This window comes from Urocampus carinirostris, chromosome 11 (assembly GCF_059441175.1).
Source record: "Urocampus carinirostris isolate Australia breed hairy pipefish chromosome 11, RoL_Ucar_1.0, whole genome shotgun sequence".
Lineage (NCBI taxonomy): Eukaryota > Metazoa > Chordata > Actinopteri > Syngnathiformes > Syngnathidae > Urocampus > Urocampus carinirostris.
In genome coordinates, this window is record NC_142359.1 from 16,913,912 (window position 1) to 17,027,938 (window position 114,027).

At 39.9% G+C, this 114,027-nt stretch overlaps 7 protein-coding genes across 8 annotated transcripts; 1 reads left to right on the forward strand and 6 right to left on the reverse strand.

The window, feature by feature from the left end:
* Nucleotides 1–777: 777 nt before the first annotated feature.
* On the reverse strand, nucleotides 778–3,307 carry mrpl42 (mitochondrial ribosomal protein L42). The gene is made up of 5 exons (XM_088347403.1): nucleotides 3,301–3,307; nucleotides 2,649–2,709; nucleotides 2,501–2,585; nucleotides 988–1,151; nucleotides 778–872 (listed from the first exon to the last, which is right to left on the reverse strand). Exons 1-5 carry the CDS (start codon nucleotides 3,305–3,307, stop codon nucleotides 827–829), a joined length of 363 nt encoding a protein of 120 aa, XP_088203529.1. The 3' UTR covers nucleotides 778–826.
* A 277-nt stretch (nucleotides 3,308–3,584) lies between these two features.
* Nucleotides 3,585–14,681, reverse strand: pwp1 (PWP1 homolog, endonuclein). The gene is made up of 15 exons (XM_088346987.1): nucleotides 14,485–14,681; nucleotides 13,916–13,974; nucleotides 13,698–13,837; nucleotides 13,472–13,557; nucleotides 13,306–13,402; nucleotides 13,086–13,196; nucleotides 9,652–9,782; nucleotides 9,516–9,586; nucleotides 8,095–8,191; nucleotides 7,956–8,017; nucleotides 6,155–6,263; nucleotides 5,996–6,086; nucleotides 5,795–5,916; nucleotides 3,914–4,019; nucleotides 3,585–3,828 (listed from the first exon to the last, which is right to left on the reverse strand). The coding sequence occupies exons 1-15, from the start codon at nucleotides 14,548–14,550 to the stop codon at nucleotides 3,734–3,736; spliced, it is 1,443 nt and encodes a 480-aa protein (XP_088203113.1). The 5' UTR covers nucleotides 14,551–14,681; the 3' UTR covers nucleotides 3,585–3,733.
* A 2,446-nt stretch (nucleotides 14,682–17,127) lies between these two features.
* On the reverse strand, nucleotides 17,128–43,298 carry ano6 (anoctamin 6). Its single transcript, XM_088346986.1, has 20 exons — nucleotides 43,051–43,298; nucleotides 37,667–37,734; nucleotides 35,074–35,202; nucleotides 34,863–34,928; nucleotides 32,177–32,467; nucleotides 31,998–32,111; nucleotides 31,801–31,916; nucleotides 28,800–28,934; nucleotides 28,593–28,698; nucleotides 28,459–28,519; nucleotides 28,230–28,375; nucleotides 28,061–28,138; nucleotides 25,665–25,893; nucleotides 24,255–24,424; nucleotides 24,078–24,175; nucleotides 22,868–22,998; nucleotides 21,664–21,869; nucleotides 21,392–21,588; nucleotides 18,745–18,850; nucleotides 17,128–18,675 (listed from the first exon to the last, which is right to left on the reverse strand). Exons 1-20 carry the CDS (start codon nucleotides 43,139–43,141, stop codon nucleotides 18,466–18,468), a joined length of 2,748 nt encoding a protein of 915 aa, XP_088203112.1. The 5' UTR covers nucleotides 43,142–43,298; the 3' UTR covers nucleotides 17,128–18,465.
* A 709-nt stretch (nucleotides 43,299–44,007) lies between these two features.
* Nucleotides 44,008–55,244, reverse strand: ints13 (integrator complex subunit 13). 2 transcript variants are annotated; one of them, XM_088348279.1, is made up of 18 exons: nucleotides 54,792–55,244; nucleotides 54,473–54,723; nucleotides 53,317–53,391; nucleotides 53,015–53,217; nucleotides 52,859–52,939; nucleotides 52,320–52,410; nucleotides 52,125–52,253; nucleotides 51,831–51,854; nucleotides 48,642–48,726; nucleotides 48,464–48,556; nucleotides 48,305–48,394; nucleotides 46,948–47,126; nucleotides 46,714–46,878; nucleotides 46,474–46,628; nucleotides 44,710–44,937; nucleotides 44,497–44,627; nucleotides 44,287–44,419; nucleotides 44,008–44,203 (listed from the first exon to the last, which is right to left on the reverse strand). In XM_088348279.1, the coding sequence occupies exons 2-18, from the start codon at nucleotides 54,695–54,697 to the stop codon at nucleotides 44,167–44,169; spliced, it is 2,124 nt and encodes a 707-aa protein (XP_088204405.1). In that variant the 5' UTR covers nucleotides 54,698–54,723; nucleotides 54,792–55,244; the 3' UTR covers nucleotides 44,008–44,166. The 2 variants fall into 2 exon arrangements, with proteins under 2 accessions (XP_088204405.1, XP_088204407.1); XM_088348281.1 differs by lacking the exon at nucleotides 51,831–51,854 and having other exon boundaries at nucleotides 54,792–55,241.
* Nucleotides 55,245–61,189: 5,945 nt separating this feature from the next.
* LOC148356585 (uncharacterized) lies at nucleotides 61,190–72,218 on the reverse strand. Its single transcript, XM_088347938.1, has 7 exons — nucleotides 72,024–72,218; nucleotides 68,953–69,161; nucleotides 66,731–66,823; nucleotides 66,566–66,655; nucleotides 66,293–66,403; nucleotides 65,982–66,105; nucleotides 61,190–63,730 (listed from the first exon to the last, which is right to left on the reverse strand). Exons 1-7 carry the CDS (start codon nucleotides 72,046–72,048, stop codon nucleotides 62,112–62,114), a joined length of 2,271 nt encoding a protein of 756 aa, XP_088204064.1. The 5' UTR covers nucleotides 72,049–72,218; the 3' UTR covers nucleotides 61,190–62,111.
* Nucleotides 72,219–78,087: 5,869 nt separating this feature from the next.
* On the reverse strand, nucleotides 78,088–85,805 carry LOC148356586 (uncharacterized). Its single transcript, XM_088347553.1, has 7 exons — nucleotides 85,770–85,805; nucleotides 85,294–85,401; nucleotides 85,152–85,208; nucleotides 84,916–85,074; nucleotides 84,421–84,580; nucleotides 82,904–83,004; nucleotides 78,088–81,245 (listed from the first exon to the last, which is right to left on the reverse strand). Exons 1-7 carry the CDS (start codon nucleotides 85,779–85,781, stop codon nucleotides 81,078–81,080), a joined length of 765 nt encoding a protein of 254 aa, XP_088203679.1. The 5' UTR covers nucleotides 85,782–85,805; the 3' UTR covers nucleotides 78,088–81,077.
* Nucleotides 85,806–89,939: 4,134 nt separating this feature from the next.
* lmod2b (leiomodin 2 (cardiac) b) lies at nucleotides 89,940–104,972 on the forward strand. The gene is made up of 6 exons (XM_088347939.1): nucleotides 89,940–90,324; nucleotides 95,088–95,492; nucleotides 98,326–98,586; nucleotides 98,655–98,864; nucleotides 100,504–100,950; nucleotides 104,289–104,972. Exons 1-6 carry the CDS (start codon nucleotides 90,049–90,051, stop codon nucleotides 104,313–104,315), a joined length of 1,626 nt encoding a protein of 541 aa, XP_088204065.1. The 5' UTR covers nucleotides 89,940–90,048; the 3' UTR covers nucleotides 104,316–104,972.
* Nucleotides 104,973–114,027: the final 9,055 nt, after the last annotated feature.

Consider the following 114,027-nt stretch of genomic DNA (forward strand, 5'->3'; position numbering starts at 1 on the left):
TGTATGTTGCATAGACTTGGAGCCTCAACGCAGATTTGAGAAGTAAATTAAATGTTTTTGAGATGAAGTGTTTGAGGAGTATGTTAGGAGTGACAAGATTGGATAGATTGAGAAATGAAATTGTGAGAGACAGAACTGGAGTAGTAGTGGAACTGAGCAAGCGTGTGGATAAGAGAGTACACGGTTGGGTTGGACACATGAAGAGGATGGGTGAGGAGCGAATGTTGAAGAGGACCTACAGAGCAGAAGGAGACCAAGAGTAAGGCCGCGATTGACGTGGATGGATGGTGTTATGAGTGCACTGCAGGAAAGAGGTCTAAATCTAGTAGAAGCTAGAGCTCTTGTTGGTAATAGGAATGAGTGGAGAGGTATTGTAAAAGGATAGTGGGATGTTTGGAGGAATTCTAGGGGATGGGCAAGACACCTGTATGATGCAGCAGGGGTAAACTATTGAAAGCTGTCGGGCCCAGCTGTTGAGTGTTTTGTGTCACCTTGACCCGAGTGACATGGCCGCTTTCTTGTGTCCCGTTTCATCGCGAGGGACGAAAGCATGACCAACTTAGGTGCCGAGGTGTTTAACTTGTTTGGGCTTTTGGGTTGGCCATGGTCCAAAGATTTTTGTGTGTGTTTTTTGCTATTTTTTCCTTTTTTTATTTTCTTTGTTAATGTGTTTGTCTTGCTGTCGGTCACCCCTCTTCAGGGATACGACCAAGGTAGATAGATAGATAAGGCAAATTTGGTGGATCATAACAGGTTAGAAAGAAAATGATACAAACATTTGTGAACATACCTGGCAGTTTAATATACAGAAAAAGGTCATATTAAGCTATCTGTCCTTTGGTGTATCCTTCTTTATGCGCCTCATGTGATACCTGTGAAAAGTCGGACAAATAAACATTTAAAATGGGTTTGATAGTGCTGCAAATTGTAAAGCTTTTAGAAGCGCACATTTCCCCCCCGTAAAGTTTACATTGTGTGTGGACTTACTGTCCGACTGGATACCAGCGATGCTTGGTGGTGTAAAACATCTTACTCAGCTCCTCTATTGTCGGACCTTCTTTGTCTTTTAGCACCTCTTTACTGAGGTGTGCCTTCAGAACCTGCTCCTGAGTCTCGGGTGGGCTGTGCACGGGGTTGGGTCTCTCAATTGGCTGCACCAGAGCAAAGATAAAGTACATTAGAATGAAGATTTTTGTTCAGGCTTGGGGAGTTCCAAATTTCATGTACAAAATAATGCATTTGTATTCTGTTACAGTTACAAAAATGGGAGTAATACAATTAAATGTATATTTAGTTAATATAAGGATATTATGCAGGATTAAACTTTTATTTAAAAGTATATTTACATATATATAGTATGATAATTGTGTCCACCATAATTTAAATCACTGACATAAGACAGAGAGGGAGCAAAAGAGCGAGAGAGCGAGCTCATTTCGCTGTATATATAGAACGCATTTCGCTGAATTGGCGTGAGCCTGCAGTTTCAAGAACCTGCTTACGCAGGTGCATATTAAGATGCACAGTTGCATGCTATTGAAGCGTTTTGTTTAGTTAATTGCTCAAAATCTACTGTACGATCACTGCACTGCAAATTGGTAAGAATATTTTATGTTCAGAATTGTTTTAAATAAGCAAACAGACCTGAATGACCGCTTTCTTCTAAGACGCGCATGCACCACAACATTACTTTGTCAATGTAGTTGTTCGCATGGCCTCTGATGAAAATAAGTGTTACTGAGGTTTGGCATCCCTACTTCAAACAATAAAACTTGAACACAAGACATCCCAAAGTTTGGTGAAAATTTGGTGTGATTAGAACAATGTTGGGTTCCTGGTGTGAACTAAAACTGGGTATATCTTGTCTGCCATGAGAAAGTATTTTTTTTTTTTTATTAATAAACTTTTTGTTCCCACTTTATTTGTGCTTGTTTCATACACGTTTTTTTCACCAGGTCTGTTATTGATGACCAGGCATTTTGGATCGTCCATCCCTCTCCAAGCCAACAAATGTTTCCACCCACTCTAGAACCATGCTGTTTTAGTGGGTATTTTTTGTAGGACTACAAGCAGATACCGGAGCTTGGTTTCCCCAAATTATTTTTCAAGTTTACATTGTTTATTCTAAAAAAATTTATTTATTTTATTTTTATTATATTTGTCTTTTACTGGCGTGATCCATAAGTAGTTGAAAGAAATCAAGTAACATTACTGCAATATCATGGTATTCAGATTAGATTACGGATTACATTTTTCAACCGATAATTTGTAACTGTATCAGACTACGTTTATCAAATAACCCTCCCAACCCTCCCAATATTTATCATATAGTTTAGTGAATGTAATTGAAACTACTTACAATAGTAATGTAGTAAAATATGTAATAGTAGTCTCAAGTTTGCAATAGTCTGTGGTCTGTACAGCCCTTTGAAACTCCGTGTGATTATGGGGTATACAAATAAACATGACAATGTTATCTAGTAGTTCACGCCACTCTTACCTGGGTAAGCTCATAAGGAATGTCCACAACTGGATGGTAGCAAACAACGGTCTTTTCGTCTGACGTCAAACCGATCTCCACATCACTAGTAGACAAAATAATCAACATTAGGTAGTAGGTTTTAAAATTGATTAAAAAATGTACAAACCTGCAGTCATCAATGGAAGGACCACGTATATTGGAGGCATCTCGGACTGGAACCAAGAAAGCTGTAAAAAGTTAGTAGCGAATTAACGACGTTTAGGGGTAAACCCAATTAAAATTAATAGTTAAGATTTGTCATTGGAACGCCAATGAGGGTCAGTCTTTATGGTGTAGCTTAACTCGCAATGGTCGAATGCCAAACACGTAAGACAAAATAGATTGGTCTGATATACTAGCAGAAAATAGACATTTACCTCGTGGAAATACGCGAGAGTGGGCAGCTCTTGTTATAAATGTTTTTAATGAATTAACATGACCCGACGCCATGTTGCCATTTCCTTGTGTACGATGTTAAATGATTCCGGAGGAAGCTTGAGATTTTACTTAGTTCCGCATCGTTTTGGTTCTGATTTGAGATAACGAGAAAAAAATGCCCACGTCAGGATTATTTTTTATTGAAATGATTTAGTGTGTGCTACACAGATACACTATTTTGGGAGGCATAACCAATTGATTTCTTGAAGTAAGTTATGCAGTCGTTTTAATGAAAATTTGCAGATAAAATAATTAATCCTCTTTTTAGTTTGATGTCGACAAAGTTTAGTGGTTGAGTGGGGTGACCGCTGTTTTGAATGATAAATGGTATGATAACATACCTGTCATCCTCCACGGCTCCATGCCCGTACAAACGCGCATTTTTCTGTACAAAATAATCGTACACCATATTTTTTTTCCGGAATGATGCATGATGGGAAGTCCCCAGGCGGCAGACGCATGCGATTGACAAATTTGCGTTTTTCTTGTATGTCGTGCTCGTCTTAAAATGCACAAAAAACGTACTTTGTACGGCAAAACCGTACAGGTTGACAGGTATGTGATAAAGTCAGTCGATACATAAAAAATATGCCAAAACATGAAGTAAATATTAAAAAAAGTTTATTAATCATTGTTTTTATCCATTCATTGGATACACATGATTTTGTTCAACAGTTATATTTTCTTTGAGTCTTTAATGACAATTTGTACGGAAAACATTTTGTGGTGAAAGAAAAACTTTAAAAGGATGCAAGTATATTATATTTTGTCCCCTTATGAGGTGTCCATCACTGCTGAGGTTGCAGCGGTGGACGTTTCAGCTCCTGCGTTCACCAGCAAACGCTCTCGACTGCCAAACACTGTTGCGACTGGAAAAGAAAAAATGACAAATGAAGAGGCTAATAACAGAAAGGCAGTCCATTCTGAAGACTGAATTTGATGTTTTAGGCTTACCTGCTGCAACATCGCTGATGTCCCAAACCCGCAGACCTTCCTTCTGTCCCCCTATTGCGAAGGTGAAGGGCCGATCCGGACAACATGCTGTACAGAATACCACACCCTGCACACACAAACATTGGTAGAGTGATATTTTCAGCTGCGCCGTTTTCCTCTTCTCTCCCAATTTGCCTTAGCCACATGTTTTCAATAAATGTGACCATTGAAGATGACCATTTCAAGTGTAAATTGACTGCTATAAACTGACATGAATTCTGCCATTCTAAACAATGCACGCGCAGCTTCAGTACATCACACTTGTTTACAAACATGGAAAGGAATCGCTAGGTGTTGGGTAATGATTTAGCTCAATATGGAAGACCCAAAAAGAAAGAAAGTACTGTTTGTATAAAAAGCAGCAAACAAAATAACCAAATTTGGACTCAGTTAAATAATTTGGATTGCTCTGGAGCAGAGTGCATTCAATCTTTCCATTTTGTTTTACATAAACATTTTTTTTGCGTGTTTTTCCGAAGGACTTTTTTTTTTCCATTTTATCATTTATTTATAGCACTGAAAAGTTAATATTTTTAATTCTTTTTTTTTTTTTTTGCATTTTCAGGGATTTTGTGGTGTTGTTCGACTTTAAATCTCTTCGGTGTGTTAAAAGCTAAATTCATATTTCATTCGTTTTCAGGAACGCCCTGCAAAACATGAAATTATTAATTAAATTGTTTGGTGCATAATCTTTTAATATTATTGATAATATATCATTTATATAACAAAAAATCTGAGGAGCCGTTTGGGAGCTGAAAAAGCAGGGTCTTTTTTCAATGAACCGAGCTAAAATAGAGCTGTCCTCTTGCGTGCGACCAGTAGGGGGCAGTGACACTCTACAACACCATAATGACAATCCACAAGAGCAGGGGTGTCAGTGTCATTTTCAGGCACTTAAAAAAAACTTCATTTATTGCCTGGTCTCGAGTCAGACTGCTACGAAACATGGTCGAGGCAACAATTGCAAGCCTTCACCCAAAATTCAAGCATTTTACTTACCTCGAAAACACAACCTTAAAATTCAAGAATTTTACTACAGCTTTCAAGCACCCATACAATCCCTGAATACAAGTCGCACCCTGTTTAGAGCTGCATTGTTTAAAAAAAGTGGCTTTTTTGGAATTTCCAGTAGTCATGATAGAGTTTGCATTTAAAAGGTGTCATTTTCACACAACTGATACTTCGTATAGTCTTTCGTTTTGGAAGTTACATCACTGCTGGGCCTATTATTTGTCGTACAAGCGATTTGTGTAATGCAATCAGGTAATCTGGAGTACACCACCGTTTTCTGACAAATCGTCATTTTTGAAAGGAACTGTTGAGAAATTGGATTTTTCATTTACGCGCTTCTGCATCTCCTGTCTTATGTCACCTTTGCAGCCTCTGTCAGTTTGTTCATGATACGCGAGCAAGAACATACATTTCTTGAATTATCTCATTTTTATCTTTCTTGGGGTTTGGGCCTGCATTTTGACTGTACTAGAAGCAGGGCTCTTCTTACTTTCATCATTTTCATGCTACACCACTCTCCAGCACTTCCCCCGCTCCCTATTCCTCCAACTTAATGTGTCCACCCCAAACAGCTTTACTAAAAGAAAAAGCTGAGATATGTCTCTTTGAACTCAGTTGGGCCTTGATAATTTTAAGTATGTTCTAGAGAAAATATTTAACCTTCAAAAGACACCTAAAATGATGCACCCCACCTTTAAATATTTAATTATTTCGTCAACTTTTTTATTTTATCTCTTATTAAATATTTTTTATTTTTTATCATTCTTACAGACAAGATAACAAAAGCGTCAAGCTAAAATTGTTTACATGCGTCATATAGAAAACTCTTACCATTTTCATATCCCTCGAATGCACCAAATTTGGTTTGTCGCCCAAAATGTCCCAGATCTTGACGTGTTTGTCTGCTGACGATGTGACCAGGCAGCCTTTGATCTGGCTACTGAGATCCAGACCTTAGAATCCAGAACGCAGAGTTGCACAAGGGTGGCACAAAGCACAAATACTTCACACAACATGATTTTTCATGCGCACCTGACACTTCATCGTCGTGTGCTTTCAACGTGAAAACTGGCTTTTGAGCACGAGCGTCCAAACAGTAAACAAAGCCGTCCTGCGTGCTTGCCTGGAACAAAAACACTGATCAGCAAAGCTGTTCCTGGGATTTCACATTTCCATCCAAAAAATTCCTACCAGAAAGTTACAAGGTGAAAATCGATTCCAAACTAGACGCTCGACTTGACCGCTGAATCTCCAAGTGCGGCAGCTGTCTGAGCTGCGGCAGTCGTACAGGAGAGCTGTCCTGTCAAAAAAGTGTTTCTTCTAAAACAGGGGTGGGCAAACTTTGAGTCACGGAGGGTATTTGCCAGGGGCCTGAAATCCTATCCAATTTTCTCATTTGCATTTATGAATAAATACTGTATACATGCAGACAACAAGATGTTATGTTTCATCTTATATTAGTTTTAAAATAGATAAATTGAATGAAATTGGTTTTGAAACGCCTTAAATTAAAACAAAATGATTAATTAACTTTTTTTCCACACTATTTCTGTAGTAGTACTTTTGTAGTATTACTATAGTAGCATTTCTGGAGTAGTATATTTGTAGTTGCATATTTGTAATATTTCTGTAGTTATTTTAGTAGTAGTATTTCTGTGGCACTATTGCTGTGGTAGTATTTTTGGAGCATTACGGTAGTATCTTTTTTCTTTCCTGAATCAAAGCAAAATAATAATATATTAGGTTCCCATTTCAAGTGATTTATGTGATATTTAGGTTGGTAGTATAACTGTAGAAGTATTAAGTACTATAAAATATAAATGCTTACTGTAGTGGCATTTGTATTATTTCTATGTATTTGTTTGCTTTTTAAAGCAAAAAAATATATTATTAGGTCCTTATTTTAAGCACTTAATTTAATGTTTAGTTTTGTAATATTTTTGTAGTATTACTGAGGTAGCATTTCTGAAGTAGTATTTTTGTACTAATTCTTTATTATTTTTGTATTGTACATTACTATAGTATTTTTTTTTTTTTAATATTTCCCTTTTTTAGAAGAAAAATAATGTTCGGTTTAAGGTCCTCTTTTTGAACACTAAATTTGATAATTAGTTACCAAATTTGTAGCATTTCTGTAGTAGTAACTTTGTAGTGGACACACAATGGGACAACACTGGCACCCATTTAAAAAAAAAATTGAAGTATGTTATTTACCAATATATATACAGTGCCGCGATAAAGTATTTGTCCCATCCCTGATTTCTGATATTTTTTTCGCATATTTATCACTCTGGCATTATTCTCTTTTCATAATTGTTATCAAATCATCAAAAACAAATGAGCTGAAGACTAAGCATTTGTCTGGGGCGCGGGTTTAGCAATTCAGTAAATTTGTCTCATAATATATGGTGTGCCTCTTTCCCAAAATAAAATTAATACATTTTGCTTTTATGGCTCTTTGAGTCAAAAAGGTTCCCGACCCCTGCCCTAAAACATAAGAGCGAGTTGGACCAACTTTGACCAAAATAACAGAATTCAAACGTTTAGTAATCAATCTTTCACAAAGCTGTGGAGGAATTTTGGCCCACTCCAATCATTGTAAACATTTGAATTCTTATTATTGTCAAAGGTGGAACAACTCCCTATTAGTTTCAGGGGGCAATTACTTTTTCACATAATGAAAAATAGATTTGGATTTTTTGTGTGCCTTAATAAATGGAATCAACATTACAGAACGGGATTTTGCATTTCCTTGGGTTGTCTCTGTGTGACATTAAAATGGGTTTGATTATCTGAAACCTTCGTGAGTGATAAATATGCACAAAAAAAAAGAATTCAGGAAAGGGGAAAATACTTTTATATGGCACTGTATATATCGTCATGATGTTTTTACCATTGTTGTTCAGCAAGCCGGATTAAAAAGCCCGCATACCGTATCTTTCCTAGTCTTGCCCTAGAATATGAGCCGCTCGAGCAATTCACATATACCTACTTGTCGTATGAACCGGAAAGGAGAGTCTGTGCCTCGAACGGGTGGAACGTCAGGGTTTGAACCTACAAAGGAATATTAAGTGGTGGCGTTAGAACTGCAAAGTCGATGAAAAAGCAAAATCAATTCACGGGTATCATACTTTGTCAGTGTGTCTGCGCAGGGTGTTGGCGACTTTTCCTTCAGTCAGATCCCATAAGATGACCGTGTCGTCTGCAGAGCCACTCGCCAAAACATTCCTGAGAATGTAAACGTATTGTTCAATCCCCACACAAGATAAGTGTTTTTGCAAGTTTGTCATTTCTTTTACAGATTGTCTATCATGACTAGGTGTTGGAATCTTAGAGTACCTCATGATTTGATCAGAATTTTTGTAGGGGTAAGAATTAGATGATGAAAAAAAATGATGGATTTTTTGCCCCTCACTTACATTTATACACATTTGTAACTGAGAAAAATAGAATAAGAATTTAATTCATTTCCACAAGTTTGTGCAAACTCACAAAATAGAATACAGCATTTTCAGCACTACAAAGCACACCGGATTAGAAGGCGCAGTTTCACGAATAGAAAGCAGCGCCGGGAAAGTTACGCCACAATTTGTGATTGGATTGTGGAGCTTTGGCGCAGCTTTTAATGTCCGAGACCGAGGAATAAGAGTTCAGAGGGCTTTGTGTAAAAATGTGAGTGCCGAACTCTTTTTTATTTTTACAATTTTGTTGTACTCTGGTGTTTTACTTCGTGATAATACTTAATAAACCACATTTAAACTCAGTTTTGTTCCCGGTGTTTTGTTTTTTTCCCAAACACACACTTGTGGTATGAAAGGCGATCGCGCGAGACTCGCATCTAATAGGCCAGTGCGCCATATGAGCACACGAAAAAATTTGTTTGAATCAAGGAGAGTGCGTCCTTCAAAACTGTGCACCTAATGGGTGTGAAAATACAGTATTAATAATTCATCATACGGTTTTGATGACATGCGTTGTGCATTTTTTGTACGGCAACAGTAAGTGTAATCAAAAAATCAGACTGAAAAACGTCAAGAGAGCGCAAAGAAATGATTATCACCATCGGGTGCGCAATGGATTGTTATTTGGTCCGTCCTACTGCGTATAGGCTACAAAACAACTCACATGCTACCCCTGCCGAGCTTGTACCTCAGCAACACCAGATCAATGACCCGTCAAACGGATGACCTGGAGCTACAACTCGTGGGAAACCGCTACATTCGGGACCTGGCTCATCTGAGGATACCGGATGCTAACGTGCAGCTAGCTTGTCGCTCTCTAAAATGTTTTTTTACACTGAAGGGAAAAGCCAATTTTGTTGTACTTTTTTATAAAGACAATTAAGACTATTCATTCAACAGCAATTCTGTTTTTTCATTTGTAGATCCTTAGTTGTTATATTGTTACAGTCGTATACTTTTAGTTGGCAAGGACGTCATCTCAAGGTAAGTTTGACCCTTGGGAGCTTCGCTACTTCACTGATTTTTGCGGGGGATTATGGTCCCCATTAACCGCAATAACCAAGGGATTCCTGTATATGACTCCTACTGACCTGACCAGGTGGTTCCAAGACAAATCCAAGACTGCGTCAGTGTGTCCTGTCACAGGCTGTGTTGCTGCACCCTAAAATCCACCAGAAGAGGAATAAAAGTTTTTTCTCCCCAATAATTTTTTCATTAAAAATGTACTTTTTTGCCGTTTTTCTTCTTCTTGGACGCTTTTTTGCTACCCAGCGTGAAGACGGGCTCAAGGCAGTCTACTACGTCTAGGTCCCATACGTCGATTTGCGGCGTCATGCTTCCAACTGCGGCGTAGTTGGCTGTACGCAGAAGGAAGAATTAGAAGTCTTTATTAAGATTGGATAAAATCTAGTGGATGCAGGCTAACGTAACCAAGACTGGTTCGTTATAATAGAAGTAGGGCTGCAACAACGAATCGATAAAATCGAAGATTGAAAGTGTCGGCAAGGAATATGTTCATCGATGCGATGTGTCGCGTGATTTTTGAGTCACTCAGCACGTTGTGGAGCTGGTGACATCACACTCAGCGCGAGTCTGCGAGCATAACAGAGCGAGGTTGAGTGCGACGGAAATTTCAACCAATGAAACATGACGGACATGGAGAAAACCGTTCCACCAAAGTCTGCATAAATGTGGGAGCACTTCCCAAAACACAAAAGTGCGTAAATTGCAAGATGCAAAAGTCATATGGCATGGCACAAGAGCACCACGATGATAAGCCAGGTATCCTGGAGTCAGCGAAGAGGATCACGGGGAGTTCAGTAGCAGGGTGAGCCACTACATTATTTGATTTGTTCGTTTGCGTTTTTTCAGTGAAGCAACATAACGTTAGCATCTGGTAGCTTGCTGATTTTAGCCTTTGCTTATTAGCTGATTAATGACTGTGTGTGTGTGCGAGATAATTTTCATTTCAGTTAAATCGTCTTAAGCATTGTTTATTTGTGCTTTATAAAAAAAAAACCTCAACCTTCAAAAAATGTTGGTAGTATTTAGCACAAAGTTTTTGTTTTCTGGCAAGGTCCAAGCAATTAAGTGAGGAAACGTTAGGTTCTGATAGCTCGCTTGATGCTCGCGCTTGCTTGATGCTCGCGCTTGCTTGATGCTCGCGCTTGCTTGATGCTCGCGCTTGCTTGATGCTCGCGCTTGCTTGATGCTCGCGCTTGCTTGCTAGTTGATTAATGACTGCATGTGGGTGTGTGTATATGAAAGGGATACTTTCTGTGTCAATTAAATGAAGTTTATTTGCACACCGCGCAAAAAAAGCCACCTACCACTAATTAACAAAAGGGAACAAAAATGATCTGCACCAAACAAAAAAATACAAATGAACAATGTAAATGGTCTGCATTTATATTGCACTTTTTATGTCAATGAAGACCTCCCAAAGCGCTTTACAATGTGATTTAGACTTACCCATTCACACACATTCACATACCGATAGCAGCTTCAGACATGCAAGGCAACTACCTGCTTATCAAGGGCATTAGGGATTCAGTGTCTTGCCCAATGACAATTCGACATATAATGCAGAGGAGCAGAGAATCAAACCTGCGACATCTTGATCCCAAGACGATCGCTTTGCCTCCTGAGCTATTGCATAAACATGTGCCCAACCGGGGTTGGCTGAAGCCGACCCCTGCTACCCTTATTTTAAAAACAAAAACAACAACAAAAAACATCAAATTGCACACCATGGTGGTAATAACTTAAAGATTAAGCATCACATTTGAATTTTCTGGCAAAGTCTGAGTGATTATTGTGTCCTTGTAAATTGTGCCATAACAACTAATCATACTATACTTTCCCATCTCATTAGAAAACAGCAGACAATAACAAGCTTCATGATGAGAAAGACATCATGAATTATTGAGCAAATGTGATAATAGTCATGTTTGCTTTTTGCCTCAAAAATCATGTATGGCTTTTCAGATTTACATTTATTTCTTGTTCCTAAAGCTCATGTGCCTTAAACAAAAAGATGCCTCTTTTATATGCACTGTATAACAAAAGTAAATGATTGCAGGAGTGTACCTAACATTTGTATGGATTAGATTGATGATTGACAAACACGATGACTTTTTTTTTTCAATATTGTAGAATATTCGGTTTTGTGCACCGTTTTCTTATTTGTCCAAAACGTCAATATTTGAATAAAAAAAGAGGAAATGTTTTTTTTTTTTTTTTTAAATCTAATTCATCAAAAAAAATACGGTCCGATTTATCGATTATCAAAATAATCATTAGTTGCAGCCCTAACAAGAAGACACAACTTATCTGGAACGCTTTGCGGAAATGGTAAAATGTCATCTTGATGGGAATTTTTTCAAAGCAAACTATCAAATTAGCAGTTAGCAGGGATCAGAATGGAGATTTTCATTTTCAGCTGAAATAGCCAGGGTCCAGGGGCCGCAGGCCCCGGCCAGGTCTAGGGCGGAGCCCGGTGGGGGGCTCATGAAGCCAACAGCATTTATCTTATTTGCTATGTGAAAATTGCACTAGAATGAATAAATCCAACAAAACAGAAACCATGTATTTTTTTCAGTTTTAAGATGTTTAAAACAATTGGGGGATTACAATGTTACAACCATCACCATTATTGTTGTGTTTTGATGATGAAGATGGACCTTGTATTTAGCTACTAATCAACAATATATATGAAAATATATACATTAATAACCATTCATCATTAATTTGAAAATAGAGTTTGAAAAGACCGGAAGGAGCGCCATGTTTGAGAAAGCCAATGCTCTGAACAAAAGCTCCGCTGATTGGTTATCAGCGAACCTATCGACCAATGGTAGGAGTCGATCTATTTGTTAGCTAAACCACGTTGTGTGTTATAGATCTAATGCGCTGCGCTTCTTTTTGCCGATTTTTCTCGCGATCTCTAACTGCTAACTTGGGGAGATGAAAGAGTCACGTATCATACCTCACCCCCCCAAAATATTTTCTCATCGAATTTAGACGATTTACGGGAATGACCTTTGGGGTTCAAAAACAGCGGAAATCCACGGATCCGCGGAAAATTCTGATCCCTGAGTTAGTAAGTAAGTATTAATTTACCTGTAAAATCAATTGCAAAAAGTTTGTCATTTAGTAGAAAAAGAGCATACATAAGCCGCACAGGAGTACAAGTTACAGGCCGTAAAGTCATCACCACAAAATTTGTCTTTCAAGAAAAATATGAAAGACACTGAAAGCAAAGTAATAAAATGTGTTTTGTACAAAGTGAATAAGAACAAAACAGGCCTACTTTAAATTTTGAAATGAAAATACGTTTTTCCCAGTAATTAAGGATCTAGTATCAGTATTGGCATACACATGCCACTGCCCACCAATGATGAGGTGGATCCACCTCATCTCTGAAGAACGGTATGGCACTTAACACTGAAAATCAACAGAGACCAGATGACGAAGGTGCTGTATAAGAGTCAGATCAGGGGGCTTTTTGGGCTATCGGTAACCAGGAAAATCAGTGCTATGTTTCATGTGGGGGAGCAAACCCATAACCCCAAAAAATGGCTGGATAAAGATGGGCACACACCACACCACAGGAGGTAGTGCCCATACAATCCATGTGGTTCAGGGATCCATGATCTCACCTCTTGTTTCTTCAGGGTTCGGATCAAAGTTGAGCCACTCGATGCTTAGTGGGTATGCAGGTAGGAGGATGTCGTGATGCACGTAGAGAGAGTCCTCCTCGGCATTGTACACTGACAAGAAAGTCATTTGAGATTGAATGATTAATCCAAACTATCCTAACTAAAAAAAATAATTAAGACTGTTTTGAATTCATTATTATTTTTGCTAAACTATGTTTACCGTAGACCTCAAGGTTGCAGCAGTCCCTGTCAGCTTTGCCAGACAGGATAAGGTTGTCGGTTGGCTTGATCTCGAAGTCTTCTCGCTCGTATTGATCCTTGAAACAGGACAAATTATTGATCACCATCTTAAAAATGTTTTTTTTTTTACAATGTGTTCCACTCACAGTGTCTTTGAGTGTGATGTAGGGGTCTTCTTCATTAGTGGAGAACACTGTGAGACCTGCTAGGCTGTCCCCAAGATTTGCTGTTGCTATGTTGTGGAAAAACAATACCTGGTGGAGTTAACTGAATCAAATCCCAAAAGGGGCTTTGAGGGAATATCATGATGCTTGTATTTCTTATAAAGAAACTTGAATTAAAAATCCTACAAAATGTTACCAAAACCCTTACTTATTTCTTCTTCGTTATAGTTTTCCAAATCATATTCGGCAAGTTCATCCTCCTCATCATTTGTTGCTTTGTTCACATCCTCTGTTTCGTCGTCTGCTACAATACCGCCATCCTCATCATCGTCCTCTTCTACTTGTTCACTGTTAGAAACAAAACAAAAAAAGAACCCACAAATGTAAGCTCGTTCTGACCATCTGATTTAATGCTGCACAACACACCCCAATTCTTCCTTTGCCTCGTTTATAATGCGTTGCAGTTCCTCTTCGCTTAGCTGAACCTGTAAAACATCAGCACAACAGTCATCCTAAGCAAATTGCTCCCCTTATTAATGATTGCAATTCCCCTGATTAACCTACAATAAAACCTACAAACACAACGGCATCTATTAACTCACATTAAGACATGCCATGTAGAATGAAAAACAAAAGATACATTGTGTAAACAACTTTATTGTATTTACACTCAAGACAAACAATTATTTAGGAATCCATTGGAAGTCAATTCAGCTTTGCTTATTATACGTTAAAAGTAGCCTATATATTTTTACGTACACAATTGTTGAGCAGCGTAGCTTACAAAATTAAAAAGATCAAACACGTATCAAATACACAGATAAAGCATAAATTGACAGGCATGTATTAAACAATTATGTAAATATATCAATTTAAAACGAAAAAGCTCAGGGTTATGTACATCAAATCGACGAAAACAGTGTCAAAACTCTCTTGTTGACATTAGCACTCGATAGGCTAATGCTAACGAGCTCGCCATACTGTACTTAACTTACTTTGTCCGGCGTTCCCTTAGCAGCTCCCTGCTTCACCCACCCGACACAAGTAACCTGAGCGCTCATGATGTACGAAAATAACACTTTTTCTGCCTTACTCCACAAAAATGCGAAGTTATTCACCAAGTGCGCAAGGATCTATCGTCCGATAAACCATGTGCTTAAAAATGATGCTTTGTGCGCATTTTGATGACGCGTGAGGTCATACACGCCCCTCTAAATAAATATAATATAGATAGATAGATTGAATGATTAATCCAAACGGAGCGGTGGTTAGCGCGTGTGCGGCACAGTTCTGAGGTCATGGGTTCAAATCCAGCTACCAACCTTCCTGTGCGGAGTTTACATGTTATCCCCGTGCTCGCGTGGATTTCCTTCCACATTCCCCCCAAAACATGCATGTCAGGTTAATTGGCCGGTCAAAATTGTCCTTAGGTGCGAATTGTCTGTCCCTGTGTGCCCTGCGACTGGCTGGCAACCAGTTCAGGGTGTCCCCTGCCCACTGCCCGGAGATGGCTGGGATGGGCTCAAGCACCCCCGCGACCGTACTGAGGATAAGTGGTACAGATAAGGGATGGATAGATAGATAGAAACTTTATGCATCACCGTAGGAAAATAAAATAAAAGATATAGAATACAAAAATACCCAGTATAACGTTTTAATAAAGAGCATTTAAATATTGTTACGAAAGATACACAGTATAATAACAATAAGGTAATCTGCAAATGTGGGGTTGGGGTTTAATGTGGCCTTTTACTCCCCCGGGTGGATTTAAAGAGCCTCATGGCATGAGGGAGAAATGATCTCCTCAGTCTGTCCGTGGAGCAAGACTGTGACAGCAGTCTGTCGCTGAAGCTGCTCTTCTGTTTGGAGATGATGCTGTGTAGTGGATGTAATGAATTGTCCATGACTGACCGCAGCTTGTTCAGTGCCAAACTCTGACTCCAGGGCCGGTGTTGTGCTTAAATTCGACTCCCCTGCAAAATCTGGAGAGAAAATGGCGGTGAGATTTTAGCCACACCTGCCAAAATCTGACTCCCCCCTAACTTCTGAGAGAAAAGTCTGAAATACTTCTAAATCACTGTGGTAGCACATTATCCAATAAGGCTACTATACTACACCAAATAAAGCCTACTTGAGTAAAACTAGTCGTGATTGTGGATTTTATGGCGCTTAGTTACATTGGGTCACCTCCTGTGTTGGTGATGTTTGCATCTTTTAATAAGCCCATTATATTGACTACGATCACTTTGTTTCACGCCAAACAATATTCCTCAATAAACACATTTAACAGACTGCGATCTCGGCACACGTGGCAGCAGTTTGATGCATAGTTCATGCGAAGGGGTGTCAGATTTTGCAGGGTAGTCGGATTCATGCACAACACCTAATCCAGACTTCTGTTTTTAAGGATGTGTTTATTTTTGTTTTTCAGTATTATGCATTACCACTCAGCCCACATTAGTAGTTGACTCAACATAGTACAATCACCGATGTCAAGGGATCTTGTCTAAACACAACACATTTATTCACAAACAATGGGGAATACATATTTTTACGTTTGGCATTGAATGTAGTTTTACACCTGAACCAAATCACCACGCTTTACAGACTCAACACTGTCCTCTAGTTGCCAGAGAGGATTTAGTTTTCATTTGTTTAGAAATTACCAAGAGACTTGATTCTTTGTTGGACATACAGTACTTAGAAACTTATGGCAGGTTGGAAAAAAAACATCCAACGGGCCAAATCCGAATGTTTCACTTGCCTGATATAATACATACCCATACCCTTAAACTTGAGACGTTTTCCCTGCAGTTGTGTACGCCGTGTAGATATTTTTGTCCCAAAAAGTTTGTTTTTTGTTTTTTGTGAGGCTGATCCTGTAATGCCCATTTTGTCTGTAATGTGGATTGTCTTGGTCAAAGGCAGAAAACAACATCAACCTAGATTGCTAATATTGAATAATAAATAAAATAATAAATAATAAGTTCTGATGTCATGAGATCGAACCTCCTGTGTGGAGTTTGCAAGTTCTCCCCTTGCTTGTAGTTCGGGGTGTCCTCTGCCCACTGCCAGAAGATAGTAGGGTTGCAGGGGTGCTGGAGCCTATCCCAGCTGAGGATAAGTGGTGCAGATAATGGAAGGATGGATATATATTGTTGTATTGTATTGTCACACGCCGCTGCCTGTCAATGCCGAGGTCCAACAAATCTCTGAAGAGCAGCATGATGCTTTACACCGTAACAAGACAGCAACTAAAGGATGAAAGTTCTGTATCCCAGATAAGGAAGCTTCCCCTGCAACTATAAACCATGGAAACCAGATGTGGAAAGCAAACACCTACCCAAAAATGCCAGGCTGAGCTTTCCCAAGACACAGTACAAGAAATTGTACACGACCCTCTTTAGGGATCCGTGAACAAAACTGTAATCTTCGATTGCTGAGTTAATAGGTGCCACGTTTTGTTTGTAAGGTTTATTATCACTCAATAAGGGGAATTTCAATTATTAACATGGGAGCAATTGTCTAAGGTGTAAGGTATGCAAACAATAATGGTAAAACAATTCAATTTTCTGCTGTGTAAAAAGCTTACGTTAGATGCAATACACAACCAATTGACAAAAATGACAGAGAAAACATTTTCCTTACTAATAAATTTAATATATATGTATAAAAGAATGCAAAAAAACATTTACAGATGCAAGAGGCCTATAGTGGTTATAGTACAGTCATTAAGCTTAGTAATAATACAGCAGCGGTATTGCAGATACTGTCATGGTTGTAACTCAAATTGCAGTCAAATTTTGTAGAGCAGTGGTTGTAAAAATGTGCAACAAAAAAGGGAGTTTGCAACAACAGAAATCCTCATTTTGAGAGTGTCATACACATTTAAAAAAAAAAAATCAATTCCCAATAACGACATATTTCACTCAAAAATGACTTTGCTGTTAAAATACTTAATGTCTTATCCCAGATACACACCTCCTAATATGTAACCTTTCTCTGATAAACTCACTGTAAATAAAGACATGTTTTTATGGCTTTCAATAATACTAAAATAAATCACAATTTAAGAAAAGAACAGTAAAACAAACAGCAATTAAAGATTATATTCCTCTCTCTGAATTCCAGAACATGAGAAGTGCTTGTTTTGACCAGTTCGGTGGCCTTGCGGGTAGGGCGCCACCCGGAGACTGAGAGGTTGCTGGCTCGACCCTCAGCTGTGTCATAGACTTAAAACAATGGTACCTATTGCCTCCCTGCTTGGCGCTCGGCATTAAGGGTTGGAATTGGGGGGTTTGGTCACCTAATGACTCCCAACACATCCTTTGGTGTCAGGACCAGGACGGAAACAGGACCCACTTGCGTGACGTTTACCACAAGTTTTATTGAAAGAGAGAGGAAGGGCTGCACCCTCGATCCGGTTTTCGCTGGGCACGGAAAGCGAGTCGCTCTCGTACTCGGATTGTGATCCGAACGCAGAAGTGGATCTTCCGTAGTGAGTGATGGAGGTGTCAGGGGCGGAAAACTAGTCGGTAGCCGGGACTGGGAGAGCAAGACATGGTCGGGGTCGGAAACGAGTTGTAAGCCGGGACGGGAGAGCAAACGTGGTCGGGATCAAAAACAGGTCGTAAGTCGGGACGGAGAGCAGACGTGGTCGGGATCAAAACAGGTCGTAGCGGGAGACAAACAGGAGCAAAAAATGGAACAGGCGTGAATCAGGGTCAAAAAGGCTTGCCTAGTATACACGGAGATTCGCAGACGGACTGACAACAGGGGATTGACAGGACTCTGTTCAAATACTGACAGGGAGCCAATCAGAACCCGCGGCAGTTGGCGCCAAATGAGCGGGCACGGGTGATTCACATCGGTAATCATGACAGTTGGGTTCAGATGGAGCCATGAAAATCTCATTGTATGTATGTGGATATCATTGAAACTGAAACTGAAATGTCAACCTCACTTGCTTAAACCATTTAAACAATTTGCTCCATGGGTGGCTTGCCGTAGGAGTTCCTGTGTGTGACATCGTGGGACGGCCCCAGGCGTTTGGTGACAAGCTTGAGGTTGGTTTCGTGCAGGATCACCTGTGTCAGGTACTTCTCCCGCTTGATTTGTTCTCTGACGGAATACGGCACGTCGGGGATAACGTAGGACAAGACGAACTTGGTCAGATAAACAACGTGCTGTCAAAAGACACCGATTAGTAACTTCAAACTTTAGTCTTTGTGAGACCTGCTGTTTGTGTTAGTTACCTCGACCACTATGATGAACGCCATTTTGGCAGCGATCACGTGCCAGTAGAAGATGTTGTATTCATACTCTTTTGGGTGCCCAGGAGGGTAGCGGAAATCCCGATACCTGAAAAAAACCCAGACTATTGATTAGGGCTGCAACAATTAGTCGACGTTGTTAAGAAAAATCGATAATAGAAATAGTCGCTACGTGTTTTTCCACCATCTCTATTTGAATATTATTTCTGCTGAGAGTCCCTTATGCGGTACGGTGACTATGTCACGAGCGGTAACATAAATAAAGTATGGGAGACCGTGTATACCGTAAATTCCGGACTATAAGCCGCTACTTTTTTCCCAAACGTTCAACCCTGCGGCTTATTCAGTGATGCGGCCAATTTATGTAATTTTTCTAACAGCCGCCAGCGGCGCTCGAGTACAAAAGGTAAGATTTAGACCAGTGGAATATATGCGCCGAGGAAGACTGCAACTTCTTAGCTTGTGCACAAATTAAGTTAGCGTAGACATATCCTCATCATACAAATTGCAAAAAGAAAGGTACATGACGCAACTTTCAAGCTAAATGCAATAGAGCAGTCCGATAAGGAAGGAAACAGAGCTATTGCACGTATACTTTACTTTGCGAGCGTGTTGCTAGCGTGTTTTTGAATAAGGGAGCGTGGGACGACGTCTATATGAAAAAGTATATTTCCCATACTGAACGAAGACGACCTTGATGACGTCAGTTATAAGGAGGTAGATGAGGACGGTTTACCGTGGATTCTACATGTATGATATGCTTTTCTTAACAGACCAGTTTACTGTGTCGCGAGCGTGTTGCTTGTAGCGTTTTGCTACCCTTCACAGACACGGTTTGGGATGAAAGTTATAATATTATTATTAAAGCTTTGAAAACTCTCTCGGTGTACCGTCTTTCTTTGTAAATATGTGTAACCATGTATAATATGTATTTGCAACTGTATATTTTTGTAATGTATTTATTTTAGAGACTCATTCTGATATGTTTTCCATGGGCGAATAAGAAAGAAGGGGCAGAGCAAACGCGGGCTGACGGGAAGTGGAGTAAAGGTGAGACGTGTTTGTTGTCGCGGCTGACAACAGTGGATATATATTTTTCCCACCCTTACCTTTGGAAATATACATTTTTTTTCCTTGGATTATTTTCAATGGGACCCGGACTCTGCAGGTCTGCATCAAACTTTAAGTACCGGTATCATTTTCCGTTCATTTTGTCGGCTGTAGTATTTGGACTGCGTATTTTATTTTCAGTTACAATCGCGGGACTCAAAGTTGGGTTTGGGTTAATTTTGTGATTGTGTTGCATGTTTAAATGTGGGCGCATGCAGCTTATATACAGGTGCGGCTTCTGTAAGTACAAAAGCGGTTATCCTCCTAAAATGTGGTGGGTGCGGCTTATAATCAGGTGCGCTCTATAGTCCGGAATTCACGGTAGTTGTAACACAGGGACAGTTGTAACAGTCAACGTTTGACCATTTCGAAGATAGTCTTATTGATGCCACCGATATAAGATGATATCCCCGTTTCCATTTTGAGCACACACAAAACATTTGAAGACTCTTGAGTGGCATTGTCTCAATTTCATGGGCAAAAACACGTCTATAGGTACCATTTCAAGCTTTTTCTTTCTCACAGTTTTTCGCTGTCAAATATGCTAAAGATTGTCCATTCTCTGCCACCTGGCTTTAAGTCCACATTCTTGGCTTCAATTCTATGTGTTTCTTCATGCTAGCTAACAACCACATGAAGAAAATGTTAGCTTCATGATGGCTTCATGACGGGAACAGTTGTAAAACATTCAAAATGACAACGTCTGTAGGCTATAGTCTGTAGGGACAAATGCAAGGGCAGAGAAAAGGAAAGAAAAGTGGGTACAGTGTTTTGATTTTGAGCAATTTGACACTGCTCAAGTCCGCTCAACGCCAGCATCAGCTGGTTCCAGTTTGAGCGTGCAACATATTATAGGCAAACAAAATGATTAAAAATGTTCATTTAAAGTCACAGTATAATTTATTTTAGGTGTGCAGTAACTGCTTATGTATCATAGTCTCTGATCTCATACCTGTCAACATCCGCCAAGTGCTCCCCTTATTAATGTTTGCGCAACCTCTTTATTAGGCGATAACAAAACTTACAAACACAACACGTAATCTACTCAAAATAAGACAGAGTATGTCAAATAACGATACCATTTTAGCAATCTACGATGATGGTGTTGTCTACTAGTATTGACCAAGACTATTGGGATTAGAGCCAAAATGGGCAAAACAAGATTGGTCTTTTTTGTTACGGCTTACACAATTTAAGATGATCAAAAAACGTATAAAATACCAGAAAACACATGCGAGTTGACAGGTACGCGATCTCTTGTTTAATTATTATTAAAATGTGTTTTAAGTGAGCAGGAAGATGTGTTTTATAACTATTCTGCGTTCATTTTGGTGCTTTAGGGGGTCAGGAACGGGCCAATTAGTTTTCAATATGTCAAATCGGGAAAAGTCACTCACTACACGAGCAATTCAAGCTACGGGCAAAATCCTAGAACGAATAAAGTTCGTATGAAGAGGTACCACTGTATACCGACGACCGTGGCCTCGTTCTTATTTACACTGTAGTATCCACTTTGTACCTGCAGGTGGTAATGTTGTACGGCGCGCTCAGCGGCCTGCTCCGGGTGGAGAAATTGCTGATGTTAAAGATGGACAGGGAGCCTTCAATGTAGCCCTGCATTGTATGCGAATCATGCTCCCCATACGGGTACACGGAGAAAGACCAGTAGTACACCAGCCGTGGGATCATGTCGGAGGTGAAGGCGATGATCATAGCCTGGGGTCAACACAGACGGAACCTCAATTTAGTGGCGACGAAAGATAGAGGTGGTCAATCCGACTAAGAATTTACGTTGGTGGCCACAGCCAGGATTGCGACGCCTTGGAGGATGGGCTGCCAGGCTCCAATGTCCTGTGCTTTTTCAGGGACGATTCTGCGGAACTGCGTGGTAATTTTCCAGGCGTCCACGCGGATTTCAAACAGGTTGTTGACCAGCGCCAGCACTGGAGCCAGTGGGAAGGAGGCCACGAAGAGGGTAACAAAGCCAAACTGGATGACTAGAAGTGTGAGGAAAAAAACAAACCATGTTTTCATATCAATTATGTCCAGTGTTAAGAACACAAAGGAAAGCGTAACGTTTCTTGGTAACGAGTATTGTAACGTGTTATAACATTTTGTTACTCAACTGTCGATACAACATGGTGCATTACTCCGAATTTTTTTTGAAAGAATATTGTATATCCCAATGCCTACTTCAATTTGACCGTTGCTCCATTGCTCATGGAGCCACATACAACCCTCCTTCTACCATCAACACAACACTGAATGTGATAAATGACAAAAGCTGCAATGTTTAGACCAGGGGTGTCAAACAGACGGCCCACGGGCCTGATCAGGCCCGCTATGGGATTGAATCCGGCCCGCGAGACAACGCTCAGAGAAGCGCAAGAGAAAAACGAGCTGCAGGTTGAAATGTCCACATGATGTTGCCAAAGTCAGGTGCCTCTCACAAAGACGCTGTACTTGTTTTTCTTTTTTTTCCCTCTCTCTCTTTTCCTCCTTTTTTGTCTCAATTTCTGTCTGTCTCTCTTTCACTCTCTGTGTCTTTTTACCTTCTTTTGCTCTTATTTTTCCTTTTCTGTCTCTTTTCTCTCTCTTGCTTTCCCCTTCTTTCTTTCTCCCTTTCTCTTTTCTCTCCTCTTTCTATTTCTCTTTGGATTTCTTTCTCTCTCGCCTTCTTTCCCCTCTCTCACTATTTCTTTCTATCTCTTTTGTTCCGCATGCTCTCTCTCTTTTCGCTTTCTTTCTCCCTTTCTTTCTTTGTCCCACCTTCACTCTTTTTCTCTCCCTCTTTCTCTTATTATTTAAGGAAAGCTTATCTTCTTATGTGGTTGTTTAGAATAGAATAGAATATACCTTTATTATCATTGTTACAAAATAGGTTGAATCTATGATCACTGAGACTATTACAGACATTATTATTTCATGCCCTTATTTCATATTAGAGTCTAATAGGTATGTCTGAGTGGTTCTATTTTGGCTCTATTCCTCTTACCCATTTCCAGATATTCATAGAAGAGTCCGATATTGGACATAGACTGAAGCTGGTAGTCCTGCTCCCAACGAGGAATCAGCTTTTGCGACGAGGCACGGGTGCAGTGGCGGAAAATTACATTTTTCACCCACCTAACAAAGACAAACAGGCACATAGACATGTTCTTCCTTTGGGCTATCACCACCTTGAAGAAGCGCAAAAAACTGTAAAAACATACATATCTTGCCTGAATATAGCAAAATGGGTATTCATATGTTATTTAATGACTTACTTTGGAATTTTGTTGCTGCTAAATGTTATGGCACTATTTTACATGACACTATTGTTACAATGCACTCACTATTTCAATCACAAAGCACTAACTTGTAAATATGTTTGATCACATTACCCCGATTTTAGCTAACCTGCATTGGCTCCGTTAGCTTAAGATGTGATTTTAAGGTTCTGTTGGCAGTATACAAAATCATGCATGGACTTGCTCCCTTATATCTTTCAGATTTAACTTCGCCCTATGTTCCAGTCCGGAGCCTTTGCTCTGAAAATGCTGGTCTACTAGTGATCCCAAGAGCTAAGAAGAGACCCGCAGGTTCGGCACGTTCTTCACTCGGGCCCCAGTCCAGTGGAATGCTCTTCCCCTGAGATTCAATCTGCAACCTCAGTGGAACTGTTTAAATCTAGGCTTAAAACCCACTTCTCTTCTATAGCATATGAATAACCTATATTTCACGTTGACAATATCTTTGTCTTGTTTGTTATTGCAACATCCATTGCAGCCTGATCATCCTGGAAGTGGGATTACCTCATGTGCGGTCCCTTCTCAAGGTTTCTTCATTGTCCCATTTCCTTGCCCTCATGTAGGTTTTAGATCAGGAGATGGTGTCGTAATAGTCTGTGGTTTGTAATAATCTGTGTTATGTGCAGCCCTTTGAGACTCCTTGTGATTAAGGGCTATACAAATAAACATGACTTGACTTGTTTGCCTATTTTTCCTGATATACTTTTTATCTAAATTCTGTGTTTGAAGCCTTAGTTACGTGTTTATTTTGGAGTGCCATGTCTGATCCTTTTTTAAGGAATGTTTGCCCTTTTCTTGTCATTCACAATGAATACAATTTTAATTCTAATTCTTTTGAAAACACACGAGGTAGTGTGTGTGGTTAATCTAATCAATTAACAACATCAATTACGCTTGTTTTGTTTTCTTTCTTACGGTAATAGGACCTCTTGGAAGTTGTTCCAGATAGCTTTGCCGCCCATAATGATTGACAGCTGAGTGGTTAGTTCAATCAAACAACCCCCAGGATCACACTGATTAAAAAAACAAAACAACAAATTCCGATTTAAACTTAGTCCAAGAGTAGTCATGTAATAAAAGGACAAGCCTTACTTCCTCGTTACGGTATTTTCCCAGGAGGTACACGGGTCGTCCGGGGTAGCCTACAGCTTTTCCTTTGGCAAAGGCGATGTAGAAACAAGATGAGTAGTAGTTGACAAATTGGAAGAGGAACATCTTGAGCGTCAGGCTGTTCTCATAGTCCGTCTTGGTCCTTGGCAGCTCTGTCAAGTGGGACAATTAATCTTAAATCACCTTACTGCTGCAGTAATATGCATGAGGATCATCAGATTATACAGTTAGGCCTGAAAATATTTGGACAGACACACAATTTTCACAAGTTGGGCTCTATACGCAACCTCATTGGACTTCAGATGAAATATCTTGACGAGCATTGAATGGCAGACTGTAATGTTTGATTCAGGTGGTTGAACAACGGCATCTGACTGAAAATGAAGGAATTGTGTGCATTTTCTTCCAAACACACCACATTTTAGGGGCTCATAAGTAATTGGACAATTTAAGTGTAATCAAAACAAAATGGTTTGTTGTCAATATTTTGTTGCAAATCCTTTTGAGGCAATAACTCCCTGAAGTCTGGAACACATGAGCAACACCAAATGCTGGGTTTACTCCTCCTTGATGCTTTGCAAGGCCTTTACAGAGGCAGCCTTGAGTAGTTGCTTGTCTGTGGGTCTTTCCGCCCTAAGACTCGTCTTGAGCATGTAAAATCCATCCTTGATTGCGTTGAGATGTGGAGATTGACCTGGCTATGGCAAAAAAATCCACTTCTTTGCCATAATAAACTCCTGGGTTGCTTTTGCTGTATGCTTTGGCTCATTGTCTATCCGCACCGTCAAGCAACGTCCGATTAACTCTGCAGCATTTGGCTAAATCTGAGCAGAAAGTATATGCCTGTATACTTCAGAATTCATCCGGGTACTTTTTTCTGTTGTAATGCCAACCTCACTAGTGCATTCTTTTTTTTAGAGCGTACCCAACCATTGATTTTGTTTTTCCAAGCTTTTTAGCTATCTCTTTTATGGATTTCTTCTTTTTTTAGTCTCAAAATCTTCTGCTTCACCTTCATTGAGAGGTCCTTTGAACACATTAAATGTGTTCACAACAACAGCTTCCAAATGGAAAACCACGCACCTATAACCACAACATTTTAAGGGAGGAGCCTTAAGAATCAATTATAGCCCTCTGAGTCCATTGTCCAATTACTTTTGGGCCCTTGAAAAGGAGGTACAAAGAATGTAAAGGGCTATGATTACTAAACCCTTATTCTGATTTGGATATGAAAAGTCTCAAATTGCTTTGGAAATTGTGCACTTTAGGCAAATATTAATAATACAATTGTCTTATGAAGTGTTTTAATGTGAACAGGTAATATACCTAAACTTGTGACACTGTCCAAATAGTTTCGTCCCAAACTGTATGTCTGTATGTACAGCGACCCACCAAAATTGGTGATCCAGATGGCAACACGCTCATACAACATATTAAGAATCATGATGACCACAAAGCTGATTAGCGAGGCCGTGACTGACGTAGCCATCTGTGGCGTGACATATTCCTTGAGGGGCTCCAGCTCCTTAAGGTCCTGCGCTCGCAGCTTAGCAGAGAAGGCGAAGAAGGCGGCCAGGCGGTAAACGGTGATGGCCACAATGGAGGCCAAGATGAGAAAGATCTGTGAAGGAAAAAAAATCCTCAATTGAGATTGGCATTTGATGGAATATCCATGTAAGAACAGGGTTGGGACGAACATGCTACAAAGGAATGCGCTCCTGAAACGCAATTACTTTCCTCTGTTACGAGTACCATAATGCGATATTCATGAAATTTTGTATTTCTACTCTCATTACTAAATGGTGCGTTACTGCGTTATTTCGCTTGTTATTGAATGCAAGTCATGAAATGCAGTCTTCTTTGATTGCTGAAGATTCCCACATTACTCACAATGTGACATACAACCTTCAATCCGCCAGCGACATACTCTGCGTGTTTATATTTACTTAAGAAATACAAATGAATACAGTGTTTGTCCGGTCTCAAGCACAGAGTATGGGCAATCTGATTTTCTCCTTATAGAGAGATTACCCCTACCTTATATACTTGCATCTAAGTCAAATTTACAACTATAAAATCAAATACTGAAATTAGGGAGTCAGCGTATATCTGCATATTTGGTTGTGTGAAGCAAATGGTAGGCGGAGAGAGGGCATGGTTTGCAAAGGAAAAACAATGGGAAATCAATGAGGCAAACAGAAGCACAGAATTTACTTGACTGCTTCGTTCGACTCTGCTTTTGAAATTCGTATGATTCTCTATAAAACTCCCCTTTAAAAATAAACAGACTGGTTAAATTATTCCCGATATGGTAGTTAGCTTTTACCCTTTCGATTGGCTTTTTCCTCGGCCAATAGCAGGCTTTTTTTCACTGTCCACAGCCCACCTTAGCCTATACGGGCCTGTTTGATAAAACGGATATTGCCTCCAATAGTTACCAATATCTTCAGCCAGTAAGAACCGATTTGAATGATGATTGACACATTGGTTAACCAATGAAAATTCTGACGTAAATGTTTATCTCATCTCATATCTCATCAGCCGTACCGCTTATCCTCATTAGGGTCGCGGGGGGGGGGGCTGGAGCCCATCCCAGCCATCTCCAGGCAGTGGGCAGGGGACACCCTGAACTGGTTGCCAGCCAATCGCAGGGCACACAGGGACAGACAACTCATTCGCTCATTCACACCTAGGGACAATTTGGACCGGCCAATTCACCTGAAATGCATGTTTTTGGAATGTGGGAGGAAACCGGAGTGCCCGGAGGAAACCCACGCAAGCACGGGGAGAACATACAAACTCCGCACAGGAAGTCTGGAGCTGGATTTGAACCCATGACAGGTTCCCATGACATGAACTGTGCCCGCAAGCGCTAACCACTGCGCCGCCGTAAATGTTTATAATTTATTTCAATGTGTAGCCAAAATGATACATGCGCAAAGCAATTCGTGATTCATTTTTATACACCATCATTAGGCACAAATTTGCACAATCACTGATTTGACCTCTGGAGAGAAAAAAAAAAAATACAACTCTTTCACAATGTGTAAAAAAAAATAGTCAAAAATACAAATTTGCAAAGGTTCTAATGTACTAAAGTGGTCGTCTCCAAATGGAAACGCCTAAACCTACCCTTAGAAAAATATGTAAAATACAATGTTTAGATTTTCAGATTGTAATCAAATTTGACAAGGTACCAGGTAAGGCTTCAAGCTAGTGTCTTACCTGTTTTCCAACTAATATGCCCATGCTACACTCATCTACAGGCATTTAATTGCAACAGTAAAAAAAATAGGCGAGAATGAAAACCTTCAACTTCTGTGTGTTCCAACTCAAATCACTCAATGAGCACTTGGCAGATTATTTCAGTTTGGGACAAAACTTCAGAGACCAAAAACCAAATTATTCAAATGATTCAAGAACAGCATTTAGTTTACTTTGGGTACGTCTTGGATTGGAGCGTTAAGGGGTTAATTGTTGATTTTCAAGTTCTCAAGATTGCCCAAGCCAAGAAATATAAAACGGGTTAACTGCTTCGACAGGTTTGTGTATACAGTATACATTTTCTTATATTTTTTACTATGTGGCTATTTTAAAGCAGTTTTAGGGGATCAGTTACAATGCTAGTACACATGTTAATTTGTAACTATGGTAAATGGTTACTTTCAGAGTAACATGCTACTTTTTGGTGTCAGTAATCTGGGAGATAAGTGAATTATTTTTTGAATGAAGCAACTGTAACTAATGACTGTTTAAGTAATGGCCCAACATTGTAAGAAACATCTTACCCAGAATAAAACTGTCCCAATGCCTATTGATACTCGAACACATCGTCCGCAGGCAGTGAATGGCACTTTTTCCTTGACCTAAATAATACACAAACACAAATACATGGAGAAAAAAAATACCAAAACTGTTTTGTGAACTAACATAGATGACACGAAGAGTGCAATTCACCCCAGTGACTGGGTTTTTCCTTTCGTATATACACTTGGCCTCATACTCAGGCCGGGGTGGCTCCTCCTGCTCCAAGAACTCCACCGTGTCCCACTGGTATTCGAGCTCCGCCTGGTAGCGCTTCCAAAATTCCAGGAACAATGTAACTGCAGGAAATGAATACAAACCCTTTTGCTGATTAGAGGCACATCTGAGTCATGTTAAAAAATAAAATCACATATAAACTTACCCCAGATTGCCATGAAAACTGCAAAGACCAGTGTGCCAAAATTGTCAAATATGCAAAGTTTCTACAAAGCAGAAGTATCACATTGAAACTCAATAGCAATACTTTATACTGTATGTACAGTACTGTATACTGACTTTTGAAGCTTCACAGGTGCTGTTTAGCCGCCAGTATTTGCACTCCTGGTCACACTGCGGGCACATCACCATTTTGCCGCCAATCTCCGGGTCACATACCTCTTTGCTGTAAATACAAAAGTCTATTAAGTAAAGGGCAACAGCTTCTTGAGGAATGTTTGTAATCTACTCACAGCAGAGAATAAGACTGAATATGCATGTTAATACCTCCACGTACTGGTTTCTTGCGTTTTGTATCCATATATGAAACAGCTGAGACCCACAACAGCAGCAATAGCTAGCATGATGGTATAGAAGCCCAACCAGGCAAAGTATATTCCAATTTTCTCACCGTAGTATTTTCTGTGAAAAAGACACAAGAAATACAAAAAAATGAACGATTTATCTCATGCTACTGAGAATTTAGTTTAAAATTTGTGGGCTTGTTTGATCAAACGGAAGGCTATTGTTCAGTTGTACTGCTTTTCTTATTTAAGAATTAATTATCATAAGGAGGAATCAAATCATAAATTACACCTTTCATCCATGTAAGGTGCAGATGCAACTGCTGTATCTAAATCCTTAAGTTTTAATCTAATTTATGTGCTAGTGTGCACATGTTTGGGTTTCAAACTGGTGATTCATGTGGGAATTGAGGCTATTTTACCAAATGAAATTGAAAGAAAATTAATGAAATGAAGATGTTTGCTTCAAACTACATTTTATGTTCATGAAAACATTACTACTAATTAAAAGGGTATGCATTTTTCATTTGGGGAATTCATTTTTTAAAATTAACTTAGAATTGTCTTTATTGTCATTGATAACAACGTAGTGAACATTGTTTACATCGAGATTCAAAACGGCACTCTAGGATAAGCATGTAATAAAGTTTTAAAAGTGACAAATTAGATAAAAAGAATGCCAGTGTACAGTAAGTAGGCATAAATATTAACAAGGTAGTGCTAGGAGAATGTCCTTGAATTGCATTTCATTGTGTAAAAAGGGCTTAAGAAATAAACTTTATTTCATAAACCGCTTAATTAAATTTCTGGACCTTTTTAACATTTTAAATTGTCAATCCCTCAGGAAACATTATGGTTACAAGGTGTTCTTGCTTCAATCACCTTCCTGTGAAAATTCCAGCACGATCTTGCGCTTCAACAAGCGCCCCTCAGTTATCCCATAAAAACGACTGGTTGCATACTTTTGTAAGTACAACTTTAGCGACACTTGAGTGGGTGTTGGTTTACTCAGCTATAGTTTCAGCAGGGTTGGGGGAGTTACTTTAATGAAATCAGATACAGTTACTAGTTACGTGTTAAAAAATGTAATCAGTAACGTAATCCAAATACTTGATTTTGTAGTCATGTAACCTGATGAGTTTAAATTACTTTTGAAATACTCCAACACATAATACTGTATGCTATTATAAGTCAAAATAAACACAATATAAATAAAATTACTAAATTATCTTTAAAGTATATCCACAATGAAACAATGAAAAAGAATTGGAGGAAACCAAGGTCAGGTAATTGCTTGTAGTCCTACAAAAGGTTCTCAAATTCTAATCACATAGTATAGTTCATAAAGCAAAAGCAAAACTTTCTCTCTCACAAGGCAGACAAGATGTAATGTTTTAGTTCACATTAGGAGAATATTAATAACCAAATATAATTTCAAACACATCAAGTGTTCAACTTTCTAAATTTCTAACAAACTCGGAATGTCTTGGGTCCAAGTTCAACTTTTATCGTTTGAAGTGGGGATACCAAACACCTTGACAATATTTAACTTTACCAGGATAAGTAAAACATTCTCACAACATAACAATACAGTGAACATATTGTGGATTTTGAACAATAATTACAGTACAGTAACTGCAAAATACGAAAATAAAACAAATTTACTAAATGTCCCTGAACACATCATTATCTCGCAAGTTCTTGCCAATGCACACAAACGTAAGCAGCGTCACGAAACTGCAGCCCAGCGCCAATTCAACTATACGAGTGCTGCATTCAAGGAAATATAAGAAACAGAAAACAAATTATTTTACCTTTAATACAATGTAAAAAACATGCAGTGGTGGCTAAGTTGGCCATCTGTACAATCTGCGCAACGGATACAGACGTCACTACGACACGCACGCAAGTCGTAAGTAAGCCTGAAATCTCTTTTTATTTATTGTCAGTGTTTGAAATTATGATACACAGAATTCATCTATTATGTATATGTAAATATACCTTTAAGTAAAAAGGTAAGTCTGCATAGCAATCTTTATTTAAACTGAATAAACCTGTAATTTGATAACACATTTTCATGTAATTAACTGAATACAATTCAATTTTGGGGGGATTCTATTTGCATAACACACTTACATGTATTCTGCTCAAGCCTGGCTTTCAGTAGAGTGATACAGTTAGCATTTAACAAATTCAGCTCATTTGAAACTTTTCGTTTCCTATATGTTTTTAGTACTTAAGCGTCAAACATTTGGAAAACATTTTTTAAAGAAAAACTTTTTGAGACCAGAGCTTTCTGTTTATAAAGGTAATAGTTACAGGGTTAGTAAACCAAAATTGACCAGACTTATGATTTCACATCCAATACTTTGAACCACAAGAGACGTTTTTTCTAACTGTAATTCATGTTAAATGTTGTCTATTGTCAAGTCATGTTTATTGGTATAGCCCTTAATCACAAAGAGTCTCAGAGGGCTGCACAGAGCACAGATTATTGCAAACCACAGACTATTATTACACCATCCCCTGATCTAAAACCTTAATGAGTGCAAGGAAAAACCCAAAAACGTCAACATGAGGAAAATGAAGAAACCTTGAGAAGGGACCGCACATGAGGTAATCCCCCTTCCAGGATGACCAGGCTGCAATGGATGTTGCAATAACAAATAATATTGTCCTGTCCATTGTTATTTAAATTGCCAGCTTTTATTAAAATTAATTTTATTTTATTCATTAATTTTAATTCATTAATTTTACCACTAATCAAACCTAGAACTGTTCCAGTAGCTTTCCTTTCCTCTGTCTAACAGCATAGGGGCTACAATGGCCTTGCGAACACTACCATATTGAATTGAAACAAATTGTTCCTCTTTACAAATGGACTGTCTTTAAACCGCTTCGTGCCTCGCGTATTGAAAACGCTATAAAATGGCCTCTTGTGTAGAGATTCACATACATTAAAACTAACATGTGTATGACATCACCTTATAAGGTCAAGAGGCTGCATCTTGTAGAAGCTTTTAGGGTGAGCCCATTCTCTGTAAAGCCGGAACCTCTCATTCGGACAGCCTTCTTCCTTAGACTTCACGTTGAACCTGCACTGGACCAACACACAACACATGAAGAAGCTCTAGGGAGTTCCTTGCCATCAAACATCTCCCAGGTGGCGGCCTACACTTACATCATGGAGAGGATAGGCTGCTTTGTAAACACCACCGTCTAATAACTTTCGGATGCCAAATTTCTTCAGGCTGCCTCGTACTTCATATGGGGCTCGACTCAGTATGTAATAAGCCTGTGGGAGAGTGTTTTTTTTTTCATTGTGATGCTATTTACCGGCATACTAAATTACAAACCCACCATCCTGCTCCGCATGGATGATGTGAAGAAAACGTCCTTGTCCTTGACGTAGAAGAAATCCAGACGGTCTTTCTCAAAGGGTGCAGTAAAAAACTCGGCCTCTTTACTGATGAGGCTCTCGTCCGGGTAGAAAGGCTTGGTGAAGGTGGACAGCCATTCCCACCATGGAGAGCGCTGCGACGACAAATCGTTGGGCTGGATGGGCAGCTTGATGTGCAGCACTTCGGCATACGTGCATAGCGTGTCCCAAGGCATGTGCACCTTGACGAAAACCAGGTTGTCGTCTGCTATCTGGATTGGAACCACGTTTGAGTTCAGATTGGTTATAAATGTGTGGCACAGTCCACATACTGTAGGTGCTCTACACAGCAGTATTTTGCAATTTAAAATGTGTATACAGTGGCCGCTCTACATGCTACCGACTCAAGATATGAGAAATTTGAGTTACAAAAGGTCTTTTGAGCAAAGAAACTTGCCCAACATATGAAAGAAAATTCAAGTTATGATAACCACTAGTTACCACTTCAGAACGCTCAATGCCAACATCAACTTGTACCAGCTAGCGCGAACACTTCTCACCATATATACCTGATCCCGTGAACTTTTATTTTATTTTAAGTCCATTGCATCTTACGTGCTAACATGACGAGCGGCGGGAAGGCACTGCGGATGGACAAGGACCTGGAAACGACGCGCTTTGACGGAATGTAATGCCATAAGCACCGCGGGTTAATATTTTAAAAGTCATTTTACTATCATCTTATTTAATGTACAGACGCTCCCCTACGTACGAATATTCGACTTACGTAAAACGGAATATACGAATATTTTTTCGAGATTTGGAAAAATGACCGGTTATTGCTGAAAATTAGATATTGTATTGTGTGCACCTTTTTCAGAGTACAGGACATTACTGTAGTGCTTCTTTCTGCCGCTACCGGCGTGTGGTGCAGTGAAAGCATTCACCCTGAAGAAAAAAATCTGGCTACTTCTTCCTAGTTCCTGTGTAAACATACAATACTGTCCTTTGACATTTTTATGGCTTAAAATCTCGTGCATCCATTCAATATGGTTGGTGTAAAGCTTAAAGAAGAGGCGAGACGTTTATTTTGAAATCAAAGTAGAATAAGAAAGCTTGATGCGGTTGGGAAAATGGTTGGAACGCTTTTTTTCAGCCACTTTTTATCACGGAGGAGGACCTTTTAAAGCGCATCTCCCAAAAGTAAGTTAATCCTCCTTTTATTTATCTTTATAGAGCATATTATTTTATGAAATGTTTATTTTTTTATTACAAAACAGTAGTGGTTACTTATACAAGCCTTAAACATACGTATATAAACTTTAAACATACAAAATTATCGCACGACAGCAACTTACGAACAAATTCAACTTATGAACGATCGTCCGGAACTCGTTCGCAAGTCGGGCAGCGTCTGTATAACTGAATTTTTATGTTCAATGACTATTTGAAGATGTTTCCAGTTTCCAGGAAGATGTGTTATAGCTATTTAGGGTTAACTTCAATGCTTTTGGGTGGCTGGGAACAAATTGGTTTTCAATAATTTCGCATTGAGAAAATTTGCTCTGGATACAAGAAATTCTAGATACGATAAAGCAACAAACAAATATCGTATGTAGAGATATCGTTGTAAAAATTGGAAGTTGGTAAAATTACAATAACATCAAGTGTACAACTCTAGCCCTTTAATATTTGGCAAATTATTATTAGGAAGGGTATTGCAAATTTGACATTTTGACAAGGCATCATTACATGTGAATAAAAATACATATTTTGCACTTCAGGGTTATTTCAAACACTGCTTTTGTAACATCTTAATTTGTCTGATTTGAGCGATTCATTGAAAATTCCAACAATAAAAAAAGTGTTTCAGTCATTTTTGTTTATTCATCCAAAAGAGATTGTTTATTGAGTTGTATTGATTTACTAAATTGTAATAATTAATTTAAAAATCTTTTTTGCACACCAAAATATAAAATACAATAATTACTTTCCAATAAAATATCCACCCATCCATTATCTTCTGCTTAATTATGGTGAGGTCGTGTTGGGCAGCAGCTTCAGCAGGGAAGCCCCGACCTCCCTATCTCCGACCACTTAATGCAGCTCAAACGACAGGATCCCAAGGCGTTCACAGGCCTGCCTAGAGGTATTCTTTCCAGGATGTCCTAGGTCCCCCTAAGGCCTCTGCCGGGTTGGACATGCCCGGAACACTTGCCGAGGGAGGCGTCCTGGAGGCATCAGATGCCTGAGCAGCCTCCAATGAAATATCGGAGTACAAAATATAACTAAATTTCAGTATGAATGATAACATTTTAAAAAACGTCACCCATTCATTTATTTTAAAAGTTAATCGACATGTTTTTGTATAAACTGAACCGGTTTCGGCATAAGGGTTAAAATCAAATTCACTGATTATATAAAATGAATGAATGCCATTTGAAATATTTGGTGACAAAATCAATGTAAATTATAAAAACCTATTTAACATTTTCAACAATTTTTGACTGGACAAAAAGTTGATTTGTTATCATTTAATCAGATATAATTGTGATGAAAACGAGCATAGACATTGGATGTTTCTTTTATTATTATCAACTATCTGCACAAATGGTAACTCTAGAAAACAGTATGTCACACACCCACAACTGAAAGAACCCCACTTACTGATCGTGTGGCCTCCAACTCCATTCCCATTTTCATCAAGCTGGCCTCAAAATATTCCCTCCGTCTCTAAGCAAGAGAAAAGCAGGTTTGAATGTTACTTGTTAATAGTGTATACTGGTACAACCTAAATCTTGTTTAAGTCACTGAGACAAAATCCTGTTATATCATCATCCCACAAGAGTACAGGGACCCCAGCAAATAGCAAATATACCTTTCGTCGGGCGGATGTGTGTCTCTTCTCAAACTCCTTCTTGTCCTCATCCTCGTAAACCAGGATGAAGTCGATGCGTCGGATGCCGTCATTGAAGAACAATGAATCGGTCTTACCGTTGAACTCGGCCTGTGGGCAAAACCATGTACTGTCAGGCAGCTCTGCGGGCTGGAACTTGATTTGATCTTTATCTGTGACGTTGTGCATTTTAGGAGAGAAGAGGATGTCCGCCTTGCAGGCTTTTAAATGTCGTGACAGTTCATGAGGGCGAAGTTGGATGTGCAAACATTATGACAAACACCCTCCTCAGCCACACAAACATTTAAAAAGAACAAAGCACGTGTAGCTACTTTCAAGACTGCAGTAATCTTCTTAGAAGTATATGAGCTGATAGTGCCCCCCAAACCCCATGCTCTGCATTGCAATTATTTATTATTGTTATACAGAGTTTTAAAAAAAGATATTTTAGAATTTAAAAAAAATCTTTATTTACTACAATATAACAGTGTTGGGCATGTTACTGAAAAATAGTAATTAGTTAAAGTTACATTTTTTTAAAAGTAACTGATCTGAAGTAGCACGTTACTCTAAGAGTAACTATCCAGTTACAAATTACCGAATAGACTCGCATAGAAGCCGACCGCCTCAAAGTGCTGTAAAATAGTGACATGATGAAAGAAATAGAAGAAAACGTGTACACCGACCTATGGAAGAAACCAACCTTTCATAATTCTTGGTTTGTGCAATCTTGAGAGCTGGAAAATGTACACTTAGCCGAGACAGTCCATATCCATTTTGTCTCTGGGCTTCAAGCCACTCAAAGATCTCCTTACACATTTCTGGGTACTGTCCAAAATGTTTTCTTTTTTGCTCCAGGCATATTTGAAAATAGTTTTACAAATAAAAAGACCAAAATTCAGCACACGTTAACTGTAAATTCTGTGATAACATTTGACTCATTAATTTTAGGTTGTTTCTGTATAGGCCACGCCCCCTGCCCATGCGCTGCCAACCATTCGCTAATGAATAATGACACACAACCAAATATGTGCATGGAAGCTGACCTACTGATTTGAGTATTTATTTTATAGTTTTAAATTTGGCTTGGATGCGAGTATATCCTGTAGAGGGAATATCTCTATGACAAGAAATTCAGCATCCTCATTTTCTGTGCTTGAGGCGGCATCACCATAACTGTAAATAGTTTTCATGTTTATGTAAACATACCCACGATTCTAGTGAGTTTACTTGGAGATCAATGGTATTGTGACAACGTGAGTGATGCAGGAGAGTTCAGCAGTTAGAGTACCTTTATTAGGGGATTACGCTAATCGTAGTAATGCTCCATGAAGAACTGGCAGTTACGTTACAAAATGTTATTAATAACACGTTACAGTGCTCCTTACAGAGAAAATGTATTTCAGGTGTTCAAGGAGCGTTCCTTTGTAACGCTTTAGTGCCAACACTGCTCTTTGTTGATCAGACGACTTACTTCACATGCTCTGGATTTTTTGGGACAGGCCGCGGCAACATTTTTAATATTCTTGTTAAGGTGATAAAATAATTATCTCTTTAAAATAAAAAGTTTTAGCTGCAGTATTTTCTAAAATGGAATGAGCAAGTGAGTTGTCTGTCCCTGTGTGCCCTGCGATTGGCTGGCAACCAGTTCAGGGTGTCCCCTGCACACTGCCTGATGATTGCTGGGATGGGCTCCAGCACCCCCGCAACCCAACTGAGGATAAGCGGTGTAGCTAATGAGATGAAATGAGATGAGATACCATTACAAAAACCTGCTTTCAATGATGTTCCTTATTTTAGCTGGGAGCATATATTGTTGGTCCTATGATAAACACAACCATACACTATTCAAATGACTATTTCTTTAAAATATTCTTATACCTGTTAACTTATGTTTTCCCCGTATTTTATCAATTTCTGAACATTTAAAATCGTGTACGTCGTATAACAATTCTTACACAGGAATTCTTTTTTGGATAAATCAAAAAAAGCCTTGTTTTATGTTTGAAAAATCTTATTTTGCCCCTTTCGGTTCTCATCTGGATCGTGTCAGTCACTAGTGGCAGACTACAGTCGAAGATTGCTATTATTTTCACAGTATTCTACAAACCTGTAGTCTGCCTAGCTGAGAGTACGGTAAATAGATGCCACGTTGTGTTTGTAAGGTTTGTTCTCGCTTGATAAGGTGAATTGCAATCATTAATAATTGGAAAAATTGGCCCAAGATGACAGGTCTGTATGCTCAACGGCGCAATCAAAGTCTCCAATGTTTGATATTAAAAAAGGTCTAACAAATGTCACGTGAGCAAAGTCAGAAATCAGGTGAACCTGGACGGGTTGTTATTTGAAATTGGACAACTGAAATATCTTTTTATTTGACAAGTGGAAAACATTGCGGCCCTTCCAAATTGATAAACTGTTTGGAATTTTCAGCTAAACATACAGTCCTCAGATGCAATATTAGTCCGGATGCCATCTTTAGAATGTACCAATAAAATATGGAATATAAAATTAGTTGGATGTTGTATATTACTGAAATGGCCCTGTATGAGAAATTGCCAGGTGCAGAACTCACCAGTTGAACTTTGCTTACTGTCGAGCCCTCCGGAATTCCATATGTTGGTAGAAACTCTTCAGGGTAAACTGTAGGTGAAATCAAAGGTTAAAAAAGGCTGAATTGACTAAAGTCAATGTTTCTGTAGAGCAGTGGTTAGCACATTCGCATAACTTGCAAAACGTTCCTGGTTCGAGACAGCTGAGTGGTTAACACCTCCGTGGCACAGTCCTGAGGTCATGGGTTCAAATCTAACTACCAGTCTTCCTGTGAGGAGTTTACATGTTTTCCCTGCTTACGTAGGTTTCCTCCCACATTCCCAATACATGCATGTCAGGTTAATTAGCCAGTCCAAATTGTCCCAAGGTGTGACTGAGCGAGTGAGTTTTTTTTTTGTCTCTGTGTGCCCTGCGATTGGCTGGCAACCGGTTCAGAGTGCCCCCTGCCAACTTACTCAGGATGAGCCGTGCAAATGATAAATAGACGACTACAGTCAGATAAGACCTGAATTAAAATGTATGAGGATTTGAGCAGCTATCCTGTGCATGGACTATGTAAAATTTAACTGGAGTATTATCTACAGAGACATACTGCATCAGTCTCAACACGTCCTTAAACATATCTGCATACAAAACAATAATCTCTCAGATAGCAACAATGCAACATTAATTTCAGCTACGGTTGCACGTTTGATGCCCGTCCTTTGTGAGCACGACTTCCTGTCTGTGCTTCAGCAGGGAAGGTCACACGAGGGGTTTTAGTTTCACATAATAAGTGAGCACAAACAATTATTTCGTCACCGTGCATTTTGTATCAATAATGATTTCAGAATATAAGTGTTACTAATTGATGATCCATTAAAGCAAATTGTGATGTTGGTGAGATTATATGTAGAAGGGTAACCGATACTATTCTCATTGTGAGAGCATTGAGTAACGTGTGAACATTGGTGTAAATGAGAGAATTCTACAGGAAATATGTACATCATAAATAAATGAAAGTAAGCATGGGAGTACATGAGCGCAATTAAGGTGCTGGACATAGTCCGTTTTTTTTAAAGAATGAATTCCAATGTAAAAGGATAATTCTTAGTTTAATCCTAAATAGAAAACAATGGAAGCATTATAGAATTATAAAAATGTCAATAATTGAAACTTGAATTCACACTTCTAGTTATTGTTTCTTTTTTTACTGCTGATTCTCTTCCCCCCTAAGTCTGAAAGATATATTCAATTTAAGGCTCGTTGACCTGAGATTTCGTTTTTTGTCAGTGTAGCATGAAAATGGTAAAAAGTAAGAAAAGACCTACTTCTAAGTAGAGTGCAAACAAAAAAATTATTGGAGCGCGTCTAAGAAAAGCATGTACCGTATTTTCCGCACTATATGGCGCACCATGTTATAAGGCGCACCTTCAATGAATGATATATTTTAAAACTTATGCCATACATAAGACGCACCCCATTATAAGGCGCTATAAGTGCATGCTGGTTTAAGATCAGGTAATTGTGCAATTTTGTAATTGTAATCCTGTGCAGTCCTTCGAGACATTTTTGGGATTAAGGGCTATTTACGGTAAATAAATGTGACGACTTGACTACAGTAGAGAATGTAGTTACTTTATGCAACCTCTAGATGTTGCCACGCTCAAGGGAATGTCAACAAACCATTCAAAAAGGTCAAACTTTATTAACAAACAAGCTTTCCACAACTCCATTCACTCCCAAAATAAATAAACAGCCGTTTTATTATTTTCTCTGAGGTAAAGCATTTTCGTGACACATCTTTGAACAACATCGACATATCATTTTATTTTTTGTCCATTTAGTCAACACGCAAAGAAAAAAACGTCTGATACTGTTATTTTAAATGAAACGTTAGTGCAATCGCAATAAAGTGACACTCGTAATGTGCAAAAACAACGAGTGCAAAGCAATAACATAATAACTGTAAAATGTAAAACGTAAACACACAAAAGAAAAACAAAGATCACTCTATAAGCTCCTCATCGACGAATCCCTCGAATTCTTCTTCTGCTGTGTTCGAATTGACCATATCTCAGTGAATGGGCCATCCAACACGTCCGGTGTTTTTGTGCCAGCGCTGTTGCCTTCATACGTATAGTTATCGTACTGACACTTCTGCTTGCCGCTCTTTGTTGAACAACCCACTGTTCAAGTGTCTCCTCTAACTCTGGCCATCTTGCTTTATTGCCACGGAAACTTTGTTGAGTTTTCCTTACTTGGCGGAGCTTATCTTCATCCTTTCTCCACTTCCGTACCATCGATTCATTTAAGTTTAACTCTCTCGCTGCCGCTCTATTGCCGTGTTGTGCTGCGTGACTGATCGCTTTGAGTTTAAACTCGGCGTTGTACGCGTGTCTCTTAACAGGAGCCATTTTTTATACAAATGCACGTATGAAAGAGAATCTCGCTCGCTCTCTCTCTCTCTCGCTCTCTCTCTCTCTCTCTCTCTCTCTCAAACGTGACATTCTGAATAATTCTGCGTTTGTTTAAGGTAAATTGTGCTTTACATCTTCACCAGTCATAACCCTGGATTCAGACAAATACTGTATTTGTTGAATATGAATTAAGCAGTTTAATGGGGTAGCCATTTTGCCACTTAGTAAACAAATACAACACGAGCCCCGGCAACTAAAAATCGTTTAATATTTCCCAGTATGCACAGCGCGAAAAATGGAGTCGGCGGCTGTTTCTCGTAGTTGCGAGACCTTGCGAATTTAATATTGAGCCATATATAAGGCGCACTGTGTTATAAGGCGCATGGTCAGCTTTTGAAAAAAAATAAGACTTTTAGGTGCGCCTTATAGTGCGGAAAATACGGTACTTGATGCATATGCTGCGATTATGACTTTTAACCAGAAGATAGCGGCATAGAGTAACACATTTTCTAACTCCGGACAGCATATCTTAGTCCTGCACATAAAATGAATGTAACTCAAAAGACCATCTATACTAAAATGTAAGGTGACAACTAGTTATTATGATCCTAAAGAAGTAGATATGATGCTAATATTTTTAAACACTTATGTGTACAATGCTAAAATAATAATTTAAGAAATCAGTTTGTGTTAGTCAGCAGCTGGGTGGTTAGCAGATATATCCCACAGTTAAGAGGACCCGACTTCAATTCCAGCTACCGGCGTGCCTGTGCTCCGTTTACAAGTTTTCCCCATGTCTACATGAATATCCTGAAGAAAGTCCGGTTTCCTACCACATTCCAAACACATGCATCACAAGTTTATTGGCGGTTCAATTTCAAACTGTAGGTATGAATGGGTATGCAAAGGTTGTCTCTGTGCTTCCTTTGAAACCAGTTCTGTGTGTCCCCTGGCCACTGCCTGGAGATAGCCGAGATGGGCTTTAGCACCCCTGCAACCCTTGTGAAGATAAGAAGTATGGTGGCAGACTGGTTGGCACGTCCGTCACACTGTTCTGAAGTCTCAGACTCAATTCCAGCTACCAGACGTTTTTGTTTGCTTGTGTTTCTTCCCTCATTCCAAAAACATACATAGCAGGTGAGGTGGTGACTCCTAAGTCCCAAGGTATGAATGAGAATCTGAATGATTGTCTGTGCCCCAGACTAATGGCAACCAGTTTAGGGTTGGGATCGCTTGGGAACGGTGAGGATAAGCGGTTAAAAAAATAGATGTATGTATTTTCCTTATTAGTCGTATCGTTGTATGTACAAATACTGGAGTTTGGTACAGCCTTTGCCGTAGAGGTCAAAACTCACCAACTCATAATGTCTTTACGCAATAAGATGCCCCGTTTTCAAGAAACATTTCCCTGCATGAGACTCATATTTAGCATAGGTGAGACAGCCGTTCATATTTGAAGTTGGGGCAGCAGATATCAATAAAATTCAGCAGAACCTGGATCTGCAGCTATTCTTCAGAACAACAATGCTTTAGTGTTAACGTTTTGGTGTTTTTCCTTGCCCTTGTGTAGGTTTTAGATGAGGGGATGGTGTAATAATAGACTGGTTGGCAATAATCTGTGATCTGTGCAGCCCTTTGAGACTCCTTGTGATTAAGGGCTATACAAATAAACGTGACTAGTCAGTGCAAAGAAAGGCCAGAATTTTTTATTTCACCGTTACAACATATCTTTGTGAATACTCCTATTTGAGGATGCTGGACAGAATAAAAACAAAGAAAAGGAACATACTTTGACCGTGAAAATTACTTGAGAATAATGGTGACGCTTCACAAATCTGAACTGGTCTCTAAAAGGCAACAGCAGAGGTCACACTAATTTTCAGTTCGGTAACTTGCGAGTTCATGCACTGTTGATCTTTTTTTCTGCATAGTTCATTTTGTGCATCAGATGTCAAGTCAAGTCATGTTTATTTGTATAGCCCTTAATCACAAGGATCTCAAAGGGCTGCACAGACCATAGATTATAGCAAACTACAAATCATTATTACACCTTCCCCTGATCAATAACCTACTTGAAAAAAAACTATACGTCTTGAATCTGAAAAATAAATACAATTTGACTTTTTTCAGATTTTACACGAAAGTAGGCAGGGTTGGGTAGGGTTACTTTAACTGGATTACTTTCAATTACTTTTGGATTACTCGAATACCAAATATGCTAATAAAAAACAAAATAAACTAAATATGAATAAAATTACTAAATTTTGTGCAGGCTTGGAATACAGGCAACGGCAAAAATGATGTTGGGAAGCTGTTTGGATTTATTTTCATTTTGTTTCTGTCGCATTTTATGTTAGTTTTGCCAAAGATCAAAGAGATCAAAGCCAGGAGAGAAAGCTTACCACGTGTTGTGAGTCATAATTGTATTCATATTTAGTTTATTTTGTCTTTTATGAGCATATTTGGTATTGGACTAATCCAAAAGTCATTGAAAGTAATCCAGTTAAAGTAACCCTACCCAACCCTGAAAGTAGGGTTCTGTAAATGCACATTTGAAACTGGTGGGGTTCAGTAGCTCCACCAAGGTTAAGAATCACTGCTTGTGTTTGACTTTGTTTGGTCCCATTTCCGATATACAAGGCAGCTCCCTCCAAGAAATGCAAGCAACAACAAATAATCTGTCGCTAGGCAGAACCACAACATCCAAGAGAGTGTTATGTCCCATGTGACATCCCCAAAATACACGAAAGATCTGATTTTCATGCCGGGTACTCTCCCCGCTGGGGGAAAACATAAAATCCGCCTTGCCAAATGGTAACAGCAACATTGTTTGAACTCCTGGAGATAGCGGAGGACATATTATGATTCGATTTAAACACTCAATTGAAGTAATGACTCAAGGAGCGAAACTAAAATGATGCCATACTTGTGCTTGCATGGCACTTTGTTTCCGAACTAAACATATAATAAAAGTACTCGAAGCAGCTCAATGAAGTGTTTGTCTCACCGACATCTTCTTCAATCATTTCCAAGCGGGCATCTCCCACCAGTTCTTCTGCGTCAGAGAGGGACTCCATCTCCAGGATGTCGTTCTCCATATTCGCCCCTCGAACGAAAGTTTTGTTTTATGTTCACCCACGCACTCTTTTGCCCGTTTGTCACTAACAACAGTTAAACGGCACTGGGCCTCCCAAAAAATCAGAAACGTAACATCTACTGGTAGTTTGGTTCACTTTGGGCCAAGTTAAGACGTGAGAAAGGTTCAATACGGGTGGGGTCGAAAGAGGAGGCGGGGGGCTACGTTCCATTTTTTTTCACCGGGAATCCAAATTTGGGCAAATATGATGACGTCAGAATACGGCGCAAACCAAGATGGCAGCCTTGGTGAAATTTCTCATTGATCTGAACAAAACGGGTTAACTCTAAATCAGAAAACAATTGAACGTAACGTTTATAGTTTAATGTACAGAAACAACGACAATAAGATTCAGTATTTATAGTGTAGCCATAACAATCTTAAAAAAAACTTCAATATAGAAAGACCTTAGAAGTTTTTACCCAGTAAACTAAAATTTGGATTTACTTAACTTCAAAATGAAAAAAAACAAACAAAAAAGTTTGGGTGGGGGCTTCAGTGACTGGTTAGAGCGCTGTATAAATGCAGACAATTTACCATTTTATATTCTATTGATAATATCACTATTTGTTTTGGTTTGCTGGTAAAACGAGTGACATTTTTTCCACGACGATATACAATTTCTCAACACGATACTCGTTGCATCATTAAAAAAGACTCAGTTACTATGAAAAACATGCCAAGTAGTGTTGCATGCAGCACTCTCTGATAAAACACAGTAACATCAACACTTACCAATGTGACACTGTTCAACAAGCTAAACTGGTTGATTGTGGTCTTTAAGATATGTAATGCACAAATATAGACGAGAACAGCATCATGATAAAATCCAGTATTCAATAGTGTCCATTTTTATTGCAATGTGCATGAACATTATATTTACAAAATTGTTAAAAATGTGAACTTTCATTGGCAAGCTGTATTTCTACAGCGGGACCCGCAATCAAGTTTTAAACATTTACAATCCCATGGCATGATGGAAAAGCATCATCTGGAAGCTTTGCCATTTTCATGAATATCCATCCTGCAAACAGACCAAAATGATTTCATTCATTGTTCTAATTGAATAATAAGAGTCAATACCAATGTTAGTCAGTACCAACTCACCCATTTTCATCTTTGAGGTGTTGGTAAAGCTCAAACTTGCAGTTGACAGAGCGCGCTCTGCCAATCAACTCATGGCGCTTCCTTGATTTGGCTGTAATCCGATTGGTCCAAAGAGAGAGGAGTGAAACTGGACCTTTAATCAAAAGAAAAACCAAACATAAAATGTCAGATTTAAAAATGGGTAAGAAAGCACAACCCGTATTCAACTACCTTTGGCGCCCTCTGGTGACTCAACCTCGTCGGTGGCCAAGCGGGGTTTCTTCATGAGTGGTTCTGGTGAGTCTGGTGAATCCTTGATGATTTCTGACTCCTGATCGTCTTTATCCGGCACACCTTTCACCCTGTAAAAGAAACAACCTCAAGTGACCCTTATCCATAAACCAGTTTGCATGTAATCGTAAAAAATACAAATAAAAACCTCACCTTTCAGATTCCTTCCAGCTTTTCTCCTCGACATCCTTGCAGTTTTTTTCTGCCCGATCTTCCCTGTCCTCTCTCTTCCTGCCCCGCTTCTTCCTTTCCTCTTCCTCGGGAGGTTTGCTGCGGCAGGCGACGATGCAGTCCAGTACCCTTTGGTGCCTGTCGGAGGCCCTAGCATGGGTTTTCACTAAAGTCTCCAGCTCGTTCCACATGATACGGTATTGCTCGTCTCTATAGGGAACAATGATCAGATCAACTTACCATCTGTTCAAAGTAAAAAAATACCTAAATTTCTTGTCATATTTGATAACATGTAACTATTTAACCTAATAACAATGAACATGATATGTCTCTTGTCTCGGAGAGTGGCTTCAGACCCACAAACAAAAACACAGCTTTTCTTGGAGATTCAACTACAGTAAGTAGCCTTTAAATCACATAAAACAAAATTCCAAACCATTTGTGGCCCATTAGTTTCTCGTTTGACGCTCCCCTACTTACGACCATTCGACTTACGTAAAACGGTAGATACGAACATTTTTTTCAGGATGTCGAAAAATATCCGGACATTGCTGCGAGTTAGATTTTGTATTGTGTGCACCTTTTTTTCAGAGTACAGGACATTACGGTAGTACTTCAATCAGACGCTACCAGAGTGTGAGAGGTCACCCAGCATCCACCCGGAAGAAAAAAAATCCGCTTCCTCTTCCTAGTTCGTGTTTAAACATTCTATACCTTCTATGTCTATACTATCTCCAGCGCGCTAAGAACTTTGACATTTTTATTGCTTAATTTCTCGTGCATCTATTCAATATGGTTGGTGTAAAGTGTGAAGGAGAGGCGAGCCGTTTCTTTTAAAATGAAAGTGGAATAAGAAAGCTTGATGCGGTTAAGAAAATGGTCGGAACGCTTTTTTCCGGGCACTTTTTACCACGGAGGACCTCTTGAAGCGCATCTTCCAAAAGTAAGTTAAACTCAACTTTATTTATCTTTATAGAGCATATTATGTTATGAATTGTTTTTTTAGTACAAAACAGGACAGGTTACTCATGCAAGCCTTAAACATACTTATATAAACCATAAACATACATTCCATACAAAGTATAGCACTGAAGGAATTTACGAGCAAATGATACTTAAGTACAATCGTCGCAAACATCTCTTTTTGTAAGTAGGGCAACGTCTGTAGGATGTAATTGTTTTATTTTCTGATGTGGAGTTTGACAATTTGATAAAATATATATTAATGAGCGAACGTACTCCCCAGCTATGAGCCCATATTGTAGTCACCTATGATCTGAGGTTTATTTTTGCTGTGTCAATCTTGGTTTTGAAATGAGGCAGGTCCAGAAGATTTGTGTAAATATTTGATTAAATAATGCAAATGAGTTAAAAAAGGTGTATTACCTTTCAGCTCTGAGATGCGGTGGTGTCGTTCTAATCTTGGGAATTGAGTGGTAAATAATCTTAACAAAAAAATAATTACCACCTATTTCTACTCGTTAAAAGTCTGCAAGGGCTAAATTGTTTCATCATTTTCATACTCGCACAAATCTCCATCAAAGAAATCTCTGACTAAAAAGGAGGATATGCAACAAAAACTATAACGCGGTCATGTTTATTGAGTTTAATGCATCTTTTGCAAATCACCATAAGAAATTAAAATCTGTGGACACATTTTTGTCCTTAACGGTAAAAAAGCCACATTGCTCCTGGCGCTAATGATAGAAAATCGCTAATGCATTCTGGTCCTAAATGCAAACCAACCTCTTGGGACCTTTGCCTCTGGAACCCACTGTCGAGATTGGAAGTGGGTCATTCTTTCTCTCCATGTCTACCAGATTGTAGATGGTTTTCTGGCAGGTGAGCACATCCTCATCTGTCAGAGTCTCCTTCACAATCAGGTTAGCCAGAGGAACCACCTTAGAGAACGATAGAGGAAAAGACAATAATGCTGATGGATACAACATTTATTCAGTTGAGGAGGACGAGGCAAAACGTGCTCACAGCCTGCATATTGAAAATAGTAGTCTGGGAGATTATCATGGGCCAGTATCGCGTGTGGCGTTCAAGCTGAGCTTTGGCTCGCTCCACTGGCAGCTTGGATGCTGGATGATGAGAAGCCTCAGAAACAGGCGTAAGGCGGTTCTCCTTCATGAACTCGCCAAAGTCCTGACAGAACAAAAATAGGAATAAGCAAACACCGGCGGCCCTTGTGTTGTGTTTTTGGATTCAATTTACCGTGATCCGATAGTCTGTCACGCGTCCTCCGCAACCTTCGCTGATGGACGGCGGGTCTTCAAGTGTGGAGCGATTACTGTTGAGAACATGAAGGAAGATCTCGCCTCCGTGGCTACTGAGCATGTGGCTGATGATCTTAGACCCAGACTTTCTCGGCTGCTCCAGTAACACTGCTCGACCTGGGGCAAACAAGAGCAAACACGAAAAAGATTATTTCTGTCAAAAATCCGTCCAATCAACTTTTTGGGACATTTTAAAATGTAAATTCTGTAATAAAAACAAGGTCAACAAAGTGTTTTGCTCCAATCACTTATTTGTGGGAATTCCAGCCCATTCTTATAGAGAGGAAGATACTTTCTATTGCCTACAAAGTTGGACTTCTCCACGAGCTAAACTTGCTCTGGAACCACACGCGGCTCTTTGGTGCTCCTGCTGGCTCCCTGGTACTTTTTCCACAATGTTTGATGATGAAAATAATATATGGTTTGTGTAAACGTCAAACAGAACACATTCCTAACGTTTTTCAATTAACATAGATAGATACAGTATGTGCTTCCTTCCTTATAACGCATACAGTATAGGAGACTTATTTTTTTGAGTCTTTCCAGACATTTTTTTTTTGCGTCCAAAATGGCTCTTTCATTTTGGGTTGCCGACTGGAAAGTAAATACAGTTTCCCTTAACGTCCACATCCGCCCATTACATTTTGTTCAAACCCCTAATGATGAGCGCCATGCAGTGAGGAAAATGGGAACTAATATTGTTAGTCTTAAGTCTGACTCGGCCGAGGCTCAAACCGGCGACCTCCCAGTCTCGGAGCGGGTGCCCTACTCCAAGGTAGATAATAGAGTTGTGCAAAAAAGTGGAAAGATTATATTAAAAATTATAATTTGACAGTACAGTGCGAAAAGTTATTCGTAAAATCCACTTTACTTCACATAATACTTTATCACCATCATGTGCCAGCTCGGTGGTCTTGGGGTAGGGCGCCCGCCCCAGCACTAGGAGGTCGCTGTACTTTTATTTGGTAAACAAATTGTATTTGTTATTTGGTTCTAATGTATAACATAGTAATAGAGTAGTTACAAATAAATGTACTTAGCAGGTTTGGGCAATCGGGGGACGGTCTTGAAACACAACCTTCGCAAAAAACGAGGGATTACAGTAGTTTAGTGTGAAGGGATTTAAATCAAAAGATACTTGTCCATTAAAATATTGAACGAGTTTAGGAAATAAATTAATGATTCATGAGATGGGGTAGAATTGCCACATTTTGTTATTTTTCAAGAAAATGAAAAACGTAGACATCAGCGCTTTTTGAGACTATGTTGAATGGAGCACCAACCCTGCAGCTTACCATTGAGGAGAAAGTTGGTCAAACATGACGAAGGACGACTATTCACGTCAGTGGGGGAGATGCGATAAGCTCCCGTGCAGTAATGCAGTTCTAATTTCAGGGAGAGGGAATTGTCAAATTCGGTTGCGTTTTTGTACCCCTCATTCACTTCATACCTACCTACGGAAATAGTGCGCGGCGTGCACCATTTCAGCGTGACTGTTTCTTTCAGTCCATTTTCCCGTGTGCTTGTCCCGGCCATATGCAAGTCGCCTGTGCAGGACAAGGACCAAATGGTGAAAACTTTAGATCTCACATCCCAAGTTTTTTTTAAGTATGTTTGTCTTTCTTTACTCACCGCTTTTAATGAACTCCATGTGGGCATCCTTATGATGTAGCAGCTCTACGTCATAATTGGCTGATGTGTTGGCGTGTTGCTCTTCCTGAACACCCGCAGAAGAGACACAAGCAAATACAACTTCTTAGTTTTTTGGAAAAGGACAAAACGCAAACTCTAACACACTGCTGATTTCATGTTCAGGTAATGGAAGGGAGCATTCATTTAGAGGAAGTAGAGTCTGTATGTTAAGTGGCAAAGGTGCATTCAAACACTTAAATTATATGAACAGTAGGTTAATGTAAAGGGAAAGTGGAGGAGAAACAGACCGACATTGAACACATTTAAGGATAAAGGAAGAGGCAACATTGGTCGCAATGTTTTTTTTCAATTTGCATGAACCTTCAATTTGAAGGTTCTCTTTCAAATACTCAAAAACTAGGAGCAATTTCTAAATGTGAAAAATGGGTTTTAATCTTGCATATTTTGTACGACTGTGGATTGTTAAAACGGTTGTTGGCCAATGCAATCTTTGCTGACAAAAAAAAATAACATTACATTGAATTAAAATTGCCTTTTTACACACTAATCTTAAGTTATGAACCAAACCTTTGCACCCCAAGTCTAGTGATTACCCGAGTTGGTAGTTGTTTGACAAAATTTTGCAAAAGCTTCACGAGAAACCACTTTTTAACTTTTAATTTTATTAAGAGATGTTTTTCCAAGGGATAATCGAAATATAACAAACACAAGAAATAAATTGTATTTTCTTATAAGCAATATTTCATTAAATAACACTTGCAACAAGCGAAATATATACATTTTTTTCATACTACTGCTGAGCCGAAATTACAAGTTGTTTGTATCATTTCACGATCCAAAAACTACGCAGTGCTAAAGATTATCGGATGCAGTCAAACCCTTCAATATCAAAAGCATTCAAGTACAAGAACTTTGTATCAATTCATACAATTGTGTGCGTGTTGGCTTTAAAGCTTCCATTTGTTTATTCTCGAAAATTATTATTAAATCCAGGCAACAAATAAAACGAGTTTATTTAATAAGCCATTTGAATAAAGTAGAATTTTAGAATTTGTCGGATTGGGTTAACAATGGCAGTCATTTAAGAGTTCAATTTGCATTAACCGAAGCTGGAGCTCATTATAAAAAAATTGTTACGAATTATAGTTGTGGCATTTAAATTAGTTGCCATTTTTTGCACAAGCTAATGTGTTAAAATGTATTTACTATTAGCTATTCATTTCTGAAAATTAAGCACATTAAGTGATTTTTAATCAATAAAACTGTATTCAAATAAATTTGGTTATGTGGAGTTTACTGTTTTAAAATAGATTCAATATCTAATTATTTTTACTACTATTTGAAGTCAAATTTTAGTTTCTGTACTTTGGTATACTTGAGTACACTTTGCAGCCTTGCAGGCACCAAAAGTAATCAAAAGATTTTTATTTAATGTTTCTTAAAAAGTAAGAACCAATCAGAGTTCACAAGATACTTAACTTTCGATTGGCTCAGAGCTGAAACTTGTAAATGTAGCGTTATTTCAGTCACCGGGAACAAAGTGCACTCATGTATGACTGCATCCATCCATTATCTGCACCGCTTATCCTCAAGTAGGGTCGCGGGGGTGCTGGACCCGATCTCAGCTGTCCTCGGGCAGTGGGCAGGGGACACCCTGAACTGGTTGCCAGCAAGTCGCAGGGCACACAGGGACAGACAACTCACTAGGGACAATTTGGACCGGCCAATTAAACTAACATGCATGTTTTTGGAATGTGGGAGGAGGCTGGAATGCCCGGAGGAAACCCACGCAGGGAGAACAAGCAAACTCCACACGGGGAGGCTACGGTAGCTGGACTTGAACCCTAAACCTCTGCACTGTGGGGCGGCGTGCGAACCACCCATCCGCCGTGCTGCACTCTTATGACTGCATATGGAGTAAAATTGGTTTTCATGGTGGATTATAAAACACAAATGAAAAGAAAATTGGGACACTTTCATAATAAGCAGGAAAATGCTTGCAGCTGACGGATTGCTTGTTAAGTGGGTGGAATATTTATTTACCAATTTCATAGCAGCATTTGAGGATGGATTGATTATCATACAAAGAAAACATACAAAGATTATTCACTCGGAAAGAGGGAAATTATAACTTGAGGGGCTGTGGTGAATTCAAAATCCCAAAGGTGAGAACCACCAGGAGAAGTATGTGTGTGTCTGTGTGTGGAGTCAGACTTTGGAATAATTTGCAAAATGAAATCAAACAATGTCCAAATATTCATGTGTTCAAATTTAAATACAAAAAAGCATTACTGGCGAAATACAGAGATGAAGAAAATGGGATATGAGGGAGACTGGAAATACTGCACTTCAAACCATGGCTAACTTGTTATTGTGCTATTATCACATCAGAACTGTTATAAATATTGTGTTTATTTTTATTGATATTATCACTGGTGCCGCAGTGACATTATGCGCATTATGACGTTGAGGGATGGGTATTGCGAAGATTAGTGTATAAAATATGTGATTATTGTAACTTATAATTATTGATATCTGACCTATGTAATAAGTATATCCATGAGATTTTGTTGTATTGTACACAAGAGGGAGCTATCTATAAAATGTATTTAATAGGGAAGATAAAGGGGTAGGAAAAATAAGCATCTGCTTCTGACTACCCCTTTTCGAACATTTTGTGGGACATTATTTCGTTGTTGACTCATTGTTTTTGTCCTGTTTTTATTTTTATGTTCGAAATAAAATTTTCATTCATTCATTCATATCTATTGCCTTGTAGACACCTCTGGTGAATACTTAAGTATGTGATGATTTTCATAGTGTATAGCATGTAAGTACGAAAAGCACTGCCCATCACTGCTATGTATTGTACATGTTTTTTAATTACAACTCAAACAGTTATTGTTATATTTTGTTACACTCGATTAAAAACACAACGAAATTTAAGTTGTCTTTGGGTGGCTTTTTGATTTATTTGAAATATATTACAATGGGACCAAAGTTGGCTTTCACCTAACATCTCACACATCAATAAACAAATGTTTGCAACAAGAGAGCCTACAACACACACTCAAACACAAAACAAAACAAAGTATGAGGCACGGCACATGACTTAGACTCTGCCCCTTCCTCCTTATGTCCGTGTGTGTGTGAGAATCGAGTACTAACCTGTTCGCAAACATTTAATGTGGGCTAGCAAAACAGAAAATACAGCATGAAACCAGCAGCAGGGTTCAGTCGCATCGACATGCAGGTGAGATGTGCAAAAAAGGTAAAAAAAAAGGGCGCCGAATGAAGTAAGGAGCTTATGTGTTGGGAGCAGCCAAGTGAAGATGAGAACAGAGAGCCGATATGAGTGGAGTAAAGCATGCAGCATATGAGAACAGTTTCACAAAGCTAAGACATAAAGTGATATTAGGATATGGATGTGAGCATGAATGCCCGGTGTTAAAAGGCACTTACCTTCATGGGGATGTTCGTGATGGTGGTTGAGGCCAAGTCGAAGTGCTGCTGCACCAGAATGTTCAGCTTGGTGGCTAGGTGTCTCCCCGCGCGGACACTGTGAACCTCACTGGTCAGCAAAGGTGACACCTGAGAAAAATAAATAAATTAATTTCCAGATAAAAAATATTTGTGAAGTGGCATTTTAGCACTGACCTCTTTTTTGGGGCGGTCTGACACCAGCGTGTCATCGCCCTGGGGGTAAATGTGAATGAGGACCAGCTCACACTGCTGGATGCCCATCAGTCTGAAACAACCAATGGGGTGTTCTTTATTGATAATAAATGATACATTGATATCAAATTTTTGCAAAATGTTTAGATTCTATCCTTTGTTTCGTTTTTATAATTTTGTAAAAGTAGACAAAGAAAAATGGTAGCTAATGTCCCTACGGCCTCTACAATTCAATTGTTAAGTGATCCCCTCAAGTAATGGTTGATACAATTATTAACTAGCAAATAAAATATCTACAGAGAAGCATTTTAGGCGTCCAGATTTTATTTAAAGGTTATTCTAAGGAAATTGAAATGGTGCGTACTGATGTAATATAAATGACAATAAAAAAATCATAACAACGGTAAAACACAAGAGTGGCTTTGCACTTAAATCATATTATCTTAGTCTCATAGTCTGGATAAAAAATGTCATTTAAACAAGCTAAGGATTCGATTTGATTAATTGATTGATATCCTGACCTGTCTGACCCAGCAGCAAGCTTGTTTTGTTCCACAATGGTCTCCTGTATGCAGTCTTCCAACATGCGTACATTAGAGTCACTGTAGAAATCAAAATAATATTACATTTACAGTACAGATAGTTAGGAATTAACTCAGAATCACTCCATGGCTTACCTCTTAGCATTAGTGAGACATATAATACGACCTCGGTTGGCTACACGCTCGGCCATGTCCATCAAAGAGATGCGCTTCTCATGCTGCAGCTCTGTGATCTTGCACAGAGACTCCACTGCCGCCACCAAACCGTGCAGGATGCTGCAACACTCTGGGTTCTCGTGTGGGTTAGGGGGTCCCACCGCAGCCAATGATGACATGAGCTGGTGGACAAGAGCATGTAAGTATTTGAAGGTTTGAAAAGTCATATTTTATATATAAACTGTATTGGCTCAATAAATGATTAAAAGGACATAACTAACCACATGAGTGCTCTGGCAATCGCGTTTCCAGCCATTTAGGTGATGGAACTCTGAGTCACTCACAATATAGTTAATCTGTTAAAGACACATAGAATTTACTTGATAACATCTGGTCTCTCTGTGCTGTAATACGGGTGTTCTCAACTGGTCTGACTTCAGGACCCTCCATTCCAGTCTAATGACAAGCTGTAACCCAAATCAAGAAAAAGAAATTCCAGGCTCAAATTTATCGAATGAAGGGATCGGGCAGTTTAAAGCAGATAAAGAAAAATATATTTATTAGCGTAACCAAAACTACTTCAAGTACAGTATAGACAGGCATATGAGCCTACATCAGAAATAAGTGACCCACTAAAACTGCTTCAAAAAAGCCACATACTGACGGAAATAATACCCAAAATATTAACAAAACGTGTACCTAAACATCAGTAATTATTTTATTATGTAGATAAAAAAAGATTAAGCTCGGGAGGTCGCAGTTTCGATTACCGGCTCCTCCGTGTTATATGTCAAAGTGTCCTTGGGCAAGACAATGAATCCCTAATGCCCCCAATAAGGGTAGGCCTTGCATGGCTGACTCCCTATTGGTGTGTGAGTGTGTGTGTGAATGGGTAAGTGTGAAGCACATTGTAAAGCACTTTGGGGGGGTGTTCATTGATTTGAAAAGCGCTATATAAATGCAGACAATTTATACCATTAATATACTGGTAAAAAGTCAAACATAACGTTTTAAACCATTTACTGCACCTGCCAGCAGCACTTCATTGGCAGAGACTTGTAAACCATTTTTGGAAATCGCAATAATTTCCCTCTTCGATTTGATCGTTGTTACGCTCTTCCACTCTTCCTTATTACTAACTTTCTTGGTACTTATTGTTATGGGAATAAAACTAGGATAAAATGAACAAAATCCTCCAAAAATGAGTTATGGTCCCTCTCAAACACAATTAGGGGGGGGTGGGGATTGACTGAGCAGGAAAAGGAGTCCGAGCAGGGCGTTATCGCCATCTACCTTTAAGGAGTGTAATATTCCATCAGTTTTTTTTCTCTTCTAAGCATTATTTTGCCGAAGCAAAAGCGCATGACCCAGTGAAAACGGGTCTTCGACCCACCAGTTGAGAAACACTGCTTTAGGAGACCAGATCGTCACGCTTACAAGTTTGTCCACCGGGTAAATGTCGTAGAGGATGCGGCAGTATTCCATGGAGCATTCCAAAGCGCACGTCCACAGCGACTTGGAAACAGGGGCCAAGGGGATGACACCCTGGCCTCGACTTTTGGTCAGCACATCACACTCAACCTGCTGACGGCTGGACTCGGCCATGTAGGGACAATGGTCCACTACAAAAACAGTCTTGTGGGAAACTGAGAACATCTTCATATTGTAAGATAAAGAAAAATCCCGAACTGCAAAAACAGAGGGGTGGAAATCAAATTAAACAGCAAATAATAATAATAATTTCCCCTTTACTCACGCGAGGAAAATCTTCGTAAAAGCTCCCCAGTCAGGAAATGGCGACTTGAAACATGGTTCCACGTTTCTACGATGGCTTGATTTTACAATGGCTTAAATGTATAACAAACAAAAAAATGTGTCACTAGACTAGATACGTTAGATTCCGACCGACTACTTATCCTAGAGAGGCTACATGCTAGTCATTAGTACGCTGGCCGGTAGAAGCTTTATGTTTTTTTTGTTCAACTTTAATTACCAGCGATTAGGAAATACTTATTACCAACTTAAATGTATTCGTATACTCCTTAATGATTGTAGGAGCGCACCGACACCAAATACAGTTAGATTGTTATTGACGGAACTATGAAAGACGGTCGTCCGTCCGAAACTATCTCCCTCAACAAACAGGTCAGTTGACAGAGGTTCCTAGCACAGAAAAAGAGCGGGACGGACAGACAGACAGACAATTAGATAGATAGATAGATAGATAGATAGATAGATAGATAGATAGATAGATAGATAGATAGATGGATGGATAGTCAGCAGTGACAGCCGTGCATTTCACACCTAAGCCTTCAGTGATGTGTCATTCGTCAATGAACCGGCTCTATTAGCCGGCTCATGGAAGTAACGACAGGAACCTGTTCCCTTGGAGACCCTTTTTTCCCCTCTTGTGATTGGTCAATATGCATGACGACTGAACAGGAAAATGAGTTTGAGCAGTATTATCGCCATCTACCTTGAAGGAGTGTCATATTGCATCGTTTTTTTCTTCTTCTTAGCATTATTTTGCCAAGGTAAGCGCACATGTTTTTTTCAGCGATTCTATGTTGTTGACTTTAAATGTATTGAGTATTAAAAAAGTTACAATTGTTGTGTATTTTTTCTTTTTTGTCCACATGTAAATATGTTTTGGTTTCCTATGTTTTCAGGGTTAATGTGTTTTACATAACAAATGTAAAGTTTATTCTTGTAATCTTATAGATATTTGTCGTTGCACTAAAAAGTCAATACTATATTTTCAATGAACATTCTGTTGTTTGCTTTTCAGAGTATTAGAGATGCTTGACAACAAAGTTGCTTGGTGTAAAAAAAAAAAAGAAGTGAGTTAAAAGTCACTGTAGATTGAAAAAATAAATAATTATATTATAATTTAGTAGAATTATGTATTTCAGACTTTGGTGCATTACCGCCCCTAGCTGATGTTTTCCTATGCCCGCAAGAAGTCCTTCATGTCGCCAACTCGAAATCTGATTGATTAAACGAACAGTTTCATCGACACTTGTTTCGCCTCAGGACCGCCTGCAGATCTGCATGTGAAGGCCTCTGGGCAGATTTCTGAGCTTGGCAACAAGTAAAGCTGGGATGTGATTGGTTAAATGCTTAAGTATGGAAGCACGCAGCTGCAAGCAGCACAACCAGTCGGAAAAGCAATGATGAGGAGGTTGACAGATAAATTGGAATTATTGAATTCTTATTCATGGACAAAAGAAAATTAACATCAAATGATTCCAATTTTTTTTCAGGGCAGCAGAAAAGGCTTTGCAGGCCCTGACGGCCGACCACAGATAGATCTTAAAACATGTTTGTTTGTTTTTTTTTTGCATTTTTTGAACTTTTACAGATAAATTCAGACAAAAATGAGCTCATCCCATTCGTAATAAACTGCCACAGCAACCACTTTGTTCCTTGCTATGTCAGATACCATGTCACCGTGTTTCCTTGGTAACAGACAGTACAGTCTGATGATTGAGTTACACACTAATGTATGGACTATGCAGCTTTGTGCTGTTGGTTGGCTTTAATGGCCAGGGAGGTCTCCTGGGGAAGGGAAGGAAGTGACTCATTGCTTAACTGTCCACTTGCTTTTAAAACATAAGAAAAAGTGCATGCGGGGCCTCAGATTGAGTATTTTTGAAGCCCAAAGGAATAAATGAGGGTCAATTATAAATCAACTCATTACGTTAAAGCTCTTTAAGGGTGGACTCACACTAGGCATGTTTCTTCCGCACAGTGCTTAAGCCTGACCTTCCCCTGTCCCAAACTGTGCCAGGACCTGGTTGCCTCCAAAATACATGTCATCACGTTGATTTCACGCAAAAAGAAGTATTTCACACCCGTCAGCCCGAGTAGCTAAAATGTGCAAAAGTCAAGCTAAAAAAACACATTTCCCCACCATATTTGTTGTTTTTAAAGGGTGGGGATAAGTCATTGTGAAAACATTCAGTGGTGTGAAAAAGTATTCTCCTCCTTCCTGATTTCTGTGTTTTCTGCATTGGTTTCAGCTCATCAAACCAATTTTCATGTCACACGAAAACAATCCCAGGAACTACAAAATGCAGTTTTAAAATGTTGATTTTCTTTTATAAGGCACAAAAAATAAATCTAAACCTATTTAGCTATATGTAAAAAAGTAATTACCCCCTGAACTTAGTAGCAAGTTGGGCAACCTTTGTCAGCATTAACAGAAATGAAACATTTGTGATCATGGAAAATTAGTCTTTCACAACAGTGTGGAAGAATTGTGGCCCACTCCTCTTTGCAAATGTTTTTCAGTTCTGCCATGTTCAAGTATTTTCTTCTTCTTTCAATAGTCTACATTTATATAGCGATTTTCAGGTCACTGAAGACCTCCTAAAGCGTTCTAAATGTGCTTTACTCTTACTGTCAAGGTTAAAACTTGAGATTGTATTAGGATGAAGAAAATAAAACACTCGTTTTTGATAGCCCTTCAATCTGAGGCGCGTGCTTCCAGAATCGGCTCAGGAAAGAAAAGTCACGATCTGCCTATGGCTAGAGGCACCTTTTTTGGAAAGCACAGGCATAAAACAACACATCAGATTGGTTTAAGCAACGTCTTATGAATACGAGAAAATAATCTGATTGGTTTAGACAGAAAACACATGTTTAAAAGGAGTGAATAATGCTAGTCGCTAGATGACATCTGAGCATAATAAATGAGCAAAAGGATAGTGAAACTTTGTAACGTAAATTATAAAATGCATCTCTGTAAGAAAGAATGTAAGGGAGGCAAGCTTTTGAGCGGGCTTCCCGGCACTAAAGCGAAGGCCATCTTGATTAATAGTTTGCAGGCCCCAGGAGGATACAATTGTAAACTCTTCGCAGCACCAAAACAAAGGCCATCCTGCTTAATAGTTAGCAGGCCCCAAGAGGGCAAAAAATGTTGCAAGATCACAAACAGCACCTGGATATAATCATTGGCTCCATTGAGATACTTTTGAGGATACATCATAGAAAGGCACATTCAAACTATAATCAAATTATAATTTTCACTTACACACACGATCACATACTGATCGCCTTAGACAGCCATGCAAGGTGCCTACCTGCCTATCGGGGGCGCTAGGCTTTCAGTGTCTTGCCCAAGGACACTTCGACATTCAACTTGGACCTGCGACCTCTCGGTCCCAAGACGAGCGATCTACCTCCTGAGCTACTGCCACCCCATAAACTGCCCGTTTAAGGTCACACCAAAGCACCTCAATTGGATTTAAATCTAGACGCTGACTTGGCCACGCCAGAACTTTATATCTTTTTTTAAACATTTTTAGCAATTCAGAGTGGTCTGTTTTGGATCATTGTCCTGCTGCATGATCCAAGAGCGCTTGAGTTTGTGTGCACGAACTGATGGCCGGACGTTCTCCTTCAGGATCTTCTGGTAAACAGCAGAATTCATTATTCCGTCAACTACAGCAAGTTGTACTGATCCTGACACAGCAAAGCAGCCTTAGACCATCACACTGCCACCACCATGCTTTACTGTTAGCATCATGTTCTTAGTGTCAAATGCTGTGCTATATTTACACCAAATGTGATGCGCTGCACATCTTACAAGAACGTCAATTTTTGACTCATCAGTCCACAGAATGTTTCTCCAAAAGTCTTGAGGATAATCAAGATCATTTTTGGCAAATGTGAGACGATTCTTTGTGTTCTTTCGTGACAGCAGTGCTTTTAGCCGTCTCCTTATATTGGAGTCATGAACACTGACCTCAACCGAGCCATTTGTGGATAATGGCTCTGACAGTGGTTCACTGAAGCCCTACAGCCTTGGAAATGGCTTTGATTCCTTTACAGGACTTTTAGATTTCAATGACTTTTTTCTAATTTCTTTTGGAATTTCTAATTTCTTTTGGAATTTCTTTGGTTTCTATGGTTTGCAGGCTGGGGGCGTCGTTGATGTCATGCACTTTCCGGACATTTTCAACATCTTACCTAATGTTTACTATTATGTGTACAGTAATGCTAAATGTAATTCACCCTGGTCAATCCTGGAAGGGGGATTACCACATGTGAGGTCCTTTCTCAAGGTTTCTCTTTTCTCCTCACACTGAGGTTTTTTGAGTTGTTCCTTGCCCGCATGCTGGTTTAAGATCAGGTAATTGTGTAATTTTGTAATTGTAATCCTGTGCAGTCCTTTGAGACATTTTTGTGATTAAGGGCTATATAAATAAATGTGACTTGACTTTGGCTCGCGGTATGTCAATTGCGTTCTTGAGAACTCGTAGCCTACTTCACTTTGTCTAACATATTCAATTTAAAGTTATTTTGTGGCAATCACTTTTGGGTGTGTCTTATGGAATTGAACTTAGCTTTCATAAAACTTTGTAATAAAACAAGAGGGGGCAAGTACTTCTTCACATAGGGCCAGATAGGCCTAGAGTTTTTGTGCCTTAATAAATGGATTTAACATTTAAAGATTGCATTTTGTATTTCCTTGGGTTTTCTGGGTGTAAAACCTTTGTATGCAAAAATAAAAATAAAAAACAGATATACGGAAGGGGGCAAATACTTCTCCACGGCACTGTAGGTATTCCTTTAAAATCCACTAACCAAACCATATACGCAAGGACAATTAACACAAAGCTTTAAGATGAATAACTAAAGTAATTAGATTCAATTGAGCACAACAAAATAATTAAAGTAGATAGTCTGAGACAAGCAGCGCCTGTGTCGACTTCCGCAACACTTAAGAGTGGCCCGCGGGTGGATCGATCTAAATATCAATATTATCAATACTGAGCAAGTACTTAGCTTAGATCGATAATACTATCCTAGGATGGACACGGTTTTACCATTTTAACTAGCGCAATAGTAATGCTGTTAGTGACTTGTAATATTATACGTACATAACTTTCAAATCAGATCAATTGTGTTTACACTTTATTTGCACTCCTGACTTCATTTTAAAATATTGTGCAATGGAGAGTATCCTTGTTATCTTTTTGACATTGTTATACAGTATTTGTATTTTCGTTGTATACCGATTTTTGGGGTTTGACTATCGACTTTTTTTTCAGAAACAGCTGTAATACAGCTATTCACCTTTTTTTCATACTGTTAAAGAGACAGAGTGTATTACTCGACAACCAGATGTCGCTGCACTGTGTACTGCAACCGAGAAAAATGATAAAAAGCATTAGAAAGAAAACCATCTATGGACTCTTAAAGTGACCAAACTTCACCATGTTTCTTTCATTGAGTTTTTAAGGGACTGGTGGAAGCAATGAAAGTTTCTCGACCAATGAGTATTTCAAAAAGCACATTTAAATGGTAGTTAATGTATTTTTACTTAGAATTTAAACAAAATGTTGTTTTTCTTTAATAATTTTTTTTCCACTAGAAGGCGCTAGAAAATACACACTGTCCCTTTCAATTTTGTGCCTAAAATATTTATGCTGTTTATGGTAGATATACGATTACATACGGAGGAGGGATTACATTTCTTAATGACCATTATATTTCCATTTGTATCAATCGATAATAGCCTTTATTTGGAGTCGATCGATACCAAACTGCCCAGTATCGCCTACCGCAATGAACACGTAAAGACAAGGTGCTAGGGGGGGGGATGGATCGATATTACTGCAACTAAGCAAGTACTTGTATCAGATCAACATCATTGTCTTGAGATGGATACTTAGCTACTCCAACAATTTCCTCAAAGCGCTGTTTATCGTAGCCACTTTTTAAGTTTATGCCTGACCCGTGACTGACAGACATACCCTTGGCGCCTCTCCCTACCTGGCCTGCCGCTGCATCCTGCCTGCCAGGCAGAAGAGAGGGCCTAGTCTATGTGGCCACTCCTTACAGAAAATAAAAATGACAGGCAAACAGAAAGTGCAGCCTGGGGTTGGTTACAGAAAAGGCCAATACCAAGTGTAATTTGTGTGGTAAAGTGGTCTGCTACTGGGGCAAGACCTCAAATTGACATAAACACATAAAAAGCTCACCCTGCAGAGAGCAAGGAGCTGCAACCAAAAATGCATTTTACAGTTCCTGAACCAAAACCTGTAAGGTAAGATAACCCCAATGTTAAGAGTGAGATCAACATTAGAGATTCGCAGGCGGAAGGTGACGTCTCCACTGAAGATGACTAAAGTAAGAGAAATGATCTCATCTTTTTCTATCGATTTTAATATTCTTACTGAGGTGTACAGACGTGCGATGACTTCACAAAATTCATATTAAAAAATGACCACTATGATAATGAAAACTAGAGTTAGGTTACACTTGCAATCATGAACACACTACCACCTAATAAAAAGAAAACTATATTCCAATGTGCTAAATCAGAGATGGCAAAGTAAAAAACACATCATGTAGTTCAGAGCAGGATAAATCTGTCCATGTGCATAACGAAAATAAATGTTAAAAAGCCAAGTGAACACAGTTGAAAATTGGAAACAAAATGTCTGTTCAAGAGTTTCATTTCTTGGACTTCACACACAAAACCTATGTGTGCTATGTGATACCAGTTGAATTTGTTTAGTTTCATCGTCAGAAATCAAATCACATAGTTCATTAAATGGTATGAGATCTATGAAGGCATATGCCTCAAAAGACAAAAAAAAATGCTTGAGTATCTGTTAATTAAGAGAATATAATCACGCTCTATTTCCATTTATAACAGAAATGCAGTAGATATATATATATATATATGTATAAATATACATATATATATATATATATATATATATATATATATATCATTTGATACATGGCATTGACGGAATGGCCCCGCCACACTTGAGAGGCAGAATACAAAAGAGAAAAATATTGTCATTTACGATACATCAACTTAACACATCAGTTCGGCACAAACATTACCTGTGCTGGGCATGATAAAGACTATATGACAGAGCACTGTATTCTATCCACATTTGGTGCAGCAATATTTTGTTTTAAATGTGCCATTTAAATGTTCACAACACAGCAACAAAGAAGCTACGTAGCGTTAGCATTTAGCAAGCTAACTAATGGAGATGAAAATTGTCATCAAAACACGTGAAATTGTTGACGGCTGCACCGTATTCCACTAATATTCATCAATGCCTTCCTCCTCGTCCTCATCAAATTTCCTCTTCAGGGTGTTTTTTTTCTGCTTACCCCTGTTCCTGCGCTTGGCAACAAAGTCCGGGTTGGCCTCGCGCAGATGCACCTGCTCGTGGTTCTTTAGCAGACCCGGCATGGTGAAGCCCTTGCCGCATGTGTTACACGTCCACGGCTTCTTGCAAGAGTGAGTCCGTTTGTGGACGTTGAGGTGCGACGCAAGCTTGTAGGTCTTGCCGCAAACGTCGCAACTGAAGGGTCGTTCATTGGTGTGCAGCCGGATGTGCACTTTTAGGTTTCCAACTTGCGTGAAGCTCTTCTCGCAGAGGGAGCAGCGATAGGGCCGCTCCCGGGTGTGGATCCTCAAGTGCACCCGCAGGCAATACTTGCTAGAGAACTTCTTTTGGCACACAGGGCAGGGGATCTTAGATTTAGGGATGTGGTCCTGCTGGTGGCGTTTCAAATCCGACAGGTACACGAAGGTCTTGCCGCACTGAGAGCAGAGGTACTGGCGCTCGCCTATGTGGTAGCCCATGTGGCGCTTGAGCAGGCTGGGCACCAGGAAGCGCTTACCGCAGCGCTCGCACATGTGCGGGCGGTCTCGGGTGTGCCAACGCTCGTGGTTGGACAGCTTAAAGGCGGTGGGGAAGCTCTTGTTGCAGTGTTTGCACGGAAAAGTCATCTGACTGGTGTGGCACTCCATGTGCCTCTTGAAGTAGGTGGACTGGGTGAAGCCTTTGTTGCAGATGTCGCAGTAGAAAGGCTTTTGGCCGTTGTGAGCTAGCATGTGCTTGGTGAGGCTCTGCAACTTGGCGAAGCACTTGCCGCACTGGCCGCAGGCGTAGGGTCGGGCCGTGCTGTGTGTCTTTAGGTGGTTGTTGAGGAAAGCCTGCGTGCGGAAACTTTTGCTGCACGAAGTGCATGCAAAGGGTTTTTCCCCAGTGTGGATGCGCTCATGGTCCGTGAGCTTGGATTGGTAAGGGAAGCTCTTGTCACACATACTGCAGTTGAAGCGGTCGGCAGGTGGTCGGATTTGCTTCTTTCTCCGGATGCTGGGCCGGTAGTAGTCATCGTCTGCAAACCTGTCCAGGGGGAGCGGTGGCAAGGCCGGGAGGGAGATGGTGTTGGTGGCGATCTGTGACACCCACTGGTGCAGGGTGACCCGCTGCGTTTGGAGCTTTTGGCCATCTTTAGTCACAGTGGAGTTGTAAGACGTCGTTTTTGCGGGCACTGTCAACACTTTGAAGGGGATGGATTTAAGGGGAGGGCGTGGTGGCTCCGATGTCACTGCTTTGTCATTTTCTGTGCTTTGCCCCACATTCACCTCAGGTACTGTTGTTTTGGAGAATATTTTTGTGACTTCTCTACGAGCTGTGTTTTCCGCCGGTAAGGGGTTGATGAAGACCTCTGTGTCATCAGAGTCAGCTGACATGTCGCCCGAGTCGTCTATGTTGGTGAGAGGCATCTCGATTGGAGGGCTTATTTCTGGTTCCAAAACAGGAACTGGTGGCGGTGGAGGTGGTGGAGGAGGCGGAGTCTCCACGACTTTGGGTCGGAAGGCTAGGGAGTTGAGAACGCAGTCCCCCACTGAAGATGAAATGGTTGCTGGACATAAAAAAAGGTTAGATTAAGCTTCTCAATCAAGACCGTAAAGGCAAGGGTCATTCAATAAATAAGGTGAATTTTTGGGCAGAAGGACTTCTAATACAGAAAAAAGTTTGATTTTTTTTTAACTTCTTCATATTCATATATTCAGTTAAGGCCTTTAATGTCAAGTCAGAGAGTGAGTATGGTATTTTCAAGCTTTTGCTTGAAAGTTATTGTTAAGTGTCACTCTGATATGTCTGTGTCACAATGTTGTCTTGATACCCTGTTCCTTTGTTCTATCAATCAAACCAATTTTTTACGAGTCCACCTTCTGTCTCCTTTCCCGTTTCCAAATCTGTAAAAGTGACTGTAAACCAACTTCGTTTTTGCTAGGCCTTCCTCAAGCTGAAATTAAACATTTGAAAGGAGGCTTCAAGATGTATTTATCTGAGCTTTTAACTGTCACAAGTGCCCAGTTCAAAATATCAACGCTAGGGTGACCGAGCCTTTGCTGTTGCCTTCCCCAGGCTCTGGAATCAACTTCCTGTTGAGAAGAGTCTCATTTCTGACCTGGGGCTCTTTAAATCCAGGCAAAAAAACAATTTATTCAGCATAGCTTTTAATACTCAGCAGTAAGATGGCACTTTGATTATATTTTATCTTATTTGATCCTGATATATTTTATTGTCCTTTATTGATTTTTTTTTGTTTGGTTTTTACTTATTGCTTCTCTTTTATTATCTAATGTGAAGCACTGTTACACCAAAATGACTGTTGCAAAGGGCTGAACAAACAAAGTACATAAAAAAAAAAAAAACAGGAAAAGGCGAGGAGCTCAGCAGTTCTGTACTGCAACCGTCACCGGAACTGAAGAGCAAAGGGGATGAAAGCTCTGAGAGTCTCCTGGGACCCAAGTGAGCCCCTATCGTTATTTACAGAAGAGTGTGAAATGGAAAATTACTGTTCTTTGGAAGTGATCATTTGCAATCTGTGAAGTGGTTCGATGGATCTTTATCAGTCTTAAACAGCAGCTTTAAGATTTTTAAGAAAAGGGACTTCAAGGATGCTCCCTTTCAAATTAACCAACATAACTGAGGATAAATGGTAACATAAGTTATGACTTTAAATTACTCTGCTGGATTTCTCATTTTTTTAGTTAAGTCATGCTACATCTCATACAATGTGTGATATTGTAGAGGAAAAGGGAAAAAATAGGAACATTTTTCTGCCTTATTAGGTTTGAGGGAGGTTCGCTGATGGGTTGTCTGCCTTTCTAGAGTGCTCACACTTCAAAGGGAACGTCAACATACAGGGAATAGTCCAACTTGGATCAGAATTTGGATTTTTAGACAAATCTAAATTAATTGTTTGCAAGACTAATAACAAACAAACCTGTGTACATGACTTATACAAATATTCCGATTCGAAACTTCGTTATGCAAGTAGTAGCATTTAACTTTTGACATTGAATGAATATTATTTCAATAATGTCACTAACCACAAACAAAGTACCGAGCTGGTTTCTTGCTCGCTCCAAAATTGCTGCCTCTTGTGTGTTTGGACATTGCTTGCCAGAAGCATGGCAAAACACATAAGGCTTGTTTAAAGTGTAAGACAGAATTAGTGTGTCTCATTCTTCTCCTAGTCCACAGTTCTTTGAGGGACCAACAAATAAGAAAAAATCACGGAGAAACTGTGCATGCAAATAATGCACACAGGTCCATTTTGAAAATTCAAATTGGTATACATGCAAGAGTAATCTGAAAATGAAAGGACTAATTTAACAATTTTTATCTGACTATTTAAGGTCTGGCTGAGATAATAATTGGATCAGAGTGCGTGTTTACATGACTTCGTATAATCGGAATACCGGATATAGTCCGATTCAATGGTTTACATGCTTGTATGTAAACATAACTAAATATTGAAATTTATGTCTAGGATGGAAATGTCTACAGAAACCAGGCAATATAATTGAGGTGAACTTACTACAGGCAAAAAGAGTGGTCTGTAAAAGAGACAGTTTAAAAATACAAGTAATACTCTAACTACCGCATCAGCCTCCAAATTACTTGAATTTGAGACCTCTACTTTAGAAGGAGATTGGCATGCTACAACCCTGTGCTATTAATGCATGCATCAATTGTGGCCATTTTACTAGTATTACAGTTTGACATATTCATCAATTTAATGTGTACCAGCTGACGCTTCCAAGAAAATAGTAAGAGATCTACTGTGCCTCCAACCCCAACAAAAAGCAAGTTCATACCTTTACTAGATATCAGTCCTTTAGACTGCTGGTACAAGAGAAGGGTCTTGAGATCTCCACCAACAGAGATGACTCCTCCGCATGCCTCCAGCGTAGCCGGTTCTGATGAAATCATGGAGCTGAGCTGAGGTGGAAAACGATGACTCAAATGATGTTACAAGGTATTAACTGCCAATGAGCACATTTAATCTATTATGTTGTGGAATTCGAAGGCAGAGCAGCCAACTTATAGTTTTCTAGGACTTGATTTCTAAGATTGCAATGTGGTGTTTGCATGTTTTTTTTTATTTTAATTTTGTGGGCAATCATACCTGGGAGAGATTTGGAACAGGAAGCAGTTGCTCCAATTTGCACACCAGACCGGCAATCAGAGTTTGCAGTGCGGTGTCAAATTTTGTGCCATATTGCAGAGGGAAAACTTCCTGTGTAGCAAAAGCCAAGAAGAGCTTCACTGACAGCAAAAAGGTTTCCATGGTGACAGCTTTTGTCATTGTTGTTATTATAAACACTGCAAGAATCCAGCGTATCTGTGACAAATTGGATCCTAGCCCAACAATGTGTCATTCCAGGGAGGCATAGTGTACCTTAAAGAAGAGCTTCCTCTCCGTGGGACTTTTCAGCAGATTCTGGACCAGCACCATGAAGTTGGTTTGACATTTCTCTACTTCTACATCCTTTAGTAACAGAAATACTTTAAAATTTAACAACGCTTAAAACTTGGGGGGAAAACTCAGCATTCACATTCTTACCCCTGCAGGTGCAACAATCTTCAGTTTATTGATTAGCGTTTGAATAGCACGGGCATCTGGTTGGCCCTCCCCTTGGAGCAAATCCAAAATGATCTAAAAGAAACAAATAGTACCACAATTGGATGACTATAGCTTGGTCAACAGTGTTTCCATTAGTGTTATTTTCCACAAAATATAAATAACATTTGCACTATTTAGATTTAAATAAAATACTTATATGCATTTATTTAAGACTGATTCTCTTCCTGTAATATTCCAAAAACTCACAATAATAATGCAATGTTTATCAGCTAAGTAGAAGATGAAGATAAAAATATACAGGGTTTGTACACGTTTTTCATGGCCAAATTCAAGCACTTTTTAAGGATTTTCAAAAAACGATTTTCCAATATCTCAAGTACCATTAATATAAGAACTCTGGTGTCAATCGTGTATTTTGCAAATCCACAAATATATGTGCCATTTGAATATATGATTTTTAATCTTGCATGTGCATTTATCACGACATATGATTTGATAGTGGATTTAATATGGATCTGAACAATATGTATGCAAGTATTTTTTAGACAAATCTCTCCCCATATAGGTGTTGGGTAAACATGACGGTAATATGTAGCTTACATTTTCAGTTGCAGGAAGTTCCTCCCATTACAACTTACCAGTGGGAAACCCTTACTACATTTCTTTGCATTGCCCATAATAAATGTCCATCATTGATATGTAATCCCTGCACTAGTGCACGTTTCATAGTGCCCTGTTTAGGTGTATCATGTACCCTTCCTCTTGGACACGACCTGTTGGTGGCTTTGACAATTCAAAGGATTATGCCATACAAACCAATGCCAACTGCCGTTTATCACGATTGAAGAAATGCAATGGCAAAGACAAGCCACCAAAGAGCAGTGTTGGGACCATTTTTAAGCAGACTCATTTTATCTCTCTTCGTTAATGTGTGGTCTTTTGAGTCAGACTATAATAAAACATGGCAACAATTTCAAGTATTTACAACTTTTTCAGCCAAAATAAGAGCGCTTTTCAAGTATTGAAAACACAGGAAATTTCCACCCATATGCAGTCTGAAAAATATTGGGACAAGGCATGAAGAGTTAAATAATATTCGAATAAAAATATATCATAATATATCATAGGGCAACTTCAAGCGGTAGAATTCGAAATATTCAACTTTTAAAAAATTGTCTAAAATTATGCATCACACCACAATTTGGAATCAACCCAAAAACTAAACACACATACACACAATCACAAAGAAAACCCAGCCAAACCTATGCTCTAATCAATAGAGTCTAATGTATTACCTTACATTTTTTCCCGATGAATTCAAATTTTGTTGGATCCCTTAACCACTAAAGTCGTAGGGGCACCATTTCCGGTGGTGTGTCTAGGGCAAGTACAGCCTGCACAACAATCATAAAAACCGTAAAATAATATTTTTCATCTTTGCTATTGTAGACTCCTCTAGCTTGGCTCTCAGGTTTTTAATGGAGTTACTGCTCTGTTTTTTTTACTTGAGCTAGTGGATCAAAGCTACAGCTTGTTCATGGGCCAAATGTTAATGGGTTGCATTTAGTGCATATTCGAGACGACTGGATCGCTAGCATTAGTGGTTAGCATAGAAGATGCTTGCATTAGACACCAGCATCAACTACCTGACCACTAGATTTTGTGGCCAGCAGTTGGTGCTGTATTGGAGTGAGAGCAGAAGGCTTCTCCTGCTACTGGTATCCATAGAAATCAGTACTATTTATTTCATGTGAGCAAACCCCTACTCCCAAAAATGGCCTGGAGAGGGATGGGCACCACCAGGCTGTACTTGCCCAAGACACACCACAAAAATGGTGCCCTGACGACCCAGGTGGGTAGGGGATCCTGGAACCGCGGATGGTACCATTAGCATTTAGTTTCGCTTATTTGGCAGATGAACTGACGGTGGGGCAATGATGACACAGGCCAGGAGATGACAGTGACGAGTAAAAAACTTCAAAATCCCATAAAGCTCCTTTAAGGAGGCAAGACATATTATATTAAATGAAAATCCTTTTAATTCCGGAATATTTCTGAATAACTGTATTGAAAATTTTTAGCAATACTTTATTATAATTATATTTTCGAGTGAAGCAAAAATAATACCTGCAACCGCAATGACAAAAATAAGTGAATTCATTGTTTGATCACCTGATTTTACTACTCAAATACTCGCTTACCCTTGCACGCAAACCCAAGACAAGCTGAGCAGTCTGCTTGAAACTCATGAGCTCTGGAACTGTCTGCGTCACCATGGTGACAAACTCTTCCACCTTTTTGTACTGCCTGATGTCTCTCTGGCGGATCACCTGCCACATGAACGAGTACGTCAACTGCAGCGGGGAGGCCAGCAGTCGAAGGGAGGCCAGGGACAGAGCCCCTCCTGAACCTGGGCAGGTCACACAGTAAAGCGTTAGTAAGCAGGAAAGCTATCCGTTTATTCTCGAATCGTCGCAAAGCACTTCAATAGGGCTGCATGATTAACCGAAATATAATCGACATTGCGATGTGACGTAGTGCGATTGTGTAATCGCAAAACACTGCGTTTTTTTTCTCAAAGGTTTATATACAGCAACCCTAACAAAGCTCTTTAGAAGAGGGCGCTGTTTACTCAAATGTAACCCCTTAACAATCCTGTAAAATTGAATGCTGTTGTTGAACTGTTTGGAGAACAGGAAACACTCTTAAGTTATCACTTCAAGGGCTACTAACATGAAGTATTCTAAGTTGGAACACGCAGAAAAAGTAGGTTATTATTCTGGCCTAAATATTTTTATTTTTTTGCAATCACCTGCAAGATGAATGTGGCATGGGCATCTTAGCAGGAAAACACCTGGAACAATACAATAAAGGCCTACCCTACCCAGGTTAAAGTTGATCACCATCTGAAAAACTATTAGAACTTTCTACACGGCGGCTGAGTGGTTAGTGCGTCCGCAGCACAGTTCTGAGGTCATGGGATCAATTCCAGCTACCAGCCTTTCTGTGCGGAGTTTGCATGTTCTTCCCGTGCTTGCGTGGGTTTCCTCCAGGCGTTATAGTTTCATCCCACATTCCAAAAACATCAATTTCAAGTTAATTGGCCGGTCCAAATTGTCCCTAAGAGTGAACGAGCGAGTGAGTCGTCTGTCTCTGTGTGCCCTGCAACTGGCTGGCAACCAGTTGAGGGTGTCCCCTGCCCACTGCCCAGAGATGGTTGGGATGGGCTCCAGCACTCCAATAACCTTACTGAGGATAAGCGGTGCAGATAATGGATGGATAATTACCGACTCCACTCATGGAAGAATGTATGTATTGGTAGGTCATGCATCCAATGGTTAACTACTTACAAAAATAACAAAACTACCACAGAAAATACATCTTTCTTTTAAAATCAAAAATCGCATATAATTAGTTAATGGATTTTTGCCCAGTATTTAAATCGATGTTTTTTTTACTAGATTTTTTTTTGTTCCGATCTGATCTGATTAGCCGTACCGCTTATCCTCATTAGGGTCGCGGGGTTTTTTGGTTCCACAAGGAGAAATTAAATATTACACACTGTACCTTTAACAAATTATGTTAGTTTACCACTAGTGGGCGCTAAATAATACACTCTTTCTTTTGGTTTGCGTTGTAGTTATTTAATAAAAATGAAAACATTTTAGTGCTTCAAATCTGTATGCTGTGTTTAACGTATTTATAAGGTGACTCAAGGGGGAGGCATTCAATTGTTCAATGATCATGACATTTCCAAATAAAAAATATCAGTGTCGAATCGCAATTGATTGATACCCATATTTACTTGGATCGGATCTATACCAAAATTCCAAGTATTGCCCAACCCTTATTCCTAACCAATAGGCCATATCGTACAACGTTTTAATGGTGCATTACGGGAAATAATTCAGTCAGAACAACGCTGTACAACTTAGAACTGTTTAAAATTAAGTGTGATAATGATAAACAATCGAATATCTTTTCCTGTGTTATCTACAGGCAGGCGATAGAGAATTTTGGTATTGATCTGATCCAAGTAAATACGAGGTACTATTGATCGATCAAAACCAATCCAAAACTGTATGCACAGAAATGTCATAATAATTGAATTGAATTGAAATTTCGAAACGGAACGAAGATTTCGAAATCTAAATAAACCAAACGCTAGTCAATTTTTTTTTCTTCTTGAAAAGGTTGTCGGCCACCCGGGCGGAGATGTTTTGTAAGTTGTACGCCCGATGTAAAAGATGCACGCCCAGGCCATCCGGGCAGACGTTATTTCAGACACTGCTTCAGGTAGGGTGGCCAGAAACATTTGGCCCTCGCTTCTGCCTGGCAGGCAGGATGCAGCAGCAGGCCAGGTAGGGAGAGGAACCTGTCAGTCACACAATCACTTGAGACCGGGAGGTTTCCAGTTCGAGTCATACCTACAATTTACAACATTAAGGTTTGGATTTGGGGGGCTGGGCTACATTAAATTCTGGAAAAAATCCTATTAAAAAATCAAGTAAAAAATAAAAATACGAGCGGCCTATAGCAGCACTTTGATGAACTTGGTGGACAAGAGTATCAATCCCATCCAAGTACTTGCCTGGTATCGATGATGTCGATATTCGTATTGATCCGCCCACCCCTGATTGTCATCTAGATCCCTAGTGGTCTCCTGCACAGTCCATTATAGCTTATTATTTTTGATGTTACTATTGAGTCGGGCCGCGAAAACAGTCACACATTAAACCGTGGTACAGAAAAGGGTACCGACCACTGGGCTACACCAATGAAAATATATTATCGACAATTTCATTGGGCATTGACATTATTGAGCATAATATGCTAGGATGCTGGTAAATCACTTGGAACCGGAAGCTTAAACAATAATAGTCGCAATTCGAAAAATCATACCCAAAATGAGCAAAAGCATGCACATTGAACATAGATACAATCGCAAAAAAATCTATTTAATCCAACAAGAAACACATGTATTGATTTTGCTCATTTTACATTTAAAATTAAAAAGGACGTAGCAAAATACACCACGCAGTAGGCGATTGGGACATCCGGGTAACAGTTTTATTTTACTCAAGCGCGTTCAAGACTCATGACGTCTTTTTCTTCGCCGTGCTGCTAAAAACGCGGGTGCATCATTTACGGTCTTCATTGAATATTAATATATTTATTTTTTCCCTTACAACCATCAACTGAAGGCGCCATATTTTATTCAACTGTTCTTGGCGGCAGCTGTTAGCTCGCTGGTGTTAGCTTAGCAACTTACCGACACCCTCGGACCGCCTCTCCATTCCCTGGCTGCTGGTAAACGTTGCAAAAACTCCAAAGTGAAAATCAGTTACACAAATATTCAAAATTTGTCGTTTGCTTAAATGTGGACTATACAAAAGTAAGTAAATGTCCTTTTCTTGAACGTCAAGCCAGGGAGAATAATGGCGACCTCGGCTAATGACTTTCCAAAACAAAAGCTTTGTTGTTTCCGGCGGAAGTTACTTTATAAAATAAAATATCCTCTTTCGAAATGAGACGTTTCAGTGCCTTGCGATTTGAAACGTTAATTACATTACGTCAACTTGTCAAATGGGGGTGACGGATTTTTGGAGGACATTGCTTCCCCATGGTGGATTGTAAGGACATTATATTTGGAAAAGGAGGAAAAACGATCAACACATTGACTTACCTGTCAACTTTTACGTCTTCTCTTTATTTTGCACGTTTTTTGATCATTTAAAATTGTGCACAGGGACACAAAAATAGAATATTTTGCTTCGTATAATAAGTAACTGTATATGTACTGCAAGTGACGAAATAACTAAAAAAGCTGTAAGATTTTTGTGTGTGTTCTTTACTTCTTAAATAAAATAACTTTCTTTACAGAAATGATTTTTGTTTTTATTTTATATAGTTTACAAACGTTCTGCGAGTAAATAGATGCCGAATTGGTATCATTTATACACGGATCAATTGGCTGAGGTTTATAGGTATCAGCATAAAGAACCCCAGCTTCTCAATACCAGAACAGAAGCAGGACCCAGTGGCGTGACGTTTACCACAAGTTTTATTGAAAGAGAGAGGAAGCACTGCGCCCACGATCCGGAGTTCGCTGAGTGCAGGAAACAAGTCGCTCTCGTACTCGGATTGTGATCCGAACAGGGAAGTGGATCTTCCGTCGCGAGCGATGGCGGTGTCAGGGACGAAAAAAAGGGTTCGGCAGCCGGGACTGGGAGAGCAAGGCGTGGTCGGGGACAGAAACGAGTCGTAAGCCAGAACGGGAGAGCAGACGTAGTCTGGGACAAAAAGAGGTCGTAAACAGGGACGGAAGAACAGACGTGGTCAGAATCAAAAGGTACAGACGGAAGCAAAAACGGGACAAGTAGGAGTCAGGATCGAAAAAGGCTTGCCTAGTATACACTGAGGTTCGCAGACGGACTGACAACAGGGGACAGACAGGACTGGGTTCAAATAGTGAAAGGGAGCAAATCATAACCCACGGCGGTTGGCGCCAAATGAGCGGGCACAGGTGAATCACATCAGTAATCATGACATGTGGATTAAAACAAAAAATGCAACCCAAATATAGGAACACATTTTTCTGGATGTTAGTTGTAATCAAAGAGAGAACCAGACAGTACACGTGCCAAATTTATGACTTTTCATGCGTTTAAAGACAGTTTAACTGGCAAAATCTTTACAAAAATGGCAGCCTAAACATGCAGAATGCACAATTGTGCTCACAGTGTTTTTTTTACTGAAAGGCTCGGTTTTGCAAATAGTTAAAAACAATTTCCTTGGTGAGGTGATTAAACACTCTGAGCAGGGGCGTAGGTTTGGTCTTGGCATAGATGGGGAAACAGTGTATTTTTTAAATGATCACATAATTGGCAGGGACAAACCAATGATTCCTCGATATTGGTGGGTGGGGAATTTTACCCTGCGTCCATGACAAAACTAAGCCCTTGACTGTAGGTTTTGTGAATGCTCAATCAAAGGGAAGTAGCTGTTTTTATGTGTACTATGTTTAATATAAACAATCTTAAAGCCCCAGTGTGTAATATTGAACCAATAGATTGCACTGTGTTGTCTGGTGCCAAGTATTCTAATCAAAGTTTTTTTGTTTTTACTGAATGAACGTTTGATCTACCACTAGGAGGTGTTAAATATTACACACGGTCCCATTAAAGTTCAAATTAATGGGTACAATTGAAGCAAACACATTGACATTCAAATGTGTCAATCAATGAATTTCTTAAACGTTGGAATGGCTTTTAAGTTCCTTCCCTATATCCCTATTGTTTACAGTACAGTAGTTCCAGTGGTGGGCCTGCAGGGCTGCCAAGTCCTTCCTTGCTTGCTTAAAAAATATCTGAATCATGTAATGTCAATTATAATTTGTCAATCAATACTTTAAATTATTACAAACTGTCTGTAAGCTTCCTTTCAATGCGCCCCCCTCATTGTGCTGCTGCCAGATGTGTGCGTTCACATTCAAGCATTCAACCAATAACAATTCAGCCATCAGTTGTGGCCCGGCTCAGAAATATACTCAGAGGCCTTCACAAAAAAATCCTACAAGCCATGTACTGTACCATCAGTGTTTGAGAAATTTATTGGTTTATTGGTTTATCCAATCAGATTCCGAGTTGTTAGTTGTTAAATTTCAGTAATTTGACAAACTATGATTGGCTAGGGGCCGTAATCCACCAAAGCAATCATGCCAACAGCGGTTAAACAGGATGAGCTGCACAAATAATTATTTTGTTGTGTTGATTTTTAAGTGTTTTTGTAAAAACACAATGGCTGAAGGAATGGAAAAAAAACTTGATTTTCTGTCAAAGCTATTTTTAAGACGGACCTTTCGAGAGAAGCTCGACATCGCTAAAAAGGTTCAAAAACTCTGAAGGGACCAAGCCTTTCGCAAGTGGGAAACAATTTTGTCTTTCACATTAAAGGTAAGATCATAAGCCTTACACAAATGGAGATCGGGCCTAAAATATTAATCATTACATTCGGGTCGGGCAGGGCTTATCTCGCGCTGACTTTTTAAAATGTTCCCACCTGTCATTGTTCTTCTTTGTCTCTGCTCAGTGGTTGGCCGGCACGTCGGACCGAGAGAACTAAGCAGCGGCCGGGGTCGGCCCATATCACCTCTCTTCCACCCAAGTCCTCACAAATAAAATAGAAAATTTTCCTTCCAAGAGCCTGTTCGTTCCTGAACGACACATCAATCATTCAATTGTGTAAATCTGGTCGATTTACGTTCTCTTTTAAAGGTTTTGAACGACTTTTAAGTTCATTGGGAATTTCATCAGTATCCCCATTGTTTTTGTGAGTAGTTTCACCTATGTATCTAATCTCTTTGTAAATATTAATCATTGGAAACCAATCATTGCAATACTGAAAACTGCTATTGAAATATTAATCATCATCTGCTGTTGCGTGCGGTCGGCGAGGATTCCTGGCGCGTTCATTCATCGTGCGGCAATGACACTCGTCGTGTTTCTAAGTGGCATTTATTTCCTCCAGCCTACGGCCACTTCTTTTGTAGCCCGAGAACAAGCATCTCTCTTATGCTCCTCTTTGAGTTCATGCGCCATTTTGTCCATCCACATCTCCTCGATGTATGACGCACCCTCTCTCCACACAGTCATGTTCTCATGACCAAAACGGACTTGACTCAGTGAATGAGTCCGGTGCGGCGAAGAAGAAGCAGTGATACATGACGGTTGGAGAGAGGGACACAATGGAGGGATTCACTGCCGGTCTGGCTGCGACTATCTTTGCCATCTGCTTCAAGCTTTGATACACAAAGTTGGACCCTTGTTGAACCGCAGTCAGTGTGTTGTTTGCAACCGGCAGCTTAGCCATCTGTGACCAATCATCGCAATGTCAACAACAACTGCATTACAGACTCCGATACATCACTTTTTAATGTGTTAATATGCCGAGAAGGCTTGGAGAACACCAAGACGCGCAAAATGATTGCCCAATGGCCACAGCAGGTGTGGAGAACCTATGGCTCGCTTTTACTCTGACACTCACTTCAATTGAAGTATATGCAAAGCAGAAGCAGCGCTACGGTTGGAAAAAGTTTGTCCCGTATATATTGGATACAGTCTCAACTACAGTTTACATTGTTACACCAATAGACCTCGTTTTGGCTGAATGTATCTAAGGAATCCTCAATATGGAAACGTATTAACCAATGTATGATCATTGTTGGGACACTTTGTGATAATTAAAAACCCACAGAACAAACTGAAAACACCAGCCAAACGCCCAAAACAATTTGATTGGGTAAGCAGTAGGGGTGTGCCGCTCTCCGCACACGAAGCGTGCTCCCTTCTCTCTTGCCCAGCGTCCCTGCCTGGATGGTCAATGAATCCGTATACTTCTCGTATTTTGTGACATTTTTCCAAAAGAACTCAGCTCACACCTTGTTTTGAAACCATTATTAATGACAAAATTCAACGATTTTAGGCTACTGCGAAAGAAAGAGAAATTGTGGTATATTTGTTGGTATGGGACACAGCTTCTGACATGTTCATTATTTCATAAATGTTATCAAATCATCAAAAGTCACACAGTAAAATAAAATGTACTGAATAATTAATTTCCATTTGGAGAGCGGGTTTGGTGGTTTTGTTGAATTTAGTCTTAAAATATATGGTTTGGCTTGTTTCTTTCGCTCTCTCAAAAAATGCTTTCACGGCTCTTTGAGTCAAAAAGGTTCCCAATCTTGGGACTACAATATCAGACACTAGGGCAGGGGTCTGAAAATCAATTTACTTGAGAGTCACTAGAGCAAGGGTCTGGGTGACGTTGGGCTGAATCAAAAACCTCTCATAAAAACATTCCACTGTTCTCAAAAATCTTTTTTACAAAATGCTTTACAAAATAAGATATAATAATGACAATAAAAATATCAAGAATCAATGTGAAAAACAATCAATCAACAATTAATCAATCAGTCAATCAATCAGTAACAAATGAATCCAAAATTTGCATGCCCTGCACTTACATTAAAGAGACTTGTGTATTATTTGACATCTAAAAATCATTTAGACAATATTTTTGAGGTGTTTAAAACAATATTTCCGAAATCTTTGGATGTAATAAACAAACTACACACCTTTGAGGAATTTTTTGAACAAAATGAATCAATTAAAAGAAATCAATAATTTAAACAACTAATTACATCATTTTTAGATGTGATTTTAAGCTAATTTTGAATTTAAAGATACAGATTTTTGTTTAGTTTCAAATAAGAGTACATTTTAATAGATTTTTTTTTCTTAAAGCGACACTGTTTTATTTGACCACTTATTGTCGCTGTATCGTGTAGTGCAACCCAGATTGATTACTAAAAAGCACAAGGTAGCATACAAACTACGGATACTGCAGGTGGCAAACTTCACCATTTTCTTCTCATTTTTGCCCAGCATTTCTCAAGGATTTTTTGGTCTACAGAGCAGCAAAATGGCAGACAATTATGTCAGCTACCTCTCGATGAGGCTAATGTTATGTAAAACAAATGCAATTTTCCCGAGCTACGTGTATTTCAAAACATACACGTTTATATCACAGTTCATGCATCTTTGCTTGTTTTTTTAACTCAATATAGCTTTTTAAATGAATGAAATTTGTTTTACCACCAAAGGGCACTTAATAACACACACTGTCTCTTTAAACTTTCATATTATTGCTGGGGCCTCTAACTATCAACCCACCTCAGGTCCTGTGTTTAAGTAATTGAACTTTAGGATTGCTAAAATCATGCTAATTGGTCGCAATTTGGTACATTTCCTCAAAAATCTATCCTATTGGTCCATCTACGTTTTTGTTATTTTTTTCATTCCTGACCAATTGAAAGCTGATATGAATGTGGGCGATCTTGCTGCTACGAGGACCCGCAAAAATATTGAGAAAGAAGCTTGTATTCTTCCTTGTGTGTGTAGCACTCATTTCGGTTGCACTACACAATATGATGTCATCAACTGGAGAAATGCTACGGATTGTCCTTTTCAAATTTTGAGGTCAATGCTAGTCGTATGCTGAGTCGACTAATTGATGATGTCATTGCAATGCTAGGGCTCGAATGATGGAAGATATTTATTAGTCTAGAGTATTCTTCTGAAATGCCTCATGCATAAAGAAAATAGGTAAAGCTTTAAAGCAGTCGACGACAACAAGTATGTTTTCATACAGGGAATAGTCTGATTAGTGATAATCTTGCCAATATACGGATTATGTAATGCCATGCAAACGCTCACAAAAATCCAAAGATGCTCTTATTCAGACCGAGAACAGTTGGATTAAGAGGGTCATATTAGTCCTTTAATGATTGGATAACCTGTTTATCTATACCCATTACAGTAGTCCTACTAAGTGTGTCCATTACTTGAAGTGTTTTTTCCTCCTGGATAGTGCTGCCAAGAACTTTGAGCTTGTGGTACAGAAACAAATTCATTAACGCTAACTCTGGCTAACTTGCTAAACGAGCCTTACGTAAAAGGATTGATCGACATTTTCATTTATTTATTTTTTATCAATAAGGGGAAATTGCTACAGTTGAAAGGTTTACATATAGCGTGTAAGTCAATGCTACTGGTGAGCAACGTACGTACGAGCAACAATTTGTAAATACACAAGCCGCAGCAATGAAGCAATTTTTAGGAGTGAGGAACAAACACCAATGGTACTTCATTGGTTATAGTGAACGACATGAATAGGAATCCTCATTTATTTAAAATCCTAAGTTAAATGTGGAAACTTATATTCGGTAATGACGTCTTTTGTGCTTTGTCTGCTCCTAATCCGGTTGGCACCAAACGGCATATACAAGAAGTTTATTTATTCTTGTCACTAGTCATAAAAACAGAATATTTGGATTGATGCAAAAATGTAATTCAGCTTCTTCAATCAACTGAAAAACAGAAAAAAATTATCAGTAATCTGAAATGTTTTTTTTTTTATGACATAGATTGTTCATGTTTTTCAAATGTCGGTGATTGATATGGACAGATTAGCAACAGTCAAGCTAATGTTAAGTGCCAGAATACCCCAATAGCTACATATCTTTGCCATGTCCACTCAACAGTTTGCAGATCCGCATAACAATTATGTGCATATGTGGGCCTGCTGTGGGACGGACCATCAAATTGACCTGGATAACAAACATATCTGTGCCAGATCCAGCCATAATTTGGAAGACCCCCATGGCAATCAGGTCAGATCCAGTCAGATAGATGGATGGACAGGGAATGGGGACATGGGGTTGAGGCCAAGAATGGGGGGGCCCTGACGGTCACCCAGGCTTCATTCCGCGGCACTTTACTGGGGGTGGCTGGTTTTCCTGGCCATATTGCTTTGGGGATCTGGTGCCAGTTCTTTGGCAGGCGTCAGAACCAGGCGCATGAGTAGCGTGCACTGGTGCTGCCGACGCCTTAAGGAGCTGGTTGGTTGGGGAGTTGGTAGGGGGTGTCACCATTTTGGGTCCTGACAGACAGCTGTTTGAACTTGAATTTCTTGCATGCAAGGTTTTTTAACCACATCAGCACCTATCATCATTTGGGAGTTTAATTCCCCCGGCCCACAAGTATTCCGTTGATAGATACTGGTGTCCGTAGTGAATACTGCCTCTGTTTATCTCATTTCATTTTTAGTTTATGAACTAGGCACTGATTTAGGGGAAACTTCGCCTTGAGTAAAGGAACCTGGACCTACAAACCGGGGAAGACCCCAACCATGCCAGACCCACAACCTCTGCCGCCCTATTCTTTTTTTCCTGTGCCTTTTTCAGAATGCTTGGTTGATGGGTTGGAGTCTTGGAGTAAAACTCTGCCACATTTGTCATTCAATTTGTTTTGTTTCCTAATTACTTGAGTCTGATAGGACTTCAATATATATTGAAATGGTGAAAGTTTTACGGAGATAGTGTATTTACTGAAGAGCACGGATGCACACAAACGCATACACTACCAGTACCCCCAGAAACACTGAAGTCTCAGAGAGAAAAAATAATTGATTCAAGTCTCTGGGCCAGTCCTAGGCTAAGCCATCATCTAGAGGAGGCGGTACAAACTTTATAAGGCGCCTTGCAACTCTGATGGAGACATGCGGAACTGCACCCATTAAGTAGTTTATGAAAGCATCGACAGTTAGCAGCTAGCTCAGTTGATAGAGCACGAAAGTAGTCCTCGACATTTTACAAGTCTGGTTAAGATACCTAGATAATGGAATACAGTAAACCCCTAGGTTATGGCCTCCCTACATTACGATGTTTTAACGGTACGATGTGGGATGAGATGTTTATTCAACCCCTCGTGATCGCATTTCACCCACCTTTCAACATCGACAACAAATTATCACGTGCCCAAAAGCTTACTAAATTAAACCTTTGTATTGTTGGTGCATATGACGTTGCAGTTGATCATAGATCTCTAAGACGCCGGGCTGCTATTGGTCGACATCATATACAATGCTCGTCTGCTATTGGTTTGCGTCACTGCATCATTAAGATGCCGATATGCTATCAACGAGAGGAGCTATATGCAATCATTGTTCACTGCAATCGCCTTCTGTTTCGGAGCCGCCTCCCATGTTGTCTGAGAGGTATTCCCCATGTTAAAATTGATGTGTTCTTTCAATAACGCCACAGCTCTAAAGAAAGCCAGCCGGATCGGTCCCCCGGTGCATGGAATATTCTTCAACATATCTCCTCTATCCTATAATTGTGGGGAGGAACACTACACGTTCTGTGCCTTATTGAAAAAAAAAAGTTATTTTTTAATACCTTTAAGTCAAATCCGCTTTTTTCTTTTTTTTTTTTAAACATTTTATAACCTTTCAATTTTTGTCAATGGCAAGCAGTCAAAACAGTAGCTCAAGTCAACTCAAGTCCCCATCCAAACTAACAGGACACTCGATTTAAAATCCACAGCTCCGTACTTCCATAGGTGCATCTAGTCCAGGCATGTTTCTACTGTCCATCGAACAAAGCAGGCCTTCCTAATGGAAGCATTTTTCTTTTTCAATGCACATTGTAGCATTGCTGTTCTGAGACTTCGGGCTTAAGCCACATGCTGTATGGTCCACTGGTCTTCCTTTTTTGTTGGTCTTGATGTCAGAGCTCATCCCGGTTGCTTTGCATGCCCTTTTTGTTGCCGGTTCTTTCAATCCATATATGATTTGTACAATAGGGGGCCCTCCTTTTTGATAACCACACGCCCACAGTAACAGCATATGGCTTTGCCTTGACCGACATGCCGCATCTCGGCAGTGAACCATGAGAGTTCCTACTTTAGGGATACATCAGTATCCTTCATCTGCTTTCTTGCGCGGTGACTCCATTTTCCTCCATTGGAGCTATTCCGGTCTCGTTGATGGGCTTTTGAAGCGGGACGGACATGGACACGCTTGGAAGTGCGTCACAAGGTGCCATTTCGATCACATCAGCAGGATGCGCTGGTAGAGGTCTCGCAGATCTAACCTGAAGGAAATAGCCATTAGTTTAATCACCAGGCGGACATCGTTCGTTGAGATCATTTTGGAGCCTTAATACACTAGTCAATATTTAATGAGCACTTGTTAACAGGAATTCCCTTTCAGGAAGTGCTCGCGTCAACAGGAATGCATCATCATTTATTGGAGTGGCGCTTAGGGATTTTGGATATCGGGATCTAGAAATGTTTTTACTCTGGTGCAGCTTGAACTTATCTATATTCTAAAGAGCAATTTTCAATTTTTTACAATTATATTTGCCCATAAGGCAGGCATGTCCAAAGTCCACCCCTCGTGCCAGATACGGCCCGTGACCAAATTTTTACAGGTCCTCTGTCATAATATTAATAATATGTGGCTCGCCAGTAATGTTGACCGCATTAAAAATATAATTGCCCAAAAAATAAATAAATCACCAATTCACCAGAGAGTGGCAGTAGGCCTTTGGCCACCGTCCTTATTTCCGACATGGCGACTGTAGATAAAAAAGGAAAGTTGAATGTGAGGGCCGCCGCTTCCAGGACAAGTGGAAATTGGAGTATTTTTTTTACCGAAAACCGAAACAACTGCGCTCCCGGAATTTAAAACAGCAGCGCACAGGTTACTGTTCTTTGTAGCCCGAGTCATGAGAACTTAAAACGTTAGTGTGCGTTAAGCATAAGGAAAGGCCACCAGTAATTCCTCCTTTATTTTGCTCCAGTTTGACTGTTGTTATTATTTCTGTGAGCACGCGTTGGTTTTTGTTACTTTGAGCCGTTTGAGATCGCTGTCTTTGTGACCGCTGTTTTAGTTCAGTTTTGCATTTTTCAAATATATAGACGCGGCACGGTCACATGACCGCACATCTGCAGTGCAGTGATGTATGAGTATTGTAGTTGTTCTATTCAAACGTTTATGGGGACTTAGGATAGTGAATGTTGCTTAAAAAATATATAATTTAACTGCTTTAGTGTTTATTTGGCCCTTGAAATGTAAGTAAACTATGTATATTGTATTGTAGGTTTATAACGTACCTGTCTACCTGAATGACTGTACGGTGATGGTGGATCCAATAAAGGAAATTAAACCTAGAGCAAGAGTTGTAACACTGATTTTGTTTCCTTGTTAGCACTTTTGATGGGAAGCAATTAGAAACAGAACACCGCGAGTCAAATGAAAATTCTACAAAGGTGATCTACGAGGTCGAGAAACTGATTGCCAAGCACTGCAAACCTTTCTCGGAGGGTGAATTTATTTAAGAGTGTGCCATAAAAATGGTCGTGAAAATTCGATCGGCCCTCACACAATTTCAGCTTACCAAATCTGGCCCGCTTTCTGAAAGGTTTGGACACCCCTGCTCTAAGGCCTGTTAGTAATGATGTAGCTCAAGTTTGCATTCAGCTTGCAGAATGTATTTTCTGCTGACAGTCCAAAAAAACCCCTGTCTTCTTCATCAACGTTGCCACAATATTCCAAACTATGCCACAATAACTAAACCTGTTTTCGTCTGAATACGTTTGCGAGGCAATTGTTTGGATAATGGTAATATGTTCCAAGTTACACACTAAAGGAAATAAAACCTGAAACCTATCAGTCTTGCCGTGAGGCTTTTTCATGTAAGCCAGGTGAGTAAATATGACGGTAACATTTTTAATGCCATCCACCCACCCTCCATATGATGAGCATGATGCAAGCCGTTACAGGAATGAAGACCAGCAGCAAGGGCGTTCTTGTCCACCATCTGTAATCCCGACTTCCCATCCGGCCTTCTGAGAATTAAGGACATTTCGTTAGAAAGCAGTCAAGGAAATCTGATTAGGGAATGATCAGTTCTCCCAATCAATAAATATTGAACTATTTCATGCGTCATTTTAAATGGTATTCATCGTATGGTAAAAAAACAACTAGTTTTTTTTACAGTTTGGAATATTTACAGTTGTATGATGTTATAAGTATGTAGAGCAACATTTAATACATACTTCTGATCTGTGTTAGGCAAAACTCATGTTTGAATCATGGCAATGACCAAAAGTGTTTGAATATCAAATTAGGGGTTGCTAGTGCCTGCTGTGCTCCCTCCTACTTCTTAGTTTGGTTTGGAGAAAATGTCAGTGGCTTAATCTTCATTTTGCATCCTAAAACACATCTTTATTCAGTGTAATTACTTTTTCAAGAGTTTAAGGAATATTTTTAAAAAGTCAACCTCAAAGTGACTTGAAGACCCGAATTTATGCAGATGAATCTGTCTCCCATTGTCTTAAAATGATTAGATAAACTGTAACAAATACAATCTGATCTCAATGTGACATGATGACTGATTAATTTCACCTGTGCCCGCTCATTTGGCGCCAGCCACTGCTGACTTCCTGATTGGTTCCCCGTCCTACTTAAGCTCAGTCCTTTCACTCGCTTGTTGTCAGTCTGTCAGCGAACCTCTGTTTCTACAAGGCAAGCATTTTGACTCTGACTCCCGTCGGTCCCGCTTTTTCACCCGTTTTCCATCTGTCCGTTCCTGATTTCCCCGTTTGTCTCCGGCTAAGACCTGTTTTTTGACCCTGACCACGTTTTGATCTCCCGTCCCGGCTTACGAGTCGTTTTTAATACCGACCACGTTTTACTCTCCTGTCTCGGCTATCGACCTGTTTTTCCGTCTACGACACTACGATCTCCCGCTCCGGAAGATCCACTTCCGCATTTGAAACACGTTCCAATTCTGTGAGCGGCTTGCTTTCCGCGTCCAGCGAGCACCAGATCTCGGGTGCTGCCTTTCCTCCTTATCTCAATAAACTTGTGGTTAATTAGCATCTGGGTCCTAATTCAGTTCTGGTTGTGACACAGCAGCAGAAAAAAACTTGCTTGGTGTTAGCATATTTATTGGTTAAAAGTATTTTATATTGTCTCCGTGAAAAAAATAAGAAAAATGGTTTGAACACGCAAAATCAAGCACATGGTACAAATATTTGCCCATTTTAAGAAATGTTTTCTCCCTGTATTGGAAAAAAATACTTAGATTAAACAAAATTACCATCTGCTAGATTAGACAATTTTGCTAATTTTAAGTATACATTTTCTTATTTCACTCCAAAAATTAAAAACAAACACCCTAAAAAAAACTGGACTTAAAATCTCCTGCCAAACAGTAAGATCATTCTCTTTTCAGTGTAGACATTAATGACATCAATCACCTGCTTCATTGGCTGTATTAAGGCATGGCGGCGGGTTGCAGGAGAACCTGGTTGTTTCTTGACTTGCAGTGTGGAGGATATTCTCAATGTAGTCAAAATAGAGTTCATTCCTTAAGCTCCCCTCCTGGTAGTGACACTGGAAGACTTGCATTGCCGTTTCCTGTGTGTCATCGTGTTATTACAAACTACGAAGAAGCGGAATTTAAAAAAAAAAAAGGCTGGACTGGCCATCTGGCAAATAAGGCAGATGTGTTGTGGGCTGGGGTATTTAGCAGCCAATCTATTTATTATGTTCCTTAATTTTATGCCAAGAATGTTGCTCGCAGGTTAGAAGGTCCCGAGTCAAGATTCTAGATCAGGATATGGTGTAATAGTAGTCTGAAATTTGTACAGCCCTTTGAGACTTCTTGTGATTAAAGGATATACAAATAAACATGGCTCGACGGGACAGTCCAGTTCTGGGTTAGGAGTTAGGGTCAAACGATGTCTGCTTACCAGTTCCTGGTGGTCAAATGTGAAGCGCAAGCTCTTCAGCATGGCTATGAACACCAGGATATTTTCCTTGTTAGAGGAGATAGTACCAAACATATTGGCCAGATTGCGAAGACTTTGCTCCAAAGGGTATATGTTTAACACCACCCAACACGCACCAGCCTATGAAAAAGTAAAACACATTAAAAAGGTTATCCACTGAGTAGATAATTTTTTGGCACTATTTGTAAAATACATACCACTTGCTTGGGAATGTAATGAACAGGAATCTCATAATTGGAAGGGATGTTGTGCTTCTAAGGGGGGAGGCAACAGTTCAGCGAATAAATCCAAGCAACTCTCACATTTGTGCATGTTCAAAAATATATGTCACCATCTCACCAGTAGCGACAGCTTGCTCACATCATCAGTTATCGGGGTTCCGAATTTCCCAATGCACAGATTCAAACTCGTAAACAGACTCAAAAGGACACAAGTTACCTTGAATATCTGGAAAGAAGACCCGGTTTTAAGAATGATCTAATATCATCGCTCATTTCTAACTGACAAGTCACCTGGAATGATGAGTAATTGAGAAAAATGTATAACAAAGAAAGTCAATATTGTCTCACTTGCAGGCTTAGCACAATCTCATTTGCTTTTGTCAACAAAAGAGAAATAAATGGCAGCTTTTGCTTTCACAAGAGAGGAAACATAATCAAATACCTCTTTTCCCTGTCATATGTTAGGTTTCTGACACACAAACACAATTATCGTCACCATTATCGTCAGTGACAGGAGATGTTAGGAAGCATAAGATTCAGGGTATACAAATACCGATAAATGAGTCCAAAATAAAAGCAAACAAGCAAACTTACTTTCTCCCTCATATGGAGCACAAGTGCTAGGCTGTTTTGATCCGCTGCATGGAAATGCGTCCTTATAATCCAAAGCTGGAGATAACTGCGAGCTAGTGTTTGTGTGTTGGTCCAAGCAGTGAAACTTGAGGATGGGCCAGTCGTTTGCCTGCCTCCTCACAGACTGCCGGGGGCTTTTTGAAAGGCTGGAGAGGCCGCCTACAGGCTGAGTCACTGAGTCACACGTTGACCACGTCTGAGAGTTCTCTCACTGATCAGTCGGCTCATCATCGAAGTGTGGGCGCTCGGCTCCGTGAGACAAGGGGTGTTTTCCTCCCAGATTAGGCCGGGGTTGCCCCCGAGATGAGAGCTGCTCTTTGAATGTAAATGAATGCAGGAAGGAAGAATGCGTGGCTTTGATATTCCACCAGGCTCTTCTTCTTATCGTAAAGCATGCAAAAATATTCTCAGGAGGATAAATCCACATTTGCAGACAACATACACTAGCTTCGCGAAGACATAATATGTAGGCTGCATATAATACACAAATGCAGACACCCCTTACACACACACACACACACACACACACACACACACACACACACACACACACACACACACACACACACTATATATATATATATATATATATATATATATATATATATATATATATATATATATATATATATATATATATATATATATATATATATAAAGGGGGAGGCAACAGTTCACCCTATATATATACATATATATATATATATATATATATATATATATCTCATCTCATCTCATCTCATTAGCCGTACCACTTATCCTCATTAGGGTCGCGGAGGGGCTGGAGCCCATCCCAGCCATCTCCGGGCAGTGGGCAGGGGACACCCTGAACTGTTTGCCAGCCAATCGCAGGGCACACAGGGACAGACAACTCATTCGCTCATTCACACCTAGGGACAATTTGGACCGGCCAATTCACCTGAAATGCATGTTTTTGGAGCGTGGGAGGAAACCGGAGTGCCCGGAGGAAACCCACGCAAGCACGGGGAGAACATACAAACTCCGCACAGGAAGTCTGGAGCTGGATTTGAACCCACAACAGGTCTCCATGACATGAACTGTGCCGCACAAGCGCTAACCACTATATATATATATATATATATATATATATATATATATATTTTATTTTTTTTAAATTAAGCATTTTTGAAGGGGTGTCGCTACTTCGTGTTTCCACATTCGCGGGTTCAGAGCTTAGCAGGTCTAAAAAATAATAATAATGAAATAAAATAATAATAAAAAAAAAAAAGTAAGCATTTTTGAAGGGGCGTCACTACTTCGCGGATTTTCACTTTTCGCGGGTGGTTTTGGTCCCCATTGACCGCGATAACCGAGGGATTACTGTACTTAGTATTTCTGTAGTAGACACACAAAGGAACAAAAGGGGACAAAGCTGGCACCAAAAAAACAAAACATTTTTAGAACTTTATTTACTATTCATCCATCCATCCAACTATTATCTGCACCGCTTATTCACAGTAGGGTCGCGGGGGTGCTGGACCCCATAGCACTCGTTTCCTAATTAGTTTTCCTCCTATTTAAACACGTCATTCTCATTCACTTCTTGTCAGTCCGTCAGCAAACCTCCGCACATGCAAGGCAAGCATTTTTTGACTCTGGTTCCCCGTTCATGTTTCTTGCTCGTCCTTCCCAGGCCTCAAAATCGTCTCCAGTTACCTGAGTCGTTCCGCTCTCCGACCAGGTTCCGTTCTCCCGTCCCGGCTGCCCTACTTGCTTCCGCCCTTCGACCACGTTGCGTTCTCCCGTCCCGGCTGCTCGACTTGCTTCCGCTCTCCGACCACGCTTCGCTCGCGAGGGCTTCCTGCTCCTCCTGCCCAGCGAGCACCGGATTGCTGCTGTTTGTTTACCCGCACCTGACTTCCTCAATTCCTCAATAAAGCATTGTGTGAAACGTTACGCATTTGGGTCTACTGCCTGTTCCGGTCGTGACAGATGCAAAACTGTTTTTGGGCGGCATTTCCCTTATTGGCACATAAGAATAAAAAACTCTATGTAAAACAAAGTCCAGATAGAGACCAAAATCCTGAAATGGGGTACGGGTCGGGGTTTTCCCCCACCGTCCTTTTTACCTAAGGAGTGACCAACCTGATTGCTTGTAAAACTTTTTCTGGCCGGAGAGAGTTAAAAGTCATTTTGAGAAAGCTGCTGTGTCAGCAAAACCAAAAATGCAAAGTATCTCTTTGAGGCAGTTTACACCTCTGGGGTAACCGACCTGACTGCCTGTAAAAGATTTGCTCATACAGTATCAGTATTATCCCGGTGTTTATATTCAATGCTGTTCTGATCGGGTAGAATGGAATGTCTTTCTTGGAAAGAAATGTAGGGTTAGCAAAAACAAAATTGCGATTTTTTTGGTGGGCATTTTTTCACATACAAAGGTACCTCTACTTAAAAATATCTCTACATCCGAAAGTTTTAGGTTATGAAGTACCTGAACCGGAAAATATTGCCTTTAGTTACAAAGGCGCTTCAGGATACAAAGTCAAAAATACAGTACAGTATGCGCTGCTATTAGCTGCTCCCGGAATTTCCCAAACGCAAACAAAATGGCTATCGCATGCGGGCGTATATTGTGGATTTTGCTATTGTATGCTTAATGTTTTTATCAAGCACTTTGAGTGACAATTTTTTGCCTGTAAAGTGCTTTACAAATAAATTTGATTTGAAAATTTGCCCTGCAATCCGGTGCGCATGCATTCTCCCAGCATGCTTTTCGTGTCACCGTCACAATTCAGAGTTCAGAGACAATAAGGAGGAGGACAGAAGCAGGCAGCTATCATTCTATCAGCCTAAATTAAGGAGATTTGAGTAAACTCTAAGAAGTCTCACAATTTGTGGAATCACCCGGAAAAAGTGTCGACAAGTCGGGCTATGGCTACTTCTGCCCTGCGAAATTCTAACGGATTGTCAAAAGCCGGCAAAAGAAGACGTCTTGGGATCAGTTTTTCAAGAAAAGCGAGGCAAAAGGGTAAATCAATATTTTTATTATATACTTTATTCTTTGTTTTTTTTACATTATGAGTCTATTGTTTTTTTTTGCGGTAATCTAATTTTAACATGTATTTGTTTCATGTTCTGAATCTTGTTATTGATTTATTAAAAAAATATCACACCATATTTTTGCAGGGCTTGGAATATATTAGCACATCTACATACAAAATGCGTCCCTACTTACAAAGTTTTCAGGTCACGTAGCTACTCCCAGAAGGAATTAAACTCGTAAGTGACCGTGCCACTGTATAGGTCAACTTTTCTGCAAGACATTGTGTTGAAATTGAATGTTGTTCAGGCCTGGAAGAGGGAATGGTCTTTCTAGAAACACTGCTGAGCCAGAAACAACAAAAAGCTGGGTCCGTTTTTTGGGTCATTTTCACCTCGACATTGCTTGTGAAAGATTGACTGGCCAAACTTGTAATGGGATAGAACAAGAGCATCTATCTGGGAAAGCTGCTGAGTTAGAAAAACTAAATCTGCCAAGTTAACTTTTTGGGGGCAGTTTTTACATTCGAGGTAACCTAACTGACTGCCTGTAAAAGATGTTGTTGATATTCCATGTTGTTCTGGCCTTTCTGTTATGCGAGAGTGGAATGTATTTTCGGGCAAAAACATGCTGAGTCAAGAAAACCAAAAAAGGAGCGTCATCTTTTTTTGAATTTTTCACATCTAGGGTAACCTACCTGTTAAAGACAGGGTGGGCAGACACACAAACAAACATGCAGACAAACACGCTTAAATCCCAGACGAAAACATTCTCACCACCCTCGCCTTGCTTGCGGGTGATAAATATATGCACGGTAGGCCAAGGTTTTGTTGATAGACACGCAGGCAACATTTTGTGACGCATTTGTGTGACAGCGTGTTCTGTTCTTGGCTATGAACAAAGCCGCTCAGGCATCGGTGACACGTCGCATTGATGACAGGCAGCAGCGTCTGAGCTCACATGCTTTTCGTGGCTCTGTCCCCCGTTAAAGCGCGGGCCTCCCAAAAAAAGACGGGGCATCATAGGGGCCGCCACTTTTGCTACGCGCACCTCTGATCCCTCTCTTAAGGCCCTGCAGGCAGCTGGGAGAGATTAGACTAGTCCGTGGCACTGGAGCACAACACCGGCAGAGATCTGGTTTGAAGACGTTTTTAGCGACCATTCTTTACCAACCTAGTAGTACAGTATTTTTTTTTCCCTTTTTTAACATGACTGTTCTTTGATGATCCCACTTTGGCTATGAGTTATTTTGGATACCGCCGAGAGCTGAGCAAGTACGAAGATGTGGACGAGGATGAGCTCCTGGCATCGCTCAGCCCCGAAGAGCTGGCGGAGTTGGAGAAGGAGCTGGTGGACATCGATCCCGACGCCAACGTGCCCATCGGCCTACGACAGAAGGACCAGACCGACAAGACCCCAACGGGGACGTTCAGTCGAGAGGCCCTCATGAAATACTGGGAAGCCGAGACTCAGAAAATCCTGGAAAGTGAAATTGCTGGAGCTAGCCCTAAAACGGTCAGTGGTAAGAAAGAAAAAGTGTACTTTATTAAAAAAAGTGTCTTTTGCCGGGTAAGCCTTCCTACTCTGAATCAGTGATCGGGCCTTTTAGTGTGGAGACAATCTCATCAGATACAATCCAAGTGCTGAGTGGAAAATTCTATTCGAGGACTGTGTAACGTAGACAACTGTCTCTGGATTTTGTCTCACATTCCAATTGCCATTGGTTGAAACTCAGAGTACACGATTGCTGTTCTACATACAGTAGCTAAAATGACAAAAAAGATTTCAACTTATTACCCTAAATGAGAAATCCTAAGCAGATTTAGGCCGGTGTTGAGCATGTCTGCTTCCAGTTCAGAGGTTTGGTTTATGAATTACGTAATTTAGAGTTTGTCCAATCACTTGTTGCTGGGCAGAATCCGCGAGGCTCACTCTTTACAGAAAATATAACCCTTTGGCAAAACATTTTGCTCAATGGAAGCACATTTTTTCTTGTTTAGAGAGACAGTGGTACCTCTTCATACCTCAAACCCCAATATTTTCGGTATGTGATTTTTTTTAAGTTGCTTGCTTTACAAAGAAAAATCCAGTTCATGAGCAATTCCAGAGGCTACCACTCGAGACCGCTCACTGCTTGTGACTGCTTACCATCAGCTTGTCCTGTTTGCACATGCAAACTACTCCAGGCCCCCAAAAAAAGTGCAGTTAATTTTTTGTGTGAAGGTTTATATAAAGGCACTGTAACTTTAATTTTAAGTGTGGAGTAAGTGTCTACGTACTGTATAATCAATGGTCTCCCAATCGCGTACCTGTCACTCTACGCCAATTAATCCCTGATTAATGATTGCAAATTCTCCTTTTTCAGTAAAACAAAACTTTACAAACACTATTACTTACAGCTAGACAGACTATGTAAAATATAGTGACAAACTTAGCAATCTACGATGACCTTGTTGTCTGCTACCAGTGACAAAGACGATTCAGATTAGAGCAGAAAAAAAAAAAACCTTATAAAAAGTGCTATACACTGTCAGGACCAAAACGGAAACAGGACCCAATTGCGTTACGTTTCTCACAAGTTATATTAAAGGAAAGAGGAGGGGCTGTGCTCACGATCCGAGGTTCGCTAAGCGCGGGAAACAAGTCGCTCTAGTTCTCAATTTGTGATCTGAACACGGAAGTGGATCTTCTGTAGAGAGCGATGGCGGTGTCAAGGACGAAAAAACAGGTCGATAGCGGACAGTAGAGCAAAAACGTGGTCGAGGTCAGAAACGGGTCGTAAGCCGGGACGGGAGAGCAGACGTGGTCGGGATCAAAAATGGGTCGTAAGTCGGGACGGGACAGCAGACGTGGTCAGAATCAAAACAGGTCGTAGCTGAGGATTGCAGAAGGACTGATAAAAGGGGACAGATAGGAGTGGGTTTGAATAGGGACAGGGAGCCAATCAGAGTCCGAGGCACTTGGCGCCGAAGGAGCGTTCACAGGTGATTCACAACGGTAATCATGACAATACACACAATTAACAACGCATAAAATACTTATAAAAACATATAAATTGACAGGTATGCGATCCCTGTGACTCCGCTTTGAAAAATACCCCCTTTCTACTGCAGCACACATTCATTAAGGCGCTCATTAAAAACTCACATTATATTTAATAAATATCATATTGCTATTATATCTTGTTACTCTATTATTTTTTAATGTTTAATTACTCTTTGAAAGTATTTTAAGTCATCAGGAAGATGTGTTTTATATTTTGGTTCACTTGTAAGCATGCATATTCGTGATCATTCGCTTGTTCCACGAGCGCGATCCCGGAGAGACTTGTAAGAATAGGTACCACTGTATTTAAAAAAAATCTTCCTTAAAAGATGTTTGTCTAATTCTGCACATAGTAGAAATATTTTCTAATTCAAAAAGACCTGGGTTAGAAAGAAACACGGATGTGAGCAAAACCATCTGTTAGAAAATGTCAGAACCAGAACAGATGGTAGACCCAAACGCGTAACGTTTCACACAAAGCTTTATTGTAGAATCGAGGAAGTCAGGAGCGTGGAAATCAATCACAGTGGTCGGGTGCTCGTTGGGCAGGAGGAGCAAGGAGCTCACAGGATAGGAGGTCGTGATGCGGAAGCATTTGGAGTTGCTGTGACGGGCGATTGGAGCGTGGTCGATGTGCCAAAACGGGTAAAGTAGCCGGAGCAGGAGATCGGATCGTGGCCGGTGTGCCAAAATGGGTCAAGTAGCCGGAGCGGGAGATCGGAGCGTGGTCGCTGGGCAAAAACGGGTCACTAGCCGTAGCCGGAGATCAGAGCGTTGTCAAAGGAAGGGGAATCAGGGAGAGACGAGCAGGATATGGATGAGGACGGGACGGACGGGAGCCAGTGTCAAAGTGATTGCCTTGCGTAAGCGGAGGTTTGCTGACGGACTGACAAGGAGTGACTGGAGTACTGAGTTTAAATAGGAAGGAAATCAATCAGGCAACAAGCAGCAGCTGGTGCCAAACGAGCGGGCACAGGTGAGGGCAATGAGTAATCATGACAGAAAAGACAATTTTTCCTACCTTAAGTACACATTTTTGCAGAATTAGTAAGCAATTTGTTCGTCAAAAAAAGGTATTCAAATTTCAAAGCCATCTCGTCAGTTACGACAACATTTTAAGAAAAATGTTATGTACACAGATTGGTGCATTTAAATATAAATCCTCAAACAAAACATTAAAACAAAGAACAAACAAAAATGGTAGGGCTGCTCAGATAGTCTCTCGGATAACAGGCTTTACGCTCCTTTCTGTTTGGATTTTGTAAAAATAATTATATATATGTTAGCAAATAGTCATGGTGCAAATAAAATTATTCCCGTTTGGTAGAACTTTTTTTTAGGTATAATATGTCCTGTATTAAAATATTTTATGTGAGTATTCTAATAAAATAACGAAAATAATCCCTAAAATGAAAAATGCATATTCTGCTGCGAGGGCCTGCAGGCTTAAAAACATATCAATCATTGTGATGTAATTATATTTTGTCCATGTATACTTAGTAAATAATTCCAAATTGTCTGTCAAATCATAGAAGCCGCCTTCCATAACATCAGTCTTTGAGGAAGATGCTGTTAAGGCAATCGGATTCTGAGTTGCAGTCTGAGAACCTGAAACTATGATAGGCTAGGGGACGGTAATCCACCAAATCGATCGCGCCAACAGCCGATAAACTTGAAGAGGCGTAGCCTTACAAGGAAATATATTGTGTTCATTTAATAGAGAAAGGTCGGACAAGTCCGAAGCGAGCGCGCCTTTTACAACCGGGAAAATGTTTTGTCCGCCACTTTCAGCCTAGAAGAAAGATCTTGAGCCCAAGAGCGACCCAACCCGAATTTCGGGCCGGTCATGCTTAAAATGTCAATCATTACGTTGGGGTCCGCCGAGCTTCTCTCTCGCGGACCTTTTTTTTTCTTCTGTATGTCTTTATTTATACAGTCTTGTTTAACTTAGATTTTGTTACAAAAGACAGGCTTTAGGTGTCACACATCCTCGTGGCCCTGTGCACACACACACACACACACACACACACACACACACACACACACACACACACACACACATTATATATATACATACAAACTAATTTATTTTTATATATCAATCCATCGGTCCACACTAGGGATATAGGGATTGAACCCCCCCCCAAAAAATACTAAAAATTAGCACATCAATTTACCATCTGCGATTTAAAATATATTTTCTTAATTAATATGTTTTTCAAGAAAATAAGGCAAATATCTTAAAACTAGAAAATATGCACTTATAGGAGTAATGTTTTTTTCTAAGCAGAAAATATGCCCTAAAAACAAAAACATTGCAAAAGGCTCCCCAAAAAAATGAGAAGCAAAATGGTGCGGTTTGGTCACTTTGATTCTAAAAGTTTGTAATCTTCCTTGTGTAATCTTCCTTTGTAGCACTTGTTTTCGGTTGCACTACACAGTACAGCAACTTCTAGTGGTCAAATATAACACAGTGTCCCTTTAAGTCAGGATTTTGCCACACTTTTTGACACAAAGAGCCATGAAAGCAAAAAGATTGGATTCTTTCACCTTATTTTATCTTTTAAGATGAAATTCAACAAAACCACCAAATCCATTCTCCAGAAAAAAAGCTAATTCTTCAGCAAATTTTATTTCACTGTCCGTGTCCCATACCAACATACCATACCAACAGATAAAACTCTTAAAATTTGTCTCCCCACTGCAGGTACCTAGGATCATAAAACGTCATTTCGTTGTAAATAATAGTTTCAAAACAAGGTGCGACCAGAGTTCTTTTGTAAAAATGTCACAAAATAATGCAAACCAGAAGGATACTGATGTATTTGGGAGAGAGCGCTATGTTTCTAAAGATCCGCCCACCCTACTGATCACCCAATCTAATTTTTCTTGGTGCTTGGCTGCCGTTTTCGGGTGTTTGCTGTCTGTTCCGTGGGTTTTTATCATAAAGTGTCTCAACAGCAAACATTGATTTTTTTAATGGCCTTCTATATAAAGAATTCTTTAGAGATATACAGCAAAACGGGTTTGTTGGTGTGACAACGCAAGTGTAAACTGTAATTGAAACTTTGCCTTATAATTTGGACCCAAAAAATGGTTAAATGGTTTGCTTTGGCTTCGCATACGCTAAAATTGGAAAGTCACATCAGCATTGTTTGCAGTGTACCTTGCCTTTTGCTCAAAATTACCACGGATGGACTTAAGCTAACGTCACCAAATGTGTGTCTGTCCAGGATGAAGAAGACGAGGGTCTGACAGACAGAAACAGCGAATCAGAGGACGAAAAGGACGACAGTAGTGAGGAAGAGAACAAAAACCGAAAAGAAGATGAAGATGAGGATGAAGAGGAGGAGGAAAGCGAGGAGGAAGAGGAAGCCGTAACAGAAGAGGACGATGAGGAAGAGGAGAACGCTTACGTTGAACCCACAGTTCTTCCGCCACCCCCGCCGCCAATCAGCACTCCGCAGCAGTTAAAGCCGCAAAGGGCGGAGCCTCTTCGACTGACTCCTCCCCCTCCGCCTGCAGACCCCAACGCCAGCGGGAACCCTACCATCGTGGACGAGGCCTTGCAGCGAGCGCTAAGTGATGACCCCGAGCTGATTGAAGTCAACTTGAATAACATCGACGATATCTCGCAGGTACAGAAATATTCAATCTCTCTTAAATGTTTTCACATGAGTTGTTTACGTCACGTGTTTACAGATCATGCGATGATTCAAAAAAGTGATTTCAAAGACTAGCACATATTTCCTACTGCGCCAATAAAAAAATGCCAAGGAGGGCTGAGTTGCATAAAATGTGAGCCCCGTATTTCTAGACAACAGCGACCGTACTTTGGAGAATATTGCCAGATTGCAACACAGACAAAGTTTTTGTGTCGTCGTTGGTTACGGCAATATTGTCCCAAATTGCATTCACTTGTTATCGTTCCCCAAGGTTTAAAGGAAACTTTAGCGACCTGACATTGACGCAGATACAGAAAAAGAAGAGAAGCGTTTTTGATAGATTTTGTTTTTAAAGTGTCGCAAAAAAGTTGTGGGTTGTAGTCCGTAATTTATACAACTGCTAGTGTGAAAGTGAAATTTGTTTTTGAGATATCATATTTACCATCATACTGCAACAAAAGACTTTGTTTGATTTAAGTTATGTTGACTTCTGTGTAGAAAATTACGAAACAAAATACTTGAAATAAAATAAATTGTCTTATTTAGCAGATGGACAATCATTTTACGCATTTGACCAAGGGCTCTCCTTTTTTCGATTTCTTACCATTTCTTAACGTTTTTACTTTCTCTCAGAGACAGTTTCTTTCCAAGGGCCATCACCACCCTAAATTAGAGTGCAAAACTGTCAAAATTAATGATCTGGAGAGTTATTTGGGACATGTTGTCACTGCTAAATGTTGTTAAACTACTCTTATTATTGCACTATTCTTCTTTGCAATATTATTTCAATTTAGGTGAGTCTCTAAGCACTGGAATGTCAATATGATTGCCTATTTATTAAGACAGTCTTTTATTTTTTTTTCTCTTTAAAATCTTTATTCCGTGTTTATCTTGGAGTGCCATGTCTGATCTCATTTCCATGTTGTTATCAATGACAATAAAGACATCATTTCTTTTTCGACATGCAGAAAAACGGCAGTAATTTCTCAAAATGAACCAAATAATCCACCATGCAGCTGGTCAGATCTTCTTTTTTTTAACTGATTTTAAGGATGTGTTGAGGAAATTGCAGGTTCGATAATCGAGAGAAAAGTCTTCTCATATGTGGATAAGGAAAATGGACAGAAGCCAGCTTCGTAGGAGGGAGATACAACTTTATTGATGCGTCAATGAAGGTCTCCGAGAGCTCGGGACATGACAATGTTTTTAAAGCTTCAATTGAGTACAACCCAAAAGGCGGCCCTAGTCCACAGTAACAACAGGAAGATGCTGTCGTATCCTTATTAGCACATGTTGTTCGCCTCAGTTTGCTCAGAGGGACCTTGCATAGCGAGACCTTGCAGGTCCCATGCCCTTTTAGGGAAACTCAACTGTCTTGTCAAGGATCTTCTCGAATGATGTCAACATTCCCTCACTACTGTAAGCAATGTAAGCAAGTCTTTCTACATTTCTAAATGTATGCAACTCTATTCTACAAATGCAAGTCTATTTTCCACAACAGATGAATATACACTCCGAAATCTTTGTCTTTTTCCATGAAAAAGTCATTATTTTATTCATCAAATCTCATGTCATTATTTTATTCATCAAATCATCAGATCTCATGTCTGTGTTCTTTTGTCCGTATGAATCTCTTAATTTTGTTTGCAAGTCTTAAGCTGCTGGTTGAGGACATGTAAGGTCACAAATATGATGCTCAGATACTCTATTGTGATTTTAGGTTCAGAGTTTTGGGGGTGCTGAGAACCCAGAGTTTCTAGCTGTCACTTAACTTACAGTGATATAAGAACATTTTACATTGTTCAGGAATGGCACTTCCCATTGAAGATTACACTTGTTATATACGTGATAACCTGTAGCCTCTGCTATTGTGGAGTATTATAATATTGTGTATTTTATGTATTTTTTTTCTGTAAAAGCCCTTCTGGGGACAGACATTGAGAATTAGCCTAGGCTAAAATGTTATATTATGTGACATGAGTTTATGGAGCATACTTTTCCCTATTCAAATAAACAAAACTTGAAACTTGGTTAGCAGAAACACTATTACTAAGCTTCCCCAGTTTTTACTCACTTACTTCTAACATAGTACACACATGGACATAAAGAGTATAGTTGTTAAAAACATTCACTGTATAACATATTCTCACCGTAATACACCCAAGCCTCCACAGACTCTGCCACTATGATGCAAGTGACACTAACTGAGCGAAAGAGGAGCTGGGAGCGGGGCTAGGAATTTCAAGTGGAGTATTTCCAAAACTTTAGCATTTAAACCTATTATGTGGTGTGGGTGGTTAGGTTGATTTTGGGTTTGCTTGAGCACCTCCTAAACGGGCTAGGCTCGATTAGGACAGTCAGTTTTATAGCTTCTCTGACCGGCTAAACTGTTTTCAGCTGTGCTAACATCATTGCACAAGGGTTTTCTAATCATCCATCTAACGTAATAAGCAAACATAATGTACTATTAGAACACTAGGTGCAGGTTGCGAGAAATAGGCCTTGATACACCTAAGAAGATCCTTCTTTAAAAACAGAAAATTGCAGCTAAAATAGTCATTGAGCATGTTAACCATGCATGGGGTGTATTACAGATTAATTTATGTTTACTTCACTGAAACAATCAGTATTTTTCTTTCAAAACAAGGACATTTTTCAAGCAAGCTCAAACTTTTAAAATGGTAGTGTACAAGAAACAAGAAATATATTGAATGAGAAAAAATGAGCCACATCTTCTTCCAATTGTGTAAGAATTATTTTTTGGCCAGGAGAAAAACTGAAAAAAAGATGAACGTATCTTCCCCAGGAGACCCTAATCCAGTTTGCAGAAGCTCTGAGGTCCAACACGCACGTGCGCGTCTTTAGCCTGGCTAACACCCACGCAGACGACCCAGTGGCAGTGTCCATCGCCAAGATGCTACGAGAGAACTCGTCCATCGTCAGCCTCAATATTGAGTCCAACTATGTGAGCGGAAGAGGTGTCATGGCACTGGTTCAAGCCCTCCCCGGGAACAATACTCTGACCGAGCTCCGATTCCACAATCAGAGGCACATCTGTGGAGGCCAGGTAGGTGTCCAACCCGGCCACTCAAATAAAAGTCCTCTAACATTACAACATGGCTTTATTTACTTTAGGTAGAGATGGAGATGGTTAAGATACTCAGGGAAAATCACACCTTGATCAAGCTTGGCTATCAGTTTAACCTGCCTGGTCCCAGGATGAGCATGACGGGTATCCTCACCAGGAACCAGGACCACCACAGGCAAAAGCGACTGCAGGAACAGAGGCAACAACAACAACAGGGGGCGCCGGAAGGAGCCGCCATCCCACGGACCTTTGTGCTGGTAACACGACAAAAAATGTGCTTGATATAACAAGTGTCTGCCCTCTTCATTCCCACATGTCTTTATATAGATCCCTCAAAGCCTTTTAAGAAAGCTGTTCAATAGTTTGGGATCGCCTGGAAATCTTATCTTTGGAGGAAAAGCACAGTTTTTTTTTTCCCAATAACATAAAACTATTTAGAGAAACATGGTTAACATGGTAAGCTGAAAAAGACAGTTTTAATGCAATATCTGCATAGGTGTATTGGGGCCAATTTCCAGCAACCAGCAATCCAGTGTTCTAATTGTACATTGTGCATTTACTATTTGCGTTATAAGGCTAATGTATGATTGGAAAACCCTTTTGCAATAATGCTAGCAACTTTGAAAGCAGTTTAGCTGATTAGACTGTAAAACTGACCTTCCTTTGAGCTATTCGAGTTTATGGAGCGTCACATTTGTGGGTGTGATTAAACTTTCAGAATGGCCCAAAAAAATGAACTTTCACATGCAGTCTGCAGTCTATTCTGTTTTGAAGAAATGAAGGCTATTTCAAGTGTGAAATTACCAATAAACTGAAGATCTTCTACAAAGGAGTGTACTACTCCTTACAGAGAAAAGCACAAACAGGCTACAGGGAGAGGTCGAAGGGGCTAACTAGCTAGAGACCAAGTACATTAGAGTCTTCAATAGATGTCTTGCAGGTCCTCAATTACCAGCTTGGTTAAATAGTACACACAAACACCAGTTTCGACATCTACAGTGAAGAGGCATCCCCGAGATGCTGGCCTCCGAGGCAGAGCGGCAAAGAAAAAGCCATGTCAAAGATTAGCCGCCAAAAGGAAGAGCTTAAAATGGGCAAAATAACACAGACATTAAACAACCAAATTTAAAAATAAAACTGTGACTTTTTTCATGGAAAACACAATTTTCTAGTTGACCCCAAAGTAGCGAAGGCTCTATCTATATGTTGATGTTGTGAACAAAAATAAAATAAAAATACAAACTAAATTATCTGTTAATGGAACAAAAGTGTATATCCACTATACAGTGAAACCAAAGGACAAGCCCTATTTACAGGCTCAATCATTTGTTTAACAAATAAAAGTACTGTACCTTATTTACATATAACTTTTCTGCTGTCAAATTATAATTTTGAAAATAATCTTTTTGCTATGTTTCTCTGTTTTATCAGGACACTTTCCACTTTTTTTTAACTTCAGATGATATTTTTGTTGCCATCTTGCGGATGTTAATAGAAAAAAACAAAATGTGCAAAAATACTTTTACCTTCCTTTAGCATGTTCGAGAAGTCCATGTTTGTTGGCGATAGAAAGTATCTTCCTCCGCCTCTTGGTACTTTTGTTGATCCAGAGCGTTTAGTGGACATGATGACGTTAAGTTGACATGATGGCTTCTAGATAAACTGGAAATAAAAATAATTGGGCATATATAACATAGGTTCATGAAGCTTTTTAAGGTATGTGAACATGAGAGCCCGAAACATTGTTGTACAGGCAGACACAGGCAGAAACGGGGCGAGACAACTGTTTAGCCAATCAAAATGCAGAACACAATGCACGATGAAAAACCGCAAAGTACCAAAACCCCGAAAAGTGAACCGTGATACAGCAAAATATTACTGTATTTCTGTTTTTAGAGAGGAACACCCTGTGGCTCTCCTCGGTCCTCTCCTTGGTCCTCCCCAAAGGTCTCGCGGAGCACCTTGGCTAAGAAGCAGACACATTTAGCAGCAACACCACCAAAACCTCCGCCCCCACCTCCCCCTCCTCCACCGCCGCCTCCCCCTCCTCTGTCACTTCTGCACTCACACCAGGAGAAAAAGAAGCCCACTCGGACCATAGCGGAAGTGATCAAATCCCACGAGGCCAGTAGCAAGAAAGCCAAGACCAAAGGAAAGAAAGGCAAGAAGGGCAAGGTCAAAAATGAGACCGCCTGCATCCTAAAGGAGCTGAAGAACGCTCTGAGGCCTGTAGCTGTGGATAGGCGGAGCGACGAGAGCAGCAGGCCATCCACGCCGATGAGGTCGGTCCACGACCAGCTGATGGACTCCATTCGGAACAGCAGCATCCGGAACCTGAAGAAGGTGAGTAGTACACCACTGTGAACTTTAGGCATTAACAAAACGGGAAACTCAATTCTGCCTTTGTACAAGCTGCAATGGATTTTTTAATGCTGCTGCTAATGGTGGTTTCTGCGGTAATGGACCAAATTGCATTTGTTTTTTATCGTTCCTCAAGGATTAAAGGAAACTTCAGCAACCTTACATTGACACCAATTACCGTATTTTCCGCACTATAATGCGCACCGGGTTGTAGGGGGCACCCCCAAAAAATAGTTTTTGGTCCTATTTTTTCCATACATAAGGCGCACCGGATTATAAGGGGCTACAATGGGAACGTCGACAAAACAGTCAGATAGTTCAGTCAAACTTATTACCCCTTTAACATTCCGAAAGCTTGCGAAGAAGCAAATACCTGTCTCAGACATGTACGGAAACAGTGTTTGTACAATGTCACCAATCACTCAAATGCATCGTTCCAAATATATTATTCGGAAGGTTAAAGTCTTGGGATTCAAGAAATGCCAAACATTTCTTAGTTTCCATTTTATTTTTTGCTGGCAACTGCGTGGACAGCAATGTAAGAATTTTATTGTGCAGTGAAACGGTGTTCTTTACAGTGCATATGGCTATAAACACTTTGAATTTAATTTAGTTTAAAAATAGACTCATCACAGAAACATCAAGATCATTCTAAAACAAGATACCGGGAAAATATAAAGCCGCATAGCTCAAGTTCTCTTTCAGCCATCACGTTCAATAATGATACGTAACCATGGTCTTCTTACAACCGTGAGTGTAGTAAATCCAGGAGAGTAAAATATTTACAAATACAGAATAGTAAAATATGTTTTCTCTATGCCGAAGTGCAACCCAACGTGTGATTCATATTCATCTTTTTCGGCCAATTGCAGGCTTTGTTTCGCCCCTTTAGCCTATGCGAGCCTGTAAATAATAAAAAGGATCCGCCCCCTTTACCTCCGAATAACTTTAGCCAATAGTGACTGATTCAAATGATGATTGACACACAGGAAATGAAACACCGGTATATAAATCCCAGTATACACCGCAGACTACTTCGCCCTCGGGGGAAAATCTAGTCGGCGGCTGCTTGCCTTAGTTGCAAGACTTTGCGACTTGATATTGATCCATATATAAGGCGCACTGTATTATAAGGTGCATGGTCAGCTTTTGAAAAAATAAAGGCTTTTAGGTGCGCCTTATAGTGCGGAAAATATGGTATATGAAAAAAGATGTGTAGCGTTTTTGATAGACAGGTTCTACTGCTGTTACATTCAGATGTATGAATTAAAGACTTGATTTGTGGATGAAATGTTGATATTATATAATATTGAATTTCTGAAAGTACTGTCAAACCTTCCGTTTTGCTCATTATGTATCATACGAATAATGTTGGCAAAAAATATTGACAAATTTCTTTCGACGTCACTGCTGTGTTTCGTATTTCGAGTGAATGCGTTGTGGGAAAGAGCAGCTCGCCATTTTCCTCATCGCTGCCAGGAAAAAAAAATAGTAAGCTGCAGTGTTTAAAATGTAGCAAAAAAGTAGTGACTTGTAGTCCAGAATTTATGGTATACAGTATACAAGTTTTATACTTAAATTAATTAGTTAATTTAGTTGATTTAATTAGTTCATTTGATTAACTTGAATCAATGTTGAATACATTCGTACGTCTCAGTGTTGAAATCCTCGATTTTGAGAAAAATGTGTTCAAAGGAGTCATAATCACTCGACATTTCCTTCTCATTTTTTTACCCAGCCTTTCTAAGGCTTTTGGGTAAACATGGCAGCAAGATGTTGGATAATTATGTCGGCTTGTGTTACGTTTCTCTCAAGTTTTATTGAAGGAAAGAGGAGGGGCAGCGCCCACGATCTGGTGTTCGCTGGACGCAGGAAACAAGTCGCTCTCGCACTGTGATTGTGATCCGAACACGGAAGTTGATCTTCCATAGCGAGAGTTGGCGGTGTCAGGGACGGAAAATGGAGTCGGTAGTCGGGACTGGGAGAGCAAAGCATGGTCGAGGTCGGAAACGAGTCGTAAGCCAGAACGGGAGAGTAGACGTAGTCGGGGACTAAAAGAGGTCGTAAGCCGGGACTGGAGAGCAGAAACGGGTCGTAGCCGGAGACAGACGGGAGGAAAAACGGGACAGGTGAGAGTCAGGGTCGAAAAAGGCTTGCCGAGTATACACTGAGGTTCGCAGACGGACTGACAACAGGGGACTGACAGGACTGGGTTCAAATAGTGACAGGGAGCCAATCAGAACCCATGGCGGTTGCCGCCAAATGAGTGGGCACAGGTGATTTACATCGGTAATCATGACACATGTTATGTAAAATAAATGCCAGCAACGAAGCATCTAGGACAATGTCATACAAACTAATGCCAGCTGCCGTTAGTCACAAGAAAAGCAATGACAAAGCGAAGCCAGCAGAGCAGCGTCTGCGTCATTTTCAAGCAGACTTGTTCAGAAACATGTCAACAATATCAAGCATTTACAAGCGCTTCACCAAAATTGTAAGCGATATTAAAATTCAAGCATTTTCAAGGATTTCAATCACCCGTACGAACCCTGTAAATTATACTCACTGTCCATTTAGGTTTTGGCACAAAAGGGCCATCAATATTCGTTGAAATACAAGTCGTTAATTGGTTTAAAATGTCGTGTATAGACTAGTGGGAGGTTTTTAGGTTAGCCTATTATAATATCATAACACATAGAACAAATCTTTCACCACAGCTTTACACATTTCCAAATGCATCTCTATAAACAGCCCATGTATTTTATTACCTCGCGACTAGTTACTGTGGAAAAAAGTTGGCTCGGGCCAGGGTCAGGAAATTCTTGCCACTTAATGCTGCTATTCATAGCAAGTGTTCAGTGGAAGTTTGATAAAAGCAGATGTAGCAACCACACAAACATTGTCGGTTGATGGTCATTGCAATGGTTTGATTATTATAACTCAGTTTTTCTAAGTATTATGTTGTAATTTTTTGTATTTTTTGGCCTATTGATCCTGATAGTCTTTTTATATTTTTTTAAATTTAAAGTATTACATGTTTTACCCAGGAGTGCTATGTTAAATCTCAAGGCAATGAAGACAATTCTATTCTGTTTCGTTCCGTTTTGTCCCGTTCAGTTTTGTCCCGTTTTGTTCCGTCCCGTCCTGTCCCATTCTATTCTATTATATTCCATCCTATCCTATCCTGTCCTGTCCTGTCCTGTCCTGTCCTACCCTACCATACCTTACCCTACCCTACCCTACCCTACCCTATCCTATCCTATCTTATTCTATTCTATTCTAGATTCCCTTATACGTTTGCCTGTTTTTGGATTTTACAGGTCGACCTCCCAATGCACCTACAGTAATAAAGAAGAGTACTATGCTATGGAAACTGGCTGGAATACCGAAAAGCAACAGTGTCTCGGAAAATATTGGATGTTTTTTGCATTGCTACACATGAGTTGTTATTTTATTTCTAAGAACCTGAATTTGTTTACTGATAATCCTCCATGTTTTGATTGTCATCTTGTAAATATCATGCGCAAGGTTTATTGAATGATGTGCTTTTTCTTAATACAAATTGTTTCCGTTTGTTTCTTCATTTGTCAAGTTATTATGACGACTCAATTTTTCGGTTACCGTTTTCCCAAAAGCTGCTGTTATCGTCCATCCACCGCTTATCCACGGGCAGAGAGCAGGGGACACCCTGAAATGGTTGCCAGCACACAGAGACAGACAACTCTCTCGTTACCTAGGGACAATTTAGACCGGCCAATTAACCTGACATGTGGGAGGAAACCTGAGTGCTCAGAGGATACCCACTCGAGCACAGGGAGAACATGCAAACTCCACACAGGAAGGTTCGATCTCATGACCTCAGAACTGTGCCGCGGATGCCACGAGCGGCTGCCTTTTCCAGCAGCTGCCCTATTGTTTTATTGTCTGCTCCTATGTTCGGTGTTTTTTCTTCCCGTTTTGACAACTACACTATGGATTACTTCTATCCTATGGGACATGGGTTTTAGCGCACAAAAAAGTGTGTATTCAAGGAATTTCAACTCCTTGCCCTGAAGAATTTTCGTGCTGGCGTGATGAAGGGGCCTATCGTGGAAGAAGAGCTAGCGAAGCGGCTAGCGGCGTTATAAGTCTTCGGTACCATCCGTAATCATGGTAAATGCGAACTCACGACCAAATAAGATCATCGAGTGCTGGTAGAAAACATCTAAGCGCACAGGGAGCGCAGTTGCTGTGTTTTGCGGAAACGTGGCTCACGTTTAGCATTCCGGACGCTAACGTGTACCCACCCGGAGCTACCCGGAGCTATTCGGCTTCAACGCCGCTATACAGAGACAAGAAAGCCGGGGGGAATCTGAGAGGAGGCGGACTTGCTAACACGAGGTGGTGTATCCCTGGATTTTCACAAAGGAAAGATTTCCATCTGCCGCAGGGATGTCGAACTTTTGGACTGGCGTGACGTCATCCGCTCCGCTACAAGCACCCCTAGGGCATCATGTTCATCTGTTAATAAACAACGGGGTAGACTGCTGGAAGTGTGAATTTCCCTACGGGGATGAATAAAGTATCTATCTATCTATCTATCTATCCATCTATCTACCCACTCAGCCGCCGTGCTGCCTCTCTGTTCTCGTAAAGCACACAAATGAATGAAAGTTCTCACGACAGTTCTCATGACTAAAGGCGTTTCAAAAAAAAATTGTTTTTCAGAAAACACACTGATCTAAATTAGAGAACACACTACTCAAATTTATGAGTTTGGCATGGCAAAACAACTGAAGGTTACAACAGTCAGCAATTAGTAAACTGTGTACAGGCTTCTGCAGTGAATGACTTTAGCAGATTTTTGTTTTAATTTTGTTGTTTTTGTGGACTTGGTCTTAAATTTGATTTTAAAAGGGTTTAAAAAAAAGTCTTTAAAACTCTTAAATTTATGGAAAAAGAAAAAGAAAATTGAAAAAATAAGAGAAAAATAAGAAATCTAAAAGAAACAAGAAAGAAAATTGGTGTGATTTTGGTCCATTCTTCTTCCAGCCTCCTTCACAGTTCGGTGATTGTAGTGGGTTTCTTGACCATAACTTTGTCATCAAGGATTTTTCAGAGGCGCGCTATTATAGATCAGGACTCAATTAAATTCTTACCCCGTTATTCTGTGTGACATGGAGCTTTGTCCTGCATGAAGACTGTAGGCTGATTGGGCAATGAACACAAGTAACCATGTGCTGTTAAAGAAGGTTCTGAACACATTTGCATTCACATTTGGAGATGTAGCTGTACAAAAGGCCCAAATCCTGATGCAGAAAACATGCCCCTAACTATGACACTTCCTCCTCCACCTTTCACTGACTTTTTACACACTTTGGGTTTAGTCTTTCTCCAATGTGTCGCCAAATATAATGTTTCCCATCAGATCCAAATCAATTAAATTTGCTTTCCTGACGGAAGTGAACTCCGGATCAACTGTCCTCTTTCCACACAACATGCTAATGAGAAAATCTCAGGCTAGCTTTTTGATTTTTCTTTTGCTAATGAGAGGTTTGATCACTGCAGTGTGGGCCTTCAGTCCAAATGGCGAAACAGATCCTTACCATGTTCATCACTGAACTGGCGAGCAATTCCAGCAGTTGACAGGGTAGGTTAACTGGATTACTTTCAATTACTTTTGGATTACTCCAATACCAAATATGCTAATAAAAGACAATAGAAACTAAATATGAATAAAATTACTAAATTTTGTGCAGGCTTGGGGAGTAACGGAATACATGGAACGGCAAAAATGATGTTGGCAAGCTGTTTGCATTTATTTTCATTTGGTTTCTGTCGCATTTTATGTTAGTTTTGCCGGAGATCAAAGAGATCAAAGCCAGGAGAGAAAGCTTACCACGTGTTGTGAGTCATAATTTTATTCATATTTAGTTTCTTTTGTCTTTTATTAGCATGATTGGTATTGGAGTAATCCAAAAGTAATTGAAAGTAATCCAGTTAAAGTAACCCTACCCAACCCTGCCCAATGACATCCTCCGCAGTGACCTGGCCTCTCTTGCATTTGTCTACCATGGACGACCAGCTTTCTGAGGCGACTTGAATGAGTTTGCAGTTTAGTAAAGTTTCAATATTCTTGAAATGACAGATTTGGAACGATCAACTTGTTTTGCTGATGGGGTCGTAAATGAAATGAAAATGAAATGATTTGCATTTCTATAGCGCTTTTCAAGTCAAGACTTTCCAAAGCGTTTTACAGTGTGCTTCACATTTCCCAATAGTGCCCATGTAAGGCGCTAACCTGCTTTTTGGGGGTAATAGGGGTTCAGTGACTTACCAAAGGACACTTCGACATGTAACACGGACAAGTCAGGATTCGAACTGGGATCCCTTGATCCCAAGACGAGCGCTCTACCTCCTGAGCTACTGCCACCAGTCTCTTTGTTTTTATCTGGACAACCTGTCACCGGAGAACAAAGTCAGTGAAACTGCCAGTTAGTATGCCAGTTAAATAGGGGTTGCCAGATAATCAGAGAAATCAGCACTATGTGCTAGATATATATATATATATATATATATATATATATATATATATATATATATATATATATATATATATATATATATATATATATATATATATATATATATATACACTTGTATCAACCTGATCTTAACACTCACTCAGTATTGATAATATCGGTATTCGGATCTAACTGCCTAACCCTTACCTGTTATCGTAATATATTATTTAGGTGGCAGGAGATTAGAAATAAAAGTTATGCCTAGTGCTTCTCATTATCCATCCATCCATTATCTGCACCGCTTATCCTCAGTAGGGTCGCGGGGGTGCTGGAGCCCGCTTCTCATTTTTTTTCATTTAATACATGCCAAATATAATGTCTTTTTTACTGACTTTGATATATTTTAAACTATTCCCCTTGTAAAATAAGAAAAAGAATCAATAAAATGAGCAATATCTTTTAGAAAAAAAGGACGAAATCCAAATCTTCTTTTTAAGATGTCATTGAAATCTCAAGTATATTCCCCCAAGCAGTGGTGTCAAGCATGTGGCCCGCGTGCCGGATCAGCCACGCAGATATATTGAATCCGACCGCCCATAAGACAACACTGAGAGGAGCGCAAGAGAAAAACAAAGTGCACATTGGAATTTGATGTATGGATTCTTTCTTTCAGTCTTTCTTTCTTTCTGTCTCTCTCTATTTTGCTTCTCTCTTTCTCCTTTTTATCCCTCTCTCTTTTCAAATATTTTTCTTTCTTTATCTTTCTTTGTACCTTTCTCTTTTCCTCTGCCTTTTTTCTTGTCTTTCTGTCTCTCTCTTTCTCTTTGTTTGTCTCTCTCTCTCTTTGTCTCCCCTCTCGCTGTCTGTTTTTTTCTCTCTCTCTTTTTTCTGTCTTTTTCTTTGTTTCTCATTGACTCACTCTGTCTCTCTTTTCATCTCTTGTTTTGTCTCTCTTGTTTTGTCCCTCTTTTTCTTTCTCTTTCTTTCTTATTTTTTCATTTTTTCCCTCTTTGTCCTTCTCTACCTCCATTGGTTCCACCCCCTCTAATCCTCCGTCTTTCTTTTTTCTTGTTCTCTCTCTCTTTCTTTCTCTACCTTTTTGCTGTTTTTCTCTTTCTAGTTTTTTTACTCCTTGTCATTCTCTACGTCCCTCTGTCCCTCTGTCCCTCTCCCTCTAATTCCACATGTCTTTCTCTCTTTCTCCCTTTTTTTCCTGTTTCTCTCATTCTTCCTTTCTTGTTTTTTCACTCTTTGTCGTTCTCTACCTCCCTCTGTCACTCTCTTTCTAATTCCACCGGTCTTTCTTTCTTTCGTTGTTTCTTTCTTACTTTTTTCTCTCTTGCTCCCATATCCCCTCTTTCTCTTGTTCTTTCTTGTTTTTTTCCTCTTTCCCTCTTTACTGTTCTCTCCCTCCTTCCCTCCCATCCTCTAATTCCCCCTGTCTCTCTTCTTTCCTTTCCTTTTTCTATTTGATCTACTCATCCGTGTGAGTCTTTTTTTCTACCATGTGGCCCCCAAGCTAAAATGAGTGTGACACCCCTGCCCCAGGGGTACTAGTAACCCAATTTAAGAATCACTATTTTCGGGGACACTCAATGAAGAGCTACATGAGGACGACTTATATAGCAAGGTCTAAAATACAGCATGCTGCCCTATGTATCTGTTTTTTAAATGTTATTTCCCAATTACTTTTCGAGCAGTCTGGCATATTCTCTTTGATACTTTTCGGACTATTGAAAAAATGCGCACCCTGCCTTCAGCGTGCATGCATTCCACGGCCCAAGTGTTCCTAAGAATAAAACGCGGTCGCAGGAAGTGGAGCATTTTGTCTTTGCAATCCGTCCGAGTGCTAATGAGGGGAACCCTTTCAGTGATGTCTGAAGACTTCCTGCTTGTAAATGTGGTCAGCGATCCTCATGCAAAATTCAGAGATCAGTTTGAGAGTGTGTACTGGATTAAGCCAGTATCACCCCCAGGCAAGAATGCAATGGTTTGTGGAGCATTATCTGTTATGGGATAATACATGGGCGTGACCAGCCCGTCATTGTGGGTGCTCAAGAACCCCCAAATTTAACCAAAGCACCCCTAAATAAGATAGCATTTTGAAAACTCTATTTTCCTCAATAAATGACAGGATAGGCTTAAAAAAAAAAATGCTAGCTATAGAAAAAGTCAACAAAAATATGAACAACACAGCATCAGAAATTCCTCTAGTGCTTTAACACGGTTGAGTCTATTTGATCTCTAGCGCCGTTCTCACTCCACTCTCCACTCCCGCTAGTGTCACTTGCAGCATAGCGGCGGAGTCTGTGGAGGCTCTGGTGTGTTAGGTTCAGAGTATGTAATTAAGGAAGCCCAATAGTGCTATACAGTGGGACCTCGCTACTTCGCGATTCGACGTTTGCGGATTCAGAGCTTCGCGGTCTGTAATGGTATTTTTTTTTTATTGAAGGGGCATCGCTACTTTGCAGATTTTCACTTTTTGCGGGAATCCCCCTCAGCCGACGACCCTAGTCTTTAAAATGGAGGCACTTCCCACACTGGTCCGGACCCGTCCTCGTTTCCTGGTGTGGTGCCCAAATCAGACTCCCGTAGAGAATCCTCCCCCCCTCGCGTGAACGCGCATTCTGCTGCGCTTCCGACAAAAGCGATCGTATTCTATATAAGGGGAGGATTTTGCGCTTCCGACAGGCCGGCCTCCGCGCGGAGCGCCCGACCCGCTCGGCTTCTCGCGGTGTCGTGCGTATCGCGCCCGAAAGTACCCGCGCCGCGGGTTGGGGGCTCACTCGCGAATAATAAGGATAAGCGGTGCAGATAATGAGATGAGATTTTTTTTTTTTTCTTTTTGAAGGGGCGTCGCTACTTCGCAGATTTTCACTTTTTGCGGGTGGTTTTGCTCCCCATTAACCGCGATAACCGAGGTCTTACTGTAGTTCTATTTAAAAGAAGAAATGATTTGAATCAATACAAACAGCCTTGAAACAGGGTGGCACGGAACGGCGGATGAGTGGTTAGCACGTCTGCGGCACAGTTCTGGGGTCATGGGATCAAATCCAGTGACCGGCCTTTCTGTGCGGAGTTTCAAAGTTCTCCTGTGCTTGTGTGGGTTTCCTCCAAGCACTCCAGTTTCTTCTCACATTCCCAAAAACATGCATGTCAGGTTAATTGGTCCGTCCAAGTTGTCCCTAGGTGTGAATGAGCGAGTGAGTGGTCTGTCCCGGTGTGCCCTGCGACTGGCTGCCAACCAGTTCAGGGTGTCCCCTGCCCACTGCCCGAAGACGGCTGGGATGGGCTCCAGCACCCCTCGCGACCCTACTAAGGATAAGTGGTGCAGATAATGGATAGGCCATGAAGCAATCAATAAATTAACAAAAACAGCCTTGGTGCGAACATTCTGTCGATAAAAACTATTAACATAAAAAAGCCTTTAGTAGAATATTTCAATTATAGTGTCATCATAATTGAATTTGACACGTTATGCCCCTTTAAGTGGGCAGCACGGCGGCACAGTGGTTAGCGCGTGTGCGGCACAATTCTAAGGTCTTGGGAACCTCCTGTGTGGGTTCAAATCCAGCTACCGGACTTACTGTGTGGAGTTTGTATGTTCTTCCCGTGCTTGCGTGGGTTTCCTCAGGGCACTCCGGTTTCCTCCCACATTCCAAAGACATGCATTTCAGGTGGATTGGCCAGTCCAAATTGTCCCTAGGTGTGAACGCGCGAGCGAGTTGTCTGTCCCTGTGTGCCCTGCAATTGGCTGGCAACCAGTTCAGGGTGTCCCCTGCCCACTGACCGATGATTGTTGGGATGGGCTCCAGCACCCCCGCGACCCTACTGAGGATAAGCGGTGCAGCTAATGAGATGAGATGAGATGAGATACCCCTTTAAGTGAAATGAAAAAAAAAACATGTTTTTAACCAGCCAGACACTCTGGGTGCTCAGCACCCCCAAAGCTCTGAACCTAAAATCGCCCCAGGGATAATTGATCCTGCTAAACTGAACTTCAAGGTTTTTATCTCTCACTTCTGTTTGCATGCAGATTAATGTGTGTGTGTGTGTGTGTCCTATAATGCGAGCGGAAAGTGACATACCTTGCTCTAATCCCCCTCTGAAGGTCCACAGCTGAGATGTGATACAGGGGCCACTTGCTAAAAATAAAACGGCACATAAAATGGATGATGTTGTGGACACTCTTGAGTAAATAATAGCAGGCTCATACACATGAACAAAAGGCTTTCATACAAAACAATTGTGGGGTTAGCATGGCCTAAAGGTATTCCCAAATTCTAAGATATTCAAAATGTGAGGAGATATTACATGGATTTTGCATTTTATTTATATATATATATATATATATATATATATATATATATATATATGTACAGGGTTGGGTAGGGTTACTTTAACTTGATTACTTTCAATTACTTTTGGATTACTCCAATACCAAATAAGCTAATAAAAGACAAAAGAAACTAAATATGAATAAAATTATGACTCAGAACACGTGGTAAGCGTTCTCTCCTGGCTTTGATCTCTTTGATCTCCGGCAAAACTAACATAAAATGAGACAGAAACAAAATGAAAATAAATCCAAACAGCTTGCCAACATCATTTTTGCCGTTCCATGTATTCCGTTACTCCCCAAGCCTGCACAAAATTTTGTGTCAGTGCTGCCTCGTATGTTGTGTTAATTGGATTCGCCATGATGAAAGTAATTCGTTTCTTCAGTGACGTCACAGCTCTAGAGGAAACGAGCTGTAAAAGTCAATTTTGAGAGTGACGCATGGAATATTTTGCATAATATCTGCATAAATTGCGAAGGAACACAACACATTCTGTGCCCAATTGAGAAATAACTTTAAACTTGAAATGGCCATGTTTCTTCACAGGTTTTCTTGATGCGTCATCAAACCGAAATGAGATATTCTGCACCAGTATTGGGTGTGTTACTTAAAAACAAAAATAAGTTAAAATAACTAATTACTTCATTTAACAAGTAATTCAGGTCTTCTCCAGATTACGGACGACAAAAATAAGTCCGTTACTACCAACATAACCATCTTTTTACAAGTTAGCGCATATACTTGCATAAAGCAGACGCCCTAATATTTTCAATATAGCCACATTCCAAAAGAAATAGAAGAAAATGTGTAAACCAACCTGTGGAAGCAGAGGTTTACACCCTTTTCACATTTCTTGGCTTGTGCAATCTGGAAAAAACTTAGAAGAGACACTCCATATCCATTTTATTTCTGGGCTCCAAATCACTTGAAGATCTCCTTCATTTCTGGGACTGTCCAAGATATTTTCTTTTCAGGCATCGCAAAAATAACTTTACAAATAAAAAGTCCAAGACTCAGCACATTCATTGTTTTCCCCGTTGGTGTGTTGTTCCTGTATCAGTCAGATTTCTTAAAAAAAAAAAGAGGAATCCCGAATAAGGAAGAAGTAAAAAACGCAAAAAAAGAAAACGGGAAGAAAAATCAAAGGGGAATAAAAGCAAAAAAAGGAAATGGAGAACAAGATAGAAAATAGAAAAGAAAAAGCGAAATTGAAGATAAAGACAATCCAAAAAATTTATTTTCTTTTAGATTTGTTTTTCTGTTATTTTTTCCATTTTCTTTTCCTTTTTTCTTAAAGACTTTTTTAAACCCTTTTAAAATCAAATTTAAGACCAAGTCCACAAAAACAACACAATGAAAACAAAAACCCCACAAATATTTCTTGCAGACAATACATTACCAAGCACAGCTTTAAGCCATGGCAAAAGACATTTATCAGACAGCCACTTCTTCATTAAATGTACTTTCTCATGGTCCAAACTAAAAGTCTCTTTCTAAAGTTGCTATGTGTTTTGCGGGAAGACCGAAAACATGACCGACTGAAACCACATCACCATTTTGAGAGCTCCTTTATTGTGGTCAAGAAAAAAAAAATGTTAGTAAATCTTTTTAGTTCAAACAAATATAATATCTTATCAATGTAATCACACTTGTAAGACTCTCAAAAATTGGATTTAAGACATTATAATGCCAATTAAGGACTTATTTTCAATTAATTAATTCAATGCCGTTTGAGACTTTCTAAGGATCCGCGGGATACTAATGCCTCATCGTGTGAATTATTGAATTGGATGCTTTTATTGTCATTATACAAGTATAAATAAATTTGAAATTCACCCCAAGTGCACACATAAATAGGAATAACAAAATATGTACAATAAAAATATAAAATAAGGTGGGGAAATGTATGCAATAAAACCAGTATTGAGCGACTGTTTGCTATATATAAAGTGTCTGAAGAGTAATGGTAGGTGCAAAATAATGATTAATTCCGGTTCAGTTTTTTAGTGCAAACTGGAGTTGAGGTTTTTCCTTGCCCTCATGTAGGTTTTAGATCAGGGGATGGTGTAATAATAGTCTGTGCTTTGCAATAATCTGTGGTCTGTGCAGCCCTTTGAGATGATTTGTGATTAAGGGCTTTACAAATAAACATGACTCGACTTGAGAAGCGTAACAGCTCATGGGAAGCAGCTGAATCTATTTGTCTTGTCTGGTAT

Coding starts and splice junctions, on each gene's coding strand:
- LOC148356586 (XM_088347553.1), bottom strand. Junction 85,209..85,293: donor TGAGCAAGCTGTCGCTACTG/GTGAGATGGTGA, acceptor CTCCCCCCTTAG/AAGCACAACATCCCTTCCAA. Junction 84,581..84,915: donor CATTTGACCACCAGGAACTG/GTAAGCAGACAT, acceptor GATGACACACAG/GAAACGGCAATGCAAGTCTT.
- mrpl42 (XM_088347403.1), bottom strand. Junction 1,152..2,500: donor TTCCTTATGAGCTTACCCAG/GTAAGAGTGGCG, acceptor GCTCTGGTGCAG/CCAATTGAGAGACCCAACCC. Junction 873..987: donor CGCTGGTATCCAGTCGGACA/GTAAGTCCACAC, acceptor GACTTTTCACAG/GTATCACATGAGGCGCATAA.
- LOC148356585 (XM_088347938.1), bottom strand. CDS start 72,048: ATGGAGAGGCGGTCCGAGGGTGTCG. Junction 66,824..68,952: donor TCTTGGGTTTGCGTGCAAGG/GTAAGCGAGTAT, acceptor TGTTTCTTTTAG/ATCATTTTGGATTTGCTCCA. Junction 66,404..66,565: donor AGAGGAAGCTCTTCTTTAAG/GTACACTATGCC, acceptor TTTGCTACACAG/GAAGTTTTCCCTCTGCAATA.
- ano6 (XM_088346986.1), bottom strand. CDS start 43,141: ATGGAGAACGACATCCTGGAGATGGAGTCCCTCTCTGACGCAGAAGAA. Junction 28,376..28,458: donor AGTTTTCATGGCAATCTGGG/GTAAGTTTATAT, acceptor CATTTCCTGCAG/TTACATTGTTCCTGGAATTT. Junction 28,139..28,229: donor GGAAAAACCCAGTCACTGGG/GTGAATTGCACT, acceptor TGTATTATTTAG/GTCAAGGAAAAAGTGCCATT.
- ints13 (XM_088348279.1), bottom strand. CDS start 54,697: ATGAAGATGTTCTCAGTTTCCCACAAGACTGTTTTTGTAGTGGACCAT. Junction 46,879..46,947: donor TGACAGACTATCGGATCACG/GTAAATTGAATC, acceptor TTGTTCTGTCAG/GACTTTGGCGAGTTCATGAA. Junction 44,938..46,473: donor AGAGGCAAAGGTCCCAAGAG/GTTGGTTTGCAT, acceptor TGTTCCCTATAG/AGACGAGCAATACCGTATCA.
- lmod2b (XM_088347939.1), top strand. CDS start 90,049: ATGAGTTATTTTGGATACCGCCGAGAGCTGAGCAAGTACGAAGATGTG. Junction 95,493..98,325: donor ACATCGACGATATCTCGCAG/GTACAGAAATAT, acceptor TATCTTCCCCAG/GAGACCCTAATCCAGTTTGC. Junction 98,865..100,503: donor TCCCACGGACCTTTGTGCTG/GTAACACGACAA, acceptor TTCTGTTTTTAG/AGAGGAACACCCTGTGGCTC.
- pwp1 (XM_088346987.1), bottom strand. CDS start 14,550: ATGAGCGCTCAGGTTACTTGTGTCGGGTGGGTGAAGCAGGGAGCTGCT. Junction 9,783..13,085: donor GAACCCTGAAGAAACAAGAG/GTGAGATCATGG, acceptor TTCTGCGTACAG/CCAACTACGCCGCAGTTGGA. Junction 6,087..6,154: donor TTTCACCTTGTAACTTTCTG/GTAGGAATTTTT, acceptor TTTTTGTTCCAG/GCAAGCACGCAGGACGGCTT.